Genomic DNA, 120,191 nt, shown 5'->3' on the forward strand with positions numbered 1-120,191 from the left:
AGTTCATGCACTAGGTATAAATATTGGTTCCACTGCTAGTGGCCCCACAATCTGCCCAAGCCACATAACTGTCACCCACATTCAGGCCTAGTTCAGTTCTATCCCAGTTCCCCAGTTGTCAGCTCAGAGTCGGTGAGCTCCCACTTGCTCAGGTCAGTTGTTTCTGCGACTTTCCCCATCATGGCCTTGGCACCTTTGCTCATATTATCACTCCTCCCTCTCTATGGATGGACTCAGGAGTTGGCCACAGCTCTTAGCTGTGAGTCTCTGCATCCACTTCCATCAAATACTGGATGAAGGTTCTGTGATGACAATTAAGGTAGTCATCAATGTGATTACAGGGGAAGGGCAGTTAAGGCACCCTCTCCACTATTGCATAGGGTCTTAGCTGGGGTTATCCTTGTGGATTCCTGGGAATTTCCCTAGTGCCTGGTTTCTCGATAATCCCATAATGGCTCCCTCTTTCAAGGTATCTCTTTCCTCGTTCTCCCTCTCTGTCCTTCACCTAACTCGACCTTCCTGATCCCTCAAAGAAGACCTCAACATAAATCCAGCCATACTGAACCTCATAGAAGAGAAAGTGGGAAGTAGCCTTGAACGCATTGGCACAGGAGACCACTTTCTGAATATAACCCCAGTAGCACAGACACTGAGATAGACAAAAAAATGGGACCTCCTGGAACTGAGAAGTTTCTGTAAGGTAAAGGATGGTCAGCAAGACAAAAAGTCAACATACAGAATGGGAAAAGATGTTCACCAATCTCACATCTAACAGAGGGCTGATCTCCAAAATATATAAAGAACCCAAGAAACTAGATATCAAAATATCAAATAATCCAATTAAAAATGGGGTACAGATCTGAATAGAGAATTCTCAACAGAGGAATCTTAAGTGTCAAAAGACACTTAAGGAACTGTTCATCATCCTTAGCCATCAGGGAAATGCAAATCTAAACAACTCTGAGATACCATCTTACACCTGTCAGAATGGCTAAGATCAAAAACACTAATGACAGCTTATGCTGGAGAGGATGTGGGTAAGGGGAATGCTCCTCCATTGTTGGTGGGAATGCGAACTTGTACAGCCACTTTGGAAATCAATATGTCAGTTTCTCAGAAAATTGGAAATCAATCCACCTCAAGACCTAGCAATACCACTCTTGGGCATATACCCAAAGGATGTTCAATCATACCCAAGGACATTCAATCAACCATGTTCATAGCAGCATTATTTGTAAATAGCCAGAACCTGGAAATAACCTAGATGCGCCTCAACCAAAGAATGATAAACTAAATGTCGCATATTTACACAATGGAGTACTACTCGGTGGCAAAAAGTAACGACATCTTGAAATTTGCAGGCAAATGGATGGAACTAGAAAAAAATAAACCATCCTGAGTGAGGTAACCCAGACACAGAAAGACAAACACTATGGTATGTACTTATACATTAACTTTAGACATAAAGCAAAGGATAAGCAGCCTAAAGGCTACAACCTCAGAGAGGACAGGAAACAAGAAAAACCCAAAGAGAAACACACATGGATCCCCCTGGGAAGGAGTAGACAAGGTCACCTTAGTAAATTGGCAGCGTGGGGGAGAGGGGAAAGGGTAGTAGGAGAACAGTGAGGGGAAAAGGGGAACAGGGTGCTAAAATTCTAATTCTGGTCCTAATGATTGAGCAGCAAGTGCTCTTAACCACCAAACCATCTTGACTTTTTAGGGGTTATGTACGAAATACAAAATACTAGGAAAGATACTTGGGGTGGGTGCAGTCCTGAGGATTGAAACCAGGACCATGCTAAGGCCACGAGTTAGGAAGGCTTCCAAAGAATACTTTTATTTTATTTTTTATCTTTTTGGGTTTTTTGAGATAGGGTTTATTGGTAGCTTTGGAGCCTGTCCTGAAACTAGCTCTTGTAGACCAGGCTGGCCTTGAACTCACAGAGATAGGCCTGCCAAGGTCTCCAGAGTGCTGGGATTAAAGGCGTGTGCCATCACCGCCCAGCCCCAAAGAATACCTTTATAGCTAAATATTTGCATGACCGCATTCTTCATTTCCTGGGAAGATTCTGTAAAAATGTAACTTCTGAACCCAAGACTGCTTATTTGCAATTTAAAAATATTTTTGGATAAATTTTAGATTCACAGCAAAATTTAGCTTAAAGTTCAGAGTCCTCATATGCCTCCTGGTGGCTTTCTTTCCCTCTTCCCAACAATCTGATGGTTTTGTTTTTTTCTGGTAGGTTCTGAGGTCCTGTCACCTCCCACATGCTAGGCAAGGTTTCATACATGCTTTTTGGTTCTCTTGATTTATGTGAAAGCTTTCAGGGGAGTATGCAAAGACACAGGAAACAAACAAGCACTGTGATTTATTAAATCATGATTAAATAGTTTAGGGCACAGGTGTCAAAATAAAAACTACATTTCCCAGAGTGCAATGCATCACGTCACAGAGAAGTATCGGGCATGCGCAAAGGAGTCCGCTGCGCTCGACCGCGCTCATAAGAGAAACAGCGTGTGTGGTTCTTGACGTGCCGCGAACCTTCGAACACAAGTGCCATAGTACCCTGTGAAGAAGCGTTCCAGCGACTCTCCTGTTCCCGCCATCGCAGTCACCAGCGCGACGTGCTGTTTCGCCCCAGACTCGGTAGGTGGGACGTGACCATGGCAAGACACTTCCGAGCAGCGCGGGAACGAAGGGCCAGCGTTCCTGCCCGGCGCCCGGCTCGCTGAGGCGGCTTCGGAGCTGACGCGCAAGCGCTCTGGACGGGGAAGGGGGCGGGGCTGTGGGGGGGGCCTGCGCCCAGGCTCCCTGGGTCTGCGCGTGCGCCCTGCGTCCCGGGCAAAGTGGGCCGGCGCTGGAGCTGGCTCGCCTTGGGGCGGTCACTTGATGAGGTCCTCGACTGAGGGTGCCGCCCGCCCCTCCCCACTCCCCTGTCACCGGCACTTTTTACTGCTCGCTCAAAAGCTCGTTGGTTTTTGAGACGCTCTCACACGGCCTGGCCTTGATCTCGCGGTCGTGCTGCCCCAGCTCCGAGTGCTGAGATTATAGACTTGAGCCACACGTTCCCTGAATGTGCACATTTACACGATAGTAACTTAGCCACCCTCCTGCTCACTCACCTGTCAGCTCACTCGTGCAGCCTAGGGAGGCGGCTTCTACTCATTAGCATCTTTTCCCACCAGTCTCTATTCGGCTCTCTCCAGAGAAGCCCTGTCTCATGTCATTCCAGAGAAACAGCTCTACCAAAGCCACCTTGACTTCTGGGTTGCCTAGTTCAGTGATGAAGGCTTAGTAACACCCTCTTTCATTGCCTAAAACTCTTGCCCCGTTTCTTTAGCTTCAATGGGTGTACCGTCAAAATACATAAATCCTACATCTTGCCTTTCTTTCTGTTCACTCCCTGGGCTTTATCTATTTCACACTTTCAATATAAAGGACATTTATTCTGGTGCTAACTCTCATTCCTATCTTTTTTTGTTTGTTTTTGGCTTTCGATACAGGGTTCCTATATAATAGTCCTCTCGGTCCTGGAACTCGCTTTGTAGGCTGGCCTGGAACTCACAGAGATCCGCCTGCCTCTCCTCCCAAGCGCTGGGATTAAAGGCATGCACCACCATTGCTCGGCTTTCATTTCTACCTTTTAAAAGTCTTTGTGTGTGTGTGTGAGGGCAGTCATGTTCATGCCATGGCATTGTGTGAAGCTCAAAGGACAGCGTGGTTCTCTCCTTCTGCCATGTGGGCTTCTAGGATTGAACTCAGGTTGTCAGGCTTGGTGCAAGCTCTTGCATCTGCTGGGTTATCTCACTGGCCCCTTACCTCGGTATTCTGTTGTGGTGTTCAAATCCACTGGGAAAGACCAAAGACTTAGACTCAATTCAAATTTAGATTAAATGAGTTTATTCTTTCTTTTTCTTTTTCATTTTATTTATTTATTTTGTTTTTTTCGAGACAGGATTTCTCTGTAGCTTTGGTGCCTGCCCTGGAACTAGCTCTTGTAGACCAGGCTGGCCTCAAACTCAAAAGAGATCCGCCTGCCTCCGCCTCCCAAGTGCTGGGATTAAAGGCATGTGCCACCATCGCCCAGCTCAAATGAGTTTATTCTTACTACTAGCAGAAGAACAACAACCTTAGAGCCAAACAGCATACCATGCCAGTGGGCCTAAAGGAAGGGTTTACAAAGGTGGATGGATATCAAAGGTGTACATTATAGTCAGCTACGTAATCCATAACTGGGCAAAAAAAATTTTCAACCTTCAGTTGTTTCCCTTTCCCATTGTATGGTAATAAAAAGACCACTTCATCCCAATCCCAGAGCAATAAGCAAGTTTACAAAAGCAGAAGACAGGAACACCATTATCTTATTCTTATCTCACCAGCAGGCCACTAGGATCTCACGGGTATTACAGGAAAAGGTAAAGGGCCCGTAAGGGATGCCTAGTACCATATTCAGTTTATTTGGCTGTCACAGGGACGCTGTGTGTAAATTATTAGAGGTCTGGGTACTCTGGGGGAAGTGTCAGTAGTTGACTGGGGTAGAGCAGGCAATAACACACTGCCTTCAGGTTAGTGCTGGCTGTCACATCCCCCAGCAATTCTACCTTGAATTCGAGATTTAGGTTTGTGCATTTTTATTATTAATTAAAATATTTTTGAAAGGTTTTTACAGCCCGATAAACCTCTCCGCCGACGCAATAATCCAAATCAGACCAAATCAAACCAAATTAGAAAAAGCCGAGGTTTAATGGATGCCAGCACTCCCGGGTGGCCTTCCAGGGATGGAGACGGGAAGGGAGAGGGGAAAGGAAAACTGGAAAGACCACTTGTTCATTCTCTGGGGGGCAGTTTAAGTAGCCTATGGGAGTGGTCTTGACCCTCCCTGTGGAGGGGTCACTGTTTCCCAGGCTTTCTTGGAGGTGGTATCTGGACTGAGGTAACTCCCAGAGGAGGGGGCCTGGAATGGAAAGTTCCACCCAAACATTCCAGACTCCCCAGACGCATGGATGCCAGGGGCTGGGTGAAGCCTCCTACCAATTTTTTTTAAATATTTATTTATTTATTACGTAAACAGTATTCTGTCTGTGTGTATGCCTGCAGGCCAGAAGAGGGCACCAGACCCCATTACAGATGGTTGTGAGCCACCATGTGGTTGCTGGGAATTGAACTCAGGACCTTTGGAAGAGCAGGCAATGCTCTTAACCTCTGAGCCATCTCTCCAGCTTTTTTTTTTAAATCCTACCAATTTTATATAGTTTCTAATTTGTTATCTTGAGACTGGTCTCCCTATGCAGCTCTACCTGTCCATGGACTCATTATATAGACCAGGCTGGCCTGTAACTCACAGAGATCTGCTTGCCTCTGCCTTCCCAGTGCTGGGATTAAAGTCATGGGCCACTATGCCCAGCAACACTTTATTTTTTTTAAAGATTATTTTTATTTTATGAATTTGAGTATTTTGCCTCATGTATGTTTATATACCACATGCAGAGACCATATAAGGTTATTGGAGCTCCTGAAACTGGAATGTGGTTATTAGGAATTGAACCTGCGTCTCTAGAGGAACAGCCAGTGCTCTTGACCACTGAGCCATTGCTCTAGCTCATCATCATCATCATTTGAGATAGGGTCTCTCTCTATAGTCCAGACTGACTTTGAACTCATGATGCCCCCCTGTCTTGGTCTCATGGGGCTGCAGATTTTTCTCTCCAGCTCTAGCATCGCTCTCCTCTTGAATGTCTAATAGACATTTTTAATGTGGCCCAAACTGAAATTTTTAGTCTTATCCTCGCATGCTGCTCATACTTTCACTAGTGTTCCCGTTCCTCCAGATCCTCAGGCTAGGAACTTGGGAGATGTTTGTGGTGTTCCCCCACTCTTCCCATCATTGTGTTAGAACATAGTTATTCTTGAGGCTTTGAGGGTAGAATTTCTCAGCACCTAATTGTATGTTGTCATTTTGTACTCTGACTTATCCAGTTGCATAGTTTCCTTTCCGTTGCAGTGATAAGCACCCTGACAAAAACCGACTTGGAAGAGAAGGGTTTGTTTGGCTGACCGCTCTGGGTTGTAGGCCGTCGCTGTGGGCAGCAGATAGTCACAGCTGCGGTCAAGAGCAGAGAGGAGAACTCAGAGCGTCTGCTTGCATTCAGGCCTCTCTCTTCACTTATGCAGTCCGGGACCTAAGCTCAGGGGATGATGCCACCAAGAAAGGGTGGTTTTCCCATCTCAGTTAACACAATCGAGATCATCTCTCACAGGCAACCTGATTTAGACATTGAGACTCTTTTCCCAAGTGACTTAGATGTCAAGTTAAAACTAATTCCATGTTTATCTTCTCTCGTGCTGATTTCACCATAAGAATAAATACATGGAACATATGCTCACATAGTGATGGGAATGCCGCCTAAGCTCATTTTGTCCTATGACCATTACAGAATGTTCTTATACAACCCTAGATTGTGTGGCTTACTACATACCTGTTATTCCTGGGCTACACTTATACATAATGTGTTACTATAACAAATAGTATAGGTAATTTTCTGGGTTATTTATTTATTTATCTATTTATTTATTTATTTATTTATTTATTTCGAGGCAGGGTTTCTCTGTAGCTTTGGAGCCTGTCCTGGAACTAGCCTTCCAAGTGCTGGGATTAAAGGTGTGCGCCACCACTGCCCGGCTTAGGTAATTTTCATAAAATGAAAAGTATTTGTGTATCTACACAGAAAAGGTTCAATAAAAACACTAGGTGAGGACCAGTAAAATGACTCAGATAGTGAAGGTGCTTGTCACTAAGCCTGACAGCCTGCGTGTGACCCACATGGTAGGAAGAAAACCAGTAAACACTGTGGCACGCATTCCCACACACAGTAAATAAATATTTGATAAAAAGTAGTGAGCTGTTGGAAGTTTTGAGCTTATAATCTTATAAATATTTTTGAGCATTATCTTTTTTGTTTGTTTTTTGGGACAGGGTTTCTATTCTAAATTTTTTTTATTTAGTCTATATACAATATTCTGTCTGTGTGTATGCCTACAGGCCAGAAGAGGGCACCAGACCTCATTACAGATGGTTGTGAGCCACCATGTGGTTGCTGGGAATTGAACTCAGGACCTTTGGAAGAGCAGGCAATGCTCTTAACCGCTGAGCCATCTTTCCAGCCCCGGGACAGGGTTTCTATGTGTAAGAGCCTTGGCTGTCCTAGAACTCCCTCTGTAGACCAGGCTGGCCGCTAACTCACAGAGATCCTCCTGCCTCTGCCTCCTGAGTGCTGGGATTAAAGGCATCTGCCCCATACCTGGCAAATATAATAAATATTATAATCTTATATTAAGATTATATTAATAATACTAGATATTCAGGAGGAGATATAATGCTAGAGCTGAATACACAAACCTGCATTATAATCTTATGAGACCATTATCGTAAATTTGGTCTGCTGTTGGGTACGGGCATTGTTTGACATGTGGCTGTATTTGTTTAATATCCATTCTGCATTGCTTTTCTTTGACTACTGCATACCCTTCATGTCTTCGATAATTTTAAATACTACTGAGTGGAATTATGAAGGGGCAGCACCTCTTCTACATATGTGGGAAGTACAGAGTCTCTTGTAAGATGTTGGTGTTTACCAGCTTTTTCTGGAGCCGGAGAACTTGAATAGCTTAGCTTCAAACTGTTGCAGTGTTCTAAGCTGAAAGACTGCTCTAAAGAGTGTTCAGGACTCAGCTCTGTTCAGCCAATCTGATTTGAAAGCACTGTGTGCCAAGGCCTATGCGATCAGAAAGACTAGAGCAGCACTCCTGTATTCTCAGAGCTTGTGATCTGGTAGAAGAGCTGTCAGTGAAACAGCTCATCATATGCATGAATGACAAGTACAAGAATAGAAGTTTGTTTAGGAGGCTGAGGAATTCAGTGCCAACCTGGGCACAGTGAGACCCTACCTCAGAAACAAATAAGCTGGGCATGGTGGCACACACCTTTAATCCCAGCACTGGGGAGGCTGAGGGAGGGTAAATCTCTGGGAGTTCCAAGTTAGCCAGATCTACATAGTAAGTTCCAGGACAAAACAACAACAATAAAAAACAAAACAAGAATAACTTTTATATGCAGGCCTTAGGAACTTTCCAGAAGTTTTGATTGGTCATGGCCATGACCTGGGGTAAATAGAAGAGCTTGTGGCTGTCTGTGAGCGGTGTTGTTTGTAGTGGTATATAGTATTTGTATTTTAATGAATAAATCTTGACTGAAGACCAGAGGCAAAGCTAAAGCCACTAGAGGCCAGGTAATATCATTAATCCCAGGATTTGGGAGACAGAGGCAGATGGATCTCTGTTGAGTTCAAGGCCACTGTGGGCTACACAAGATCAATACAGAAACAAATAGAGGTAGGTGGTGGTGGCCTGCACCTTTAATCCCAGTGCTAAGGAGTCATAAACCCTTAATCCCAGCACTAGAGGGAATATAAAATGGGAGGAGAGAGACTTAGTCTGCTTTGTCTATGGTCACCCACCCTTGGTAGAGTAAGACTTCTCTAATGGCTTGGCTGCCTTACTTTTCTTGTTTTTGGCTTGAACCCCAATTTCTGTCTCTGGGTTTTTATTGTTCACGCTACAGTTGTTCTTCCCTACTTTTTTATAAACATCATGTTCTTGGTGTGAAAATAATTGATAAGCTCTACTTGTAGAAGTTTTTTTCTTATTAGATTTTGGTTTTTCAGGACAGGGTTTCTCTGCATAGCCCTGTTTGTCCTGGAACTCATTCTGTAGACCAAGCTGGCTTTAAACTTGGAGGTCCACCTGCCTCTGCCTCCCGAGTGCTAGGATTAAAAGCATTCACTACCACACCATCACTGCCCTGCTAAAAGTTCATTTTGACAACTGCAATTAAATCCTGAAAGTTGAATAAATTAGAGTGACCTGAAAAGGAAGAAAAGGATACTTTATAGAGTAGAGGTACTTCAGACAGACAGAAGGAATAGGGAAAGTGTGCCCTTGTTTGCTATAGAGGGCCTGGATTCACTGAGTGTGTCCTAGGATAGTGTGGGCTCAGTAGGAGAGGTCGGATGAATCTGTAGTTTTAGTACCAACTTTCTGAAGCTAAAAGTGGGGACAGAGGACTCCCCCAATTTCTCGATGTCTGTATTAAGATTCTTACAAAGGTTTTAAATTGGATCATCTTTGTTTAAAAAAAAATACCAAATTGGTTTCATTAAACTTTGTGAACACAGCCTATCAAGTAGAAGGCAGTTTGGTGAGCATTTACCATTGTGAGTTGGATGTGGGTGATCATAAGGGTCGCTTGTACATTCAGGCTTAGGTTGTAGTTTAAAAAAAAAAGTTTTGAACCCCATCTTTGCCACTTCCTACTTGTGAACCTTGGTAATTTATTTCTTCAGATCCAGTTTCCCACAAGTACTAAATGAACAGTCCTTTGCAGGGTTATTAGGGAAATGGCCTACAGGAAAGCAGTTGGCACGTGGTACTGCTTAGTAAGGAACAGCCGTTATTTCCCTGTTAGGTTTTATAGAGAACCAGTGGGATGCAGCTTAGAGGTACATGAAAGAGTGTGTTAGCCTGGTTGAGTCAACTGAGAAGTCCGATGCTCTGCCATCTACAAGCTGGAGGCCTAAGAAAGCCCCAGTGGATCCAGTCTAAGCCCAAAGCCTGACAACTGCAGTTTGGATAATAACCACTTCTGGGCACATCCTCACAAGCACCCCCAGAAACAATGTTTTATTAACTGTAGTATGTCAGCATAATTATGTTTTCTTATCTGGAACTCAAACCAAGGCCTTGGGCAGGACCTTCCCCCTCCCAAGACAGGGTTTCTCTGTGTAGCCCAGGCTGTCCTGTAACTTTGTAGACCAGGCTGGCCTCAAGCTCACAAAGATCCTGCTTCTGATTACCTAATACTGGGTTTAAAGGCACCTGCTGCCACCACCGACAGCCCTGTGTTCTCTTCAGTTGCTCCATTGACCATGGGCATGCTAGTGATGTCCTCTGTAACCAGAGTGACAGATGATCAAGTAACCTTTTTACAGGAGAGAAAATGTTTCTTTCACGATTTCCTTTCCTGTGGAAAATGCTGAATTGCAGCAAAACTTGAACTTAAAGGAAGAGCTGGAATCTGCAGCCTGGTAACCAAACCCCAGTTTTACTGGTGTTCCTGCGTTACTGCCGTAACTTCTCACTTTCAGCCACAGAGAACTGTACCTTCGCTTCCCCCTTAACTCACCCTTCCACCCTGAGCCTTCTTTCTGGTATCTCTTGGCATTGTCCTCTCTCCTTTTTTCTCACTCAGCAGGTAGCCTCTTTCCCACTAGTTCCTAAGGCTTTGGCAGGAGCCTGGAGGTTGATTGTTCTTACATTTATCCCAGTCATCTCTATTATAAGCTCCTGATTCACTACATCCTATGATTCTAGATAATACAAGAATTTTTTTTTTTAAACCAGAGTCTTACTGACCATTTTTACAACCTTTACTCTCCTGAGTGACCTGGAACTTGCTTTGTAGACCAGGCTGGCCTCAAACACAGAAATCTGCCTATCTCTTCCTCCAGAGTGCTGGAATTAAAGGAACTTGCCACCATGCCTAGCATAACTGGACTTTTTTCCTCCCAAGATTTATTTATATGTATAAGTGTTTTACCTTCATGTATGTATGTGCATCATGTACATGTCTGGTACCCTCGGAGTCCAGAAGAGGATGTCTGATCTCTTGGAATTAGTGTTACAGTTGTGAGCCATTATGTGGGACTGGAACTGACCCAGTTCCTCTGCAAAAGCAGCAAATGCTTTTAACTGCTGAGCTATCTCTCCAGCCCCATAACTAGACTTTTTATACTTTTTGAAATTTGAATTTTGGGAATGGTCCAATTTGGACAGGGTCTCATTATTTAATAGCCCCAGTTAAGTTTTGTGCTCGAGTCACTCCTGCCCCGCCTCCGGTGTGTTGGAATTATAGACACACCATCATGGCTTGTTATTCTTTCTTTTTTGGGGGGGGACATTTCAGGGTCCCACTATGCTCTGACTGTTCTGTAACTCAGTATGTAGACCAGGCTGGACTTGAACTCACAGCAGTCTGCCTGTTCTTGCCTCCAAAGTGCTAGGGTAAGGTATTTGCCACTATACCCAGCTCTTTTTCTTCTTTATATGAAAATGAATAGTTGTGTGGTGCTGCAAATTCTGTGGTGTTGTAGGGCTGGAGAGGTGGATCAGCAGTTAGAAACACTTGTTCTTATAGAGGACTGGGGTTCCGTTCCCAGAACTCACATAGCAGCTAACAACTGTCTTTAATTCCCAATCTAGGGACTCTGACACCTCGTCTGACCACTGAAGGCTCCTTCATGCATGTGGTACACATACATATACTCAAGCACACTTAAATTACCATTAAGAAATAATGTGCTGGGCATTATGACATATGCCTTTAATCCCAGCACTCAGTAGGCAGAGGCAGGTGGATCTCTGTAACTGGAGGCTGTGCTTTCGTTTCCTGGTTGCCCAGTCCTGAGTAATAATCACAGAAGCTTTTATTAAATACAAATTGCTTGGCCTATTAGCTCAAGTGTATTATTAACTAGCTCTTAACAACTTAAATTAGCCCATTTCTGTTATTCTGTATTTTACCATGAGACTCGTGACCTCACATCTTCTCCAGCAACTACTTGTGTCTCTCTCGACTCTGCCTTCTTTCTCTTTCTGACTCTGTTTGGATTTCCCACCTAGCTATGTTCTGCCCTGCCACAAGCCAAAGCAGTTTCTTTATTAACCAATGGTAATAAAACCTATTCACAGCATACAGAGGGATAATCCCACATCAGATGTCTGAGTTTGAGATCTTCTACAGAACAAGTTTCAGGATAGCCAGGGCTACACAGAGAAACCCTGTCTTGAAAAACAAACAAACAAAAAATAGTGTCATAAATGTGGAGGAAAATAGATTATCTTGCAGACCTTGTTAAAGTCATGTCTCCAAGACTCGTGTTTCTAGAATAAAAGAAGTTGTGCTTCCTAAATATTTAAGACATGTGCTTCCAAGAGCACAATTCAGTAATAAAAAGAGAAATAATGAATTTATTAATGGAAAAGGGGCAGTTTGCCAAAAGAAGATAATACAAATTATCACTACTCACATGGATAGATATCTGTTATCGTTAGCCACCAGGGACATGCAAATCAAAGCAGCCAGGGCCAGAGAAGTAGTTAGGTGATAAAGCACTTGCCCAGATTGCGCAAGGCCCTAGTCATCACAAAGTCCCTACGCTGCACAAAAACAGGTACAGCAGTGAGATGCCGTGTCGGAGTCACTAGGATCACCATAGCAAAAGGACAGCAGTGTATGTTGGCACAGGTGCAGACACTCTAGAATCTCATTGCTGGTAGTAAAATGGCCCACCCACTGTGAAAATAATCTGGCCATTCTTCAAAAAGCTAAATCCAAAGGAGTCAATAATTCCATTCCTGTGAATAAACCTAGAAAATAAAAATATGTCAGCACAAAGCCTTGTGTAAGCTGTGTCATGTGCACGCCATAATACTGACTCCTTGGGTGCTGAGCTAGGTAGGTTGCTTCATCTCAAAGGTTTTAAGGTCCACAAACATAATAAAGATCTTATCTGAGAAAACAGGTTGGGTGAGTGTCACATTTGTAATCCCAGCACTTGGAAGGCTAAGGCAGAGCTGTGCGTTTAAGTCCATTCTGGCTTCGTAGTGTGGCAAATGTTTTGGGGTCTCTTAGGTCTTGTCTCCTTTAAGGATGAATTCAATCTCTGTCCTTACTTGAGCAAACTAACTCATCTCTTGGCACCTGGTATGCACATTGATCTAGCAAATGCCTTTTTCTCAGTCCTGTCCATAAACAATTTGCTTTCAGTTGGCAAGGCCAGCAGTATATCTCAGAAGTTTTACCTTAGAGATTTATTTCTGCCCTATTATCATAACTTAGAGGGGATCTTGCTCATCTGTCCCTTCTCCAGCTTATTACATTGATGCACTGTATTGATGACATTTGCTGATTAGAACAGGCAATAGCAACCACTTAGAACTCATTGGTAACCCATATGTGCAATCAGAGGATGGGAAATAAATCTAACCCAAATTCAAGGGCCTTCCACCATAGTGAAATTCTTAGGAGTCCAATGGTGTGAGGCATGTGTAGAAGGAAGCGGCGGGGCTGTGTCCCGCCACCCGGCTAGCTTTGCCCAAAATAATTACACGGAAACTGTATTCTTTTAAATACTGCCTGGCCCATAGTTTCAGCCTCTTACTCACATCTTGATTAACCCATATTTAGTAATTTATTTAGTACCATGAGGAGTGGCTTACCAGGAGACATCTTAACCTGTGTCCATCTTGGAGAGGAGAAGCATGGAGACTCACTATGGAGAGTGCCTGAAGCGTCTCCCCACTCCTGCTACCCAGAATTCTGTTCTGTCTACTCCACCTACCTAATTTTCTGTTCTCTTAAAGGGCCAAGGCAGTATCTTTATTAATAATGAAAGTAACACATATACACTCCTCCATCATTTCCCCTTTTTCTGTTTAAACAAAAAAGAAAGGCTTTAACTTTAATATAGTAAAATTACATGTAACAAGAGTTATCAAGCAAGAATTACAGTTACAATATTTATATCTATTTTATCTTTTATCATAACTAAGGAAATCTATAACTATTTATTCTTCAACTCCATCAAAGACTCCAGAAGGATATAATATTACCTAAGTAAACAAGAAATATGCAGCTTTCAAACTCTAGAAATGACAGAGACAACTCGCTGCCTGGACAGTCACCCAAAGTTCCTGTGTACTGTTGGGGCATCCATCTTCAGCCTACAGGCCCATAAGTATCCAGCAGACATTTCCATGAAGCAGGAAATTCCAAAAACAGTTCAGTCACTTTCTGCTGTGTCCTGTAGAACGTCTTGCAGACTCTTTAATGAATCAGGAACCCCGAAAGACCATCTCACCTTTAGGCAAGTTCAGCAGTCCTCTTTCTGTGGGTTCCTTGTGTCCAGTTTATGCAACAGTCCAGGCAAGAGCAGTTTCTTGCCCAAATGGCTAACAAACTCCATAAGTAGCCTCTTCGATGCCCATCTTCCTCTTGAAGTAGATTGGTGCTGCCAGGAGCAGACGTGTCTCATTGTCATGAAAAACCCTAAGTTATTAAAACATTAAATGCCATATTCTGCAGTCTTTGAAAGATATGAAGAATGCCTATCTGAAATATATCTATGCACATCTAGAAACTCTAACTAACATGACTACAAGTTTGACTATTGAAAGATATGAAGAATGCCTATTTAACTAAAGTATACCTCTATATATCTAGAAAATCTAACTAACATGACTACAAGCTTGACTATTATCGATGATTATCCATTAACAACCTATATTTCCTAATTATACATTACAGTTTTAAAAATGAACTACACAATCAAAATAGCTTAATCAAGATCAGAAATACATACACATATAACAAATTGACCTTAAAATCCATACCATTGTAAATTATTCATCTCTATATCATATCCCCCTTTAAATGTAAAAGAATATTTATAAACAATATTTGGGAAAATGGGCGCAGTTATTTCTCTCCAAACTGCTTCCTGCTGAATGGGGGCGCTGTAATTTAGGTCTTTCATGGTATAACCTGTTCCTCTCAGTTGGCAGTTGAGTGAAGTAATTTTTTGAAGATGTTCACAGCAACCTTTCAGGAGGGCGTGGTCTATCATACCATATTGGGATAGAAGCAATCCACAGAGTCTCGTCCTCTGTGAAAACAAAAGAAGAAACTCTTTTCCAAAGCATCATGTTCTTAGATCCAAATCCTGAAGTCATACCGTTAAGATGTCCATTCTGGTCTAGACTGGCAGCCCATATAATGAAATGTCTCTCTGTATTTAGCTCCTTTACAGTCAAAAATTTCAAAGAAAACACAATAAAATACATAATCCAGACTCTCTGTGAATTTTCCATTTTTACGTGGCTTATTTTTACTCTATCACTTTACTTCTTTTAATCTATAACTATCTGTACTCTGTCTCTTTAAAGACTTTACCCTTTTTTAAGGCATTAACTTTTTTATATTTTTTCTTTTCTCTCAAGCCTACGTACATTCATCCGACACTGTGACCCATTTAAAAGTCTTTTATGTCTGAATCTGTCCTATTGTGAATCTGTAATTTTTTTACTATCCAGGAGCACTTCTTAAAATGCTAAGCACTTCTTAAAAACTTAAGTTGCGCCATGTAGAGGTAATATGGTACCGCCTGTTTCCAGCCCAGTCTAAACCTTAACTGCGCTGTTATCATGGTAATTACAATAGTTCCTGCCTGAGATCAGCACAATTCAGCATGGCGGAGCAGAGCCAAAGCCTCTCCTGCCTCAGTCATTTGGTGCCCCTGAGCCGCACACAGTTCCAGGCACATAGCAGTCCACATTGGAGCCGCAATCAGCAGCTTAATTCTGAGACTGAGCGTGCAGCACAGAAAAACTCTTTTCATCCAAGTTATAGCCAAATCTGATGCGCAGAGCACCACGCAGTCTGAAAACATCTCTCTGTATTGTGGCAGGAATCCGCCATGCTCTCCTGCTCGCCTAAGCCTGATTCCGCCATCTGCCCAGGTGCAGGCAGGGAGCAGGGAGCCATTGGCACGGTCTCAGAGCACTCTCCTTCCTATCCCAAGCGGGAACACAAATATCCAGGCCCATAAAAGCCACTGAAATGCTTTATAGCCAGAGTTTGCACTGGCGGCACAGCACCAGGAAGCCGCGTTTTAAAATGACTCAGCTTTTTTTTTCTGCCGCTATTGCCGAAACAGGAAATCTCTCTACGGCACGTCCAGGCAAACAGTAAAAAGCTGTGTTAAACTCTCTCTCTCCTTTATTTAAAGCCCTCTCAGGTTTTTTTTTTTTTTTTTTTTTTTTTTTTTTTTTTCCTCATGGTTTATTTTTTTTTATATTTAAAAATTTCCATCTCCTTCCCTCCTCCTCCCCCCTCCCTCCCCTCCTTCTCCCCTTTCTCTCCCCTCCTTCTCCCCCTTCCCTCCCCTCCCCTCCACCCATACCTCCCCTCCCTCCCTCTCAAGGCCAAGGAGCCATCAGGGTTCCCCACTCTATGCTAAGACCAAGGTCCTCCCAACTCCCCCCAGGTCCAGGAAGGTGATCGACCAAGCTGAGAAGGCTCCCACAGAGCCCGTCCATGAAGAAGAATCAGAGCCCAGAGCCATTGTCCTTTGCTTCTCAGTCAGCCCCCGCTGTTGGCCACACTCAGAGAGACGGGTTTGGTCGCATGATCCATCAGTCCCATTCCAACTGGAGTTGGTGATCTCCCATTAGTTCTGTCCCACCGTCTCCATGAGTGAACGCACCCCTCTCGTTCCTGACTTTCTCCCTCATGTTCTCGCTCCTTCTGCTCCTCATCGGGACCTTGGGAGCTCAGTCCAGTGCTCCAATGTGGGGCTCAGTCACCTTCCCCATCTGTCGCCAGCTGGAGGTTCCCTCACGGTCCTGACTTTCTTTCTCATGTTCTCTCTCCTTCTGCTCCTCATCAGGACCTTGGGAGCTCAGTCCGGTGCTCCAAGGTGGGGCTCTGTCATTTTCTTCATCTATCGTCAGGTGGAGGTTCTATGGTGATATGCAAGAAATTCATCAGTATGGCTATAGGAACTGGCCTTTTCAGGCTCCCTCTCCTCAGCTGCCCAAGGAACTAACTGGGGGCGTCTCCCTGGAAACCTGGGAACCCCTCTAGGGTCAAGTCTCTTGACAACCCTCAGGTAGCTCCTTAAATTCAGATATATGCTTCCCTGCTCTCATATCCACCCTTCCTATATCCCAAGCACCCCATTCCTCCGAGCTCCCCCCGCTCTCCCCTTCACACTTTTCTCTCCCCATCTTCCCTTGGCCCAGTCTTGCCCAACCCTCAAGTTCCCAATTTTGCCTGGCGATCGTGTCTACTTCCAATATCCAGGAGGATTACTATATCTTTTTTGGGAGTTCACCTTCTTATTATCTTCTCAAGGATCCCAAACTTATAGGCTCGATGTCCTATAATCATGGCTAGAAACCGAATATGAGTGAGTACATCCCATGTTCATCTTTATGGGTCTGGGTTACCTCACTCAGAATAGTGTTTTCTATTTCCATCCATTTGCCTGCAAAATTCAAGATGTCATTGTTTTTTACCGCTGAGTAGTATTCTAGCATGTATATATTCCACAGTTTCTTCATCCATTCTTCCACTGAAGGGCATCTAGGCTGTCTCCAGGATCTGGCTATTACAAATAATGCTGCTATGAACATAGATGAGCATATGCTTTTGTTGTATGATTGGGCATCTCTTGGGTAGATTCCCAATAGTGGAATTGCTGGGTCCTGGGGTAGGTTGATCCCGAATTTCCTGAGAAACCGCCACACTGCTTTCCAAAGTGGTTGCACAAGTTTGCATTCCCACCAGCAATGGATGAGTGTGCCCCTTACCCCACAACCTCTCCAGCAAAGGTTATTATTGGTGTTTTGGATTTTAGCCAATCTGACAGGTGTGAGATGATATCTCAAAGTTGTTTTGATTTGCATTTCCCTGATAGCTAGGGAGGTTGAGCATGACCTTAAGTGTCTTTTGGCCATTCGAACTTCTTCTGTTGAGAATTCTCTGTTCAGTTCATCGCCCCATTTTTTAATTGGGTTAATTGGCATTTTACCGTCTAGTCTCTTGAGTTCCTTATATATTTTAGAGATCAGACCTTTGTCAGTTGCAGGGTTGGTGAAGATCTTTTCCCAGTCAGTAGGCTGCCTTTGTGTCTTAGTGACAATGTCCTTTGCTTTACAGAAGCTGCTCAACTTCAGGAGGTCCCATTTATTCAATGTTGCCCTTAAAGTCTGTGCAGCTGGGGTTATGCATAGGAAACGGTTCCCTGTGCCCATTTGTTGTAGAGTACTTCCCACTTTCTCCTCTATCAATCTCAATGTGTTCAAATTAATATTGAGGTCTTTAATCCATTTGGACTTGAGTTTTGTGCATGGTGATAGATATGGATCTACTTTCATTCTTCTACAGGTTGACATCCAGTTATGCCAGCACCATTTGTTGAAGATGCCCTCTTTTTTCCATTGTGTACTTTTGGCTCCTTTATCAAAAATCAGGTGTTCATAGGTTTGTGGTTTAAGATCCGGGTCTTCTATACGATTCCATTGGTCAACTTCTCTGTTCTTATGCCAATACCAAGCCGTTTTCAATACTGTAGCTCTGTAATAGAGTTTGAAGTCAGGGATGGTAATGCCTCCAGAAGTACCTTTATTGTATAAGATTTTTTTGGCTATCCTGGGTTTCTTGTTTTTCCATATAAAGTTGATTATTGTCTTCTCAATCTCTGTGAAGAATTTTAATGGGACCTTGATTGGGATTGCATTGAATCTATAGATTGCTTTTGGTAGAATTGCCATTTTTACTATGTTGATCCTCCCAATCCACGAGCAGGGGAGATCCTTCCATTTTCTGGTATCCTCTTCAATTTCTTTCTTCAAAGACTTAAAGTTCTTGTCATATAAATCCTTCACTTCCTTGGTTAGCGATATTCCCAGATATCTTATGCTATTTGTGGCTATTGTGAAAGGTGATACTTCTCTGATTTCCCTCTCTGCTTCCTTATCCTTTGTGTATAGGAGGGCGACTGATTTTTTGGAGTTGATCTTGTATCCTGCCACGTTACTGAAGGAGTTTATCAGCTGTAGGAGTTCTTTGGTGGAGTTTTTGGGGTCGCTTATGTATACTATCATATCATCTGCAAATAATGAAAGTTTAACTTCTTCCTTTCCAAATTGGATCCCCTTGATTCCCTTATGTTGTCTTATTGCTATTGCTAGAACTTCAAGCACTATATTGAAGAGATAAGGAGAGAGTGGACAGCCTTGTCGTGTTCCTGAATTTAGTGGGATAGCCTTGAGTTTCTCTCCGTTTAATTTGATGTTAGCTGTCGGTTTGCTGTAAATAGCTTTTATTATATTTAGGAATGACCCTTGTATCCCTAATCTCTCCAAGACCTTTATCATAAAAGGGTGCTGAATTTTGTCAAATGCTTTTTCAGCATCTAATGAGATGACCATATGGTTTTTTTCCTTCAGTTTGTTTATATGATGGATTACATTAATAGATTTTCGTATGTTGAACCAGCCCTGCATCTCTGGGATGAAGCCTACTTGATCGTAATGGATAATTTTTCTAATGTGTTCTTGGATTCGGTTTGCCAGTATTTTATTGAGAATTTTTGCGTCCATGTTCATGAGTGAGATTGGCCTGTAATTCTCTTTCTTGGTTGAGTCTTTGTGTGGTTTAGGTATCAGGGTAACTGTAGCTTCATAGAAGGAATTTGGCAGTGACTCTTGTGTTTCTATATTATGAAATACCTTAAGGAGTATAGGTATTAGGTCTTCTTGGAAGTTCTGGTAGAATTCCGCATTGAAACCATCTGGTCCTGGGCTCTTTTTGGTAGGGAGGTTTCTGATAACAGTTTCTAATTCTTCGCGACTAACTGGACGATTTAGAGCATTTACCTGGTCCTGGTTTAACTTTGGTATATGGTATTTATCTAAAAAACTGTCCATTTCTTTTACATTTTCCAATTTTGTGGCATACAGGCTTTTGTAGTAAGATCTAATGATTTTCTGAATTTCCTCTGTGTCTGTGGTTATGTCCCCCTTTTCATTTCTGATCTTGTTAATTTGCGTGTTCTCCCTCTGCCGTTTGATTAGATTGGCTAAGGGTTTGTCAATCTTGTTGATTTTCTCCAAGAACCAGCTTCTTGTTTCATTGATTCTTTGGATTGTTTTCTGTGTTTCTATTTTGTTGATTTCTGCCCTCAGTTTGATTATTTCCAGTCTTCTACTTCTCCTAGGTGAGTCTGCTTCTTTTTTTTCCAGAGCTTTCAGGTGTGCTGTTAAGTCACCAATGAGTGCTTTCTCCGTTTTCTTTAAGTGGGCACTTAGTGCTATGAACTTTCCTCTTAGCACTGCTTTCATTGTGTCCCATAGGTTTGAGTATGTTGTGTCTTTGTTTTCATTAAATTCAAGAAAGACTTTAATTTCTTTCTTTATTTCTTCCTTGACCCAGGTGTGGGTCAGTAGTTGACTGTTCAGTTTCCATGAGTTTGTGGGCCTTCTGGGGGTAGCATTGTTGTTGAATTCTAATTTTAATCCATGGTGATCCGATAAGACACAGGTGGTTACTAATATTTTTTTGTAACTGTGGAAGTTTGCTTTGTTACCAAGTATATGGTCAATTTTCGAAAAGGTTCCATGAGCCGCAGAGAAGAAGGTATATTCTTTCCTATTTGGGTGGAATGTTCTATAGATGTCTGTTAAGTCCATTTGGTTCATTACCTCCATTAAGTCTTTCAATTCTCTGTTAGGTTTCTGTCTGATTGACCTGTCCATTGGTGAGAGAGGAGTGTTGAAGTCTCCAACTATTAGTGTGTGTGGTTTGATGGCTGCCTTGAGTTCTAGAAGTGTTTCTTTTACATAAGTGGGAGCTTTTATATTAGGGGCATAGATATTCAGGATTGAGACTTCATTCTGAAGGATTTTTCCTGTTATGAGTATAAAGTGTCCCTTTCCATCTCTTCTGATTGATTTTAGTTTGAAGTCAACTTTGTTGGAAATTAGTATGGCCACACCCGCTTGTTTCTTAGGGCCATTTGCTTGATAAACCTTTTCCCAACCTTTTACTCTGAGTAGGTGCCTGTCTTTGTGGTTGAGGTGTGTTTCTTGTAAACAGCAAAATGTTGGATTCTGTTTTCGTATCCAGTCTCTTAGCCTGTGCCTTTTTATAGGTGAATTGAGTCCATTGATATTAAGTGATATTAATGACCAGTGGTTGTTAACTTCAGTCATTTTTAGTAGTAGAGTTTGTGTGTTTCCCTTCTTCTAGTTGTGCTGGTGAAGGGTCGCTAGATGCCTGAGTTATTGTCGGCGTTGTTGGACTCCTTGGTTTGTGATTTTCCTTCTATTACTTTCTGCAAGGCTGGATTTGTGGCTGCGTATTGTTTAAATCTGTTTTTGTCCTGGAATATCTTGTTTTCTCCATCAATGGTGAATGCAAGCTTTGCTGGGTATAATAGTCTAGGCTTGCATCCATGTTCCCTAAGTGTCTGTAGCACATCTATCCAAGCTCTTCTGGCTTTCATGGTTTCCATTGAGAAATCAGGTGTAATTCTGATAGGTTTCCCTTTATATGTTACTTGACCTTTTTCCTTTGCAGCTCTTAATATCTGTTCTTTATTCTGTATGTTTTGTGTTTTGATTATTATATGGCGTGGGGATGCTTTCTTTTGATCCAGTCTATTTGGTGTTCTGTAGGCTTCTTGTACCTTCATAGGAACATCCTTCTTTAGGTTGGGGAAGTTTTCTTCTATAATTTTGTTGAATATGTTTTCTGGGCCTTTGAGTTGTAATTCTTCTCCTTCTTCTACCCCAATTATTCTTAGGTTTGGTCTTTTCATGGTGTCCCAGATTTCCTGAATGTTTTGTGTTAAGAATTTGTTAGATTTGTTTAGTTCTTTAATCTGTGAGTTTATTTCTTCTATAGTATCTTCAGAGTCCGAGATTCTTTCTTCCATCTCTTGTATTCGGTTGGAAATACTTGTCTCTGAAGTTTCTGTTCGTTTACTCAGAGTTTCCATTTCCAGTCGTCCCTCAGATTGTGTTTTCTTCAATACCTCCATTTCATTTATCAGGTCTTGTACTGTTTCCCTTACCTGTTTGATTGCTTTTTCTTGTTTTTCTTGTTTTTCTTGGGTATCTTTGAGAGATTTATTTATTTCGTCTACCTTTTTGTTTGTCATCTCCATTTCTTTATGGCAGTTTTTTACCTCCTGTTTAAGGTCCTCTATTATTTTTATAAAGTACTGTTTAATGTCGGTTTCTTCTATATCTTCTGGGGTAGGGTGTTCAATTCTTGTTGTTTCGGGATGTCTGGCTTGTGGTGATGTCATGTTGCCTTTCATGTTGTTGGAGGAGCTCCTGCATTGGCGCCTGCCCATCTCTTCCCCAAAGAATGATGGATCCTTCTGCAGACTGTGAGGTCCCCTTGCAGGCCAAGCAGCTCTCGGACAAAGGCTTACCTTGCTCCGGGCAGTCAAATGAAGGAGGGGACCTCCCACCGGCCTGGGAGCACTCAATTCCAGGTCCCCAGAGCCCAAACAGGCTGAGCTGTGGGATTTTGTGGCCCCAAAGACGGGAGGATGAGGAAGGGGGAGGGGGGGAAGATTCTGGGTGCAAGCTGGGAAAGGACAGGGAGAGAGAGGCAGTATCCGGGGAGAATAACCCCTGCAGGAAGAGCAGGAAGTGTGCTGGTGGCAGGGGGAGTTGTGGAGAGTCGGTGGTCCCTCACCGGGCAGCTGCCGAGGTTCGGGCACTCACTCCTCACTCACCCCAAAGAACGATGGATCCTCCTGCAGACTTTCAGGTCCCCTTGCAGGCCAAGCAGCTCTCAGACAAAGGCCTACCTTGCTCCGGGCAGTCAAATGAAGGAGGGGACCTCCCACCGGCCTGGGTGCACTCAATTCCAGGTCCCCAGAGCCCAAACAGGCTGAGCTGTGGGATTTTGTGGCCCCAAAGACGGGAGGATGAGGAAGGGGGAGGGGGGGAGGATTCTGGGTGCAAGCTGGGAAGGGACAGGGAGAGAGAGGCAGTATCCAGGGGAGAATAACCCCTGCAGGAAGAGCAGGAAGTGTGCTGGTGGCAGGGGGGGTTGTGGAGAGTCGGTGGTCCCTCTCCGGGCAGCTGCCGCGGTTCGGGCACTCACTCCTCACTCACCCCAAAGAACGATGGATCCTCAGCAGATTTTCAGGTCCCCTTGCAGGCCAAGCAGCTCTCAGACAAAGGCCTACCTTGCTCCGGGCAGTCAAATGAAGGAGGGGACCTCCCACCGGCCTGGGAGCACTCAATTCCAGGTCCCCAGAGCCCAAACAGGCTGAGCTGTGGGATTTTGTGGCCCCAAAGACGGGAGGATGAGGAAGGGGGAGGGGGGGAGGATTCTGGGTGCAAGCTGGGAAGGGACAGGGAGAGAGAGGCAGTATCCAGGGAGAATAACCCCTGCAGGAAGAGCAGGAAGTGTGCTGGTGGCAGGGGGGAGTTGTGGAGAGTCGGTGGTCCCTCTCCGGGCAGCTGCCGCGGTTCGGGCACTCACTCCTCACTCACCCCAAAGAACGATGGATCCTCCTGCAGATTTTCAGGTCCCGTTGCAGGCCAAGCAGCTCTCGGACAAAGGCCTACCTTGCTCCGGGCAGTCAAATGAAGGAGGGGACCTCCCACCGGCCTGGGTGCACTCAAATCCAGGTCCCCAGAGCCCAAACAGGCTGAGCTGTGGGATTTTGTGGCCCCAAAGACGGGAGGATGAGGCAGGGGGAGGGGGGGAGGATTCTGGGTGCGAGCTGGGAAGGGACAGGGAGAGAGAGGCAGTATCCGGGGAGAATAACCCCTGCAGGAAGAGCAGGAAGTGTGCTGGTGGCAGGGGGAGTTGTGGAGAGTCGGTGGTCCCTCTCCGGGCAGCTGCCGCGGTTCGGGCACTCACTCCTCACTCACCCCAAAGAACGATGTATCCTCCTGCAGACTTTCAGGTCCCGTTGCAGGCCAAGCAGCTCTCAGACAAAGGCCTACCTTGCTCCGGGCAGTCAAATGAAGGAGGGGACCTCCCACCGGCCTGGGTGCACTCAATTCCAGGTCCCCAGAGCCCAAACAGGCTGAGCTGTGGGATTTTGTGGCCCCAAAGACGGGAGGATGAGGCAGGGGGAGGGGGGGAGGATTCTGGGTGCGAGCTGGGAAGGGACAGGAAGAGAGAGGCAGTATCCGGGGAGAATAACCCCTGCAGGAAGAGCAGGAAGTGTGCTGGTGGCAGGGGGAGTTGTGGAGAGTCGGTGGTCCCTCACCGGGCAGCTGCCGAGGTTCGGGCACTCACTCCTCACTCACCCCAAAGAACGATGGATCCTCCTGCAGACTTTCAGGTCCCCTTGCAGGCCAAGCAGCTCTCAGACAAAGGCCTACCTTGCTCCGGGCAGTCAAATGAAGGAGGGGACCTCCCACCGGCCTGGGTGCACTCAATTCCAGGTCCCCAGAGCCCAAACAGGCTGAGCTGTGGGATTTTGTGGCCCCAAAGACGGGAGGATGAGGAAGGGGGAGGGGGGGAGGATTCTGGGTGCAAGCTGGGAAGGGACAGGGAGAGAGAGGCGGTATCCGGGGAGAATAACCCCTGCAGGAAGAGCAGGAAGTGTGCTGGTGGCAGGGGGGGTTGTGGAGAGTCGGTGGTCCCTCTCCGGGCAGCTGCCGCGGTTCGGGCACTCACTCCTCACTCACCCCAAAGAACGATGGATCCTCCTGCAGATTTTCAGGTCCCTCTCAGGTTTTTAAGTGGATTTAGTCACCATGTTGGAGCGCCAATCTGTAGAAAGGAGGCGGTGGGCTGTGTCCCGCCACTCGGGACTGTATTCTTTTAAATACTGCCTGACCCGTTATCTGTAGCTTCTTATTGGTTAATTCTCACATCTTCCTTTAACCCATATTTAGTAATCCGTGTAGCACCACGAGGTGTGGCTTACCAGGAGAGATCTTAACCTGCGTCCATCTCAGAGAGGAGAATCATGGAGACTCACTATGGCGACTGCCTGAAGCGTCTCCCCACTGCCTGCTACCCCTTTTCCCACAATTCTGTTCTGTCTACTCCGCCTACCTAATTTTCTGTCTCTTAAAGGGCCAAGGCAGTTTTCTTTATTAATTAACCAATGAAAGTAACATAGACAGATAACTCTCCTCCATCAGGCATGCAGAGACATTCCTTCCCAGGTGAAGGGTAAGTTATTGAACCTGGCCCCTCCTGTCACCAGAGAAAAGCACAGTGCTTAGTGGGCTGTTTGGATTCTGAAGATAGCACATTCCCCACTTGAGTGTGTGACTTTGGCCCATATACCAAGTAACTTGGAAAGCTGCTAGCTCTGAGTGGGACCAGGAACATTCAATCAAAATGCAGTTTAGGCAGAAGTTTATTTAGCGAAGGAGAACTTTGTTGTGTGATGTTTTATTCTTTTTGATTTTTGAGGGGCCTACCACCTGGCTCCCAAGTAAATCACATGGAAGCTTATTCTTAGTTATGAATACCCAACCTTAGCTTGGCTTGTTTCTAGCCAGCTTTTCTTAACTTGTATTATCCTGTCTACCTTTTGGCTCTGGGCTTTTCCCGTTCTCTTAACTTCTGTAAATCTTACTCTTAATCCATGATTGCTGTGTGGCTGGGTGGTTGGCCCCTGAAGTCCTCCGTCCTCCTCCCCTTGTTCTCTCATTGCTTGCTCCTTCTTTGTTTGTACTCTCTGCCCACCAGCTCTGCCTATTCTTGCTCCTGCCTCACTGTTGGCTGTTGAGCTCTTTATTAGACCATCAGGTGTTTTAGACAAGCACAGTAATACAGCTTCACAGAGTTAAACAAATGCATCATAAACAAAACCAATACATCTTAAAATAGTTTTCTACAACAGAGCTTAGTAAACTAAACAGCACCACAAAGAGAGATTGGAGTGGGCGCCAAGGCAGGGAGCGGACTAATGGATTTGCTCTGGAGATTTTAGAGGATTTTATGTTAGAGAATCCAGGCCCTTTGACTCTAAGCAGGAAGTGCAATTAAACCTTGTCCCAGTCTTTGTTCCTACCAGGAGCAGGGCAGAAGCAGCCCAGCTCCTTGTGGCCCAGGTGTGAGGCAACTTAAATTATAGTTGCCTATTGATCAGCTCTATCCTTGCTCTTACCTGATCAGTTGCTATTTCCTACCCTGTAGGAAACCTTTTAATTTAGCTTCCTCGGTGCGTCTAGCCTCACAACATTCCTTTTTGGGTTTTTTTGTTTGTTTGTTTGTTTTTGTTTTTTTGTTTTTTTTTTGTTTTTCGAGACAGGGTTTCTCTGTAGCTTTGGAGCCTGTCCTGGAACTAGCTCTTGTAGACCAGGCTGATCTCGAACTCACAGAGATTCGCCTGCCTCTGCCTCCCGAGTGCTGGGATTAAAGGCGTGCGCCACCGCCGCCCGGCCACAACATTGCTTTTAATTCTAAGGTTTGTTTTTACCGTATCAATAACAAAACTGTATTTTTTTTCTACACAAGTTTTCATAGATTCATTATTTGCAGTAGCCAAAAAGTGAGCACAAATCAAATGTCCATCAGTTGACAAACTGATAGAATGTTGTATATCAAATAACAGAATATTATTCAGGAGTACAAAGAGATTAAGTATAATATAGGTGTGTAGGGTCTGAGGAAATGCTGAAGGAAGACCCCCAAACTCATAGTATGTAAGAGCAAAGAATGTCTATTAATATTTCAGCATGCATGTGGGTCGTTCACTTGTACAAAATGGCGACCACCCTGAGAGGAACATGCAGGTTCTTTTTAAGCACAGCTAGCGGAGTTTCAGGAGTGGTTAAGTCATTCCAAACTTAATTGGTTAAGCACGCAGCAGTTACATTTGTATACTTTTATTTGACTGAGGTTTAGCTTTATCATTTTTGGACATACTTGCACAAGCTTGGGCAAATTTGGGCATGACTCAGAAGGGCCTACTGGATTTGTCCTGAGACGTGAGGCTGGCTCAGGCCTCATCCCTGAATGCAATGGCATATGGATAAATGGCCCTTTTGGGAGAGACAACTGTTTTGCCCTTCTCAGAGAACTGAAACCTAAACTCAGTTGTGTGAGTGGGAGAGCTTAACCTCTTCATTCCCCTCCCCCACTTAAGCTTGGCTCCATCTCAAATCCTTAAGATGGGTCAAGAGACTGATACTGGGATTTTAGCATCATCAGCTTAATGGTACTCAGACAGGAATTATAATTTAGTTAAAACATCAATGATATAAAACCATTAGCAATTAGCAGAAGTAGAAGGGCCAAAGGTCTGTGATGGTTGACATAGTTTCTTTTATAGAAGGAACCTGGAAATGAGAATGGGGACCAGTTATTTTATTTTAGGTCCCATTTTTATAATTTCTTCTATTACAGCTAAATTATAATCCTGAATGATTTATATAGAAATAATTTTTAAAGTCATGTAATACCTCTTTGATTCTGTATAAAGAAGTCCAAGGGCCTAATCATATTGTAGAACTATTTTAATTAACGAATCTACCAGTTGACAAATCTGGACTGTAAGGGGATGTTCTGTCCCGACCACCCAAATAACCGACTCAGAGGTTGAATATGAATTATAAATGCTCAGTCAATAGCTCAGGCTTACTGCTAACTAGCTCTTACATTTTAAGTTAACCCATATTCCTATTTACACTTTACCATGTGGCGGTACCTTTATTAACATGGCACATCCATCTTCTGCTTCTTCAGCATCTGGTTAGCGTCTCCTGATTCTGCCCATCTCCTTCCCACCACCCTAAGTTTGTTCGCACCACCTATACTTCCTGCATGGCTGCTGGACAGTCAGTGTTTTATTAAACCAATTTGAGAGACAAGTCTTTACAGTGTACAAGAGGATTATTCCATTGAGTTGCGCCCTTTCTAATTAAAAAAGGTTTTAACTTTAACATAGTGAGATTATACACAACAAAAATAGTTATCAAGAATTGTAGTTACAATATCTAGTTTTTCTATTTGGCAAAATTAGAAACAGTATTCTATTACCTATTTTATCTTTGTTACTCTAAATTTTTATATATAATCTACCATTTTATTGATGAGAGCCCACAAGTATTGTGCAGTAAATGTATAGCTGACAGATAGATCTATTAGACAAATCCACAGGAGTATATACTCTTAACTTGCAAAGCCTCGGGAACACCTGTCTTTTGGTTAGTCACTGTCAATTCTGTAGAAATCTTGTGAAATCATAACGCTTCCCCTTCCATAATATTCCAGCAGTGTACAGATCATTCTTTAAACCTGACTTTTCCTGTACGAGCAACTGACTGTATATCTTCTCACACACCATGGCGCCCAGGTGTGAAAGCATTCACTCAGCCAAACTTTTGTTCTAATAGTCAAATCTACATAAAACTAGTCTCCCACGATTATTCTTATTGACAGGACTCATAGACAAGAAAGGAGCCTTGCCTGGTGGTGGTAGCACAGGCCTTTAATCCCAGCACTCGGGAGGCAGAGGCAGGCGGATCTCTGAGTTCGAGGCCAGCCTGGTCTACAAGAGCTAGTTCCAGGACAGGCTCCAAAGCTACAGAAAAACCCTGTCTCGAAAACAACAACAAAAATGAACGAAGAAAGGAAGGAAGGAAGGAAGGAAGGAAGGAAGGAAGGAAGGAAGGAAGGAAGGAAGAAAGGAAGGAAGGAAGAAAGAAAGGAAGGAAGAAAGGAGCCTTAAGCGGGAGGCACTGAGCGGGAGAGACAGCATGTCTGCTCTTATTGATAAACAGGACTGGGTGGCCCTGAGTTCTCTAGCAGCAGACTCAGGAAGGTGTAATCTACTGGCCGTTTGCTCTAACCTAACAAGCTATTAATATTTTGTATTTACCTTTCACCTTGGTTTCAAATAACATAAGATCATAGCCCAGGAAATTATCTGTTTATGCCTTTACCCCTAGAAATACAGAAAAAAAGGCTTGAGTTGCTAAACCAGCCTCAGAGAAAAAATTTCTTCTCACCTGGGTGCTGGCAGGCACCCCTCTAGACCTGGAAGCAAAGTCTCCAAAGAGATTCTTTAACTCAGTGAGCTAGACCTGATGCTAATCAAGCGCGGTCCTCTTCCTCCCAGGCCAGCAGGTTACTATTGGTTTCCAAGGCTGTGTTCCTAGCCGCTGGGGAAGGAAGCAAAAGTGTTCAGAAAGTACAACAGCACTGCTGCTTTTTCTGCAATTACTAATCACAAACTTCTAGCTTAACTAGTTAAATTTAAGAAAGATAGTCAGTGCATGAAAACCTCTTAAAATTTTGTTTGATTCTTAGTTAATTCTCCCGATATCTGCTGGGGAGCTTCACAGCCATGCCCGCTCTGAGACCTAAGGCGCCTCCTTGTGAGGTCCACCTGGTTTTTGAGATTCTGTGAAATGCATGCTTGTTAACTGTTTATATATAAACTGGAAACCATGTGCAATGGGTGGAAAGGCAAGATAACAGCAAAAGACCGGCGGTACCAGGAGAAACATCGCAAGGACATCAAGAATGCATTGGGGAGAGCTTAGGAGGAATAAATGAGATAAGATAAAAAGACTCTGTGAGCTAATTTATTTTATTTACCCTTAGATATCTTTAACTAGTTTTTTGCTTTCTATAGCGACCCTACTGAACCCTAAGAGGGTTAGTGCAACTTATCCCCAACATAAACCTCAATATTTTATCATAATTAAAGAAAACTATAACTAATCTTCAACTCTGTCAAAGACTCCAGAAGGGTAAAATGTTACTGAATGACTGGCACCTCAAACTGCCTGGAAAGTCACCCAGAGTTCCTCTGCTATGTTGGGGCATCCATCCCTGACCTACAGACCTAGCATATCTGACAGACTTTTCTGTGAAGCAGTGAATTTTGAAGGACTGTCTACCTTGTCTTGGCAAAGTTTGACAATCGTCTTTCTTGTGTCCTGTTGGTCCAATTTGGACAGCAACTGTCAGCAATTGAGGCAAGGGAAGTTTCTTTGCCCTTATGACTAGCTTTTGCAAAAACAAAAAACAAAAAAACTTCATATAGCATTTCTTTAATGCCCATCATCTTCTCTGAAGTAGATTGGTCCTGCCAGCAGCAGACATGTCTCACTGTCATGAAAAGCCTTAGATCATTAAACATATAAAATAGCATATTCTGTAGGTCTATCTATCTAAATATATTTGTGTATAACCTTTAAAACATACCTAACGTGTCCATAAGTTTGACTATTACAGATGACTATTGATTTGTATTTCTTAATTATACGTTACATTTTTAAATGAGCGGCAAAATAAACACCTTAAACAGGAGTAGAAATATACATACAGTATAACAAAATTAACTTTACATTTGTATCAGTAAACCAAAATCCATACCACTGTAAAATATTTAAGACAAGGAGTTGTGTTTTCAGTCTAAAAGTAGATTCAGTAATCTATGCTTTATCCTATAATTTCTATACCCCCCCTTTTCAGAAAGAGAATCTAATCTCAAAATCTGTCTCATTTCTGAAGAGCCAACTGATTTAGGGAAAGTAAGAGCCATGTTCCAATTTCAAAGCCAGCTTTAATTGAACTTGTATTACAAAAAAGAACATTTGCATTGTTTGTCTGTAGAGAACAGCAGAAACAAACATTTGGGAAGATTTATGAAATTTTATCCCATTGGCATTGTGATATACCAATAGGCAAATTTACTGTTTTTCTTGGGACATTATCTCTAGATGATTCTTTTTTCTTCAGATGTCTGACTTGTCTGGTGGTCTTCAGATTCCTTAAATGGATGCCTTCATTCTCCTGGAAAGACAAAAACAAAACCCTGCCAAAACCCTAACTTTGGAGAGTTTCCTTTTTGTCAAGTTATATCTGATCAAATGAAAAGCATTTGTTAGTCTTATAAATTAGTTTATATTGAATGATCACACGGTTTGATTAACTATCACTTCTTGTAATCAAGGGGTCTCTCTTGTTTGAATCTAATCTTTATAATATTTGCTTTATAGTTTCTTCTGAAATTTTTGTTTTACTTTCTAAAGTTGTTTTATCAGTATCATTCTTTTACAATAGGCAGTAGGTCCTTTTATTGCTCTGGGGAGAAGCTTCCCCCATGATGACAGGAAATGATTGAACCAAATTTGACATGGGGGACCCCCAAGGTGTTTCCTTATGGCAAAGGGTTGCCTGGTCTGTCTCTTGTTGATCTACATTGGTTCAGTGTTGGACTTTGCTGTACCGTCTGCATACTCAGAAGACAAGAGCCTTCTGTTTCGATTATTCCTAGAAGAAACGTTGTTTCTAGGAAAGCCCTGCCTACAATCCCTTTTCAAGTGACCTTGTTTATTTACCACAAGTAAAACATCTAACATCTTGATTTTTCTTCAAGTTTCTGGAAATCACCTGTCCTATCTAATTATCGTCATGGTTATTATATTCAATATTACTGTATATTGGATCTAGTCTTGTGGGTACTGATCTTGCCTTTAAAGCCTAATTATCCTTTTGCATTGTGAATTAGCATTTTCAAAAGCCCAAAATTCACTTGGTATTTGTCTAGCGTCTGGATTTGGTATTATCATATTTACAGCTGAAGTCAGCCTTTGTAAAATAAAATCAGTGAGGGTTTCTTTTGGGCCCTGTATAACTGTAGTATATGACTCAGTTCTCTTTCTGACTTCTTCTTTTTTTTTTTTTTTTTTTTTTGGCTCACGCCTTTAATCCCAGCACTCGGGAGGCAGAGGCAGGCGGATCTCTTTCTGACTTCTTAAAGCTGCTGCACAGCATAGAGCCAAGGTGTGGTCATCATATAGAGCCTGTCTTTGTGCATCAGGATAATCATCCTCTCCAAGAAATTGGTCTTGGGAAACTTCAGTACCTCTAGCCCTCCTTTGTTGTTCAATGGTTCTAGCATCTTTCCACCAGGTCCTCCACTGCAATTGAGGACCAGGTTCCAATACTGCTGTAACCAAGTCTTTCCAGTCTTGGGATAATTCTATTACTAATTGACCATTAATTTAACATCTGATTCACAAAGGGTGAATGCATACCATATGAGACTATCACTTCTTTAAATTACCTCAAATCTAACATTTCCACAGGAATCCCATCAGCTCTTACATAGCTTTGGGGATATCTGTCATTTGAAAGTTGTTCCTTTAAGGTTACTAGATAAATTAAGGTTGGTTGTTTGATAACCTTGGGCTGTTCCTCTCTAATTTTATAATGTAATGGTAAGGTTGGTTCTCCTTTAATTCCTCTGTCTTTATCTGATTATCTCTATTATCTGTTTTAGTAAACTTTTCTAAGGCTTGTAACTTATCAGTCAAAATGGCATTATTTTCTCTAGTAACTATTTCCAAGGCCTGTATCTTGGCACTCATCAACCCACTTGGCACTCATATCAACTAACCTTGTTTTAGGGATAAAACTAGAATTATCAAACCAATAATGTATAATTGATATTGTATAAATCCTAGCTAAGTTAATTATCCCCTCATTAATTGTTCCATTTTTAAACCATCCATTGTGGAATCACACAAAGACCTAACTACATCCATAATAATAGTGTTTTTCACTTTTTAAAATAATTTGTTTGTTTTTATTTTATGTGCATTGGTGTTTCACCTGTGTGTGTGTGTGTGTGTGTGTGTGTGTGTGTGTGTGAGGGTGACAGATCTTTGACAGTTGTGAGCTGCCATGTGGATGCTGGGTATCAAACCCGGGTCCTCTGGAAAAGCAGTCAGTGCTCTTAACTGCTGAGCCATCTTTCCAGCCCCCATGTTTTCCATTTTTCTAATGTGGGGAATAAACTATTTTTTAACTAATTCCCCCCCTTTAAGAATTCCCAGTTGTCCCACGAGATCTGCTAGTGGTTACAGTGCAGTGTGAGGCTGGCTGCTGCTGCACAGCATGTCTGAGTAGAGAGCACAGTTGTGCACAGCCTGCCTGAGGACAGCTACAGCTGCTCACGTGTAGCCGCGAGCTCTACCTGGTGCCAGATGAAATGTCAATCTAATTAATTTATCAATTAAAAAATCGGGAGTCAGCCGGGTGGTGCACACCTTTAATTCTAGCACTCAAGGAGGCAAAGGCAGGCAAATCTCTGTGAGTTCAAAGCCAGCCTGGTCCACAGAGTGAGTTCCAGGACAGGCTCTAAAGCTACACAGAGAAATCCTGTCAAAAAAGAAAGAAAGGAAGGAAGGAAGGAAGGAAGGAAGGAAGGAAGGAAGAAAGAAAGAAAGAAAGAAAGAAAGAAAGAAAGAAAGAAAGAAAGAAAGAAAGAAAGAAAATCAGGAGTCACATATTGGGATAAAAACCTTAAAGTTCAGAGAAGCAGGTGAGCCACCACAGTCACTCCTGATTCTGCCATACCTCCATCCAAAAGGGGGCCGAGATCTCACAGCCCCACCTTATAACTTCCTGTTTCTTCTCTGTACAGTTCTCCAGACCTCTGTGATTAACTAGTGACTAGTTCTGCCCTCTGACCCTAAGGAAACTTTATTTATCAGAACACAAAATATCACACAACACTGGGCCCATTTTTCTGGTATGTCAATGAGAATTATAGATAGCCATTTTGTCCCCTATGTCAGGAAGTTTCCTTTTGAATTAGCATTTCAGTTTATTAAGGGCAGGGGTCAAGGGATAACAATGTTTTTTTTTTTCTGTAACTACTTCCAGCTGAAACTGGTGTGTTGTCCTCAGGGCCCAGGGAGGCTGGAAGGCTAGTCAGAGGCTGGGCAGTAGAGCATTCATCAGAAGCATGTGGTTATCTAGCTCAGCTGTAGAGACAGGAAACAGTCACATTGCCTGGGTGGGTCACCTCAGCTTTCAGCACGTCCAGGGCTCGTAGTCATTTGGAGCAGGTCGTAGTCAGCAGTCGATGTTTGGATGTGCCTGCCAGCCAAGTGGAGACCTGCTAAGACAAATACTAGGGACAGAAGTTAGAATTTATGAACTTAGAGGAACATATGTTTATAGGCTTAATTAAGGAAGTCTACAAGAGCCTGGAATAAAGGATAACAAATATATATTTGGGGGAAAACTCGCAATAAGAGCAGAGAGCCACTGTGGTTCTATGCTCTGTGAACACTGGGAGCTGCAAACAACTCAGAGCGCCAGCCGAGAGTGAGCACACTTTCTGTCTGCACTATCAGTCCACACGTAGAACCTCAGACCGCAACCTCGTGGGCTGGTACCCAAAGGCTATTGGCTGAGTGAATTCCCACAACACTTCCTCCTTTGTCTGAAAAAGAGGATTCTAAACGTAATCCAAAACTATATACAATAAGAACAAATATCAAGTATTGTCCAGGAGAAAAAAGGCAAAAACATACACAAAAATAGAACTACAACCAGATGAACAACATCAAACAAAAAACACATGCCAAATGTCCAGTCTAAGGTAGTTAGCAAATGACAGAGATTATTTCAATAGTTGTCCTATCTTGAGGAGTCTAATACTAAAAATGTCTTAACTAAGTTAGGAGAGGAATGTAGCTATGGCCATCTAGTTTGCAACCGCATCAAAGACCTGAGAAGGAAATCAGTGTTACCTGAGTAAGCAGAAAGTGCAAGCAAGTGACTTCCAAAAGGTGCAAGAAATGACAGACAGCTGGCTAACTGAACAATCACCCAAAGCCTCTTTTGCAATGTTGGGGCAGCCAACTTTGGCTAAGGCCTAGGGTATCTGACAAACCATTTTCAGAGGCAGGAATATTTGAAACACTAAATTTACCCTGTCTTGGCAAGGTTCAGCAGTCGCTTTGCTTTTATCCTGCTTGTCCAGTCTGGACACCGTGCATATTGTCAGTAGTTGAGGCAGGGGCAGTTCTTTGCGCAAAGGCCAGTTTTGCCAAGAAGACAAGCTCCAAGTGGAGTGTCTTTGATGCCCAACATTCTCTCAGGAATAGATCGGTGCTGCCAGGAGCAATTGTGTCTCACATCAACAGGAGCCTGTGTTATTTAAATGCCACATTCTACAGCTCTTTGAAGTGTTTGAAGATTGCCTATCTATGTGGAGTACATCTTTGTGTATCTAGAGAACCTGACAAACATAACTAAATATATGACAAACATGGGTGACTATTAACCTGTAATTTTTTTATTTTTTTGGTTTTTTTGGAGCCTGCCCTGGAACTTGCTCTTGTAGATCAGGCTGGCCTCGAACTCATAGAGATCCATCTGCCTCTGCCTCCCAAGTACTGGGATTAAAGGCGTGTGCCTCCACCACCTGGCTTTAAAACTTTTATTAAGGTAAAAATTTTATCACAAAATTTATAAGATTATACATACATATATATACATATATATACATATATATATATCTGTCATGATATTAATGGTCATATAGAACCAGGCAAAATCATTATGAGGGCCATCTTCTTTCTTGAAATTTTAGAGATTACTATAGAAAAAATTATTGACCACTTTAGAGAACTTAGACATTATTAATATCAAAACAGAAAGTTTGAATTTTGATAGATGTTTATCCAAGGAAAGATACCATAGAGACAAAAATAGGTATGGGGAGAAGTAGAAGTTTTGAAAGCTGAGTTTTGATAACTTTAGTCCCGAGATTTTTATTTTCCTTCTGTCTAACACCAGACAGCTCTTCTGATGTAAGACAGAAACTCGGAATTTTTATTTTAACAACATGTTTAGATTTAGAGAGGGAGAGAACCAAGTCCAACTTTGAATTTTAAGTGAGTCAGGACTACCACTATATGGAACAGTAAGGAGATAGGTTTGTTTAGGCAGTGAGATTTTACCTGTACCTGAGAATATTAGTGTCGTGAGTCAGATTCTTATCTACTTGGTGATTCCTTTTGGATAGCTATCTTTTCTTCTTTGGGTGTCTAGGTGTCCAAGGTCTCTTGACTTCTTGAAGATGGGTATTTTCTATTTTCCTGCGAAGGCAAGAACAGAATCCTGCCCCAGCCCTTGTGAGGTTTCCTTACAGTTCGTAGGATTGTCACCTCAGTGGATGAGCCATCATTTCTCTTTATCAAGAGATTTCTCCTTTTCCAACCAAATCTTGATTAATTTTGATGATATCATAGCTTTTCTTCTTCTGTGGAAATGAGCAAAACCCCTTCCCCAATGTAACACATCTCCTGGTTTCCATTCTGATGTCAACACATCCTTGAAGTATACTGGCTGATTTAACTCAGAAGTTTTTTCCTATTGTCCAACGTCTCTCTGCGGCTGTTGTTCCTTTCTCATTAGCATTAAGAAAATTCAGGTTTGGGTTGGAGAGATGGCTCAGTAGTTAAGAGCATTGCCTGCTCTTCCAAAGGTCCTGAGTTCAATTCCCAGCAACCACATGGTGGCTCACAACCATCTGTAATGAGGTCTGGTGCCCTCTTCTGGTCTGAAGGCATACAGTGACAGAATATTGTATACATAATAAATAAATAAATATTTTTAAAAAAAAGAAAAAAAGAAAATTCAGGTTTAATAAGGCATTGTGTAGTCCTACTTTGGGGGGTCTTGGTTCCCCCCACCTGTTTATTAAGCATTTCTTTTTAAGGTGCGATTAGATCTCTCAATGTCCGCTGTCCTGTAGGATTATGTGGTATACCTGTAATATGTTTTATGTTACAGTATTCAAAAAACTGTTTCATCTTGCCAGAGACATATGCTGGGGCACTGTCAGTTTTAATTTGTGCAGGTATATCCATGACAGTCATAACTTGTAACAGGTGTGTAATTACATCAACCCTTTCAGAAATCAAAGCAGTTGCCCATTAAAATCCTGAAAATGTGCTTATTGTATGATGTACATATTTTAATCTTCCAAATTCTGAAAAGTGAAATACATCTATTTGCCAAATTTCATTTCTTTACATACTTTTAGGGACGTATGCAGGTAAAACAGTTTTTGCAGGTAAAACAGTTTGGCTATAGAAGGAGCAAGTAGGACAATTTTTTATGATTTCTGTAACTTGTTGATGCCACGTGATGGAGAAATCCTTTTTTTTAACCTTTACCATTGGCATGATATTTTTTTTATAAAATTCTGAGGCCTCCAATACACTTGCTGTCAATAACAGGTCAATTCTATCATTACCTTCTGCTAGAAGCCCTGGCAGACCATATGAAATCTTTTTATTCTTAGAGATTATTTGGAAGGCATGCAGATTACCTTCTAGGAGGGATGTTCTATCTGCTAGCTTGTCGTGACTCTTTGACAAATTATGATTGTCAGTTTCAATAGTATAAGTCCTTTCAGTTAATCTCTCAGTACCATTCTTTAAGGTTTCATAACCCATTGACATGGGGTGAGTTTTGCCTGTCAAATGATGACTACCATTTCAGCTAACCTCTCATTACCAGTCTATAAAGTCTACATCACCACTTCCTTAAGTTTCTCATTATTTGCTCTGTTGTCAGGCCATTTCTTTAAGGATATAATATGAAGTATCAAACTAATAGCAGCCATCACTAAAAAATGTATATGTCCCAGGTACACTGTATACCACTTCTAGTATTCCATCCATAGTAGAAACTGTAATGTTTTTAAATTCCTGAATGGTGATAGTATACGCAATTATCTTGGGCGTGGTTTACAAATTGAAAAAAATTAATTAATCTAATATTAAGTTATCAAATAACTTATCTGTTAAAATCCTCAGAAAACTGTCGTAGGTGTAATGATCTTGATTGACCAATAGGTGGAGCTGGTATTCGGTCGGCTGGTTCAGTTTGGCTGCTGAGAGTTTAAGGTGTAATAACGATGGTGGCCAGCAGGTGTCGCAGTTGTACTGCCAAAAGTTCCGGCCTTACCCAAATGTTGCCAAACCTGTGGATTTCTAAGCAAAAACTAAAATCCAAACTGAACAGATTTTTGTTAAAGACAAAGGGGGAAAAAGCAGCACCCACCGTGCGCTGAAGGACTGCCAAACGCTGTTCAGGACAGCCATATCGTGGGGGTGGAGCCCCTGAGCTGTGCAGGTGCGGACAGCCAGCAGAACTGAGCTGAGCTGCCGGGTGATGGGTGGATGGAGGGGAGGAATCTAAGCCGGGCACAGGAAGTTGGGAGCACTAGTTTTTCTCCCAAACCTAGGTGGCTAAGTTTGGGTTCTGGCCATGCTGGGCGCAAAAATGTAGGCTTGATTAAGGAAATCCACAAGAGCCCTGAATAAAGGATAACAAATATTTATTTGAAGAAACTCACGATAAGGGTAGAGAGCCACTGTGATCGTCTGCTCTGTGGGCATTGGAAGCTGCGAATAAAACTCAGAGCACCAGCCAAGAGAGCGAGCATGCTTCACGTCTGCGCTCATCAGTTCACACGTAGTACCTCAGACCTCGCCCTCATGGGCTGGTACCCAAAAGGCTATTGGCTGAATGAATTCCCACAACAGATGTTGTTACGTTTGGAACTTTCAGGCCCATAGTCCTAGTAAGGATAGAATTAGGGTCCCCTGAAGGAACAGCCAGGGCTCTTAACTGCTGAGCCATCTCTCCAGCCCGAACATAGATTCCTAGTCTCTGTGTTCTGTGTCATTAGTCTGGATGTTTTCCCTAGTGCTACTATGCCATCTCAGTTACCATTTGGGTACCTGTCCTGGTTTTTGTTGTTGTTGTTGTTGTTGTTTTGTTTTTTTTGTGGATTTTGTTTGTTTTTATCAACTTGATACAAGCTAGAGTCATCTGGGAAGAAGAAAACTCAATTGAGAAAATACTTCTATCATTATTAGCCTGTGGGCAAACCTGTAGGGCATTTTTTAAATTAGTGATTAATGTAGGAGGGCCCAGCCCATTATGGGTAGTGCCAGGCCTGGGCAGATAGCTCTGGAATGTATAAAGAAGCAGGCTGAGCAAGCCATGAGAACCAAGCTAGTAAGCATCATTCCTCCATGGCCTCAGCTTTAAGCTCCTGGTCTGACCTCCCTTCATGATGGACTATAAGCTGAAATAAACCTTTTCTTCCTTAAGTTGTTTTGTTTTGTTTGGGGTTTTGGATTTTGAGACAGGGTTTCTCTGTGCAGCTCTGGAGCCTGCCCCAGAGCTCGCTCTCACAGAGATTCGCCTGTCTCTGCTGCCTACGTGCCGCGGTTAAAGGTGCATGTTACCAACCCCGGCTCCTAAGTTGTTTTTGATGAGCGTATTTTTTAGCACAGCAATAGAAACCCTAACTAATGGGGTTGAAGAAATGGTGCAGCAATTAAGAGCACCTGCTGCTCTTTTGGAGGTCCTGAGTTCAATTTCCAACAACCCCATGGTGGCTCACAACCTCTTCTGGCATGCAGGTGTACATGCATACATACATGCAGATAGAGCACTCATGCATGGAAGGAAGGAAGAAAGGAAAGAAGGAGGGAGGGAGGGAGAGAGACGATAAAAAAGGGAACCATAACTAAGACAAGTTGGTATTAGGAGTGGAGTGTTGCTGTGACAGACCTAAGTATATGTTTTCAGGAGGACTGTAGACTTGGGTACTCTGGGCTGGAAAAGCCACTGGGTGCTTATAGCTCATGGGCTGTTCTGTGGAGTCCTAGAGAAGCATGGATGATAGAGGCCTTCAAGGACTTCAGGATAGTTTTTGTGATATATTTGAATTACGACTCTAAGGTGTCTGGTCAGCTGGAGCTTAAGAATCAGCTGTGATTATAAGAGACCAGCCTACTAAATGGGGACAATCAGTGCTGGTTAGCTGGAGTTGAGAAATAAGTAATGATTAATAGGAGATTAGCATCAGAAACTGTGGTCCAGAGAGAACCACGGTTACATCTCAAGCTGGCAACCAAACTTGATAATGTGTAAGAGTCTTCCCAGCGTTGCTGGTTTTGGTGGCATGGAAGCTTCAGGATTTGAAGGGATCCAGGAGAGCAGCCGAGGTCTGCCATTTTGAGAAGCCATTGTTAAGTGCAGCCTTAGTTGCAGTGGAAACTCTTGGATTGAAGGGGTCTTGGAGAGCGGCTGAGGCTTGGCACTGTGTGGCAGGATCAGGGTCCTGGGCCCTGAAGAGAGCCCAGGCGAGGCTATTGATGAAGGTGCAGCCCAGCTGCAGTGGCGACACCAGCATATTTGGAGGTGCCATGATCATGGGATGATTGCCAACGACAGCAGCAGCTATGGGGCTGTCTGAGCCTTGGAAACAACTGTGTTCTGTGAATGGCAGGACTGGGGAAAGAGCTGTGGGTGAAAACAAGAAGGGTTTGATTGTTGGTATGAGAGAGAACACTGCCAAGAGGCATCTGTGGGGCAGGGGCAAGAGGACCAAGAAAGAACCAAAAGAGCATGTGACCAAATGTCATGTTTTATAGATGAGGGAAGCTGAGGAGAGAGAAGGGGAGAGAGGTTCCAGTGAGAAGTGCTCTCCGTGAGTCTAGAGCCCAAGCACACACTTTGGTATGCTAATAGGCAACACAGCCATTTGTCCTGAGGTTTTTTGGGGACCTAACATTCTAGCCTTTTTGTTGATGATAAAAGGTGGCATAATCTCTTCTGTACGTGATTCTTAGCTGAAATTGGGGTGTCGCCAAGGCCCAGAAAGGAGAGAGAAGTGCAGACTGAGGAACATCTGTTCTGAGGGACCACCTGGGCTAGTGAAGTGCAGGCCCTGGAGCCCTGTGGGGTGCGGTTGTGAAAGAACCCCTGGGGCTGGAGCATGGCAGGCAGTGTGGGCAGGCATAGTTTGCAGTCTTCAGCTGATTGGAACCCTGCTGGGACAGATGCAGAGTGGGGACAGAAGTTAAAGTTTCGGGGAAATATTTTTTTTTTTTTTTTTTTTTGGTTTTTCGAGACAGGGTTTCTCTGTGGCTTTGGAGCCTGTCCTGGAACTAGCTCTTGTAGACCAGGCTGGTCTCGAACTCACAGAGATCCGCCTGCCTCTGCCTCCCGAGTGCTGGGATTAAAGGCGTGCGCCACCACAGCCCGGCTCGGGGAAATATTTTATCTTGGGTGTACATTTGAAACTTTCAGGCCCATGGTCCTGGTAGTTGGGGGTGTGGAAGTAGTCCCAAGACAGGAGTGGCGCGTGGGATGAGGGAGTAAGAGATAGATATCCCACCCTTGGGAATAGGCAGTAGGCAGGGAAGCTTAGGCTGTTGATTGGCAGGAGTGCTTATCTGGAATCAGTTTGACCTGTGACCGGTAGGTCCAAGACATAGCTCACTGAAGTTTACATGAACTTTTTAAAATATTTACAAAAAGAAATACAAGTTTTTGATGTATTAGCATGTCCAGTGTTAGTAATCAGTACTGAAATCCTTATTGTGTTTGTAAGCAGCTGCACTGACGCCTTTGAGTCATAGCAAGTTTATGGTTTTGGGTTTAAAACACAAACACTCTTTACTCTGATGTTTTCAGCACAATGGGAAACACTTTTAAATATACTTAGAAAACAACAAGGAAATTTAAAATTTTGAACTTGGACTTGGTAATAGTAGTCATTGCAAGGTAAAGTATCTGCCTTTCTTAGCAGAAGACCTAGTAGAAGGCCTGATTTTTAGATATGAAATGAACTGTCTTAGGGTTTCCATTGCTGTGAAGAGACACCGTGGCCATGGCAACTCTTATAAAGGAAAGCATTTAACTGGGGCAGGCTTACAGGTTCAGAGGTTTGGTCCATTATCATCATGGCAGGGAGCGTGGTGGCTGGGGGTATAGCAGCGTTCAGGCAGACATCATGCTGGAGAATTCTATATTTTGATTCAAAGGCAACAGGATGTGAACTGTCTCACTGGGCATGGCTTGAGCATATATAAGACCTCCAAACACACCTCCACAGTGACACACTTCCTCCAACAAGACCAAAAGACTACATCCCCTAATGGTGCCACTCCCTTTGGGGACCATTTTCTTTCAAACCTTCTCATGGACTGACCAGAAAACTGCAGCCTTGGGAGGAGGAACAGGTTTGTTAAACTGATAAAGCCACAGTTAGCTGTCAGCATCGTCACGTCTGAGAAGGATAAATTAGAGCAGGAAGTGAATTCAAATGGCTTCTCTCTCAGTTGAAATGGCAGAGATGTACCAGCCACCTGAATGATTAGCCTGCGCTCCTGTGATGATCCCAGTGGCTTTGCTGGGTGAGAAGTGGTTGGTGTTCATCTGCCACACAGGACAGCATTAAATCTTCAGCCTTCAGCTGCCAGACCCAGAAGGTCTCGGGTTTTCCTGTGGAGGAGGGACTTGGAGAAACTAAACCACTTTAGCAAGGCAGTATCCAGTTTGGGCAGAGCACTTGGCGGTGGGTGAGGCCTGGGGCCCTTCTTTTTACAGTAGTTAGTGCTACCACAGTCTGGGTGGAGTCATGGTCTCCTTTGGAGACCTCAAGGTCACTGCTAGGAACTGGCATTTCTTTGTGTCACAGGAAGCTTTTTTTTTTTTTTATTATTAAACAGTTGAAATACCATATCCAACAGATCTCTGAAGAGTTAGAGGCCCATTATCTATTAACACATTTCATACAGCTCATGAGTTTCCTCTTGTTTCTCATGCCGTCTTTTTAAGGACCACTCATGAGTGTTCTTATTTTTCATGTGCCATCTGTTATGACCTTAGATGTCAACACAACAACTTAGATGTCTTGTCCACATCAAATGAAGCGATCTCACTGGTGGAAATCATGCAAGTTAATCTACAAAAAACTATATAGTTGCACGAACCCATAAGGCACTATAATTGCATTGTATTTTGGTCATTCGAATAAATAGTCTTCATCTTCAATTTCCTGACACTTTTAGAAATGTCCTCTCTCAGGAAAAGGAGGGAAAGCTACAAAACCGATGCCCTTCATTAAGTATTTAATAATGATAATTCATCAGAAATTCCTAGTGAGGTCGAAGACACCTGTACGGAAGCGCAAAGGAGAAGTGCTTTCAAGAGATTTCGACACTGACGAAACTCTGATAATTGCTGGTCTGAAATGGACACAACACCATGCTTACAGATGTTTGAAGGGTCACTACATTTGTGGCTCTGTACCCTCTGTGACTAATCTCTTTTTTGGTGATGAATTGTTTGAGATGTGCAAAGAGCTGTCCAAACATCACTATTAAACTGCAATGAAATTGAGAACACTACAGAAGGACATCAAGAATTCCTTGACCTGCCGGGCGGTGGTGGCGCACGCCTTTAATCCCAGCACTCGGGAGGCAGAGGCAGGCGGATCTCTGTGAGTTCGAGACCAGCCTGGTCTATAAGAGCTAGCTCCAGGACAGGCTCTAAAGCTGCAGAGAAACCCTGTCTCGAAAAACAAAAAAAAAAAAAAAAAAAAAAAAAAAAAAAAAAGAATTCCTTGACCTAATTATTCTGGTGGGTCAAACAAGAAAAGATAACTTGAAAGACAACTGGTGAATAGATCCTTTCATATGTACCCCTATATTTCCACAATGAGTTGCAATAGATTTGAGCAAACATGGACAGTCTGGCATTTCAATGATAAAGCCAAAATGGAAAGTCACTTGGGGAGACTTTATAAGATTCAACCTTTATTGGTTTATTTCCTGCATAAATTTTTGAACAATATACAAACCAAAGCAATGGTTGTCTTTGAGGGAGCGATTCCATGAAGAGAAAGTTTAAAGTTCCCCACATACAACCCAGCAAAAATAATAAAATGCTGTTTACTTGTTGGGATGGTGTGCGAGAGTGACCCCGGGTGTATCTGCAGTCAGGGGATGATGGTGTGAGAGTGACCCCGGGTGTAGTCTGGAGATCTGCACTGCTGAAGGTCAAGAATGGTAAGAAACTGTACTTTGAGTCCTTGGACCCCATCTTAGCATAGGGCGCCATATTTACCAAGATAATTATTACAGTGCTACATCTCCTGCTGAATTGCAGCTACAGAACAAAACTAACATCTCTGGGACTATTAGGGAGAATAGAGGCTTACCACCAAATTTGAAAATGAAAACATAAATGAAGAAAGGTGACATAGTATTTTCCAGAAAAGGTGATATTCTTCTCTTAGCATGGAAAGACAAGTGGATTGTCCAAATGATATCAGTGATCCATGACACTTCTATTCCACAACAGGAAGAGAAAAAGAAAAAATGGGAGAGAATATTCCTGCATCAAGGAATACATGCCCACATGAAAGGCTTTGACCATGCATATCATTTCCTTTCATGCTGTTTCATTCTAAAGAAAACAATGGAATGGGCAAGAAAAAAGTAGTGCTGTACCTTATAAACTGTGAACTTTTCAGTTCATTTAGAGTGTACAGTGTCTTCAATCCACAAGCAAAAATGAAGGATAAACAGTTTCTGTTATCGGTGGTGAGAGACTGGGTAACAGATGACAGGCTCTCTGAAACCAGATACAAATCTGTCCAGCCCTTCCTCTGGGAATGCAAAGAGAGCACCTCGGAAAGATCCACCCAAATAGCATGAACCTACATGTATTCCAGTCGGTAATGTTTGTGCCACCCATGGTGGTCCTAGGGTGTATAAGGAAGCAGCTGGAAATCCTGTAACCATCATTCCTGCCCTGTTGGCCCTTCATCGTGGTCTGTAAGCTGAAATAAAGCCTCTCCTCCGCAGATGCTTCTGGTGCTTTTGTGATGTTTTAGCACAGCGGTGGGACCCTTACTAAGGTCGTTCCACACCACTTCTGATGATTGGTTTTGTGCTAGGCTTTGTAATTATGAAACATTAGCCCTTCAAATTTACTTAAATTCTCAAGATGTTTTACATCCTGTGAGTTTTTCATGTGGATTTTAGGATGCTTATTAATTGCTGAAAAGCCAGCTGGATTTTGATTAAGATTGCATTGAGTCCTGTAGATCAGCAGGGGAGTGTTGCTGTCAGAACAATATTCTCTCTTCTCATCCATGAAAATGAAATCTAATAAGCCTCCTCCTCCCATTTATATATGAGTGTATGTAGCAGATGTGTGAGCAGTGAATGCGTACCACGGTGTGCATGTAGAAGGCAGAGGACAGTCTTTGTGTGCTTACCCTTCCACCTTAAGAGTCTCTTTGTGGTGATATAAAGCAGGTGGTGCTGATCCGTTCTGTGCTGTGCACACTTCTTGAGGTTCACCTGTCCAATCTCTCCCTTCCTGTAGGTGTGCTAGAATTTCAGGCACATATATATATATATATATATATAAAAGCCTCCAGCTTTTACATGCGTTCTGGAGATCTAAACTCAAGTCAGCATGCCTGTGCAGCAAGCAGTTTTACCCACTGAGCTGTCTTCCCCCATCCTTACTTAGTCCTTCTGATTTATTATTTGTTTTGATGGCACAAGGGATCAGTCCTTGCCAGGAATGATGGCACATAATCTCAGCACTCAGGAGGCAGAGCAGGAAGATCACAAGTTCAGGAACGTTGTAGACCACATCATGAGTTCTAGTTGAATCTAGCTACATAGCATAACCCTGTCTCAAAAGGGGGAGAAGGACTGGAGCAATGTCTCAGTAGAAGAACACCAATTGCTTTTACAGAGGATCCAGGTTCAGTTCCAAGCACCTACATGATGGCTAACAACCATTTGTAACTCCAGTTCTAAAAGATCCAGTGCTCTCTTTCAGGCTTCTGTCTGAATCAGGCACACACATGGTTCATAGATGGGCAAACACCATATACATAAAATAAGATAATTTTTAATTAAAAACAAGGAAACACAGGAACCCAGGACTTTGAACATGCTAGACAAGCACTGTACCACTGAACTATATCTATAAATATAGATTAGCTATATTTGTTTTACGATTGCAGAGTGGCATTCAGATAATAGACCAACTATTTCATGTAAATTGTATCACAATTGAAGATAACTGTTTCCCCAGAGCAGTGATGGTGCACACTTTTAATCCTGGCTCTTAGAGGCAGAGGCAGGCAGATCCCCGTGAGTTCTTGAACAGCCAGAGCTACACAGTGAAATCCTGTCTTGAAATCAAAACAAACAAAAAAAGAACTGTCCCCACATAAAGCTAAGCAACTCTGACGTATACCAAGAGCTCGCCTCAGTTTCCATGCCAGTTCAGTCTACCAGGAAAGATGGACGGACGGCTCTTGAGGACACCTCCAGGACAGTGCTATCTAAAGCCAACATACATGCTAACTCCCCAAAGGGGACTCTACACAGCCTTCTATCCTAATTGTTGTGGGGATTTTAATTTTTAACTTTTTGAGACGGGGTCTCATATAGCCCAGCTAGCCTTACACTCTTGATCTTCTTGCCTCTGCCTCCCAAGTACTAGGATTGCAGGTATGTGTCACCATACCCTGCTTTGTAGTTTTGTTTTCTTTGAGAATGAGTTGTGTCCAGGAATATTAAATGAATTATAGACAAAAAAAAAACAGTTTACCTTTGTCTTCACATTTCTTTGTGTCATCCTCTTTTTCTTGATCTTTTCAGCCTTGAGAACTATTTTTCTTTGAAAATTTTAAGTATTATTTTTATATGTATGAGTATTTTTCCTGTATGTAAGTGAACAATATACATACCTGATGCCCTCAGAGGTCAGAAGAGGGCATCAAGTGTAAGCATTGCCGCTGGGATTGAGAGGGACTCTGGCAATCAGGAGCCAGGGAATAGCGCAGACCACACCTGCTCTAGGGAAAGGCTTCCCCAATGTAACAAGTCTGTTCCTGCAAGAGAGGGCTTCCCCAGCGAAGCTGTTACAGCTCAGCTCTGGCACTCCAGAGTGGAACCACTCTGCTCTGCTAAGGGAAGGCTCCTCCAGCCAAAGTGTTTACAGCCCCATTCTTCTCCGTCTCTGGCTTCCCCAGCAAAGCTGAAGTTGTAACAACTTGGAGCTCCTTGTTCAAGAGATTTCTTGGGAGGGAAGAACCAGGAGAGTGGCTGCCTCTACCAGGTGGAAGAAGAGCAGCCACAAACTGACAGGTGCAGGGCTTATATTAGGACTTCTTAGGGGCGGGGTTTTCCCAGGGAGAAGAGGAATTGGTTAGATTTCCTTGCTCGGGGATTGATTAGTTTAGTTGGTCAGGGACAGAGATAGCTGATTTCAGAGCCGAACTGTGTTTGGCCTTTTTAAGTTTTTTCGCTCTAGTTTTGGGGCCAGGGCACATTTCTTTCACAGGCTCTGATTCAAGGGCCACAGTGTGTTTCTTTGATCCTGGTTTTAGAGTCGGTATATTTCTTTGGTTCTGGGTTCAGGGTTAAAGTATTAAAATATTTCTTTCACTGGCTCTGGTTTTGGGGCCGATTTCTTTGGCTGGCCCTTTTCCCCTACAATCAGATCCCCTGCAACTGGAGTTAGAGATGGTTGAGTCACCATGTAAATGGTGGGAACCAAACCTAGGTCTTCTGCAAGGACAGCCAGTGCTCATCTCTCCAGCACCCTACACACACACACACACACACACACACACACACACACACACACCTTTTTTACATAAGGTTTTCCTATATATAGCCCAGTAGGCAGCAGTGTGCCTATATTATTCTTTGAGCTCAACATCTCTTTTTTCAAAAGGCTGCTTGTCACCTGCAGTGGGTTGTTCTGCTGCTCACTCCCTAACCCCACCAATGCCTAGGAATATGTTCTGTGCGTTTTTCACAGACTCACAAGGGGGCTTCTCTGGTACCAGATCATTTCTTGTGGTAAACCTTGTCTTTTGTCTCTATCCCACATGGCCTTCTACCTTTCTGGGCCCTTCTTAGAAAATGCTGAGACGTGACTGGAGTTTCTATTATATTCCACTAGGTGTGTCTATATAAAGAATGGACAGGGAACGTTTGCCTCTTGCCGCCTTAGGATCTCCACTGTGCATCCTTTGCTCGTCAGTAGTGTGTCACGTTAAAGCCTTTTTCACTCGGGATTGGCCCTAGGGCCTGTGCACGCTAGGCAAGCACTCTACCCCTGAACTACACTCAGTATTTGTTGTTTTGTTTTTGTTTTTTTACGTAGCTTAGTCTGGCCTGGAACATGGAGTTTCCCCTGACCCTCCTGTAGGTAGAATTGCAGGTGCCCACCACCATGCCTGGCAGCAGAACAACCCTTCTAAGAAACCAGCATTGTACAAAATTCCAGCACCCATCCAAAAAAGCTTCCTCCTTCCAAGAAAACTTTATTTTAGATGTATCCATCTTCAACTAGTCACAACTTTCTTTTTACCTCTTATTGTCATTTTTATTTTTCTAGTTACTTTTTGTTATGCAAAAACATTTTATTACAATATATTTGTTACCTTGGGAAAGATTTTTTTTTTAGTGATTTCTCTTTCTAGTAATAAAATAATGTCCATTTGACTTGGAAATCACCTTCATATAATGTCTTATTTAAAGTAGAGTGTGGTGGTGATTGGCCGTCACTCCGGCCACTCTGAAGGCAAAGGCAAAAGCTTTCAAGTTAAAGGCCAACAGTCACTTGCTACATCCCTCCAGTCTCTGCCTCCGGTTATTGTCCTCTTGTGTGTGTTTGTCTCTGATAAGGACACAGTCACTCCAGGTTAAGGTCTTATCTTACTTCTGACTTCCATCTGCAAAGACTCGGTTTTCAAATACATCCTTAACATGCGTCAAGGATTAGGACTTCACACTTCAGAAATACAGCTCAACCCACGGCAGACAGTGACAGCTTTCCCTCCGTTCTTCCCCCGACCAGATGTCCTTCACAGGCCCATTCCATGGCCCTCGTTTCTGCTGATTCCCGAATTGCAGAGCTTCTCACGGAGCTCCATCAGCTGATCAAGCAAACCCAGGTAAGAGCGAAGTGAAACACGGGCTACGGCACTAAGTAAGCTGTACGGAGCTGAGTGGTGCTCGGAGACACCGTCAGCTAAGATGCTGGGGAAGAGGCGGCAGGAGGGAGTCTTGTGTCTGACTGCCATTCCTTTTGGGTTTTCTGTCAAGTACAAGATTTCAGGGTTCTTTTTGTTTAACAGCGGTCTGAAAGACAGATCACATACAACACAAATCTCCTATTGAAGGTACAATTTAGTGCTTGTTTTAGAAATTTAGTTGTACAGTTGTCACTATGGTCAGATTTAGACCTGTACCCACTAGCCATCACTCCTCTTCCTCCGTCCCCAAACTCCAAAAAAATCGCAGATGTTCTTACGAGGCAAGACAGTTGAAGGACTTAGAGTTAGCTTCCAGGATCTGGTCAAAGGCCAAAGCACTTTAGAATGTGTGGGGTTGAGACAACCCAGGCCTGCTGAGTTAACCATCTGCTGCCCATGGCCTCATATTTCTGGGCTGTAGATCGGTTGAAAACAAAACCAGTCACCTTGCCTCAGTCCAGACAGATCACCATGCGTTACATACTGGAGTCTGCCACCTTCCTTTGAGATAGGCGCAGGCGGTATTTAGGATCATTCTTATTGGTGTTGACATAGCATAGGTAGCTAGCTCTGCTAGCTGGTTCAGGAGCAACCCTAGTGCTTCCCTGCATCACAAGTGCCCTGGAGGTCCATGAGACTCACGTAAGTATGCCCATGGGCTGCAGCAGTGAGGGCTTGTCTTGTGGCTTCTCTGGCCTCTAGCTGTTCAAAGTACCTAACCTGCTCTGCTGAGTCAGCGTTTAAACCCTGTCTTTCCCCATGATGGATGGTTTTAGAATGGCCTTTTTGCTGGTCCTGCCTGACTCTAGAGGCCCTCACCAATTCTAGTTTGACTTCCATTCTTGGCCTTTTTCCTATAAGAGAACTCAGCTTGATCATCTTATTCTAATTAACAAATACTTTTCCTCTGAAGGCAGCTCCACATTCGCCAGGAATCTGTCTTGTCCCACAAGGCACAGGCCGTCATCTGCCAATTCCCAAAGCCCTTTCTGTCTGTGGGCCAGTGTTTACTTTGCCGCTCATGCTGCAGATGTATAATGATGGCCTAGATGCACTGAAGTTCATACCAGAAAATGTGCAGTGCCCCATTCTAGGACTAAAAGGTGACAGTCACATGCACATTTGCTTGTCCTGCGTGTAGTACCTAGGAACTGGTTCTGCCAGGTGATAGCTAGTTCTCTACTCTTTTTTTTTTTTTTTCAGACTTGTTTTTATTTTATGATTATGGGTGAGTGCCTGTCTGTATGTTTGTTCACTGCATGCATGCTTGGTCCCCCTATAGGCCAGAAGAGTTTGTCAGATACCCTGGAACTCTAGTTATAGACAATTGTGGGCTGCCACGTGGGTGCTAGGACTAGAACCTGGATCTTCTGGAATAGCAGCCAGTGCACTTAACTGCTGAGCCATATCTTCAGCCCATAGTGCTGCAAATCTCATTCCTCCTATATATGAAAATAGCTTTTCTTTCATTCACAAATAAAGCATGGTGTGTGTGTGTGTCTAGCATACTGAGGCATGTTGCATGTGCCATTGCTCTATTTTATCCATTATTGCCTTTTCACCTTTTCAGACATTTGCTCAGTGAAGTGTGTGTGTGTGTGTGTGTGTGTGTGTGTGTGTGTGTGTGGTTGTTTTGTTTTTAAGATAGGATCTCTCTATGTAGTCCTGGCTGACCTGGAGCTTGCTATGTAAAGTAGGCTGACCTAGAACTCATAGAGGCCTATTTGCCTCTGCCTCCTGAGTGCTGGGTTTAAAAGTCATATGCCACCATACTAATTGATGTTTATAGCCACACACTGGTTATTCTGCTGGACCGTGTGGTCCAGTGAGCCAGGAGGGAGCAATTCCCAGAAACTCCTCTTCCGAACATACCCTTTGTAGTTGGTATTCCCTGAAAAATAAGAATCATAAAATATTGGCGCATATTAGCTAACTGAAAGATCGGAGTAGGTTATATGCTATACACACACACACACACACACACATTCCAACTGTGTGACAAAGTCCAGAGAAGACAAAGCTAGAGACAGTACAAGGGTGTTATTGTCAGAACCTTGGGAGACTTTGGTGGGCTGAAAGGATAGGAGCAGCATGGAGTGTGTTTAGGGGTAGAACTCTTGGGTATGATACTGTAAGGATAGGTATATAATGTCAAAAGCCACAGGGCAGTGTAACACAGAGAGAGCCTTTTGTTAGGGCGAGGGTCTACCTCATGGCCCCTTGACCTCATCCTTACAGGAAGAGCGTTCGAGGAGTGAACACAACTTGGTGAACATCCAGAAAACCCACGAGCGGATGCAGACTGAGAACAAGAGTGAGTAGCTGCGGGCAGGAGAGAAAGGAGGTGGGAAGGACTGAGACCAGGAACATGGCCTTACTGTGTCTTCAAAGGGATTTTTGCTTGTATCTGCATGTTCCAAAATTGCTCTGTAGGGTCATTGTTCTTTGGCTGAGTGACCTAAAGTGGCAGGGACTGATGGCCTGGCACCAAAAGACCTCAGAGTCTCTCAGCTCAGGACTGGAAAAGCAGCCTTGAGCTCACCCTTACCTTAGAGCTCATGGTCACGGGGCTTTTCTTTTTTTTTTTTTTTGGTTTTTCGAGACAGGGTTTCTCTGTAGCTTTGGAGCCTGTCCTGGAACTAGCTCTTGTAGACCAGGCTGGTCTCGAACTCACAGAGATCCGCCTGCCTCTGCCTCCCGAGTGCTGGGATTAAAGGCGTGCGCCACCACCGCCCGGCTCACGGGGCTTTTCTGAAGCAGAGTCACCCATGGCTTCTGAATATTCTCCAAGGCAGGTCAGTCACCCCCTGTGCTTTCTAACTCAGAATGGCTTTGGACAGTTCTTTCTTCTCCTTGGGTCTCTGCACCTGCCGTGGTATCGACATGTGGCAGGTTAGAAAGTGCTTTCTGAGAATGGTGGTGGCATCTTATATGGAAATGTGACCCTGATGAACAGACAGGGAGCACTTTCTTAACATACGTTGGGGAGGCTGTAAATGCACATGCAACTTCATGTTTTGTTCTTGGACACCATTCTTTTTTTTTTTTAGATAGTCCACTATATATAACAGCCCTGGCTGTTATAGAACTCAGTGTTTAAGCCAGGCTGGTCATGCCTGATTTGTTTGTTTAAGCTTGGGTTCTGGTGATAGAGCTTGGTTCCTAAGTACTTCCGAGGCAAGTACTTTCCCTACTGAGCCATCTTACTAACCCCTTGGGAGCTTGTTTGAGCTCATAAAGCTTAGAACCCAGGCCCGGGCCTTGAGTCTCCTCAGGCTGATCTGATGTCCTGGACTCAGGGTTACATGTTGCCACCTCCTTTTGCTCATGCTTCCTCATGCTTGTGTTTATAGTTTCTCCTTATTACCGGACAAAGCTGCGTGGTCTCTACACAACCGCCAAGGCCGATGCAGAGGCTGAGTGCAAGTGAGTACGGCACAGAGCTGCCCCTGCTCTGCCTCCCTCTCCCACTGCTTGGTCCTTCCCAAGCCCTTCCCTTCTACTTACTGCTCCATAGATGGCAGTAAAGCAGTGTCAGATCCTGCTGACCATTTCCTAGCGTGTGAACTGAAGTCGATTCAGCCGAAACTCCCTTGCCTTGTCGTTAAAATATAGGTAATAACTCTACTGGATTGTGAACATACCGTGGGATTGAGGGGAGAAGGCCAGATTCTGTGGCCCGTACTGACCCTCCCCTGCCATGGGAATATGCTGACTCTTGCAGCCTTTAATGGGAACAAAGACCACTGTGTGGCACTGCTGTGCCTGTGATGGGAACAGGGACCACTGTGTGGCACTGCTGTGCTCCTGTTACCATTCTAAGTACTTTTTTTTTTTTGAAACAGAGTCACACAGTGTTGCTCTGCTTGCCCTGGAAATCACTACATAGACCAGGCTGGCCTCCAGCTCACAGAGATTGGCCTGCCTTTGCCTCCCTAGTACTGGGATTAAAGATGCGTTCCACCATACATGGCCCAAATACTTCTGTGTTAATTTACATCACTTGATCCTCAAAGCACTCCTTTGATGTAGTTCTTAGGATTGTCCCAATTTACTGTTAAGGAAACAAACTCATAGAGGGATAATAAAATCTGCCAAAACTCATATAACTAGCAAATGGGGAAGTTCCTAAGGCAGAAGTCCACAGTTAGCACTCTGCTAGGTGCTGACAGAGCTCTGCTTGTTTTAAATGAACACATCTCACAGGATTCTGACAGAAGTCACAGTTAATGTGCCGTCATGTGTAGCCAGATCTCTTCACTTTTTAATGCAAGTTATAGGCAGAAAATTAATCGTCCTAATAAGTCTTAGTTTGCTCTTTTAGTAATGGCTGCATGTTTAGGCCCCTAAGGAGCCAGCTGTGGGATAAGGACCAGAGTAGCCTGCCTGGCTCGAGGCAGGGGAGGGGTGTTCACAAGGGCCTGAGTGCCACAGGCCTCACTCTAGAGGCCTTGGGGAACAATAAAGCCTTAGAGTTGCAGTGAAAAAGTAGAGTTGGAGAAAGATCCAAAGTCAGTCAGAGACCAAGGCCACAGTGCTGGGGAGCTGCAGGAGCAGTGGAGAACAGAGAGCTAAGCCAGTGCAAGAGCCGCGATGTTTTCAGATCTATTTAGGGAACTAGGTGGCAGAAGGGAGGTTCAAGATGGCAAGGTTGCTAGTTTGGATGAAGGGCTCTGGCACGGCTCCCCATGTGAGGTTGGGGCCCAGAAGAATGGGCTCTACTCCTGAAGAAGAAACAACATGAATTCTTAGGAATGCCCAGCCCTTCCCACTCACCTGGGCTAGAGTGATTTGCATAAGTCAGAGTGCTGCGGCCGGGCGGTGGTGGCGCACGCCTTCAATCCCAGCACTCGGGAGGCAGAGGCAGGAGGATCTCTGTGAGTTCGAGGCCAGCCTGGTCTACAGAGTGAGTTCCAGGACAGGCTCCAAAGCTACAGAGAAACCCTGTCTCGAAAACCACAAAAGAAAATGGGGGGGAGGGAGGACCCAGAAGGCTGTGTATGTTTCTTTTTCTGGTTTTTGTGTTTTTTCCTTTTGTAGTGCTAGGGATGGGACCCAGAGGCTTGTGTGTAGTAGGCAAGCTCAGTACCACTGAGTTACACCCCAAATCTTCATTTGAGAGTAAAAAGCAAACTGCCCTTTCTGTCCTAACCGCTGGCAGAGTGAAGACTCAAAAGAGCTTGGTACGGAATGACTGTAGCACGACCTACCCAGCATTCAGCACTTAGAAGCCTGTTAGGTAAACATAGCCTGCACTGAAATCCTTTTGCTAATTCAGACTTTTGTCAGCCTGTAAACACCCAACCAGACTTTCCCAACACAGCAGCTGGGAGAGAGAAAGCAAGCAAGAGAGAGCTTGCTTCATCTAGGTCAGACAAACCCATGCCGTTGTGTGCTACTGAACTCATCTGGATGATAATAAACACCATAGTGTTTCTTATATATCGTATAAATTAGGATATCAGCTCAGATATAAACTGTGGCCCAGAGAGTTCATTCATATTTCATCATGAAAGAGCCCTGTTCTAGTGCAGATCTCCGTTGTGCAAATGCCTCCAATGTCCTTTCACCTCTTGTCCATCTGTGACTTGACCTTTTGAAGGCTATAGGTTAGTTATTCTGTAGCATGACCCTCTTGTGGGTGTATTTAGTGCTTCTTGGCTTCTAGATTCAAGTTTGACACTTGAGGCATTGGTAACACAGTGGTAGCCTTCTATTGGAAGGCCCGAGATACTATGTCTCATTACTTGATGTGGTGTCTCCCAGGTTCTGTTTTCTTCTGTGTAATTAGCAAATGTCTTATGGGGAGATGCTTTGTGACTGTTTGAAAATCCCATTTCATGTCACCAATTAGTTTGAGTATCCTTTATGTTTTTTTTCCTGAAGCATTGGACTGGGTTCTTGGTGGGTTTTGTTGTTGCTGTTTCTTTTGATGTAGACTGCAGTTTGGGATGTAGGACATAGAACTGTGAGCTCCAAACAGGCCAGGCAGCAGTATCAGCCTTTCGCAGTATCTTTGGCCTCCTGACTGTCATTCTTTGTGTGCTTTCTGGGTGCCTCACTGTCTGAGTCCCAGCACTCCCAGGCTAAAGCGTTGCTACAGGATAAAGTGACCCACAGTGGAGTTGTTCCTGCTGATTGAGGTTGAAGCCTTCTCTGGGAGACTTGGAGAACCTATATAGTGCTATCCACTGCCGGCCTGCGTGCCAGCTTGGACCATCTGTAAATTGACTTCTGGAGGTTCAGGCTACAGGATTACACTGGAGTGGGGATGGCTTTAGTCTTACAGGAGCAAGTTCCTGTAACCTGGGACTATTTTGAGCTTGCCTGCTGTCTCTAGGGCTTCTGCTTCTCCTTCTGCTACCTGGAACAGCTCTGGAGCTTCACTACTGTGATAAATCTCCCAGAAGAAAGCTCTTAAGGACAGGAATGGTTTGCTTTAGCTTCCTGCTTTGAGAGGGTTGTCTGTCATGGAAGGAAAGGATGGCAGCAGGAGCGTGAGGCTGCTGGCTACACTGCATTGTGCTGAGGAAGCAGAGAGCTCAGGCCAGAGCACAGAAGGTCGGCCCCTCACCAGCCACTTCCTTTAGCAAGGCCCCACCTCCTAAAGGATCCACAACTCTGCAAAAATCCACGCCAACCAAGGACTACCTGCTCAAACATGAGCCTATTAGAGACGTGGCATGCTCAAATTTGAACTTCCATTCCTGTCACTTCAGGACTGGGTCAGAACTTTGGTGGGGCTTCTACAGAGTTGGACAAGGCCGTATCAGTAACCTCTCAGAGCACCTGCTTTCTCAAGGGGTTGTCCTGACACTTTCTGCTACATTGCTCCTTATGTTTTTAGTTGAAAAACAGAGTCGAGGCTATCACTCAGTGGTAGGGCAGTTGCCTAGCTTTCCAGTGGCCCTTGGTTCCATCCTTAGCACTGAAAAAGTTCACAATCATTGGTTAGTTAACTTTCTGAGCCCTGTCATTGGTGAATCCCACTGTGAGTATCACACAGCATTGTCACCCACTTAGAGGCATTGACATTCACTGTGGCTCTTACACAATAAAGACATCCATGAACATGAAATGTATAATGTAACTGCCAGTGTCACATGTATTTTGTCAAAAGTATGATTTAGTAAATTTTTATTTGTTTTGTTTTGGTTTTTTGAGACAGGGTTTCTCTGTGTAGCCTTTACTGTTCTTGAACTCTGTAGACCAGGCTGACCTCGAACTTGAGATCCATCTCCTTCTGCCTTCCAAGTGCTGGGATTAAAGGTGTGCACCACCACTATCCAGCTAAATTTTATTTGTTTGTGTTTTTTGTATTTATGTATGAGTGTTCTATCTGCATATACACCTGTATGCCAGAAGAGGGCATCAGATCCCATTGTAGGTGGTTATGAGCCACCATGTGGGTGCTGGGAACTGAACTCGGGATCTCTAGAAGAGCAGCTAGAAGTGCTCTTAACCACTAAGTCATCTCTCCAACCTCAGTAAATTTCTAAATCAGTGGCGTAGTCATTACTATAATCAAGTGTGATTGAGTGTAAATGATTGTATATGCCCTGCTTGTATGTGACTGTCAGTGCAGAGAATGTAATATGTTGCACTATGACATTAGGCTGGCAGTGGTGCCAAGAGGCAGTAATTATAATCCTGTGGGGCCACTGTCATAGGATTGGGACATATACAGACATGTTGACTCAGACTTCTGGGGTAGTTTCTATTTCTATTTAGGGTCTGTAGTTTATCTTAGTTTTTGTTTTTTTTATTAGTATTTTGTGTGTACATGTGGTATGTATATGCTATGTAGTATGTACATATATCGCATGTGAGTGGGCATGCACGTGGGTGAAAGTGCATGTGTAGGCTACTCGTTGATATTGGACGTCTTCCTTGATTATTGCCCACCTTAGTTTTTGAGACAGGGTCCCTCAGTAACCCAGCACTGGGATTGCAGGCGCCATGTCTGGCTCTCAGATGGGTACTGGGAATCTAACTCAGACCCTAAGTTTGTATAATAGGTCCTTAATTCACTGGGCCATCTCCTTTTGTGTTTGAAGCAAGGTCTCATTCTAGCCCCGGCAGACCTGGAGCTCATTGTGTGGCTAAGACAGCATCAAACTCACTACAGGATTACTGCAGCCTCCTATGTGCTAAGATTACAGGTGTCAGCCACCACACCCAACAGCATCTGGAGTTTTCAGCATAGACTTGGTCCGGGGAGCCCAAATTGTCAAGAAGCCTATGCTGAGTGCTTCACCCAGCACCCTTTTCTCCCTTCCCTGCCTAGCATCCTCCGCAAGGCGCTGGATAAGATAGCTGAGATCAAGTCTCTGTTGGAAGAGAGGCGGATTGGTGAGTGGGAGAAAATGCAGGGCATTTCTTAACCAGGCAAGGTGGGGGGTTGAGGGAAAGCAGTTATGGTCCTGGCAGGTGGGGAGCATGGGACATAAGTTGGTGGAGTCACCCGACAGCTGTCTGAGACAGACTCAGAGGCAGAGAGTTTACCAGACCCAGGTAATTGTGCCCCACCCTTCACACTGCCCTTGCTCACTTTAGCCGGGGCTGGTCACCTCTCTCCTTTCTACCACTGCTCCCTCTGTGGCATGCTTTGGTGGACGCATTTGAAGCTGGCTTAGCCCCGGCCTTATAGGTCTCCTTGGGTGCCATTGCCTTGGTTTCTTGACTTCTGTCTTGCCCCAGGTGCAACTCTTTTACCCCTTAGTGTGATCATGGTACCATTTTTGTCTGTTTTCAGTTGAAGAGTGTGATGAGCCATGGCTGATGAGACCAAGAATTCACACTAGATAATTTGTGCAGCGTTTGCTGAAATTGCAAATTTTCATTGACCTAGCACGTTTACATATCCAGTGCCCTGGTCAGGAAACAGAATATAGCCTGCATCCTAGGAACCTCCTTTTTAGTTCCTCTCCATGACGGTAGCCACTGTCCTGACAGCTCACCCGTCTGAGAGTTAGGCCTGTCCATTCCCAACCTTAGCTGTTAAGAAGGGGCGTGGATGGTTTGGGGATCCTGGTATAAAGTACTCTAGCTCAGAGCAGTTGCTCAGGGCTTCCCTTGCTTCCCACAGCGGCCAAGATCGCAGGTCTCTACAATGACTCGGAGCCCCCACGGAAGACCATGCGCAGGGGTGTCCTGATGACATTGCTGCAGCAGTCGGCCATGACCCTGCCCCTCTGGATCGGGAAGCCTGGTGACAAGTGAGGGCGGGAACTGGCCAGAGAGGGCTGGTGCCAGGGGGCCAGACTAATAGGCTTTCTCTCACAGGCCCCCACCCCTCTGTGGAGCCATTCCAGCCTCAGGGGACTATGTGGCCAAACCTGGAGACAAGGTGGCTGCTAGAGTGAAGGCTGTGGACGGGGACGAGCAGTGGATCCTGGCTGAAGTAGTCAGTTACAGCCATGCTACCAACAAGTGAGTGTGTGCCTGGCCACATGCTCACCACGCCAGCTTCTGCAGCCCCTCTCCATCCTCTCTGCTGCTTCCTCCTGGATGCAGACTATGTCCTTTGTTCCAGCACTGTTTCCCTTTGGTTTGCCCACAGGTATGAGGTAGACGACATTGATGAAGAAGGCAAAGAGTGAGTGTCCAGGTGGGGAGCAGTGGAGTCACCAGGCTTCTGGGAGAGGCCACCCTGGTCACGGCCTGTATTTTTCCCCAGGAGACACACCCTGAGTCGGCGGCGCATCATCCCACTGCCCCAGTGGAAAGCTAACCCTGAGACAGACCCTGAGGCCTTGTTTCAGAAGGAGCAGCTGGTGCTGGCCCTATATCCCCAGACCACCTGCTTCTACCGTGCCCTGATCCACACCCCCCCACAACGGGTAAGGAGCCACCGTGGAAGGCCTTTGACACCAGAACCTTAAGGGTTGGTCCCCATCTTTCTTCAGGATGCCTGTTTGCTACCTTGTAGCCCTTCATCTCCTGAACATAGGCTTTCCTGGTAGCACCAGGAAGAGAGTAGAGAGGAAGGTGGGAGAGGCGGGGAGATGCAGCTGGGGCTCTGGGCAAGGAGAGGCTGCCCTGGCCTAGAAGCATCTTGACCAGCCCTTCCTATGTGTGCCCTACAGCCTCAGGATGACTACTCAGTCCTGTTTGAAGACACCTCCTATGCAGATGGCTACTCCCCTCCTCTCAATGTGGCCCAGAGGTACGTGGTGGCTTGTAAGGAGCCCAAGAAAAAGTGAAGCTGGCTGGCAGGCTTGAGTCTCATGGGAAAAGGCAACAAAGGAGTTCCTGTAATCAAATAAACAGTCTTCCTCTCACCGTGTCTCCTGGGCCTCACTGCCTCAGACCCTCTTGCCCTCCTCTCTCAGACACATGGGATTGATGGCCGCAGGAGGGAGAAGGCCCAGTCAGCTCCCAGCGGCATTTATTCTTTCAGGTAAAATACAGTTTTTGTCTTCTTCTCTTGCATGTTTGGGTTCCTTTTCAGTGCGCGGATGGATTACTTTACTGACACATGTTGATAAAACCCTCTTCATTCATATACATCCCCAGTCCTAGTCATTCTGTTAGCTCAGATTTCCTGTAGGCATAGAACGTGGATGCATCATATTTCATTCTTGAGGTTATAATGGGTTATGTCAGCTTACCCTCATTCCCAGCATAGCCATATCCACTTACAGATTGCAACGGAATTTGAGATTGCAGCCTCTCATCATCTTAGCATAGTGGGCATCAAAGCGCTCATTTTGAGCTACAGTGAAGGTGTTTTTCCAGTCCCCAGTGGTACCTGAAGAGGGAGAGAAGAAGAGAGACTGTAGAGTCACAGCCATAGACCCATGGGACTGCAGGTTTTTTGTTTTGTTTTTTTTTGTTTTTGTTTTGTTTTTTTTTGTTTTTTTTTTTTTAAGCAGTCTCATGTGTCCCAGGCTTTATTTATTATTTAAGAACAATAATGATGAGTGAGTGACAGGCTCACGATCAAAACAGCATCACTGAACTTCATCTTCCCCACCCTTTTTGTGCTTGCGACCCGAGGTGACAGCCCTGCCTGGGGATGAGGTGAGCTGAGGCAAGGGGGAGAGAGGTAGTAGATAGAACCTGGAGCCACCACAGCTTTGGGACTGCAGGTTTTATTGGCTGCATCTGACCTCCCTTCCCCAAATCCTCCAAATGCCCATCCAGGCGACTGCCTACCTTTCCTCATGAAGGGAGAAACATCATGGTCCATGACTGCAGAGGGGAGAGTGGTGTAGTTAGTCATGGGGTTCTCCTTCATTTTCTTGAAGGATGTGTGGTGAACAATGAGATCCACGGTCTCCTCAGGCAAAGAGCGCCCCAAAAACTCCAGGACCTTTTTGATCTCCCTTTTTGGATTCTGAAGCATAGAGATGATCTCTGGGTGTTCGTTGGGATAAGGTTGGGAGAGCACCCACAGGGAGAGGGCCACTTCTACCAAGGAATTCTCAGACTTGACCCCTTGACTGTGAGCCTCTTGCCCTGATGCAGAGTAGGCAGCTTCCTATCCTGCCATCTTGGCATGATCTCTGTGGGTTCACTCTGGGAGCAGATGGGGACAGACTTTGATCTCTGGTGTCCAGACTTGGCACATTGGAGCAGGGAGAAGTAAGAGCAGCAAACCACCAGATCTATAATAGCATGTGACTAACACCTGCTCCAAGGTAAGGGCTGTGCACAGCGCCCTCTGGTGAGCTGTGCTGAGGGCCTAGCCAGGAAGTAGGATGGAAGGGGCTGATCTGGGGTGAGGCTGGGCTCAGGCTGGGGCTGGGGCTGGGGCCAGGACAGGGCCAGGTGAGTGAGGTTCCTGCCTGTGACACAGAAGGAAGTGGCAGCAGGCAGTCTCACCTCCTTCAGGTCTTCATAGAAGAGATAGAGAACAGGGTGAGAGCGTGTCAGCTCCCACCACTCCTTCACGTGCTGGTACCACGACCCATAGGAAACTGGGGAAGGGAATGGGGCACAGACACACCTGTCAGCTCCAGCTGTGCCCTCAGCTCCAGCTGTGCCCTCAGCTCCAGCTGTGCCCTCCTCAGCTCCAGCCCCCTCCATGCTATAGACTCAGATTCACCTTTCCCCTCCATGAAATTCTCCAGGAAGCTGTCCCAGGTGCCTGGATCAGGGTGCACCTTGGCCATGTTGTAGAAGTTATAATAGGAGACCGCCACGTCCTTCGCATTTCTGGCAATGTAGATCACCTGCAGGGGCAGACAGTCCCTAGTTCTGGCTCCTCCTTCTGCTTTCCTATCACTCTGCACAGGACCCAGAGAGGTGCTGTGCTTTCTAAGACTTGGGAACTCTCAGCATTTCTTTTGGGGATGGCAGAAAAGAAAATAGGACTAGAAGCTAACTTGTTGAGATATGGTAGGGGTACCATTGACCTAAGATTACACCTTTGATGCCGAAGTCCTGCCTATTCTATGAACTATATTTTATCTGACTCCTTTATTGTCAGCACATCCACATAGTAGGTTAGAGTTCCACCAGCCCCTTCATCTATGTCCTGTGTGTAGCTGGACTTTGCATCTCTAGTTTATACTAAAGAAGTCCATTTTTCTTGTTATCTGAGCCCTGCCAGGGTGACAGCCAGAGATCCTCCATACAAGATGAAACAGGGCTTAAGTAGTCCCACGAGTTCCAGCAGAGCAAACCAAAGCTAGAATGACCCCAGGGGCCCCTTGTGTCCTCTCACCTTACCTCCCTTCCCTCCTACAGTCTGTCCCTCCCTTCCTTTCTTTTTCCCCGTGTTTTTGAAAGAGGGTCAGATGTAGCTCAGACTGGTCTTGAACTTGCTATGTAGCAAACACTGGCCCAAAACTCATGGTCCTTCTGCCTCTACTTCCCAAATGCTGAAATGTATTACCATAACTGGGGTTTTATTGTTTGTTTTTACCTTGATCTTCTGATCCAGCAGACTCCGAGGGAGCAAGGACAGGGGCAGATGTGTCTTAAGGAGCCGCGGGGCTGGTGTCTCTTTCAAAGATTCAAGACCTACAGTTGAGCAGAGAAGTTTGTTAAGCTGGGGCTTGGTCCTACCTCTCTCCACTTGTGTCTAACACCCTGATGCTCATACCTGAGGGAACTCCCGGGCATCCGAACTCAAGGAAGGGCACCCGGGCATAGATAGGGGCCCGGAGACACTTTTCTAGCTTGCCTCCCTGGTAGATCATATCCAGGATCTCACTCATCCAGGTAGTACCTGGAAAGAAGGGAATACAGAATCTGGACCTGCTTGCCAAAATGAGGTCTGTAGGACATTGGGGGACCCCCTGCTGCTTACCAGACTTTGGGTATGTGCTGATAAGCAAGTCATCAGACCAGGGAGTGAAGTTCTGCAATGGCCCAAGCGCCTCCGCAAAATATTTGATGAGTGGGATACCCTTCACATGTACCAGTGGTGGACGGGAGATATCCTCAATCAACTCCATGTTGCATCAACTGCATTGATAACAGTAAAACTCACTTTTTTCTAACAAGTTCACAATACTGCAGATTCATGCTTTAAGATTGGGATCCTGGACGGGCGGTGGTGGCGCACGCCTTTAATCCCAGCACTCGGGAGGCAGAGGCAGGCGGATCTCTGTGAGTTTGAGGCCAGCCTGGTCTACAGAGTGAGTTCCAGGACAGGTTCCAAAACTTCCCAAAGAAACCCTGTCTCGAAAAAGAAAAAAATAAGATTGAGCTCCTGAGGCTCCGAGCTCAGCTCACCGAGGTGGCAGGGAGACCTGGGGTCACAGGCGAGTGTAAGTCCAGAGAAAGTCACGCCTATGGCTGTGTCACTGCTCACCTGCAAACCTTCCGTGTCCCTGGGTCTCAAGCATAGTCCAGACTTTAGAGCACTCTGAGGTAGAACCAAAATAGTGTTTGGCATTTTTGGATAGATACCAGCATGTACTAAGGACACTTGGGGAACCAGCCCTGTGTCTCTTACACTTCCTGGTGCAGCTGGATGGTCAGCCCATGCGCATGGTGCCTCTCCCCGCTTTTCCTCCTTCAGAAACGCCCCAAACCATCTAAACCTGATACTCTATTTTGCTCTGAGACAAGAATAACCAGTTTAGCTACTAAGCTTTTGCAGGCTGGGGAGAGATTTTCTATTTAAAAGGATTCTAAAACCAGCCAGGGAAGAGAGGGGAAACTCAGACAAGCTACAGTTGCCCTTCTGAGGTGGGGTATGCCTGGGGAATGTAGAGCAGTTAGAGGCCCAGGCAGGGGTCAAATAGACTAATGAAGACGGAGCAGCTAGTTGGCCCTTGAATATTGGAACCTGTAGCTGGGCAGGACTATGGGGGCCACCCCACCCTGCCACTTACCTGGTTCTGAGCTCTGAGCCTCACAGCCCCGGTACACTGTGGTCGGGATCTCTGTGTGGGTGTTGCAATGTGTGGAATGCAGAATTGGTCTTTGAGCTGAATATTTTGTAGGACCCAAGTGGGAGGAAGTGGAAGCAGTGCTAGGACTGGCTGTCCTCCCAAAAAACGGGGGTGGAGGGGGTGGAGATAGGGCGGAACCCTGTAACCCCCACTATGGACTGTGGTTTTAGCCTAGAGAAACAAGAGAGGAAAAAAACAAACCAGAAGCTTGAAAGGAAAGTTAGTGTTATTTTTGCATTGTTTCTGGCTCCTTCCTCACTTTAAACTTCAGGGTAGATCAAGAGACAATTGGCACAGTCTAACAAAAAGAGGGAGGTGGCCAGATGACGGCAAAGCTATTTCACATTCCTGCTGGCTCCAAGCCAATCTTGAGGACATATTCAGTTCATATCCGAGCAACCACAGCAATACCGTAGTTGTAGGTGTGCTCTGGGAAAATCCAGTATGATTAGAGGGAGCAGGGTCAGTGACCTGGAGGTGCAGCAAAGTAGGGAAGGCTGTTGAGAGGAAAGACCTGGAGTCTAAAGGCCCTGCACGGTGCCCTGTCTCATGACTGCTGAGCTACCTTACCCAGTACTTACTACTCATGGCTAGTGAGAACAGTCCCAAGAAGGGTTTTTATTTTTTATCCTCGAATTTGCAAACAGCTCTGCAGACAGGAAAAGGCTGCTGCTGGGAGAGTTATAAGGTCCCAGGAAGGGGAAGAACCCCACCCTCTTGATCTTTGTCTTCTGTTGGGATGAAGATGCAGCAGCAAGCTGCACTGGAGCTGCAGAGGCTCTCTGCATCACCGATGTGCATCTGCTGACCCTTGCAGAGTTGTAGTCTCAGAGGAGAGCTGTGGCAAGGCAGGCGACAGGACCCTCCAGGAACGACTTAATTTCCATTTCTTGCTGGGCAGTGGTGTCGCAGGCCTTTAATTGGGAGGCAGAAGCAGGTGGATCTCTGTAGTTTCGAGGCCAGCCTGGTCTACAGAGTGAGTTACAGGACAGACTCAAAAAGCTACAGAGAGGGCCGGGCGGTGGTGGCGCACGCCTTTAATCCCAGCACTCAGGAGGCAGAGGCAGGCGGATCTCTGTGAGTTCGAGGCCAGCCTGGTCTACAAGAGCTAGTTCCAGGACAGGCTCTAAAAAAGCTGCAGAGAAACCCTGTCTCGAAAAACCAAAAAAAAAAAAAAAAAAAAAAAAGCTACAGAGAATCGGGTCGTGGTGGCACACGCCTTTAATCCCAGCATGCGGGAGGCAGAGGCAGGTGAATCCCTGTGAGTTTGAGGCCAACCTTGTCTATAAGAGCTAGCTCCAGGACAGCTAGGACTGTTACCCAGGGAAACCCTTTCTCGAAAAACAAAAAACAAAACAAACAAAAAAGCTATAGAGAAATACTATTTTGAAAAACAAAGAAGCTCCATTTCTCTAGGGGAAAGTATCAACTGATGACATTGGTGGCATGTCTGCTCCAGGTGTGAATGCGGGGAAGGTTTTGATTGTAGATGTGCGACAGACTCAAGTCATGATTTCTTCAACTTTGATATTGTGATCACTTACAGGACTTTAGAGATAGGGCCATAAGCATAGGGGTACATTTTCCTAAAAGGGATAAGACACATAACCTCTACCCACGGCCTTAAACATTTCATGAAAAGGAGTCAGCCTTGGCCCTGAGCAGGAGGCTGTGGGGCAGCGTGCTTGTGTGGATGGGTGGCTGGGCTGTGTAGCCTTGTTGTTGCAAATTTTGCAAGGCTGTCAGCCACAGTTGTAAGGGGCAGGTGTACCCCAATAGGATTTCAAACACTGAACAGAGAATCAGGGGTTAATTGCTATGGCTGGAGAGGTTAACAATTTCCCCGCCCCCATGATGTATATCACCCTGCCCCTTCCCATGCTGGTGGCTGAGTTCCCTCCACCTGCCCTGGGGGCTGTGTGTCTCAACTTCTGGTCAAACCTGACCAAGGTTTGGCTCCACGGGTCAAGAACTCTGGCTATAGGTGTTGCTTCATTGGCCATGTTGTGACATTATAGCCAGACTTTCCTCCACCAGAGCTGCTTTGATCATTCAGATCCAATGTGTTATAAATGTCTGTCATCATTTATAGGGGCTGGTTACAAATTATTATTGGTTAATGCATAAAAAAAAACTACTGTTGGTGTCAAATGTTTCACACTGATAACAAGATTTTATGTGATGTAAATTTTAAAGTTTTTTGTTATACTATGTGCATGTTTCTGTTCTTGTTTAAAATATTGTAGCCATATAGTATATCATACATCACTGAGGAAAACCACAAGAAAGCCTTCAGTAAGAGTTTTTATATTGTCTAAAAAAGTTATAAAAGGTCAAAGCATTAAAAATATTAACTAATGGTTTTAAAATGTATTTCTTTGGCCGGGCAGTGATGGCACACGCCTTTAATCCTAGCGCTAGGGAGGCAGAGGCAGGCGGATCTCTGTGAGTTTGAAGCCAGCCTGGTCTATAAGACCTAGTTCCAGGACAGGCTCCAAAAGCTACAGAGAAACCCTGTCTTGAAAAAAACAACAACAACAAAATGTATTTCTTTGTTCAAGGTCTATTAAGGCTTAAAAATGTATGTTTAGCCTCCTTGTCTTTGCTAACTTTGTTGGGTTTAAGCTATTTAGATAAACTGAGTCATAAATTATTGTATTGATACTAAGAGGTTTGGACCTTCTCTTCTGGGGAAAGAATGTTGTTTCTGTGTCAATCACTCTGGGGTAATTAGAGATTCAATGTTAATAATGGAGAACAGAACACTCACTGGGAAGCTGGATGAAAACTTGTTCAGCTGGTCTCCCTGTCAACAACCTTACTTCTAGCTCTAACAGGCCCCTAATAACCTTGCTTCCTCTTATCAACAGACTGATGGCTTTTGTTCAAGAACGGGTCAATACTGTTTGACTGATGGTATTAAGGTCCCAGTATCACCCCCTTTGAGCTCCTGGACAGACATGACCCATGATTGAGTCCTGTCACCAGTAGTTGTTCTGGGGGAAAATGTAGGGCCCAGGGCAATTTTCCCAGGTCAACTTGGTACACACCTGCGAAGATGGGTTCTGTAGATCAGCAGGAAGGTAGACCTGAATCTCAGTTTGCCCTAGGGCAATGCTAGCTCTTAGACTCCCTCCTGTTCCCATTCACCCTAGGACCTGTTCCTTGCTGTTGCAGGAGACAGCATTAACAGCTAGATATAAGCTTGGCCTGTGTTTACCCTCGGAATGACCAATTCAGTTTCTTTATTAGCTTTAATTCAGAATTATTACATAGTGTAGAGTTCTAGTCTTGTGAAGGCTCCTAACTTATAGACTGTTAAAAAATACAAAGCAGTCAGTCATCTTTAAAGTACTGATATAATCAGTTACAGAATCAAGCCTTATTTAGTTCCCTGTATATGTTTTCAAAGTCAAACTTAAAACAAGTAATGAAAAGCAAAGTTTGTCTAATCAAACATACCTCGGCAGCCCTCATACTTCAGAGATCTGCAGAATATGGCATTTAAAATAATGATTAAAAAGCTTGCCGGGCGGTGGTGGCACACGCCTTTAATCTTAGCACTCGGGAGGCAGACAGAGGTAGGCGGATCTCTCTGAGTTCGAGGCCAGCCTGATCTACAAGAGCTAGTTCCAGGACAGGCTCCAAAACTACAGAAAAGCCCTGTCTCAAAAAACAAAAACAAAAAATATAAATAAATAAATAAATAAATAAATAAATAGCTTATAATATTAGAGACTCTGAGATCCTAGCAGTAACCCAAGGTCTCCAAAGAAGATCATGGGACACCATGATGTCTCCACCTGGATTACGATGACTACTAGGCAAGATACCCCAGTGTAACACTTGCTGCCAGGACCCTGTCCAGACTGTGGACAGACAGCAGGACATTGGAAAATTGATTGTACCACTTTTTCCTAGACAAAATAAGGTCAGTGTTTTCCATAGGAAAAATATTCACCTTATGGGCCTGGCTAAGACTGTGAGACTCCTATTCTGGATACTTCTGCCTCCAGTGCTGTGGAGACCTGGGTGTGACTCTGCTTATGGACTCTGGTTCCTGCCATTTTTAATGGATTCAGAAACTATTTGGTCTGTACTCAGATATACTTTATTTATCCTTCTGAGATCTCTGATAGTATTAATTGCTAAAGCAGTTATAATGTCATTTTAACAGCAAAAGGTATCCAGATTCTTCCACAAAGCTATAGCCAACTTGTTAGCTCATTCTAAAGCCACCATACATGGTTCTCTGGACAGAAGAAAAATATACATGTTTCTAACCAAAATCTAGTTTTTGCTAGGACTCAAAGGTGTGAATCTATTCCTTTTGTTTACAGATACCTGTTATCTGCTCTTTTTCTAAATTTTAATTTCTGTTCCTAGCTTAAACTTATCTCAATAGGCTTCCACTTGGCAGACGCATCTAAGCATCAGCTGCTGACTACAACCTGCTCTGAACAGTGGCGAGCCCTAAACTTCCTAAAAGCTGATGTGGACCAGTCCAGCTGATATGAACACCCCCTGTCCCTTCCACAAAGTCTGACGAGTGCCCCATTGCCTAAATTTCCTCCCTTCCTTTGGCTAGCCTTTCAACCTACTTGGGCCCAGATAACAATGCCCCAATGTCAGCTTGAAGTAGTTGCGGAAAGGAACACATCATCCCACGCTCCCTGTAATGATTGTTCTGTCTCTTTAAGAGTCAAGCCATGCCCACTCCCTCCCCCATCCGCTGAGGCAGGCTGATCTTCAGCTTCTAGCCTGAGCTATCTCTCTTTTTCTGTCTTCCTCTCAAAGAGGCAGCTTCTCCCCTTCCCCTGCTTCTGTCTCTCCTCTCCTCTCTCTGCTCTTCTCCCCTTCTCCCTTCCTGCTCCATAACCCCTTGAATAAATATTCAACCTCACTTTGCATGTTGTGCCTGTTCACGTCTCTGTCTCTTGCCCGCCCGCTATGTGTCTTCCTGCCTGGGACCAGCTACTGCTCGGGGACCGGCAGCCATCTCTGCCTGGGATTGGCTGCTCTCAGGGCCCACTGCCTGCCGCCACATGGCCCACTAGCACCGCTTGGGGACCTACAGCATTTCTGCTGCCTACTGCTGCCAGGGATCCTGCAGCATTTTTAATTTTTCCATTACAGGATTACCTGCCAGGACACACTCAACAGGGCACCCCTAGACAAATGTCAGCCAATCGGGCCCTGAGCCTCAGAAATCCCTCACCCCCACCTCTACTACTATAAAAACCCAACTCTAACTGAGCTCGGGGTTCTCTGTTTATTCTAATACGTTGGACATGTGAAGAGACCGAGTTTGCAAACTTGCATAAAATAAAGGTTCTTTGCTTTTACATAAGAGATTCTGTCTCCTTGTTGATTTTTGGGGGACTTCGCAGATTTGGGCATAACGCTAACTCTGGCTTATATTTAGCTAGCTTTCTTTTGTGTGTATGGGTATTTGACCTGTGTGTGTGCTTGATACATGCAGAGGCCAGAAAAAGGAGTTGGATCTTCTGGAACAAGTTACAGATGGTTGTGAGCCACCACGTGGGTGCTGGGAATCAAACACAGCCTCTGGATTAGCAAGCAGTAGAGTCAGGCAAGGGAAGCATGCATTTAACACCAGCACTCAAGAAGAGGAGGTAGGTAGGATGACATAGTGAGACTCTTTGAGACAAGGTCTGTAGCTCTGGAACTCACTATGTAGACGAGGCTGCCCCCAAACTCACGGAGGTCTCTCTGCCTCTGCCTCTGCCTCTGCCTCTGCCTCTGCCTCTGCCTCTCTGCCTCAGTGCTGGTATTAAAGTTAAATAAATAAATTTGGTTTCTCAGAAACACCTCATTGGCAATGACACATACCCAGACTGAACGTGAAGGGATGGAAGTCAAGAGGCCAGTATGTATGAATACAGAAAATAGAACAGTTGTAATATATATGCACCAAATGTTGGGTTTTCCGGTTTTATAAATAGTAGTGGGTATAAACGGACAGATGGGTCCAGATACAAGAATAGTAGATGATTTCGATGCCCAATCTTACCAATAGGTATGGCATCCAGACTAAAAACAAGAAAATTCAGGGTTACATTTAAATGACATCTATACAAAATTCCCACCCAAAGCTATAGAATACATGTTCTCAGCCATCCATGGGATCTTCTCTAAAACTGGTCACATCTTAGTCCAAAAGCTAGCTTTCACAAATAACAAAATAATTAGAATAAATTTTTCTATCTCTCAAAGTCAGTCTTACTACATTGCGTGTGTGTGTGCATGCAGGCCAGCACGAGAGCACGTGCCATCAAACAAGAGGTCAGGACATCTTCCAGGGCTGAGTTCTCTTCCACCATGTGGGTCATGGGGTTGAGGTCAGATGGTTTGGCTTGGGGACAAGTGCATCCACCCAATAAGCCATCTCAGTGACCTGTTTTTTATTTGGTTAATTGGGGTTTTTGGTTTTTTGTATCTTATAAGATCAGACAAAAAAAAAGACAAGACAAATGATAAAGCAAGACAAATGACAAGAGCTTACAGAAACTGTACAGGCAGGTGAGGCAGTGCATGCCTTTTATTCTAGCCCTTGGGAGGCACTGTAGCTAGATCTCTGAGTTCAAGGCCAGTCTGATCTATGTGTCAAGTTCCAATACTGCCTTAGAGAGACCCTGTCTCAAACAAAGGTACTACACAGATACATGGAGGCTGAACAGTAGATTTCAGAAAAACAATGTGCATTGAAGAAATCAGAGAGGGCTAATAGGTTTCTCTGCTGATGCATTAAATGGGAGCAAGACAAATTGAAGAAGTATAACAACCGGTTTATTTGAGCAAAGCAACTCCCAAGTGGGTTCTCCAGTCCCAGAGATCAAGGCTGGAGAAGCCACCCCCACAAAAGAAAGTGGGGAGACTTTATAGGTTGTAGGCGAGAGATGATGACAATGTCCACCACAAGCTGGGGTTGTGGCCAAGTATGGTCAAAGGCTGAGCATTTTAGGCAGGCACTTGGGCAGCTGGAAACATCAGGGGAGGAAGCTGCAGTAGCCACTAAGAATGGGGAACTGGACTTTTTGGCACCTTTCCTTCAGAGGCTCTCTGAGTGGGTGAAGTTTGGAGAGAGAGACAGGAATGGGGCTTTCCAGATTCTGCAGGAGTGAGCTGGAGGTTCCAATAGAGCAAGACTATTTAAAAACTCCTAGGAATTGGGGCTGGGGGTATGGCTGACTGGTAGAGTTCGTGCCTAACATTCATGAGGCTGTGCATCTCAAGGCTTAGAAGAAAGTCCACCCACAAATGAGTAGATGAGAAGAACAGGACGGGAATTAAATAGATGGACCCTGGAAAAACACAGAGTCAATGAACCTGCCATGGGTTGGTTGTGGAAAGAGAAGACTGACATTGTTAGTCATACAAATCAAGAGAAAGAGAAGGGTCAAGTAAAGTTGAGGATTTTTCAGTAGTGGTAGAAGATATCCCAACACAGCCACCAGCAGCCTACCGTGCTCCTATCGGCCTTGGGGACAGCCACTAGGTAAGGTCAGATCCATACGTGCTCCAGGAAAGAATTGTAGGATGAGTCAGAGTGAGACAGTTAGTGAGTCAATCACATAGGAAAAGGACAATATACATCTTACAACCTGGGCGTGGTCTGCTTAAAGAATAGTCATGTGTAGATTTCTTTACAGTGGCTATATGATCCTGTGGTTTTCCAAGTTACATTCCTGAAAGGATGCTGCCTCATCCTGCACAGCTTCAGACCCTGAACACCTTTGAGGAAATAAGTAAATGACACATGGAAACAAGTCCAGGAAAGCTGGGATTAGGTCTCCCTGAAGCACTCCAGAAGTGCAGCATGTTTATTCCAGTTGAACTAGGAGGTGGGGTTATTGCGGCAGATAAGGAGGCAGGTTTAGCTAATCACGGCTGGATTGGTCTGCAGGCAGTAAACAGGTGGGGGTGGATATTTTCTGCAAACACTCCCGTTGAACCTCACCCTGGGAAAGACTTTGCCTCTCCCATGAGTCCTTGATATGGCCATGCCCAGGCAAAGAGCAAACTCACTTTGTAGAGTACCTCCTGCTTTGTAAAAACGATTCTCGGAGATCACAGATGACCTTGCTCAACTTGCCTCAACCTAGAGGAATGCTTGCCCAGAGAACCCGAGTCCCAAGATAATCTGTCTTGTTCAAAGCAAACAACTCCAAGAGAGACGTCAAGCTCCAACACAACCCCGCAGCTGCATGGATGTCCTCATCTCCCTCACAGACCCCTCCATTTCCCCGAGGGAGAAAGGCTGCCCCTCTCTGTGTGTGCTAATAAACAGTCTTGTCTGAGCTCAGACTCATTCTGTCTTCTGTTTCTTTATGCTGCCTGCCTCAGTTCAAGACCAGCCAGTTCTACAGAGTGAGTTCCAGGATAACCAGGTGGTTACACAGAGAAACCCTGTCTCAAAATAAAAGAGGAGGAAGAGGAGGAGGAGGAGGAGGAGGAGGAGGAGGAGGAGGAGGAAGAGGAGGAGGAGGAAGGAAGGAAGGAAGGAAGGAAGGAAGGAAGGAAGGAAGGAAGGAAGGAAGGAAGAAGAAAAGACTGTCTTCCTGGTGCTAGAGAGATAGCTCAGCAATTGAGAGCGCCAGAGTTCCCAGCAAATACATGGTGGCTTACAACCATCTGTAGTGATCTGATGCCCTCTTCTGGCGTTGCAAGACATATATGCAGATAGAGTACTCATACACATAAAATAAAAAATCTTTTTTAAAAGTGTTTTTTGGGTTTTGACTTTTTTTGAGACAGGGTTTCTTTGTGTAACAGCGCTGGCTGTTCTGGTACTTGCTTTGTAGACAAGGCTGGCTTCAATTTCACAGAGATCCACCAACCACCACCTCTTGGCTACTTACCTTTCTTAAAGATTTCCCTTTGTAAAAAGTTGTGAGGTGGCAGGGCGGTGGTGGTGCACACCTTTGATCCCAGAACTCTGGAGGCAGAGGCAAGCAGACCTCTGAATTCAAGGCCAGCCTGTTCTACAGAGTGAGTTCCAAGGTATTCAAGGCTACACAAAGAAAGCCTGTCTCAAAAAGTTGTCTGGTGGTTTCCTGAAGTATTCGGGTTAGACTTGGGAATGAGGGGTGTTGATGCGGTAAAGGTCAGGGTTACAAAACATCCTAGTCTTAAGTAAGCATGGGCCATTTTGGTGTTCATATCCTTGTTTGGGATGTCTTTAGAAAAATACATTTTCAGCTGGGCAGTGGTGGTGCACGCCTTTAATCCCAGGAGGCAGAGGCAGGCGGATCTCTGTGAGTTTGAGACCAGCCTGGCCTACAAGAGCTAGTTCCAGGACAGCTAAAACTATTACACAGAGAAACCCTGTCTCAAAAAACAAAAACAATAAAAGAAAGAAAGAAAAGGAAAAATACATTTTCTCTGTAGCCAATTTTCACTTTATCAATCTGTTGAAGTTTATTAATAAGGTTCCAGTGGGGTGATTCAGCGGGTAAAGGCACCCGCCATGCAATCTGATAACCTGAGTTAAGGGCAGCCTGGGCTACATAGTGAAACCCTGCTTTAAAAAGGGGGGGTGATGTTGGAGAAAAAGGGGGCTTGAGGCTTGAGCGAGAGTAGTTAAGAGCACTGGCACCCTCTTGGGAACTCACGACCATCTATAACTTTAGTTCCAGTTTTTTCGCCCTCTTCTGGGTCCTCCGGATTGCAGCCCCGGTCTCTGACCGCTCTGGTGGGGACTAACTCACCCTCAAGCCCCGCGATGTGGCCCATAACCCGAGGGTGCGCCTGCCTTTGTAGTTGGGCATCCGTCCTCTCCTCCAATCCCCACTTCCTGGAGACATCTCCGATCTCCCTGATCATGATCGCCTCGGAGCCCACCACCCCAGCCAAGGGCAGACATTTCTCGTTCCCATCTCTCGCCCAGGCTGGTGAATGAATGCCTAGCTGAAGAGCTCCCTCACATCCATGCCTTTGAGCAGAAAACTCTGACCCCAGAGCAGTGGACCCGAGAGCAGCTGAAATGAGGGACCCGAGCCTGAACAGCCATTAAAATGATAAATCTGAATCAGCTGTATCAGCTCCTTGTATGTGGAGGGCTCTGAGGTAACTAAGGGACTTGGCGTTTCCTACATCCTCTCCAACCATTGGTTTTAGTACACTTGGATGGATTCCTCTCCCTGTCTAGGTCTTTTAGATCCCAACTTAGAAAGGAAGTAAGAAAGGAGGGAGGGAGGGAAGGAAGGAAGGAAGGAAGGAAGGAAGGAAGGAAGGAAGGAAGGAAGGAAGGAAAAGAAAGAAAGAAAGAAAGTTCTGTCCTAAGTCCCTGCTAAGGCGGCTTGCAAGCCCTCTCTATCTGCTCTTGGTCTGTGCTGCCACCACCCATGTAGCCCCCAGGACACAGCGTGTCCTGCTCCCAGGCCTCTAGGAGGGAGGTAGGGCTCAGACTTTCAGACCCCAAACACTAACTACACACCTCTTTCCTTCGCAGCACCACAGTGAATCACAAGACACAGACTTCTGGCAGGTTCTACAGGCCTCACAGGAGGCAGTGTTGAGTCTTGCTCCTCACATGGAGTGCTGTTTTCTGGCCCATGGGAGGCAACCCAGTGGAGCTCTGATCTCCACATCCTTAGGTTTGATGTGGCCACAGTTGCCCCTGGGTAGAATCATGGGTTGCTCAGTCACAGGGGATGTGAATATTTGGGTGGCTTCTCTGTGAAAGATATTGCCAAACAATTGTTTGGCCCAGAAAGGGCACCAAAGATAGAGTAAAGAAACAGTTCCACCAGGTTCCAGCTTAATGAGCTAGGGAGTCACCTGGGGTGACTTACAGAAGCTTAGGTGACAAGGCAGCCAAATCCCTGGAGCTGCCAGCACCGCTTGCTGCTGTCTCAGCTGTCAGTCTCTGTCCCCCAGCAGGTGGTACTGTGTGTAGTCTCATGGAGGCCTTGTGCCATGTAGGGTGTGGGTATCCTGTTAAGCTTCATGAATGTTCTGAGTCTTATGAGCTTCAGTCTTCCCTTCAGAAGGGAATTTTAAGACACAGTCTTGGGACTGTAGATATGGCTTGGTGGTTAGGAGCACTGACTACTCTTCCAGGAGACCTGTGTTCATTTCCCAGTACCCACAATGCTGACAACTGTTTGTAAATCCAGTTCCAGGGGATCTGACACCTTCACACCAATGCACATAAAATAAAGTTAAATAAATCATAAAAAATCCTTTAAAAAAGACACAGGGGGCTGGAGAGATGGCTCAGAGGTTAAAAGCATTGCCTGCTCTTCCAGAGGTCCTGAGTTCAATTCCCAGCAACCACATGGTGGCTCACAACCATCTGTAATGAGGTCTGGTGCCCTCTTCTGGCCTGCAGGCATACACACAGACAGAACATTATATACATAGTAAATAAATAATAAATTTTTTTTTAAAAAGACACAGTCTCATTATCTGTAGTTGAGGATGGCTTTGAACTGTGGATTCTCCTGCACTGAAATGCCAAGTGCTGAGATTACAGATTCATTGGGTTTTTTTTTCAGGCTGGTATACAAGCCATAGATTTTATCATGTGTTGTCATAATGATGCCACTATATTTTTCTCATATGGTTCTCCCTCGTATTCCCCTCCTGTGATTCTCCCACAACTAGTTCCCTTCCTTCACCCAGTTAATCCCCAACTTTTGCTTTTCCTTATATTTTGTTGTTGTTTTTCGAGACAGGGCTTTCTCTGTGTAGCTCTGACTGTCCTGGAACTTGCTCTGTAGCCCAGGCTGGCTTCCTGCCTCTGCCTCCTGAGTGCTGGGGTTAAAGGCATGTGTCACCACCATCCAGCTGCTTTTCCTTTTATTTAAATACTTATTTTATTATTTTTATTTATGTGTAGGTGTATATGTCTGCATATGGGCATTGCACACGAGTGCAGGTGTCTGTGGAGGCCACTTGCATCTGACCCCTAGGGCTGCTCTCTCAGACAGTTGTGACCCACCTGACATGGGTGCTGGGAACTGAAGTCCTCTAGAAGAGCAGCAAGTGCCCTCACCCACCGAATCATCTCGCTAGTCCTTTCTTTTTCTTTTAAAAAATTGTATTTCTATTATTATTTTACTGTCTTTTAAGGGTTTTATTTAGGAGCTGGAGAGATGGCTCAGAGGATAAGAGTACTGGCTGATCTTCCAGAGGTCCTGAGTTCAATTCCCAGCAATCACATGGTGGCTCACAACCATCTGTAATGAGATCTGGTGCCCTCTTCTGGCCCACAGGGATACACGCAGGCAGAATATAGTATATATGATAAATAAGTAAATCTTTAAAAAAAAAAAAGAACTCTATTTGAAAAAAGAGTTTTATTTACTTATATATTTGGATGTTCTGCCTGCATGACAGAAGACATCAGATCTCATTACAGATGGTTGTGAGTCACTATGTGGGTGATGGGAATAGAACTCAGAACCTCTAGAAAGAGCAGCCAGTGCTCTTAACCCCACCAAGATTTTTGTTATTTTCAATTACGTGTGTGTGTGTGGTGTGTGTGTGTGTGTGTGTGTGTGGTTGTGTCTGTAAGTGCAGGCGACTGTGAAGGCCAGAGGTGTCTGTTCCCTGAAGCTAGTGTTACAGACTGTTGTGTAGTGCCCAACATGTACACTGAACAGAAATCAGGTCCTTTACTAGAGCAGCAAATACTCTTAATTGCTAAGCCGTCTCTCCAAGCCATGGGGCTTAGGATTTATTTGGTTTTAAAGTTTACTATCTGGTGATTCCTCTCGCTCCCCCCCCCTCCAGGTTTCTCTGTGTAACAGCCCCAGCTGTCCTAGAACTGACTCTGTAGACCAGGCTAGCTCATAGATCTATCTGTCTCTGCCTCCCAAGTGCTGGGATTAAGAGTATATGCAATGACCACCCAGCTCTCCCTCCGCGTTTTATATTTGTCTAAAGCAGCAGTTGTCAACCTGTGGGTTGTAACTTCCTTGGGGGCCTCATCCCAGCCCCTGACACCCATCTTTGAAATGTTGGGTGGAAAGTTCCATTTCAAACCCCCTCCCCTGGAGTTGCCTTAGTCCAAATTCCACCTCTGAGAGGGTCCACCAAGGGGTGACCCCTCCACAGGGAAGGTCAAGAAAGCCCACCAAATGGTGACCCCTCCACAAGGAAGGTCAAAACCACTCCCACAGGCTATTTAAACTGCCCCAGAGAATGAACACGTGGTCTCCAGGTTTCGCGTGGTCTCCCCTTTCCTTAGTCCTTGGAGAACATCAATCAGCCTAGAAGCAGTGCTTGCTGTTAGCTGCTGAGTACAAGAGGCCGGAAGATTTTCCTGTGGGGGGGAAGATTTAGTCTACCTGTCCTGGCAGGATGAGAGGATCGATTCCCCAGGTGGCATCCAGGAAGGAAGCTGAAGAGGTAGAAGGCCACTTTTTGCTGTGTGGGTGGTTTTGCCAAACCTAAAGGCAAGCCTCAAGGGGAAAGGTCTTTTGTAACCACGTATCTTCTTGGAGGAGCTATAGGATGCTGCGGGAGCTGGCATGTCTCTGTGTTAGAAGCAGATCTGTAAAGGCACTTGAGAATTGGGTACCATACCAGTTATATTTAAACTGGACATATAAGCTAAATTTATACATGTATTTTACCCAGTTAGTTACAGCTTACCAATGCTAGTAAATATAAAAAGATTAAAGGGGATATTTTAAATGTTTTTGTTTGTTTTTCAAAACAGGGTTTCTCTGGAGCTTTGAAGCCTGTCCCTGGAACTAGCTCTTGTAGAACAGGCTGGCCTTGAACTCACAAAGATTCGCCTGCCTCTGCCTCCTCCCAAGTGCTGGGATTAAAGGTATGCGCCACCACTGCCTGGCTAAAAGGGATATTTTAATAAGTCAAGGAATACTAGCACATGTGGGATACTCTTACCCAAGATGGTGATGGGGTCAAAATGGAGGTTACCCACATCTTTGTATTTTTCCAGAGCTGTTGTAATCTGGAGTTATAAGTTTTACCGATCTTAAAACATGCACACATACACATGAAGACATATACACATAAAGCAGGCATACTATGAAAATGCACCCACATACTCACAGACATACTGTGGCCACATTATTCTAACAGACAGACAAATAAAACACTTTTAGGAACCTGTGTCAGCTGACCAACTTAAAAATCCTGGTGTAGGCCGGGCGGTGGTGACGCACGCCTTTAATCCCAGCACTCGGGAGGCAGAGGCAGGTGGATCTCTGAGTTCGAGGCCAGCCTGGTCTACAAGAGCTAGTTCCAGGACAGGCTCTAGAAACTACAGGGAAACCCTGTCTCGAAAAACCAAAAAAAAAAAAAAAAAAATCCTGGTGTAGATAGGCAGCAGAAGCCAGGGAAACACAGAGGTGGTCCCGTTAAGGACTGGATTAGCAGACGCTGTAAGAGGGAACAGAAACTTAAGGACAGAAGAACTATACGGTTTTAGAGTGGACGGACAGGGGAAACAGATCTGTTTAAGAGAACCCCAGAGTGAGACCAACAGCAAACAGCTAGAGAAGCAGGGAGGGGGAGGGGAGCAGGAGTGGGAGCACGAATATAGTAACCATGGGCTTTTGGAGTCTTGTTTGGTTTTACATTAAATGCTAGATAGTCTCAATTTAAAAGGATTTTTTTGTAAAAGGCAGCCCAAGGGCATTTGAGGATTCAGCTTTGAATCGCAAGAACCCATTTAGAAACCCGTGCCAATTGGGACTCAAGCCTGTCGCAATGCATCCATTGGGACAGAACTCTTGGGTCAAAAACAGTTCATGAGAAACACCAAAGTCCCATCTCAGCAAGGCCTGGCTCGCTGCTTGAACTGGGCTTTTGGCACAATCATGACTTCCACGGAAAACCCGAAAATGAACAAAAATAAAGGAGTGCAAATGGGTCCCCTGGGACCCTAGCTGCAGCTTGTACTCAAAACGGGGACTCACCTAGAGGAAGCCAATCTTTAGCCTGGCAGAGAACACGGACAAGAAGGGCGTTTTCCAACATGTGGCCCTGCCCCTGTGGGAAAAACAGCCCCCGCCCTCGTGGAATCTCCAAATATTAGGAATATTTCTTAGACAAGCCTCTCCTCTGATGCAAATAATTTCAATCAGACCTAATTAGACCGAATAAAAGATGCCCATGTTTAATGCAGTGCTCCTGGGTAGCCCGGGAAAGCATGGGGAGTGGAGAGAGAGGAGGGGAGACCACGCAAAACCTGGAGACCACATGTTCATTCTCTGGGGGGCAGTTTAAGTAGACCATGGAAGTGGTCTTGACCTCCCTGGGGTGGGGTCACCGCTTGGCAGGCCCCCTTACTCAGAGGTGGAGTAGTGTGGGTGGTCCTTCTGCCTATGTGTTGCTTTTATTGGTTAATAAATAAAGAAACTGCCTTGGCCTGTTGATAGGGCAGAACTTAGGTAGGTGGGGGGAAAACTGGACTGAATGCTGGGAGAAAGAAGGCAGAGAGAGAGATGCCACGTAGCCCCGCCAGAGACAGATGCTGGAACTTTACCCAGTAAGCCACAGCCACGTGGCGATGCACAGATTAATTGAGATGGGTTAAATTAAGATGTAAGAGTTAGCCAATAAGAAGTTAGAGGGTGAAGCAGTGATTTAGTTAATACAGTTTCTGTGTGATTATTTTGGGTCTAAGCCAGGCAGTTGGGAACCAACAAGCAGCCTCCTACTACATTTCATGCACCAACGTGGTGGACTAAATCCATTTAAAACCTGAAAAAGCTCGAAAAGGAACTCTAGACACAGAAAAACAAAGGTTAGCCTCCCTTAAGGGAGGTTTTCCTGATTCAGCCATAGCAGAGAAAAAGCCACGTGGTTTTAAAACACAGCTTCCTGGGCCATGCTGCCAGCGCCAACTCCTGGCTATGGAGCATTTGAATGGCATTTGTGGGCCCAGGTGTTTGTGTGCCTAATTGAGGTCAGGAGGAAAGTAGCAGAGACCATGCCCATGGCTCAGCACTCCCTGCCTGGGCAGGCGGCAGGATCAGGTCTACCAGGCTTGCACAGCAGATTCCTGCCACCATACACAGAGATATTCCAGGCTGTGCAGTGTGCTGCATGGCAGATTTAGCTATTACTCAGATAAAAAGGGTTTATGTCCTGCATGCTCCTTCTCAGAGTTAAAGTGCTGAGCATGTCTCCTACCTGGCAGTCCCAGAGTTGGCAGTAATGGTACCTCCACCATTTTGAAAGTGGAGAGAGGCAGAGCCAGCCCTCAGGGTCGCTGCAACCAAGCTGCTTACCATTTTAAAAGCTCTTCAAGACAGAAAATAATTACATATATGCAATAAAGACAAATCCAGGTATAAAAGACCTCTAAATGAGTCACAGTGTTGGATAAATGTACATAGGCTTGGGAAAGAGAAGAAAAAGGGTATAGATAGTTGGAAAAGAAGTAAATTGTTTAAAAAAATCTTTAAAGAGACAGAGTACAGATAATCATAAATTAAAAGAAGTAAAGAAAAATAAGCCACGTAAAAATGGAAAATTCACAGTGCGTATGGATTATGTATATTATTGAGTTATCTTTGAAGTTTTTGACTGTGAATGAGCTAAGTACAGAAAGACATTTCATTGTATGGGCTGCTAAGTTAAACCAGCATGTATATTATGAAGGTATCATGACTTTCAAATTTGGGTCTAAGGCTATGTTGCTTTGGAAAAGAAGTTCTTCTTTTGTTTCCATAGAGGATGAGATACCCAATAGGATTTCAAACACTGAACAGATAATCAGGGGTTAATTGCTATGGCTGGAGAGGTTTACAATTTCCCCGCCCCCATGATGTATATCACCCTGCCCCTTCCCATGCTGGTGGCTGAGTTCCCTCCACCTGCCCTGGGGGCTGTGTGTCTCAACTTCTGGTCAAACCTGACCAAGGTTTGGCTCCACGGGTCAAGAACTCTGGCTATAGGTGTTGCTTCATTGGCCATGCTGTGACACTATAGCCAGACTTTCCTCCAGCAGAGCTGCTTTGATCATTCAGATCCAATGTGTTATAAATGTCTGTCATCATTTATAGGGGCTGGTTACAAATTATTATTGGTTAATGTATAAAAAAAAACTACTGTTGGTGTCAAATGTTTCACACTGATACAAGATTTTATGTGATGTAAATTTTAAAGTTTTTGTTATACTATGTGCATGTTTCTGTTCTTGTTTAAAATATTGTAGCCATATAGAATATCATACACCACTGAGGAAAACCACAAGAAAGCCTTCAGTAAGAGTTTTTATATTGTCTAAAAAAGTTATAAAAGGTCAAAGCATTAAAAATATTAACTAATGGTTTTAAAATGTATTTCTTTGGCCGGGCAGTGATGGCACACGCCTTTAATCCTAGCGCTAGGGAGGCAGAGGCAGGCGGATCTCTGTGAGTTTGAAGCCAGCCTGGTCTATAAGACCTAGTTCCAGGACAGGCTCCAAAAGCTACAGAGAAACCCTGTCTTGAAAAAAACAACAACAACAAAATGTATTTCTTTGTTCAAGGTCTATTAAGGCTTAAAAATGTATGTTTAGCCTCCTTGTCTTTGCTAACTTTGTTGGGTTTAAGCTATTTAGATAAACTGAGTCATAAATTATTGTATTGATACTAAGAGGTTTGGACCTTCTCTTCTGGGGAAAGAATGTTGTTTCTGTGTCAATCACTCTGGGGTAATTAGAGATTCAATGTTAATAATGGAGAACAGAACACTCACTGGGAAGCTGGATGAAAACTTGTTCAGCTGGTCTCCCTGTCAACAACCTTACTTCTAGCTCTAACAGGCCCCTAATAACCTTGCTTCTTCCTCTTATCAACAGACTGATAGCTTTTGTTCAAGAACAGGTCAATACTGTTTGACTGATGGTATTGAGGTCCCAGTATCACCCTCTTTGAGCCCCTGGACAGACACGACCCATGATTGAGTCCTGTCACCAGTACTTGTTCAGGGGGGAAAATGTAGGGCCCAGGGCAGCTTTCCCAGGTCAACTTGGTACACACCTGCGAAGAAGGGTTCTGTAGATCAGCAGGAAGACAGGTCTGAGTCTCAGTTTGCCCTAGGGCAATGCTAGCTCTTAGATTCCTTCCTGTTCCCATTTCACCTTGGGCCCTGTTCCTTGCAGTTGCAGGAGACAGCATTACCAGCTAGATATAAGCTTGGTCTTTGTTTACCCTCGGAATGACCAATTCAGTTTCTTTATTAGCTTTAATTCAGAATTATTACATAGTGTAGAGTTCTAGTCTTGTGAAAGCTGCTAATTATTATAGACTGTTAGAAAATACAAGGCAGTCAGTCATCTTTAAAGTACTGATATGACTAGTTACAGAAATAAGCCTTATTTAGTTCCCTGTATATGTTTCCAAAGTCAAACTTAAAACAAGTAATGAGAAACAAAGTTTGTCTGATCAGACATACCTCGGCAGCCCTCATAATTCAGAGATCTGCAGAAAATGTTATTTAAAATAATGATTTAAAAGCTTATTATATTAGAGACTCCGAGATCCTAGCAGAAACCCAAGGTCTCCAAAGAAGATTAGGGGACACCGTGATGTCTTCACCTGAATTATGATGATGCTGACCACTGGGCAAGGTGCCCCAATGCAACACCTGCTGCCAGGAACTGGCCCAGACTGTGGACAAACAGCAGGACATTAGAGAATTGATTGCACCACTTTTGCCTAGACAAAATAAGGTCAGTCTTTTCAATGTCCCTTTTCCATAGGAAAAATATTCACCTTATGGGCCTGGCTAAGACTGTAGACTTCTGTTCTGGATACTTCTGCCTCCAATGCTATGGAGACCTGGGTATGACTAACTGTATATGGACTTTGGTCCCTGTTGTTTTTAATAGCTTTAGAAACTGTTTGATTGTAACATGAGGGTCTACTTGGGTTTCTGTCCTGCCTAGTTCCCCAGCTGTTTTGTCCAGGAGAAAATCACACAGAGTCTACATTAGGTTATAAACTGATTGGCCCATTAGCTCAGGCTTTGTATTAACTCTTATATCTTATATTAACCCATTATTCTTATCTGTGTTGTCCACATGGCTCAGTACATTTTTCAGCAGGGTAGGTCACATCCTGCTTCCTCGGTCTCTGGACAGGACTGGGGAAAGATCTTCCTTCTTCCCAGAATATTCCTGTTCTCATTGCCCCCCCCCCCACTTCCTTCTGGTTGCTGGCCAATCTGCGTTTATTTAAAACGCAATTGACAGAATGTAGAATTGTCCCACACCATTTGGTCTGTACTCAGATATACTTTATTTATCCTTCTGAGTTCTGATAGTATTAATAGCTACTCCACCCCTGCACATCCCCACCCCCGGCACATCCCCACCTCTGCGCACACCCCCCAGACCCCACCCCTACACAGCTACACCACCTGCACAGCCCCACCCCTGCACACACACACACACACACACACACACACACACACGGCATATCCCCACCCTGCCTCAGCCACAAAGGTGATGTTGTTCTGGAGTCCAGCATCCTCACTGCGGTCTCACAGAAGCCTCCTCTGAGTGTGAGCGTGAGTGTGAGGGGAGTCGGGTGTAGCTCGCTCAGAGCCCTGCCACAGAGGCAGATTTGCTCTCCAGACCCTCAGAGAGGCATCGCAATCTCTTTTTGGTTTTTGTTTTGTTTTGTTTTTGCTTTTTTGACACGGGGTTTCTCTGTGTAATGAAAACGATGACCACTGTGTGGCACTGCTGTGCTCCTGTTACCATTCATTCTAAGTACTTTTTTTTATTTTTCGAAACAGAGTCACACAGTGTTGCTCTGCTTGCCCTGGAAATCACTACATAGACCAGGCTGGCCTCCAGCTCACAGAGATTGGCCTGCCTTTGCCTCCCTAGTACTGGGATTAAAGATGCGTTCCACCATACATGGCCCAAATACTTCTGTGTTAATTTACATCACTTGATCCTCAAAGCACTCCTTTGATGTAGTTCTTAGGATTGTCCCAATTTACTGTTAAGGAAACAAACTCATAGAGGGATAATAAAATCTGCCAAAACTAATACAACTAGCAAATGCGGAAGTCTGGTTCCTAAGGCAGAAGTCCACAGTTAGCACTCTGCTAGGTGCTGACAGAGCTCTGCTTGTTTTAAATGAACACATCTCACAGGATTCTGACAGAAGTCACAGTTAATGTGCCGTCATGTGTAGCCAGATCTCTTCACTTTTTAATGCAAGTTATAGGCAGAAAATTAATCGTCCTAATAAGTCTTAGTTTGCTCTTTTAGTAATGGCTGCATGTTTAGGCCCCTAAGGAGCCAGCTGTGGGATAAGGACAAGAGTAGCCTGCCTGGCTCAGAGGCAGGGGAGGGGGGTTCACAAGGGCCTGAGTGCCACAGGCCTCACTCTAGAGGCCTTGGGGAACAATAAAGCCTTAGAGTTGCAGTGAAAAAGTAGAGTTGGAGAAAGATCCAAAGTCAGTCAGAGACCAAGGCCACAGTGCTGGGGAGCTGCGGGAGCAGTGGAGAACAGAGAGCTAAGTCAGTGCAAGAGCAGCGATGTTTTCAGATCTATTTAGGGAACTAGGTGGCAGAAGGGAGGTTCAAGATGGCAAGGTTGCTAGTTTGGATGAAGGGCTCTGGCACGGCTCCCCATGTGAGGTTGGGGCCCAGAAGAATGGGCTCTACTCCTGAAGAAGAAACAACATGAATTCTTAGGAATGCCCAGCCCTTCCCACTCACCTGGGCTAGAGTGATTTGCATAAGTCAGAGTGCTGCGGCCGGGCGGTGGTGGCGCACGCCTTCAATCCCAGCACTCGGGAGGCAGAGGCAGGAGGATCTCTGTGAGTTCGAGGCCAGCCTGGTCTACAGATTGAGTTCCAGGACAGGCTCCAAAGCCACAGAGAAACCCTGTCTCAAAAATCAAAAAAGAAAATGGGGGAGAAAACCCAGAAGGCTGTGTATGTTTCTTTTTCTGGTTGTCCTCACACTTTCTGCTACATTGCTCCTTATGCTTTTAGTTGAAAAACAGAATCAAGGCTATCACTCGATGGGCAGTTGCCTAGCTTTCCAGTGGCCCTTGGTTCCATCCTTAGCACTGAAAAAGTTCACAATCATTGGTTAGTTAACTTTCTGAGCCCTGTCATTGGTGAATCCCACTGTGAGTATCACACAGCATTGTCACCCACTTAGAGGCATTGACACTCACTGTGGCTCTTACACAATAAAGACATCCATGAACATGAAATGTATAATGTAGCTGCCAGTCTTTGGTTCCGGCGGGGGGGGGGGGGGGGGGGGGGGGGGAGGTCGCACAAATTTGAGAACGTCACCAAGTCTAATAAACGAGAAGCAAACTTTATTTCAGAAACCAGATCCTAGGAAAACCAGAAACAAACTTAAAAATAAAAAATAAAAAAACATGCAGCACAGAAGCTTATCAGGTAGTTGAGACCACAGCCAGAGATGGTGTTTATTAGGCTGTGGCAAAAGGCTAGTTTTTGAACCCATCTTTATAGTTAGGACACTACGCATTAGGTCTGAACAAAGGAATTTTTACAATCTTACCCTGACTTGTGGGTCAATTAACGTAGACCCAAAGGAGGGGAGTGAGTTCTAACATCTATAGGTAGCTAGGCAGCTATCATGAAACATGTTTCAGAGGAGATTACAGCAAAAGTCACTAATTGAAGGAAAACAGGTTTCTTTAGCAATTGGTCAGAAAAGGGACTGCTAGTAATACCAGAGGGTTGATAAATCAGAATAATTGGTTCTTAGGCTGGGGACTTAGAAGATAGCAGAAAGTTCTTCACACTATCTCAAGGTAAAACTCAGATACAGACTGCCATATTTTACAACCTTCATTATCAGAGCTCATTAGTTAAACCAGGTGTTTGCACCATGGTCACTGTCTCTCCTGGTTCCTCCAGGCTGTGTATACTGAAGCCCCATGCCTCCCCTTTGATGGTGCCAGTTTCCCATAACAGAGTCAGTGCCCAACCCAGAGGTCAACTTAAGCTCTGTCTCCTAGAGGTTAACTTAGCTTATATCTGCCGTTCAACAAGGATGGCCAGGACACTGCTCTCAGTTTGCAGAGAGAAGCTCCAGCCTTGTAAATAGAACAGCTAGCTGTAAATGAAATGACCTAGGCTGATGGAGACTTCTTAAGCGTCTGAGAAAATAGCTCACTGTAAATGGCTGATCCTTGATCTGCTGAGAAAGCTGCTGAGAGTCTGTTCTCATTCTCCTAGACTTATAACTTTATATTTCTTTATTTCTACATTTTTATTTTCTTATTCTTGGACTCTTCATTCCCTCTTGGATTTGTAACTTGAATCAAATCTTTGATTCATTTTTATTAAAGTCTCTGACTTGGCCTTTTCCAGCCTGTCTTGGGGAGAGGGACGATGTATTCTTTTCTGTAGCTGCTTCAAGCTGAAACGGGGCATAGATGTTCAGGGACGAGGAAGCTGGAAGGCCAGTCAAAGGTAAAGAGAAATAATGGGCACTAAACAGGGAGGTCTGGTTTGACCCAGTTGGAGACAAGCTGCTTTTTTGTCAGCTGGATCGGTCCATGTCAGCTTTTAGCAAATCCAGTGCTCATAGGTTGTAGTGAGCAGTGGATGCCTGGACGTGTCTGTCAGCCAAATGGAACCCTGCTAAAACAGATATAGTCAGAGACAAACATTAAAATTTAGGAATCTAAAGGAAAAATTACAATTGAAACTTTTAGAGAAGGGGTGAAGTCTCAAGACAGGAGAGGAAGAGAAACATCCTTAGGAACAGACAGGTAGGGAACTTTAGGTTGTCCTTATCTGGAATCCTTTTGACCCGTGAGAAGTGGATTTAAGTCTCAGGACTTCTTTGGTTCTCTGAAGCTTGTATGAATTTTTAAGTTTGTGAAAAGATATGTCTTAGACATATTAACATCTCCTTGTTTATGATCTGTACTGATATTTACATTGAAGAAATGGCAGTATACTCATGTCAGAAATGAATCCGGTTGAAAACGTTAACATTTTTTATGCAGAAAGATGGGACAGATGTTTTTTTAATTTTTTTTAATATTTATTTATTTATTATGTATACAATATTCTGTCTGTGTGTATGTCTACAGGCCAGAAGAGGGCACCAGACCTCATTACAGATGGTTGTGAGCCACCATGTGGTTGCCGGGAATTGAACTCAGGACCTTTGGAAGAGCAGGCAATGCTCTTAACCACTGAGCCATCTCTCCAGCCCTGGGACTGATGTTTTTATCCAGAAGGCTGGGACAGATGTTTTCACACAATGAAAAGCATCTTCATGTACTCTGCATAGCTCGGTTAATGGCTTATCATAATTCTGTCAATTAATGTTAAGACCATGAAATTTTGGAGTCCTAACTATAACAGCAGCATAATGAGAGAAATTTGAAATATGCTTTTTTTTAACATGTCTAATCATTTTTTATCAACATTTAAGCCTTTTTTATTCTCAGACCTTTATAACTTGCATTTACACATCTGAAGTTATTTTTTGTACCCTGAAACATTTTTATTTATATATCTTAAGCTATTTTTTTGCATATCTTAAAACATTTTCTTAGACCCTCAAACTGTTTTAGATTTTTACATCTTACACTTTGCATCATAAAACAACTTTTATTTACTTTAACAGTAGGTACAGGTCGCTGATCACTGAGCGCAGTCACTGTAAAGTTCCTTTAAACAAAGGAGTGATGAGAAGTTATACTGGAATCTGTTTTGTGAGTTTCTTTCTCTCTCTCTCTCTGTCCTTTCTCTCTGTCTCCCTCTCTGTGTCTTGAGTCTGGTAGCAATGTGAGCTGTGTCTAGACTTTGTATTGGCTCAAAGAGAGTGAGCCCTGTGACCTGAATCTTACAGAGAACTGAGAAGGCGCTGAAGCCTTGGTTGCTGCCTTTGAGCTGGCAAAGCTATAGTTGTCAAAGGGCATCAGAGCTCTGAGAGGAATAAATTTCACCTGAGGTGATGATTTTAAAAAAAGTGACAGAGACTTACTTTCTGGCTGCCTAGTGAGGGCAAGTGATAGAGCAACATCCGTATTCAGGCTGGGAGAGGTCCCAGAAGATCCATCCCATAGGCGTCTGTGGAGTAAGGACTCATGGGAGGACCAGCCTACATTTTGCCTTAGGCAACTCGAGGCGGTCAGTTTCCCAGTGTCTTGTTTTCTCCACCATCTGATGAGAGTCTTTGCAGTAGTTGAGGTGAAAGACAGGTTTGCTCAGTGGCTAGTGCTGCCACTTTTGAGCCAGTTTTGAGTAGAGATTCTTCTGTGCCCATCTGTCTTCTTTGGAGGAAATAGAGGAGCTGTCTGGAGCTGGCATGTCTCTTTATTATTAAAAAAAAACCTTTGTAGTAAAACATTTAAATGCCATTTTCTGCAGTTCTCTGAGCATTTGACAACTGTCTGTTTATTAGTTATAGCTGAGCAGATAGCCCTTGCCACCAGCTATTGCCCTAAGCACACAGGGGACTAGGTAAGGCTTATTTCTGTAATCATATCAGTACTTAGCATGACTATGACCAACAGCTTGTCATTTATAAATTGACTCTTAGCTTGTATTTCTTTAACAGTCTATAACATGTTAGCAGTTTTATAAGACTAGGACTTTACATTACATTTTTGTCAGATTCGGTCAGAATAATGATTTTGAATTGAAACTTAGTATCAAAATAAGACTTTTGGTCGTAGATGATGAGTTTAGTAAAGAAATTGGGATAACCATTCTTTGGGTAATAGCAGGACAAGTTTATACCACACTGAGACTGCCTCCTGAGAAGGCAAAGAAAAGCGATTATATCAGACTCAATAACCAGAATATTTAGAGATAAATTTTAAGCTTGGACAGTCAGTAAGGGCTACAGCCAATGCACATTGAACATGGTTAACTCATACATTAGAAATAAAACGTTAGTGGCCATGTTTACGCATTTAAACCAGACAAAACTTTACTTTTTCCAACTGAATTTTTAGACGGGGGAGGGGCTGCGGGCCATTTGTGCTTTCCTGATGGGCCCCGCTCCGCAGCTGCGCCGCTCTGGTGTTTCCTCTGTGCCGCCTTGGAGCAGGTGTCGTTTTGTGAGACCAAAACCAATTATCATCCAGGAAAAGCAAATGGCAGTGGCCATCCTTGGTACCTGGTCTTGTAGTTGTCTCTGCTCCCCTCGGTCCTCCTGGCTCCTCCCTGGCATTCGGGCCTGGGACCGCAGTACCTGTGGGGGAGGGGCGATCCTCTCCCTGGTTGTCAGCAGTGCTAGCACAGACAGGAGCCCAACTCCCGAGGGCAGAAAGGGGCAGGGAAGGCTGGCAACGTCTACTGTTAGATTCCTGAAATTTTAGAAGTGAGAGAATAGAATCCGAAAGGGCCTGAGGCTTAGAGGAACCTCCAGGTATAAGGACTGATAATCCTTTAAGTCTCATTGTAGGGCTTTGTCAAATACAGTTGAGAAATTTTTTTTTTTTTTTTTTTTTTTTTTTTTTGAGAAATTTTTGAATCCTTGTGGCAGGCAAGTCCAGGTGAGCTGATCACTGAAGTCCCGGTCTTGGCTGTGCCATTCAAAAGCAAAAAGCAGCTGACTCTTGGCTTTAAGAGTTAGGCTGAAGAAGGCGTCCTTAAGATCTAGAACGGAATACACTTGAAGCTCAGGGGAGAGGGAGCGCAGGAGATTATAGGGGTTGGGAATTGTAACATGAATATCTTTAACCCATTTGTTAATCTCCTAAAATCTTGCATGGGTTGAAAGCTTTTTAACTGGCAGAAGTGGGTGTTTTATGGAGATTGGCAAGGGACCAGGATTCCATGCTCCAGGAACTGATTCATATATTTAGTAATGCCCAACTTGGCCTCTGGGGTCATGGGGTAACTGCCTCACCCTCACCTGTTGGACATTGGCTTTTAAGGTAGCTACAACTAGGGGCTCCTGAATCGCTAATCCTGGTGGATTAGCTTCTGCCCACACTCCTGGGATGGAGCGCTGGAGCTCAGCCATTAGAGGAGATGCCTCTAAAGTGAGAGTCTGTTAGAAGAACCTGTATTTTTTTTCAGATCTAGGCATAAGGCATAGACTTCGGGCTGTGGAGAGATCGTCACCTCCTTCCCAGTGAAATTAATTTGGGCTTTTATCTTAGTCAATAAGTCTCTTTCAAGGATAGCTATGAAGGAATGTATAGCTTTTTTTCTTCCCAATCTCACGGTCTGTTTTGTGGTCCATGGTTGCAGAGCTGCCCTTGTATCCCCTTGACCCAACGTTTGATTGTCTGATAGAGGCCCCAGTGGAGTTTTTAACACTGAATGGTGAGCACCAGTGTCCACTAGGAAATTAATAGATTGCCCCTCAATTTGTAGGGTTACCTAAGGCTCAAGAGAGGCTTCAAATCCCATTTCCTTTAATCATCTAGACCTGCCAATTTTAGGATTTTTTTTGTCCCTTCTTCCTTTGTGGGCATTGCCCATTGGCTATTTGGGACAGTCTGTGTTCCCTCTGCCCATCAGGCTCCCAGCTCTTATCTGCCAGTAAGACTTTTGCCAGTCCCAAACTTGCTTATCCTCAGGTGTTTCTCTGTCGTTATAAACCTTAGTGGCTATAGCAATCAATTCAGTCAAAGTTTTACCTTCAAGTCCTTTGAGTTGCTGAAGCTGCCTCTTAATATCTGGGGCTGCTCATTTGACGAAAGCCAGGTTGACTGCCATTTGGTTCTCAGGAGCCTTAGACAGATTGGTGGGCAGTCTAGCAGGGGCTCGGAGACCATCTCTTAATGACTGCCTCATCATTAGTGGGTCAACCATCTCATCCTGGAACCTGCTTACGACCTTTTTTTCTGAATTTTATCTCTTTCTTCAGTGGGAGCATTATCTGGAGCAATCGATGTTAATCTACCAGGTCAGGGAATGTGTAAACAGAACAGTATCTAGGAGATATATTAGCATTTGCGGTTTCTCAGGAAAGGAAAGATTTTGAAGAAAAAGTGAAGCTGGCTGGCAGGCATGAGTCTCATGGGAAAAGGCAACAAAGGAGTTCCTGTAATCAAATAAACAGTCTTCCTCTCACCGTGTCTCCCGGGCCTCACTGCCTCAGACCCTCTTGCCCTCCTCTCTCAGACACATGGGATTGATGGCCGCAGGAGGGAGAAGGCCCAGTCAGCTCCCAGCGGCATTTATTCTTTCAGGTAAAATACAGTTTATGTCTTCTCTTGCATGTTTGGGTTCCTTTTCAGTGCGCGGATGGATTGCTTTCCTGACACATGTTGATAAAACCCTCTTCATTCATATACATCCCCAGTCCTAGTCATTCTGTTAGCTCAGATTTCCTGTAGGCATAGAACGTGGATGCATCATATTTCATTCTTGAGGTTATAATGGGTTATGTCAGCTTACCCTCATTCCCAGCATAGCCATATCCATTTACAGATTGCAACGGAATTTGAGATTGCAGCCTCTCATCATCTTAGCATAGTGGGCATCAAAGCGCTCATTTTGAGCTACAGTGAAGGTGTTTTTCCAGTCCCCAGTGGTACCTGAAGAGGGAGAGAAGAAGAGAGACTGTAGAGTCACAGCCACAGGACCCATGGGACTGCAGGTTTTATTGGCTACATCTGACCTCCCTTCCCCAAATCCTCCAAATGCCTATCCAGGCTACTACCTACCTTTCCTCATGAAGGGAGAAACATCATGGTCCATGACTGCAGAGGGGAGAGTGGTGTAGTTAGTCATGGGGTTCTCCTTCATTTTCTTGAAGGATGTGTGGTGAACAATGAGATCCACGGTCTCCTCAGGCAAAGAGCGCCCCAAAAACTCCAGGACCTTTTTGATCTCCCTTTTTGGATTCTGAAACATAGAGATGATCTCTGGGTGTTCATTGGGATAAGGTTGGGAGAACATCCACAGGGAGCGGGCCACTTCTACCAAGGAATTCTCAGACTTGACCCCTTGACTGTGAGCCTCTTGCCCTGATGCAGAGTAGGCAGCTTCCTACCCTGCCATTTTGGCATGATCTCTGTGGGTTCACTCTGGGAGCAGACAGGGACAGACTTTGATCTCTGGTGTCCAGACTTGGCACGTTGGGGCAGGGAGAAGCAAGAGCAGCAAACCACCAGATCTATAATACCATGTGACTAACACCTGCTCCAATATAAGGGCTGTGCACAGCGCCCTTTGGTGAGCTGTGCTGAGGGCCTAGCCAGGAGGTAGGATGGGAGGGGCTGGTCTGGGGTGGGGCTGGGAAAGGGATGGGGCTGGGGCCAGGACAGGGCCAGGTGAGTGAGGTTCCTGCCTGTGACACTGAAGGAAGTGGCAGCAGGCAGTCTCACCTCCTTCAGGTCTTCATAGAAGAGATAGAGAAGAGGGTGAGAGCGTGTCAGCTCCCACCACTCCTTCACGTGCTGGTACCACGACCCTTAGGACACTGGGGAAAGGAATGGGGCACAGACACACCTGTCAGCTCCAGCTGTGCCCTCAGCTCCAGCTGTGCCCTCCTCAGCTCCAGCCCCCTCCATGCTATAGACTCAGATTCACCTTTCCCCTCCATGAAGTTCTCCAGGAAGCTGTCCCAGGTGCCTGGATCAGGGTGCACCTTGGCCATGTTGTAGAAGTTATAATAGGAGACGGCCACGTCCTTCTCATTTCTGGCAATGTAGATCACCTGCAGGGGCAGACAGTCCCTAGTTCTGGCTCCTCCTGCTTTCCTGTCACTCTGCACAGGACCCAGAGAGGTGCTGTGACTTCTAGCACTTGGGAACTCTCAGCATTTCTTTTGGGGATGGCAGAAAAGAAAATAGGACTAGAAGCTGACTTGTTGAGATATGGTAGGGGTACCATTGACCTAAGATTACACCTTTGATGCTGAAGTCCTGCCTATTCTGTGAACTATATTTTATCTGACTCCTTTATTGTCAGCACATCCACATAGTAAGTTAGAGTTCCACCAGCCCCTTCATCTATGTCCTGTGTGTAGCTGGACTTTGCATCTCTAGTTTACACTGAAGAAGTCCATTATCCTTGTTACCTGAGCCCTGCCAGGGTGACAGCCAGAGATCCTCCATACAAGATGAAACAGGGCTTAAGTAGTCCCACGAGTTCCAGCAGAGCAAACCAAAGCTAGAATGACCCCAGGGTCCCCTTGTGTCCTCTCACCTTACCTCCCCTTTCTTTCCTCCCTCCATCTGTCCCTCCCTTCCTTTCTTTTTCCCCGTGTTTTTGAAAGAGGGTCAGATGTAGCTCAGACTGGTCTTGAACTTGCTATGTAGCAAACACTGGCCCAAAACTCATGGTCCTTCTGCCTCTACTTCGCAAATGTTGGAAGGTATTACCATAACTGGGGTTTTATTGTTTGTTTTTACCTTGATCTTCTGATCCAGCAGACTCCGAGGGAGCAAGGACAGGGGCAGATGTGTCTTAAGGAGCCACGGGGCTGGTGTCTCTTCAAAAGTTTCAAGACCTACAGTTGAGCAGAGAAGTTTGTTAAGCTGGGGCTTGGTCCTACCTCTCTCCACTTGTGTCTAACACCCTGATGCTCATACCTGAGGGAACTCCCGGGCATCCGAACTCAAGGAAGGGCACCCGGGCATAGATAGGGGCCCGGAGACACTTTTCTAGCTTGCCTCCCTGGTAGATCATATCCAGGATCTCACTCATCCAGGTAGTACCTGGAAAGAAGGGAATAGAGTCTGGACCTGCTTGCCAAAATGAGGTCTGTAGGACATTGGGGGACCCCCTGCTGCTTACCAGACTTTGGGTATGTGCTGATAAGCAAGTCATCAGACCAGGGAGTGAAGTTCTGCAATGGCCCAAGCGCCTCCGCAAAATATTTGATGAGTGGGATACCCTTCACATACACCAGTGGTAGACGGGAGATATCCTCAATCAACTCCATGTTGCATCAACTGCATTGATAACAGTAAAACTCACTTTTTTTTAAACAAATTCACAATACTGTGCAGAATTTTTGCTTTAAGATTGGGATCCTGGACGGGCGGTGGTGGCGCATGCCTTTAATCCCAGCACTCAGGAGGCAGAGGCAGACGGGTCTCTGTGAGTTTGAGGCCAGCCTGGTCTACAGAGCGAGTTCCAGGACAGGCTCCCAAACATCCCAGAAAAATCCTGTCTCAAAAAAAAAATAATAATAAAGTTGGGCTCCTGAGGCTCCGAGCTCAGCTCACCGAGGTGGCAGGGAGACCTGGGGTCACAGGCGAGTGTAAGTCCAGAGAAAGTCACGCCTATGGCTGTGTCACTGCTCACCTGCAAACCTTCCGTGTCCCTGGGTCCCAAGCATAGTCCAGACTTTAGAGCACTCTGAGGTAGAACCAAAATAGTGTTTGGCATTTTTGGATAGATACCAGCATGTACTGAGGACACTTGGGGAACCAGCCCTGTGTCTCTTACACTTCCTGGTGCAGCTGGATGGTCAGCCCATGCGCATGGTGCCTCTCCCCGCTTTTCCTCCTTCAGAAACGCCCCAGACCATCTAAACCTGATACTCTATTTTGCTCTGAGTCAAGCATAACCAGTTTAGCTACTAAGCTTGTTGCAGGCTGGGGAGAGATTTTCTATTTAAAATGATTCTAAAACCAGCCAGGGAAGAGAGGGGACACTCAGACAAGCTACAGTTGCCCTTCTGAGGTGGGGTATGCCTGGGGAATGTAGAGCAGTTAGAGGCCCAGGCAGGGGTCAAATAGACTAATGAAGACGGAGCAGCTAGTTGGCCCTTGAATATTGGAACCTGTAGCTTGGCAGGACTATGGGGGCCACCCCACCCTGCCACTTACCTGGTTCTGAGCTCTGAGCCTCACAGCCCCAGTACACGGTGGTCGGGATCTCTGTGTGGGTTTTGCAATGTGGGGAATGTAGAATTGGTCTTTGAGCTGAATATTTTGTAGGACCTAAGTGGGAGGGAGTGGAAGCAGTGCTAGGATTGGCTGTCTTCCCAAAAAACGGGGGCGGAGTGGGTTGGAGATGGGGCGGAACCCTGTAACCCCCACTATGGACTGTAGACTGTAGAGAGGAAAAAAGGAAACCAAGAGGTTGGAAGGAAGCTAGTGTTACTTCTGCATTGTTTCTGGCTCCTTCCTCACTTTAAACTCTGGGTAGATCAACAGACAATTGGCACAGTCTAACAAATGGAGGGAGGTGGCCAGATGACGGCAAAGCTATTTCACATTCCTGCTGGCTCCAAGCCAATCTTGAGGACATCTTCGGTTCAGATCCAAGCAACCACAGCAATACCATAGTTGCAGGTGTGCTCAGGGAAAATCGAGAATGATTAGAGGGAGCAGGGTCAATGGCCTGGAGGTGCCACAAAGTAGGGAAGGCTGTTGAGAGGAAAGACCTGGAGTCTAAAGGCCCTGCACGGTGCCCTGTCTCATGACTGCTGAGCTACCTTACCCAGTACTTACTACTCATGGCTAGTGAAGAACAGTCCCAAGAAAGGTTTTTATCCTCGAACTTGCAAACAGCTCTGCAGACAGGAAAAGGCTGTAGCTGGGAGAGTTATAAGGCCCCAGGAAGGGGAAGAACCCCACCCTCTTGATCTTTGTCTTTTGTTGGGATGAAGATGCAGCAGCAAGCTGCACTGGAGCTGCAGAGGCTCTCTGCATCACAGATGTGCATCTGTTGACCCTTGCAGAGTTGTAGTCTCAGAGGAGAGCTGTGGCAAGGCAGGCGACAGGACCCTCCAGGAACAACTTAATTTCCATTTCTTGCTGGGCAGTGGTGGCGCAGGCCTTTAATCATAGCATTCAGGAGGCAGAGGCAGGTGGATCTTTGTGAATTCGAGACCAGCCTGGTCTACAGAGTGAGTTCCAGGACAGACTCCAAAGCTACTGAGAAACCCTGTCTCAAAAAAAAAAAAAAAATCACTTTTCGTCAGATAGTGGTGACACATGCCTTTAATCCCAGCACTTGTGAATCAAAAACAGCCAGATCTCTGTGAGTTTGAGGTTCGAGGCCAGCCTGGTCTACAGAGTGAATTCCAAGACAGGCTCCAAAGCTACAGAGAAAACCTGTCTCGAAAAACAAAAAAGTTCCATTTCTCTGGGAAAGTATAAACTGATTGGTGACATGTCTGTTCTAAGGTGTGAATGGGGGAAGGTTTTGTTGTAGATGAGGGAGTAGAGCTGAGGCGTGAGGAAGAGTCCAGAGAGAAAGAAGTAGGCTGACCGTGGCCAGCAGACTTGACTTAGCCGTGGGGGTATGGGTGGAGCAGCAGGAGAGGACAGAGAGAGCATGTGCGTAGTGGAAACAGCAGGGTTATGAGGACAATATGAAGCTGGGGGGGAGCTTGTGAGCTTGGGAAGTTTAGGGTAGGGGTTGAGGTGAGAAGAGTCGGGGTGCCAGCAGGGACTCAGAAAAGTGTACCACGTACTTGTGCTACCGAGGGAGCAGGAGGCCATGCTCCGGTGTGCTGTCAGGCACCTCAGGTGACCGTCTGTCCCTTCTGCCAATGATAAGGAAACAGCACCTTTGGTGGAAGGGAACCGTTTTTTCAGGTTCCTGAGAAATTTGGCTTTGGATCAAACTTTGGACCTGACAGAGACATGGTCTCACACCGTAGCTTATGCTGACTAGGAATCTACAGTGAATACAGGATGACCTTCTCCTGCTCCAGCCTCCCAGTGCTAGGGTTACAGGTATGAGCCACCACTCCAATCTCATCAGGGAAGTTCCGTGCTTAGAATGAAGATGGATTAGAATGAAGCAAGATCTCTGAGAACACATGAGGCTCGTGTCCCAGGAGAGAGACCACCACCTGTGTGCCCCCTTAGCTTCTGGACCCTCCAGTCTCTAGACAAGCAGTAGAGAATTTCTCAGTTCTGAAGAAAACCGTACATTCTTTCCTCCATATAGTATCTCATTTTTTTTTTTACTTGTGGGTTGGCATTTGGATCTATTGTCAGGCCTTAGAGGCATGGGATCCACTAACAGGAAGCTATAGAGAGGAGCCCCCTAACAGAACTTGGCACCTATAGAGGGGGATCCACTCTCAGAACCTGGCATCTATCTAGAGAGGGTCACTTAACAGAATATAGCATCTATGGAGGGACAGTGTTTAGTTGCAACTCAGAGCTGTAGCAGTCCCAACATTTTGCTTGCAGGATACTGACTCTGGAGAGTTTCTTTGCCAGTGCATTTGCTGCCAGTGCACAGAGAGGAATAGAAGATTGAAGATCCAAAAGGAGGTCTGGGCCAGCAAGATGGCTCAGAGGATAGGGCGCTTGCTGCCAAGTGTGGTGATCTGAGTTCAATCCCCAGGAGCCCTACAGTGAAAAGAGAGAACCAACTCCTACAATTGTCTTCTGACCTACACACAGCATAAATGTATATGTGTATACACACGCACACAATATGTGTGTTGTGCTTGTATTTTTTATCGTTGTTGTTGTTTGAAGGTAGTCTCTCCTAGCCCCAGAGCAAGCTTAAGTCTTAAATCGAGCTGTAGCATTTTGTATATGACAAGGCAAAGCTGAGAAGCCCATCCTGGCAGTGTACATACTTAGAGATCTGTACCCTGGTTCTGTCTTGGAGGAGGCATATTGCTTGGGGCTAAGATACTTTGGGGGCCTAAAAACAGGAAATGTTCACAAGTCAGTTGTCCCAGGGTTTTCTGTCAAAGACTAATCTTGACGAAATCCATATGTTCCAGGGTAGGAACATGAGGATTAGAATTATTAAGCAAAAGAACAGAGATATATGAGAAATAGAAGACAGAAACACAGAACAGCATTGGGAATACTGAACCACCTTGTTCATCTTCCACATGCTTATATACTTCACTCCGGGGGGGGGTGGGAATGCAGCCGACTTCATTAACATAATATAAGGAATTCTCCAACCTTTGTTCCAGGTGGACCGGATCCACCTCTATACCCAAAATACTAATGAACCGCACCCTAGGTCACAATCTTCTGTTTATAGCCACATCTGTTGTCAAAAACTTCTTTGAAAGAGCAAAAATAAGTTCAAACTCCAGTCAAGGTGGGACAGGCTGACATCTGTGGGTCCTCACAATTCCTCCCATTTATTTTATCCAATAAAGCCCGTGCTTCTGCTACAGGACAGATGGCTGTGCCTGCCTTGGGGGTCCTTTTCCCATTTTCCAAATTTACCCATGATCAGCACATACATTCCGTCATGTGTGTCCTACCTCGGGTTTCCTGGGGGAGAAAAAGGTTTCTCCATCGCTGGCTATCAGCCTCCCTGAATAAAGGATTAAAGGAGAAAGCAGCTCTAGGCGCTGTACACCTTAAGCCAACTTTCTGTCAAAAGAGCTAATCATACGCAAGCAGACAATGCTTTGTGATATACATGGTCCTATGGCTGCAATATTTCCCAGTAAAGGAGTGGAGGATGACCAGAGGCGGGGCTGCCTTTTTACAGTTTTCAGCTACAATCAAAATCCAAATTTGCCTTATTAAACATATCAAACCTAAGGGCTCACTGGTAATGTCAAAATTCTCATAGGCGAGCTCTGACCTTTTTAAATCAATAGCTTCTTCATAATGAACTAAAGCAGTTACAAACACTAACCAGTCAATACTAGTGTAGAAGTTAACAATAAACACAGTTTGTCAAATCACAGTTCTCTTAAATCCTAATCAAAAGACAAGAAAAGTTTTCTGTGATGTGTGAGCTAGAGCCGAGTCTTTTTTCTCTCCTGTAGTCCAGCTGCATTGCTGCTTCTAAATTTGAGAGAGAAGTCTGAACTGTCAGCAAAGACTTTTATGCTGTTTCTCTTCGCCTCTAAAGAGGGGCTTCAGTCACTCTTTGCCTCCATAAAAGTGCTCCATTGCTTTAACAAGTCTCTTTCCCCAGAGGAGAAAACTTTCTGAACTCTCGGTTCTCACGTCCTTTATTTCAACAGCAGATTGAATACATTCTGGCAAAATGTCCCAGGACATAGCATGTTTAATCTGTCAAACATTCATTCAGCATTCGTGGACCAGCTCCAAAGTAAACAGGGCTCACTAAGGTCTGGAAGTTTGTGCAGTAAGTAGGTCCACCAAGAAGCTGGGGACCACCACCCATCACCACGATCCTCCTTCACTTCTCAGACTGCAGCATACTGTTATAAGGGAGTCAAGAACACAGATTCAGGGACCTCTGTGGGGGCACCAGCAGCTACGATGTCATCAGGGCTGACATCCTTCTGCTGTGTGTATCAGACTAGACATTCCAGAAACCATCTTGCTTTGTTATCCTCCTGCGAAAAACACAGATTTGCCCTCAACTCCATATTAATACAAGGTTGGGCAAGTAATCCAGGGCAAGTTCCACCTTGCTTTAGCAAAGGTCACCTTGGTGCTGTCATGCCAAAATCTGTCTACGACAGATTGCTCACAGACATCCATATTCAAGAAATTTAAAGTTAAAAGAATATGATTTAAGGCATTGTGTGGCGACTGCGGGTATAATTCCTATTTTTATCTTTTGAAGTTGTGATTTCAAGGAGCTATGGACACATTCCACAATTCCTTGTCCTTGAGGATTATAAGGAATGCCAATTTTATGTTTGATGATCCATTGGGAACAAAATTGCTGAAATGCTTTACTAATATATTTGTACCCATTGTCTACCTTTATAATTTTAGGGGTTCCCTTATAGGAAAAGCACTTTAAGCAACGTGTTATCACATGCTTAGAGACTTCTACAGTTTGTGCAGAGGCCATTAGGAAACCTGAAAATGTATTGATTGTCACATGCACATATCTTAATTTGCCAAATTCTGCAATATGAGTAATGTCCATTTGCCACAAATGATTAAGAAGCTGCCCTCGAGGATTTACTCCCAAATGAGGTACAGGTAAATATTGTGGGCATAAATCACATTGCTTAACAATCTTGTGAGCAATTTCTCCTTAATCCAAATTGTTTACTTAAACTCTTATTTTGATGATGTAAAGCATGTGATCGTTGAGCAAGCTCAACTTGAGACAAAGCCATCAACTTTGTAAACTTACGCGCTTCAGCATTACCTTAAGCCAATGGACCAGGAAGAATGTGCTCTGATATGACCCACAAAGCATGGCAATTTCCCTGATGAATGGCATCTTGAATTTGCTGGAACAGCATTTTAACTTGCTTATTGCTAGTCCCAATGCATGAACAGTTTCCAGTATCTGAAGGGCTTTAAAAATGTAATGGCGGTCAGTATATAAATGAAGTGCATTGTTTGCAGAAAGCTGGAATTCCACAGCAACTACTCGCACTACATGTCCTTTACCACCAACACAGCTGCTCTTCCACTGGAAGAAACATCTGTAAAAATTATCATAGGCTCCTCTAAAGGATCTTTCACTGCAACGTTAGGGAAAATAAAGGAATATAGTTGTGTGAATTACAGCAATGGATGAGATGGTAAAAGATTATTAATTTGGCCTTAATTTGAGCAAATGAAATTGCCCAAGACTCACTGTTTTGAAATAACCAATAAATCTGTTGCTTAGTATAAGATAGAACATTGATCACAGTAGGTTCCCTGCCAGAATATTTCCTAGAACCCATCCTGCTCTTCTGTACTAAACAAGCTACTGCTTCAAAAATAAGGGTGTAATACCTTGACTGGCGAAATGGGAAGGTGTATCCATATAAGCCATAATACTGCTGTGGGCGTAAGTTTTATAGGTAATATGCGTGCTTGCCAAGGTTGGCCATAATGAATATAATGCACCTGCTGTTTCTGTAGTACATGTTCCAGCTGTGCCAGTACTTGTGTGGCAGCTTCTGTAAGCTGTCTGGTGGAACTTGGGTCTTTACTCCCCTTAAGAATTTTATTTAGTTGTCAAGGTCTCCCATAGGGAATTTTAAATAAGGTCTCAGCCACTGGATATCTCCGAACAGTCTCTGAAAATCATTCAGAGTCTGATGTTATCCTTCCCGATTTCCAACTTCTGAGACTTAATTACTTTAGAATATAGCATATGACCTATATAAACATTGGATGCCTTTTACACTTGTTGTTTGGAGCAACAAGTAACCCTGCACAGGTAAGACTCTGCTGAAGCTGTTTATAGGTCTCAAGCAAAGCTCCTTCATTTTTATGGACAGGCAGGATATCATCCATATAATGGACAACATATACTTATGGGAATTGGTCTCCAACAAACTGTATAGCCTGAGCCACAAATTTCTGGCCCAACATAGCACTGTTTGGCCATACTCTGAGGCAATCTTTTCATTGGCTCTTTCAGATTAACTGATGGAATACTAGATGCAAATCTTTGACAGTCTTGTGGTGCCAAAGGGATGGTATAAAAACAGTCCTTGAAATCTAAAATAACCTTATAGGTGTCTTCTGGTATAGCTGTAGGAGAAGGCAGCCCAGGCTGTAAAGCCCCAATCGGCTGTATAGTTGCATTAGCCTTTCTTACATCTTGTATTGGAATCCATTTTCCTGATTTCTTTTTAATCACAAAAATAGGAGAATTCCATGGGAAATTGGGGGGTATAATGTGACCATTATTAAGTTTTCCCTGTACTAACCACTGGGCATCTTGTAATTTTTCTTCTGTTAGAGGCCACTGATTTACCCACACAGGCTCATTCGTTTTCCAGAAAATTGGGTCTGCATGGAGTGCAGGCTTTTCAGTGACCTTTCCTAAAAAATCCCTAGTCCTGCCCTGGGAAGCCTTTTGCCAGGTATGATAGAACCAGTCCTTCCCTCATTCTCCTTGTCAGACCTTGATTATGCTAGACCCCAACTCTGGGATGCTAACTTCTCAGGAGGGTCACCCCAAGAAACTACTCACCGGTCCAGTTGATGCAAAAGCAAGAGGAAGTTTGTTTTCATTTGCACAAATGGACTCCTCAACCGTGCCAGAGAGAGAAGCCCCGACTAGCTATTACAGGCTACTTTTTGTTTTTGTTTTTTTTTGTTTTTTTTTTTTTTTGGTTTTTCGAGACAGGGTTTCTCTGCAGCTTTAGAGCCTGTCCTGGACCAGGCTGGTCTCAAACTCACAGAGATCCGCCTGCCTCTGCCTCCCGAGTGCTGGGATTAAAGGCGTGCGCCACCACCGCCCGGCTTACAGGCTACTTTTAAAGGCAAAAAACAACATATTCAGGGAGAAGGGTACAGTGGGTTGTTTGTCAAACGCAGGAATTGGCTCATTTTTTAAAAAATATTTATTTATTTATTTATTTATTTATTTATTTATTTATTATGTATACAGTATTCTGTCTGTGTGTATACCTGTAGGCCAGAAGAGGGCACCAGACCCCATTATATTACATTCATTACAGATGGTTGTGAGCCACCATGTGGTTGCTGGAAATTGAACTCAGGACCTTTGGAAAAGCAGGCAATGCTCTTAACCTCTGAGCCATCTCTCCAGCCCCAGGAATTGGCTCATTTTAAGGGAATTTACTATGATTGGTTATGTCAAAGGCAGGACGGGCGGTTGCTGGGTCAGGCGAAGGACAGGGAAGCACCTGCAGGCTGTTGGAAAACATCCAACTTTCTAGTCAACAGGCAAGGTGGGGTCACGACTGGTTCACAAAAACATGTTTTCTTCAATTGATTAACAATCCCTACTGAAACATCTGATTAGCAATAACTGTGTTGGGGGCATATAAATGTACTCCCATTTGGGTCAAAATGTCAGCCCTACAAATTTACAGGTAAATGAGAACAGTGTATGGCTGAATATTGCCTTCAGGACTCTCTTCATCTCTCTAGGAAAGCTCGTTATCACTTTGTTCAGGATTTTAAGTTAACCCATTTATAAACAAAGTGAGTTCTGATTATTGTGGACCTCTGACTTGTAACCAGCCAATAGGCATCAGACGAGCCAAATCCAGCCCTTCCTCTCTTATCTCTCTTAACTCAGTTTCTAGTTTGCACTGTTGGGTAGTAAAATTAATTGTGCAAGTCTCCATCTTGTCTGTACCACAGAAACTCCATTATGTGAGTGAGTCATAACCTTGATTTTCTCCTTCAAGATCAGTGTCAGTTACTCCAGAACAACAAGGGTTCCTTGCATAGTGGTGCTACTTCTCCCCAATAATAAATTCTAAACATTTCTGTACTTGCCGCTGTTGTACCTGAGTGTGAAAGGCCCCTGTGTGAGGAGACTCTCACTCAAGTCTCGGGATAACACGACCCCACCCCCCAGTAACTCACAAGAGACCGTCCTTGCTGCAATCACAAGAGGTTTATTTGACAAGACAGGAACTGTTGCACTGGGGCCGAGACTCATAACCCACACGGGGGGGAGTTCGACCCCGTGTAACTGGGAGAAGGGGTTTTTAAGGGAAGAAACCACAGCCCAGCAATCCGAAGGGGGTAGGGAGGGCATTATAGAAAATTCCAAAAATACCAATGATAATCACAAGGGGGCAATTCCCTGTTTCTCAAGATTATTCTCAAGATTACAATCTAACTTTATCCTCAGCTAGTTCCTGAAACTGAACCAGCTATTCCTAGATTTCTGATTCTTCCCTCCCTGCTTAGTTTTTTTGGCTCTATTTTTTCCTGCTTGGGGGGTCTGGATTTATCCAGGTCTCTCAAGTGTAGTGATATTTCATTTGTATTTTAACAAATAAAGCTTGCCTGAAGATCAGAGAGTAAAACAGCCCCACTGGTCAGCCTTACAGACCAGGCATAGGTGACACACACCTTTAATCTCAGTAGCCACACTAGTTGCCGTAGAAACAAGGTGGTAGTGGTGCACGCCTTTAACACCAGCCCTAGAGAGGAATATAAGATGGAGGAGACAGCTGGGCGGTGGTGGCGCACGCCTTTAATCCCAGCACTCAGGAGGCAGAGGCAGGCGGATCTCTGTGAGTTCGAGGCCAGCCTGGTCTACAAGAGCTAGTTCCAGGACAGCCAGGACAGGCTCTAAAAAAGCTGCAGAGAAACCCTGTCTCGAAAAACCAAAAAAAAAAAAAAAAGAAAAGAAAAGAAAAAAGAAAAAAGAAAAGGAAAAGATGGAGGAGACAGCTCTCAGATTTCTCATTCTGAGATCCCTGGAGGCAGGATCGCTATTTCAGACTGTCCTCAGACTGAGGTTGAGGTAAGAACCATTGGCTGGCTTTTTTGCTTTTCTGACCTTCAGGTTGAACCCCAATATCTGTCTCTGGGTTTTTATTGATTGTGGCACACCTGAACTCCCCTATCCTTTAAAATATCTCTAAGCAATTGTTATTCTATCCCATATTTATAATTATATGCAAATGTTTTACTCCTGATATCCCATCCCCCGCCTTTCTTCCTTTATCATCTGTTATTGTCTGTTCCTGACACTCAGTTCTCATTACCTCTACACCTGCGGTGATAATGGTTGGAAGTAAAGAACTTCCTTTGGGTGGCCCTGCCCATACTTAGCTTATCATGGCTGGCCCCATTCAAAGGAAATGCCTAACATTTCTAACCACTGTAGATAGGACCACCTGCCAGAACACACTCACCAGGACACTGCTAGATAAATGTCAGACTGGACTAAAACAAGACGAATGACAAGAGCTTACAGAAACTGTACAGGCAGGTGAGGTGGTGCATGCCTTTTATTCTAGCCCTTGGGAGGCACTGTAGCTAGATCTCTGAGTTCAAGGCCAGTCTGATCTATGTGTCAAGTTCCAATACTGCCTTAGAGAGACCCTGTCTCAATCACAGGTACTACACAGACACATGGAGATTGAACAATAGATTTCAGAAAACCAATGTACATTGAAGAAATCAGAGAGAGCTCTTTTTTCCTCTCTTTCCCTCTCCAAGCTTTTCAGGTGCCACCTGGGAGCACTGCATTAAACATGGGCTTCTTTTATTTGGTCTAATTTGGTCTGGTTTTCCAATTATTTGCGTTGGCAGATAGGCTCGTCTAAGAAATATTCCTAACAGAGTGAACCCACAGGGACCATGCCAAGATGGCAGGAAGCTACCTATTTTGCCCCATGGAAAGAGGCTCAGACTTAAGACACAGGGAGTTAAGTGCTCCTTAGTGGAAAGGCATAGTCTCCTGTCACATCACAGAGGTGCCTCCCTTATCCCAGTGAGCATCCTTCTCTGCTCCAGAACCCCAAAAAGGAGGTCAAGAAAATTCTGAAGTTTTGGTGGTGCTCTTTGCCTGAGGAGACCGTGGATCTCATTGTTTACCACACATCCTTCAGAAAATGCAGGAGAACCCCCTGACTGACTGCACCAACCTCCCCCTCTCACCACACGAACCACTCTGTCTCCCCCTCCATGAGGAAAGGTATTGGGGAGGATGGGTACTAAGGGAGACTGGAAAGCTACCAAAGCCATGTGGGCCCCTCTGTGATTGTCACGCCATCTTTCTACTGGCGCTCCCAGGCGTTGCTGGGACCGGAATTCACGGTGGCCCAGAATGAGCATTTAGCTAGACGTCCATTATGCTGAGAAGATGGCAGGTTGTGACCTCATCCTTTGCAGTCAGGTCTGGGTGACAATATAGCTATCGCTCCAGAGAACTGTTGACACCACTGTAAGAAGACCTTGTGAATAAATGAGGATCCTTCACCCTGCCCCCTCTATTGCAAGTCAAGGGAAAACCTAAACTGTAATTTTAAAAGGACTGGGATTTAGTTCAGTGTTATAATGCTTGGCCAACCTCTTAGGTCCTGGTTAGGTCCTGGTGGTCATAACACCAATGACCACCCTCGTCTGCAAAGACCCACTTGGAGGTGAGACATTGTGTCTTCGCGTTTCCATGCCGGCTGAATTCAGGTTCTGTACTTTTGGTTTTGTAGTCGATAACAACTCGGGAGGAGACTGGGGGAATGATCAGAAATCACCAACTGCTGCCCTGGGAGGTCCCGGGAGGTGAGGAGGGATCCCAGAGACACCTGGGAGATTCCAGTCTGGGTGCTGGTGAGGATACAGAAATTCTCCTGGATTGGAGTAATTATACGCCCTACTGGCCGTCTGTATTTCTGGAGTGGTTTTGTCTGTCTAGGTTTTGTTAGCCTTTGTTTGTGTATCTTCTGGTCTCAGTCTTGTCTTACTTCTGACTTTGACGATGGGACAGACTGTGACGACCTCTCTGAGTTTGACTCTGGATCATTGGACTGATGTTAACTTGTCAATTGAGATTAAGAAAGGGCCATGGAAGACTTTTTGCTCCTCAGAGTGGCTGGCGCTTGATGTCGGCTGGCCTCCAGAGGGCACCTTTGATTTAATCATTATTTTTGAAATTAAAGCTATTGTTTTTCAAGAAGGACCGGGATCCCATCCTGATCAACAACCATACATTACTGTATGGCAAGATTTGGTCCAGGATCCCCCCACCTTGGGTGAAGTCCTAGGTGCGTAGACGGAAGCTAGGATCCCAAGCCCTGGCTCTCCGAGAGTCAGAATGCAAAATGAAACCTGTAGCTCCGAGGCCTGAGAGTTTGCCCAAAAACCAACCTTCGGCTCCTCCTAAAATCTATCCCGAGATTGAGAAGCCACCTGAGTGGCCGAGCCCTCCACCACCTCCTTACCGGCTGCCCTAGATGCCTGATCCTGGTGCTAACAGCAGCACCAGGAGGGGGGCCTGCGACGGACACACGAAGTCGGCATGCTCAGAGACCTGCACAGGGGAGGACCAGACTCAACAGTGGCGTTACCGCTGTGCGTCTATGGGCCTCCGGTGGACCCACCCCACCTCCAACCCCTCCAGTATTGGCCATTTTCCTCTGCTGATCTTTACAATTGGAAAACTAATCACCCTTCCTTTTCAGAGAATCCCGCCAGCCTGACAGGATTGGTGGAGTCTTTGATGTTTTCCCACCAACCCACCTGTGGGCAGCTTTTACAGGTCCTCTTCACTACTGAAGAGAAAGAGAAGATCCTGTTGGAGGTCCGGAAAAATGTCCCCCGAGCAAATCGGGTACCAACCAATCTTCCAAATGAAATAGATGCCTGGTTTCCCCTTAACAGACCTGATTGGGACCTCAGTATGACAGCAGGTAGGGAGCGGCTGACGGTCTATCGCCGGACTCTTGTGACCCCACTACTTTGGCCAAGGTAAGAGAGGTTCTTCAAGGGTCAGTTGAACCGCCATCTGTGTTTCTTGAATGCTTAATGGAGGCTTACAGGTGTTATACTCTCTTTGACCCAACCTCTGAGGGTCAGCAAGCAGCGGTAGCTATGGCCTTCATAGGACAGTCAGCATCAGATATTAAGAAAAAGTTACAGTGGTTAGAAGTTTGCAGGATTATACCTTGCAGGATTTGGTTAGAGAAGCAGAGAAAGTGCTTCATAAGTGAGAGACTGAGGAAGAAGAGAGAGAGAGAGAGAGAGAGAGAGAGAGAGAGAGAGAGAGAGAGAGAGAGAGATTCCTGCACAGGAAAGAGAGGACTGGAGGAGGGATCATAGACAAGAGAGAAATTTGACGAGAATTTTGGCCGCAGTGGTAGGAGAGAAAGGAAAGACAGGATCTAGACAGATAGGGAACCTGGGCAACAGAAGACCAAAGATGAGTGAAGATGAGCTGGGGCACTCGTTGAACAAAGACCAATGTGCTTATTGCAGAGAAAAAGGACATTGGGCAAGATAATAACCAAAGAAGATAGGAAGGGCCTCTAAGGTACTGGCTCTAGAAGAAGATGATTAGAGGAGACGGGGCTCGGACCCCCTCCCCCGCACCTAGGGTAACCCTGACTGTGGGGGGGACCCCTATGGATTTTCTAGTGGACACACGGGCTGAGCACTCTGTGCTGAAATAACCATTGGGGAAGCTAAAGAATACAAAGACTATAGTAACTGGAGCAACTGGACAGAAACAATCTCTGTGGACCACCTTACGAACTGTAGATTTGGGGAGAGGACAAGTGACTCATTCCTTCCTGGTTATCCCTGAGTGTCCCACACCTTTATTAAGAAGATACTTGTTAACAAAGGTGAAAGCCCAGATCGGGTTTACTCGAACCGGGCTGGAGGTGACATGGGAGACTCCCACCTCCATGATATTGTCCCTGAGACTCGAAGAAGAGTATCGACTACATGAGCTCCCGAGTCAGGCAAAGACCACTGGTGTGAAGGAATGGTTAGCAAGATTTCCTAAGGCTTGGGCAGAGACTGGGGATATGGGAATGGCAATGAGAGCTACCCCAGTAGTAGTTAGGGTTTCTAGACAGATAGAAATATATTTCAGTTAGTTAGGTATTCTTCAGATATTTCAGAGACCTTCAGAATATGACATTTAAATGTTTTAAGAACTTGGAACTTTTCATGACAATGAGACACATCGGTTCCTGGCAGCACCAATCTACTTCAAGAGGAAGATGGGCATCAAAGAGGCTCCTTATGGAGTTTGCTAGCCATTTGGGCAAGAAACTGCTCTTTCCTGGATTGCTTGATGAACAGAACATGCAGGACCCGCAGAGAGATGACTAGTAAACTTGCTTAAAGGTAAGACGATCCTTTGGGGTTCCTGCTACATGGAAGAGTCTGCTAGACATTCCTCAGGATACAGAAAAATGTGATGGACAAACTGCCAGTGTAGGTGGAACTGTCTTTGAAATTTCCTGCTTCGTGGAAAAGTCTGCTGGACACTATGGGCCTGTGGGCTGAAGATGGATGCCCCAACGGTACAGAAGAACTTTGGGTGACTGTCCAGGCAGCGAGATGTCTCTGTCAATTCTAGAGTTTTGACAGTTGCTTACAATGTACTTCCTGTTTACTTAGGTAATATCATATCCTTCTGGAGTCTTTGATGGAGTTGAATAATTTATAGTTATAATTATATTTTTCCTTAGTCATGATAAAAGATAAAGTAGATAAAAATATTGTAACTGTAATTCTTGCTTGATATATATTTTGTTATATATAATTTTACTATGTTAAAGTTAAAGCCTTCCTTTTTGTTTAAACAAAAAAGGGAAATGGTGTGGGAGGTCATTATGTTTATGTGTTGCTTTTATTGGTTAATGAATAAAGAAACTGCCTTGGCCTGTTGATAGAACAGAACTTAGATAGGTGGGGAAAAACCGGACTGAATGCTGGGAGAAGGAAGGTGGAGGGAGAGAGATGCCATGTATCCCTGCCAGAGACAGATGCCGGGACTTTACCCATGCTTACCACATGGTGAAGCACAGATTAATGGAGATGGGCTAAATCAATATGTAAGAGTTAGCCAATAAGAAGTTAGAGCTAATGGGCGAAGCAGTGATTTAATTAATACAGTTTCTGTGTGATTATTTCAGGTCTAAACCAGCTGGGCAGCCTGGAACCAACAAGCAGCCTCCCACTACAGTGGAGTTTAGATTAAGGCAACTCCCAGGGGAGGGACTTGAAATGGAACCTCCCGCCCAGCATTCCAAAGATGGATGCCAGGGGCTGGGATGAGGCCCCTGACTATAATAAGGACAGGGACAGACTTTGATCTCTGGTGTCCAGACTTGGCACGTTGGGGCAGGGAGAAGCAAGAGCAGCAAACCACCAGATCTATAATAGCATGTGACTAACACCTGCTCCAAGATAAGGGCTGTGCAGCGCCCTCTGGTGAGCTGTGCTGAGGGCCTAGCCAGGAGGTAGGATGGGAGGGGCTGATCTGGGGTGGGGCTGGGATAGGGATGGGGCTGAGGCCAGGACAGGGCCAGGTGAGTGAGGTTCCTGCCTGTGACACTGAAGGAAGTGGCAGCAGGCAGTCTCACCTCCTTCAGGTCTTCATAGAAGAGATAGAGAACAGGGTGAGAGCGTGTCAGCTCCCACCACTCCTTCACGTGCTGGTACCACGACCCATAGGACACTGGGGAAAGGAATGGGGCACAGACACACTTGTCAGTTCCAGCTGTGCCCTCAGCTCCAGCTGTGCCCTCAGCTCCAGCTGTGCCCTCAGCTCCAGCTGTGCCCTCCTCAGCTCTAGCCCCCTCCGTGCTATAGACTCAGATTCACCTTTTCCCTCCATGAAGTTCTCTAGGAAGCTGTCCCAGGTGCCTGGATCAGGGTGCACCTTGGCCATGTTGTAGAAGTTATAATAGGAGACGGCCACGTCCTTCACATTTCTGGCAATGTAAATCACCTGCAGGGGCAGACAGTTCCATACCCTTAGTATCAATCCTCACACACCAAACCCTACCCCAATCCTGGTGCTACCGTGGTGTGTGTGTGTGTGTGTGTGTGTGTGTGTGTGTGTGTGTGTGTGTGTTTGACTAGAAAGGGATTTGGTATTTTTTTTTGCTTTGTTTTATTGTTTTGTTCAGGGAGGGACAGAGTCTCCCTATGTAGTCCTGGCTGTCCTGGAATTCACTCTGTAGCTCAAACTGGGCTTGAACTTACAGAGATCTGCCTGTCTCTGATTTCTTAATGCTGGGATTAAATGCATATGTCACCATGTCTGGCTGTCATTTTGTTTTGGGCAGAAGGGGTTAAACAGGGTCTTTCTATGTAACCATGGCTGACCTGGAACTCACTATGTAGACCAGGTTGACCTCGAACTCATGAAGATCTATTTGCTTCCACAGTGCTGAGATTAAAGGCATGTGACACCATGCCTGGCCCATCCTGTGTTCTTGTCACCCTTCACAGCATCCATTGGGGGAATTGTCTCCCAAGGTGGTAAAGGAGAAACAGGCTGGACAGTTGCTACCTTGTGGCATGGGTAGCACTGCACCGGGATTTATCCAGTGCTTGTTCCTGGCATGGGTTGGTTATTAGGGTGCATTCTCCCAAAGCTCTTTTGTGGAAGGCTTGGTTGTAGCTGGGCAGCAGCACTGGGAAGTGACTAGCTGGTGAAGACTGACCTAATGCAGGGATTGGTCCTCCATGTTTGGTGGCATTTCTGGGAGGTGCTGAGTGCCAGGAGGTTGGCTTGGCAGGAAAGATGTGCAGTGTAAGTGTTGGCATATTTGGTCGGTATGCTAAGTAACCAGACCAGCTCAAAACAACAGATATAATTTAATAATTGAAAAAGGGGGAAACTCACGCTACCAGAGTGGAAGGCCCGCAGTCCAAACGGGTCTGGCAAGCACCATGTAGAGAGCGTGCACACCTCTCTACCCCGTTTTTCTACCTGGGCTTGAGGCGGCCACACCCTAGCCAGATGTGATTGGTTGAGCTTCCCCATCATCTCCCCCTTTTGTCTAAACAAGATTGAACCAAACCCAATACAACTATATACAATAGGAACAGATAACAAATATAAAATTACAAGCAATAAAGAATATTAAGCAAGAAACACATAACAAAAGTTTTACTAAGCATTCTATACCAAAGAGTCTAAATAATGTATTGAAATTAAGTTTAGCTAAATCATGAGGAGGGTAACTACAATTATCTAATCTTCAACTCCATCAAAGATCTGAGAAGGGAAGTAATATTACTTGAGTAAACAGGAAGTACAATCAAGAAACTTCCAAAATGTGCAACAAATGACAAAGGCAACTGACTACCTGGGCAATCACCCAAAGTCTCATTTGCAATGTTGAGGCAACCAACTTTGGCTAAGGCCTAAAATAACTGACAGACCATTTTCAAAGGCAAGAAACTTTTCAAAACTGTCTTACCCTGTCTTGGCAGGATATGACAGTCCTGTTTTATTCATTTATGGATACTCTGTATTTCTGTCAGTGGTTGAGGTATGGGCATTTCTTTGCCCAAAGGCCAGTTCTACCAAGAAGAAAGGTTCCAGGTGAAGTGTCTTTGGTGCTCAACATTCTCCCAGGAGTAGATCAGGGTTGCCAGGAGTGATCGTGTCTCATTACCACAGAACTCTAGGTTAGATTAAAGGCCATTTTCTACAGCTCTTTGAAGAGGTTGAAGATTATACTATCTATACTGAATATAATTTCTATGTATCTAAAGAACCTGATTAGCCTAATTATAAATATGACAAATATAGATGACTATTGATCTATAATTCTCAATACCTATCTAACTTAAAGACTAAGAGAATAAACAACTATGCAATAAATAAGAACAATGACCTTCAAATGTACACAATGTGTATCTTGATCAGAGGTAGTAGTATACACATATGGTAAATATATAAATATATATGTATGTCAATACATAAACAATGTTTCAAACAGAGGTAGAAGCATACATGCATACAATATTCAATATAATTTAACTTTGTATCAATATACAAGAATCGATACCAATAACCCACATTACCGATCTATTATCCCATTACCAATTATCCTTCCTTTTTTTTAAGAACACCCCTGAGCCTATAAAATTCTTCCCCCATCCCTCAACCATATACCAATTATAACCAACCCCTAAATGATGTCCCTAAACCTGAGGGTAAACTTTGCTGGGAGAGGGGACGTCGTCCTCTAAAATTGCTTCCAGCTGTCATAAGGGTAACATTCTTCCTAGGGGATCCCGTGAAAGTAAATGATGGTTAAATTTCAAGATTAATATTTGGTCTGGTAAAATTGCAAATAGTCCCTGAGCAGTTTTTGTTTGTTTGTTTGTTTGTTTGTTTGTTTGTTTGAGGTTTGGCTAGAATGTTGTAAAAGATGTGTACCATGTCAGCTAACCAAGTTGGAACCATCTTGTGCAGCTGGTATCAAAAACAGGTCTTGTAGTAGCACTATCAGCATCATGACGTCATATCAACCAGGTGGAGTTGTTGTTGTGGGGCCCCATCTTCTTCCTGGAAACTTTAAAGATTACTGCAGGGAAATTTATTGTTCATTATGGAAGACTTAAGCATGACCTATATAGACATATATAGACATATATCTTCAATGAAAGGTATGATAAAGACAAAAACAGATATGAAGAAAGGCAAAGAAAGTTTATAAATTATTTTTTCTTCTGTCCCATATCATGGCTCTTGACATGAGACAGAAACTCCAGGTTTTTTTTTTCTTAACAACAGGCTTGGAATTGGAGAGGGACTGAGCCAGAGTCCAACTCCAAAACCAGCTCTATATATTTATAAACATAAGTACATTCATAGATATGAATATGTTTAGCATAATTTTACTTACAGAACCTATTTGATTGTCTTGTTGATCCTTATTGGGTTGTAAATTGTTTTCATCTGTCAGTATTCAAACATCCAGGGTCCCTTGAATTTTTTGAAGACGTGTGTTTTCCTGCGGAGATAAGAACAGAACCCTACCCCCATCCTATATGTTATTTTTTAAGCACCTGTATGATTATCATTATTGTGGATGAACTGTCATTTCTCCTTTTCAAGAGGCTCCTCCTCTTCAAACCGAACCTTTATTAATTTTGATGGTATCCACAATTTTTCGTCTCCTGTGGAAACAAGAGCAAAACCCCTTCCCCAACGCAGCACATCTCCTGGCTTCCATTGCAAAGTCAGCACATCCTTGAAATAAACCGGTTGATTTAATTCAGCAGACTTTTCCATTATCCAATGTCTTTCTGTGGCCGTTGTCCCTTTCTCATTAGCGTTAAAAAAATTCAAAGTTAATAAAGCATTATGTAATCTGTTGGGGGGTATTTTCCACCCCTTTTTGTTTGTTTAACATATCCTTTATAGTTTGATTTGATCTTTCTATGACTGCTTGACCTGTAGGATTGTATGGTATACCTTTAACATGCTTGATATTATAATAAGCAAAAAAAGTTTCATTTTCTTAGAGATATAAGCTGGACCATTATATGTCTTTATTTGTGCAGGTATACCCATGATGGCTGTAACTTCTAATAAATGAGTGGTTACTGAATCAGCTTTTTCTGAGCTTAAAGCAGTTGCCCATGGAAGACCTGAATAAGTGTCAATGGTGTGGTGTACACATTTTAATTTGCCAAATTCCACAAAGTGGAACACATCCATCTGCCAAATTTCATTCCTTTGAGTACTCTTTGGATTAGTCCCTGCAGGTAGTGGTGTTGGTTATAGAAAAGAAAGAGCAAGTAGGGCATTTCTTTACAATCTCCTTAGCTTGTTGTCACGTTATAGAAAACTCTTTCTTCAAGTCTTTGCTATTGATGTGATTTTTTAATGAAATTCAGAGGCCTGTAGCACACTTCCAATCAACAATTGATCAATTTCTGCATTACCTTGTGCTAGAGGACCTGGCAGACCCGTATGGGATCGGATGTGTGTTACGTACATAGGGCAAAGCCTATTCCTGATCATGTCTTGTACCTGGATAAACAATGAAGTCAGTTCTGTATTATCTGATATAAATTCAGTGGTTTTAATATGCAAGATAACTCTTTCTGCATATTGCAAGTCAGTAACTATATTAAGAGGTTCTTTTTTTCTCTTTTTTTATTAAAAATTTCCATCTCCTCCCCTCCTCCTCCCCCTTCCCTCCCCTCCCTCTCACCCATACCCCCACTCCACCCCTCTCCAAGACAAAGAGCCATCAGGGTTCCCTTCACTATGTTAAGTCCAAGGTCCTCCCAGCTCCCCCTAAGTCCAGGAAGGTGAGCAACCAAACTGACAAGGCTCACAGTGAGCCCGTCCATGCTGTAGAGTTCATGCTCATTGCCGTTGTCCTTGGTTTCTCAGTCCTCCTCCACCGTCAGCCACATTCAGAGAGTCCGGTTTGGTCCCCTGTTCCATCAGTCCCATTCCAACTGGACTTGGTGGTCTCCCGTTAGATCTGTCCCACCGTCTCAATGGGTAAATGCACTCCTCACGGTTCTGACTTCCTTGCTCATGATCTCCCTCCTTTTGCTCCTCATCAGGACCTTGGGAGCTCAGTCCGGTGCCCCTATGTGGGGCTCTGTCCTTTTCTCCATCCAATGCCAGGTGAAGGTTCTATGGTGATATGCAAGATATTCATGAGTATGGCAATAGAATCTGGACATTTCTGGCACCCTCTCCTCAGCTGCCCAAGGACCTAGCTGGGGGCGTCTTCCTGGACACCTGGGAACCCCTCTAGAGTCAAGTCTCTGCCAACCCTAGAATGGCTCCCTTAACTAAGATATATAATTCCTTGTTCCCATATCCACTCTTCCTATATCCCAACCATCCTATTCCCCCAAGCTCTTCCCATCCTCCACTTCACACTTTTCTCTCCCCATTCCCCCATGCCCCCATCCCACCCCACCCCCATGTTCCCATTTTTTGTCCGGCAATCTTGTCTACTTCCATTATCCAGGAGGATAACTATGTGTTTTTCTTTGGGTTCACCTTCTTATATAGCTTCTCTAGGATTTTTTACGAATTATAGGCTCGATGTCCTTTATTTATGGCTAGAAACCAATTATGAGTGAGTACATCCCATGTTCATCTTTTTGGGCCTGGGTTACCTCACTCAGGATGGTGTTTTCTATTTCCATCCATTTGCATGCAAAATTCAAGATGTCATTGTTTTTTACCGCCGAGTAGTACTCTAATATGTATATATTCCACACTTTCTTCATCCATTCTTCCACTGAAGGGCATCTAGGTTGTTTCCAGGTTCTGGCTATTACAAATAATGCTGCTATAAACATAGTTGAACAAATGCTTTTGTAATATGATTGGGCATCTCTTGGGTAAATTCCCAAGAGTGGGATTGCTGGGTCCTGGGGTAGGTGGATCCCAAATTTCCTGAGAAACCTCCACACTGCTTTCCAAAGTGGTTGCACAAGTTTGCATTCCCACCAGCAATGGATGAGTGTACCCCTTACTCCACATCCTCTCCAGCAAAGGCTATCATTGGTGTTTTTGGTTTTAGCCATTCTGACAGGTGTAAGATGGTATCTCAACGTTGTTTTGATTTGCATTTCCCTGATTGCTAAGGAGGTTGAGCATGACCTTAAGTGTCTTTTGGCCATTTGAACTTCTTCTGTTGAGAATTCTCTGTTCAGTTCAGTGCCCCATTTTTTAATTGGGTTAATTAGCATTTTAAAGTCTAGTCTCTTGAGTTCCTTATATATTTTGGAGATCAGACCTTTGTCTGTTGCGGGGTTGGTGAAGATCTTTTCCCAGTCAGTAGGCTGCCTTTTTGTGTTAGTGACAGTGTCCTTTGCTTTACAGAAGCTGCTCAGCTTCAGGAGGTCCCATTTATTCAACGTTGCCCTTAATGTCTGTGCTGCTGGGGCTATATGTAGGAAGCGGTCTCCTGTGCCCAAATGTTGTAGAGTACTTCCCACTTTCTCATCTAACAGGTTCAGTGTGTTCCGATTGATATTGAGGTCTTTAATCCATTTGGACTTGAGTTTTGTGCATGGTGATAGATATGGATCTACTTTCATTCTTCTACAGGTTGACATCCAGTTATGCCAGCACCATTTGTTGAAGATGCTTTCTTTCTTCCATTGTGTGCTTTTAGCTCCTTTATCAAAAATCAGGTGTTCATAGGTTTGTGGGTTAAGATCTGGGTCTTCTATTCTATTCCATTGGTTGACTTCTCTATTTTTATGCCAATACCAAGCTGTTTTCAATACTGTAGCTCTGTAATAGAGTTTGAAGTCAGGGATGGTAATGCCTCCAGAAGTTCCTTTATTGTATAAGATTGTTTTGGCTATCCTGGGTTTCTTGTTCTTCCATATAAAGTTGATTATTGTCCTCTCAAGATCTGTGAAGAATTTTGATGGGATCTTTAAGGGGATTGCATTAAATCTATAGATTGCCTTTGGTAGTATTACCATTTTTACTATGTTGATCCTCCCAATCCAAGAGCAAGGGAGATCCTTCCATTTTCTGGTATCCTCTTCAATTTCTTTCTTCAAAGACTTAAAGTTCTTGTCAAATAGGTCTTTCACTTCCTTGGTTAGGGTTACCCCAAGATATTTTATGCTATTTGTGGCTATCGTGAAAGGTGACGCTTCTCTGATTTCTTTCTCTGCTTCCTTATCCTTTGTATATAGGAGGGCAACTGATTTTTTGGAGTTGATCTTGTATCCTGCCACGATACTAAAGGAGTTTATCAGCTGTAGGAGTTCTTTGGTGGAGTTTTTCGGGTCGCTTATGTACACTATCATATCATCTGCAAATAACGAAAGTTTAACTTCTTCCTTTCCAATTCGAATCCCCTTGATCCCCTTGTTTTGTCTTATTGCTATTGCTAGAACTTCAAGCACTATATTGAAGAGATAAGGAGAGAGTGGACAGCCTTGTCGTGTTCCTGAATTTAGTGGGATGGCCTTGAGTTTCTCTCCATTTAATTTGATGTTAGCTGTCGGCTTGCTGTAAATAGTCTTTATTATATTTAGGAATGACCCTTGTATCCCTAATCTCTCCAAGACCTTTATCATAAAGGGGTGCTGAATTTTGTCAAATGCTTTTTCTGCATCTAATGAGATGATCATATGGTTTTTATCCTTCAGTTTATTTATATGATGGATTACATTAATAGATTTTTGTATGTTGAACCAGCCCTGCATCTCTGGGATGAAGCCTACTTGATCATAGTGGATAATTTTTCTAATGTGTTCTTGGATTCTGTTTGCCAGTATTTTATTGAGAATTTTTGCATCAATGTTCATGAGTGAGACTGGCCTGTAATTCTCTTTCTTGGTTGAGTCTTTGTGTGGTTTAGGTATCAGGGTAATTGTAGCTTCATAAAAGGAATTTGGCAATGACTGTTCTGTTTCTATATTATGAAATACCTTAAGGAGTATAGCTATTAGGTCTTCTTGGAAGTTCTGGTAGAATTCTTTAAAATCCCTTAGCACCATAAGAATGGCATATAATTCTGCCATTATTATATTCTGCCAGAAGGCAGAATTATACGGGCTTTGTTCCGCCTTATTCAATTCTTCTGATTTGTAACCTGCCTTTCCTGATTTATTGGCATCAGTATAAAATGTACGGGCTCCAGTTATCGGAGCATCACATATGATTTGAGGAAGAATCCAAGAAGTTCTCTTTATAAAGCCTATTCCTTTTGGGGTAATTGCTATTAATTTCTCCCAAAAAAATTAGCACAAGCTCTTTGCCATGATTCATTGTCTTCCCATAACTTTCTTATCTCATCAGTAGTGAAAGGCACTATAATTTCTGCTGGGTCTATGCCTACTAGTTGACAAAGTCTTAATTTACCTTTTATAATTAATTTAGAGACTTTTTCCACATAAGATTTTAATTTTTTACTTGGTTTATGTGGTAAAAAAAAAGATCCATTCTAAGATAATATCATCTCTCTGCATTAGAATTCCTGTAGGAGAAATTCTGGAAGGCAATATGACGAGAACACAACTAAGCTTTGGGTTCACCCTGTCCACATGTGCTTCCTGTAACTTTTCTTTAACCAATGTCAGAGTTCCTTTTCTGCTTCAGCTGTTAATTCTCTGGGACTGTTCAAGTCTTTATCACCATCTAAGGTTTTGTTTAAATGAATTACTAGATCAGTGTGGCGGCCGCACTTACATTCGCCATTACAAGATGGCGCCGAGGGCTAAAGTAAACAAGTATGTGGCGCGAACTTTTCGCGCCACATCTGCCTGGCAACAGGTTTCCACCAATCCTTTTCTGCCACGTCACCTAATCAGTAGACACGCCCCGTCCTCCTCTATATAAGCCGCCACCCAGCCCGGCTCGGGGCCCCCTGCTTCCAGCTCTCCCTCAACCAAGCAGCGCTTCATTAAAGTGTGATCAGAGAAGAATCCTGTGTCGGTGGTGATCTTTCCCTGCTGGTCAGGGTTCGCTCGCCGCAGCTGGTGCCGAAACCCGGGAACTTCGGCGGACACACACAGGGGGCCGAAAAGGATTCAGAACTCTACACACGAAGCGGTCGGCGCCGGTAAGTATCCTTAGGTATGCTTCTTGGAGGAATTAGTCCTTTGTGGTTTGCACTAGCAGTGGTTGTTTTTGCTGTAGTGGTTTATGCCTTTTGCATTTTTATCCGTTGTCATAGACCAGGAGAGGAGTGTCTCTGCTGTAACATCTAAAGTGAAAGTAAATCCGTAGCAGATAAGGCGATTTTTCTGCCCTTTTGTAAGCCTCTTGTAGAAAAGTGAGCAAAGATGGGCAACGATCAGTCTGTCTCCAGTGTATGCGATTTTGTAGATCCCATACAGCGGTTACTACAGGAGAGAGGATTGAAAATCTCGAAATCCACCATAAAGGTGATTGTCGGGGATATTGATCGCATGGCGCCGTGGTTTGCGGTGTCTGGGGATCTAAATCTGCATTGCTGGAGAAAGCTAGGCAAAGATTTGGAGGCAGCAAAGGAACAGGGGCAATTAAAGAAGGGGACTTATCCTTTTTGGAGATTAGTACACTCCTGTTTGAAAGACGGAAAAAATGTAGAGGAGTTAAGAGAAGGAAGGAAAATGTTGGCAAGACACCAGGACAGCCTTTCAGAAGCAGGTTCAAAGACAGAGGAGGATACAGAAGAAAAGTGCACGGTAATAAGGAACAAAAAAGGAGAAAAGAAAGATATAAAAGAAAAAGAGGATCCTAAGATAAATAAACCTTCAGCACCTCCCCTATATCCGGTGCTGGATGAATTCGCAGCCTTGCGGCTGGCTGAAGAAGAGCTGGTAGAGGCAGAGGAGGAGAGCTTAGAGGAGGAAGATGCACGTTATGAGGAGGAGAGATATGGGCCAGCTCTAAAAGTGCCTACTAGAGAGTTTCCCCCTCCTTACGTGCAGCCCAGGAGTAGCTGCCATTTCATCGACAGGGGCACTCTTGCGCAGTTAGCTGTGCATTATCCACCTTCAGTGGTGGTATTTCCTGTTTTTGAGGATCAAAATCAACAAAGATATCATGAGCCAGTCCCTTATAAAGAGTTAAAAGATTTAGTGGAAGCGGCAAAGACTTATGGAGCTAATGCGCAGTATACCCGCACATTACTGACTCGGTTGACCACCAGAGCTATGACACCAACAGATTGGTGGGAAATTGCTAGAGCATGCCTTTCTACAGGTCAATATCTAGATTATAGATCTATAGTGGTAGAAGCTGCTCACACTCAGGCTCGAGTAAATGCGCAAACGCCAAATCGAGCTCCCTGGAATGCAGACATGTTATTAGGGCAAGGGCAATGGACGGCTAATCAAACAGCCTATCCAGTGGAGGTATATCAACAAATTAATGAAATTTACACAAGAGCATGGAAAATGATACCAAAAAGAGGTGAAGTGACGGGCAACCTTACTAAAATTATTCAAGGCCCTACTGAACCTTTTTCGGAGTTTGTGGCTCGCATGATGGAAGCTGCAGGAAAAGTTTTCGGTGAGGCGGAAGAAGCTATGCCTCTGGTTCAGCAGTTAGTGTTTGAACAGGCTACTAAAGAATGTAAGAGAGCCATCATGCCGTGGAAAAATAAAGGACTGGATGCTTGGCTTAAGGCCTGCCGAGAGATAGGCGGCCCTCTAACTAATGCTGGCCTAGCAGCTGCTATGCTAGCAGTCTCCAGGGGGCAGGGAAGATCAGGTACCTGCTTTAATTGCGGGAAGCCGGGGCATGTACGAAAAAATTGCCCCCAAGGCACACATAAAAAGAGCCAAGGTCAGAGACAGCCGGGCACATGCCCGCGGTGCAAAAAGGGAAAACACTGGGCAAATGAGTGTCGATCCGTAAAGGATATCAATGGACAGCCCATACCTAATGCAACATCAGCCATGTCAAAAAACGGGCAGAAGGGCCCACTACCCCAGGGCCCGAGAATTTATGGGGCAATTCAGGAGCCAAACATGAGACCACCCCAGTCATCAGAAGGGCCACCACAGGCTCCGCAGGGTTGGACCTCCGTGCCACCACCGGATTGGTACTGACTCAGAGTATGGGTGTTCAAGCTATAGACACAGATATGTCAGGACCTCTAGAGGAAGGAACAGTGGGACTAGTTTTAGGAAGATCCTCCAGTACTCTTAGAGGGTTATTAGTGCTACCTGGAGTGATCGACCCTGACTACAAAGGCATTATTAAGGTAATGTGTCATTCTCCGTTTGGCATCATTTCGATTGCACCCGGAGATCGTATTGCACAATTGTTAATTCTTCGATCAGACCATGAAAAATTTCCCTCTTATGAGAAAGAGAGGGGCAAGCGAGGGTTCGGCTCCTCTGGGGTTGAACTAGCATGCTTGTCTATAGGACTTGATGATCGCCCCATGTGTACCCTAGAAATAGAAGGAAAGCTCTTTACGGGCCTATTGGATACCGGAGCGGACAGAAGTGTGATGCGTAAACAGGATTGGCCGAAGAGGTGGCCGTTACAGACGGCTGCACAAACCTTACAGGGTCTAGGATATCAAAATACTCCAGATATGAGTGCTAAGCAATTGCATTGGAGGATGGAACACAGTCAAGGCATTTTTCAGCCTTTTGTCATAGACCTTCCTTTAAATTTATGGGGAAGGGATGTACAACAACAATTAAAATTGATAATTACCAATGATTATTCTCAAGTGAGTAAAGATGTCATGAAGGCACAAGGCTTTGTACCAGGAAAAGGGCTGGGGGCTCGCCTTCAAGGACGAAGTGATCCCGTGTTGCCCACTCCCAAATCTGATCGGAAGGGCTTGGGTTTTTCCTAGGGGCCACTGATGATGCGTTACGCATCCCCTGGGGCACAGATACACCCGTTTGGGTGCCTCAGTGGCCCCTGTCTATGGAAAAGCTCCAGGCCGCACACATATTAGTTAAAGAACAACTTCAGCTTGGTCATATTGAACCTTCTGTGTCTCCTTGGAATTCTCCTATTTTCATCATAAAAAAGAAGTCAGGAAAATGGAGGCTGCTGCATGACCTTAGAGCAGTTAATGCACAAATGCAACTCATGGGATCTGTCCAAAGAGGGTTG

At 44.6% G+C, this 120,191-nt stretch overlaps 3 protein-coding genes across 6 annotated transcripts; 1 reads left to right on the forward strand and 2 right to left on the reverse strand.

Annotated features, from left to right (window-relative positions):
* Nucleotides 1–2,472: 2,472 nt before the first annotated feature.
* Sgf29 (SAGA complex associated factor 29) lies at nucleotides 2,473–58,776 on the forward strand. The gene is made up of 10 exons (XM_038315258.1): nucleotides 2,473–2,650; nucleotides 48,165–48,261; nucleotides 50,581–50,656; nucleotides 51,696–51,768; nucleotides 56,630–56,694; nucleotides 57,431–57,560; nucleotides 57,628–57,774; nucleotides 57,905–57,940; nucleotides 58,022–58,184; nucleotides 58,431–58,776. The coding sequence occupies exons 2-10, from the start codon at nucleotides 48,187–48,189 to the stop codon at nucleotides 58,545–58,547; spliced, it is 882 nt and encodes a 293-aa protein (XP_038171186.1). The 5' UTR covers nucleotides 2,473–2,650; nucleotides 48,165–48,186; the 3' UTR covers nucleotides 58,548–58,776.
* On the reverse strand, nucleotides 58,716–93,516 carry LOC119803804 (sulfotransferase 1A1). 4 transcript variants are annotated; one of them, XM_038315241.1, is made up of 9 exons: nucleotides 93,410–93,516; nucleotides 61,604–61,761; nucleotides 61,397–61,522; nucleotides 61,217–61,314; nucleotides 60,395–60,521; nucleotides 60,172–60,266; nucleotides 59,503–59,683; nucleotides 58,987–59,095; nucleotides 58,716–58,888 (listed from the first exon to the last, which is right to left on the reverse strand). In XM_038315241.1, the coding sequence occupies exons 2-9, from the start codon at nucleotides 61,749–61,751 to the stop codon at nucleotides 58,867–58,869; spliced, it is 906 nt and encodes a 301-aa protein (XP_038171169.1). In that variant the 5' UTR covers nucleotides 61,752–61,761; nucleotides 93,410–93,516; the 3' UTR covers nucleotides 58,716–58,866. The 4 variants fall into 4 exon arrangements, with proteins under 4 accessions (XP_038171169.1, XP_038171163.1, XP_038171174.1 ...); XM_038315235.1 differs by lacking the exon at nucleotides 93,410–93,516 and adding an exon at nucleotides 62,637–62,836; XM_038315246.1 differs by lacking the exon at nucleotides 93,410–93,516 and adding an exon at nucleotides 62,111–62,133.
* On the reverse strand, nucleotides 90,051–93,509 carry LOC119803836 (sulfotransferase 1A1-like). Its single transcript, XM_038315267.1, is given in 9 exon segments — nucleotides 90,051–90,163; nucleotides 90,293–90,473; nucleotides 90,956–91,050; nucleotides 91,161–91,287; nucleotides 91,985–92,082; nucleotides 92,165–92,290; nucleotides 92,370–92,527; nucleotides 92,883–92,936; nucleotides 93,410–93,509. Coding segments are annotated over 7 exon segments (888 nt in total). The 5' UTR covers nucleotides 92,518–92,527; nucleotides 92,883–92,936; nucleotides 93,410–93,509.
* Nucleotides 93,517–120,191: the final 26,675 nt, after the last annotated feature.

The sequence above is a fragment of the Arvicola amphibius genome, chromosome 1 (genome assembly GCF_903992535.2).
Source record: "Arvicola amphibius chromosome 1, mArvAmp1.2, whole genome shotgun sequence".
Lineage (NCBI taxonomy): Eukaryota > Metazoa > Chordata > Mammalia > Rodentia > Cricetidae > Arvicola > Arvicola amphibius.

Excerpts from the sequence above, each read along its gene's own strand:
- LOC119803804 (XM_038315241.1), bottom strand. The coding sequence starts at position 61,751 with ATGGAGTTGATTGAGGATATCTCCCGTCCACCACTGGTACATGTGAAG. Across the intron at positions 61,523-61,603 it reads CAGCACATACCCAAAGTCTG|GTACTACCTGGATGAGTGAG; the intron begins GTAAGCAGCAGG and ends CCTTCTTTCCAG. Across the intron at positions 58,889-58,986 it reads CTCAAATTCCGTTGCAATCT|GAAATCTGAGCTAACAGAAT; the intron begins GTAAGTGGATAT and ends CTATGCCTACAG.
- Sgf29 (XM_038315258.1), top strand. The coding sequence starts at position 48,187 with ATGGCCCTCGTTTCTGCTGATTCCCGAATTGCAGAGCTTCTCACGGAG. Across the intron at positions 57,561-57,627 it reads ATCGGGAAGCCTGGTGACAA|GCCCCCACCCCTCTGTGGAG; the intron begins GTGAGGGCGGGA and ends TTTCTCTCACAG. Across the intron at positions 57,775-57,904 it reads TACAGCCATGCTACCAACAA|GTATGAGGTAGACGACATTG; the intron begins GTGAGTGTGTGC and ends GTTTGCCCACAG.